At 46.5% G+C, this 141,388-nt stretch overlaps 5 protein-coding genes across 11 annotated transcripts; 2 read left to right on the top strand and 3 right to left on the bottom strand.

Moving 5' to 3' along the window:
* Positions 1-4,033: 4,033 nt before the first annotated feature.
* Positions 4,034-13,224, bottom strand: HPX (hemopexin). Its single transcript, XM_025987173.2, has 10 exons — positions 13,042-13,224; positions 12,831-12,895; positions 12,663-12,734; positions 12,363-12,484; positions 10,557-10,710; positions 9,651-9,863; positions 9,246-9,377; positions 4,767-4,897; positions 4,524-4,686; positions 4,034-4,386 (listed from the first exon to the last, which is right to left on the bottom strand). The coding sequence occupies exons 1-10, from the start codon at positions 13,104-13,106 to the stop codon at positions 4,127-4,129; spliced, it is 1,377 nt and encodes a 458-aa protein (XP_025842958.1). The 5' UTR covers positions 13,107-13,224; the 3' UTR covers positions 4,034-4,126.
* Positions 13,225-20,202: 6,978 nt separating this feature from the next.
* Positions 20,203-45,035, bottom strand: TRIM3 (tripartite motif containing 3). 4 transcript variants are annotated; one of them, XM_072725757.1, is made up of 12 exons: positions 44,892-45,035; positions 36,423-36,588; positions 30,104-30,335; positions 29,728-29,879; positions 29,335-29,515; positions 28,353-29,085; positions 28,094-28,197; positions 22,785-22,952; positions 22,427-22,595; positions 22,085-22,155; positions 20,905-21,045; positions 20,203-20,776 (listed from the first exon to the last, which is right to left on the bottom strand). In XM_072725757.1, the coding sequence occupies exons 2-12, from the start codon at positions 36,551-36,553 to the stop codon at positions 20,624-20,626; spliced, it is 2,235 nt and encodes a 744-aa protein (XP_072581858.1). In that variant the 5' UTR covers positions 36,554-36,588; positions 44,892-45,035; the 3' UTR covers positions 20,203-20,623. The 4 variants fall into 4 exon arrangements, with proteins under 4 accessions (XP_072581858.1, XP_072581856.1, XP_072581855.1 ...); XM_072725755.1 differs by having other exon boundaries at positions 30,109-30,335; positions 44,892-44,993; XM_072725754.1 differs by lacking the exon at positions 44,892-45,035 and adding an exon at positions 44,094-44,513.
* Positions 45,036-47,338: 2,303 nt separating this feature from the next.
* ARFIP2 (ARF interacting protein 2) lies at positions 47,339-52,412 on the bottom strand. Of its 4 annotated transcripts, XM_025987184.2 has the most exons (9): positions 52,329-52,412; positions 52,078-52,228; positions 51,178-51,318; positions 50,825-50,921; positions 49,951-50,069; positions 49,553-49,774; positions 48,869-49,026; positions 48,553-48,727; positions 47,339-48,109 (listed from the first exon to the last, which is right to left on the bottom strand). In XM_025987184.2, exons 3-9 carry the CDS (start codon positions 51,274-51,276, stop codon positions 47,954-47,956), a joined length of 1,026 nt encoding a protein of 341 aa, XP_025842969.1. In that variant the 5' UTR covers positions 51,277-51,318; positions 52,078-52,228; positions 52,329-52,412; the 3' UTR covers positions 47,339-47,953. The 4 variants fall into 4 exon arrangements, with proteins under 4 accessions (XP_025842969.1, XP_072581853.1, XP_025842967.1 ...); XM_072725752.1 differs by lacking the exon at positions 49,553-49,774; XM_025987182.2 differs by lacking the exon at positions 52,329-52,412 and having other exon boundaries at positions 51,972-52,214.
* On the top strand, positions 52,304-54,100 carry TIMM10B (translocase of inner mitochondrial membrane 10B). The gene is made up of 3 exons (XM_025987186.2): positions 52,304-52,412; positions 52,588-52,683; positions 52,840-54,100. The coding sequence occupies exons 1-3, from the start codon at positions 52,371-52,373 to the stop codon at positions 53,014-53,016; spliced, it is 315 nt and encodes a 104-aa protein (XP_025842971.1). The 5' UTR covers positions 52,304-52,370; the 3' UTR covers positions 53,017-54,100.
* Positions 54,101-60,800: 6,700 nt separating this feature from the next.
* On the top strand, positions 60,801-140,169 carry DNHD1 (dynein heavy chain domain 1). Its single transcript, XM_072725312.1, is given in 43 exon segments — positions 60,801-60,972; positions 61,885-62,719; positions 65,900-66,073; positions 72,556-72,759; positions 72,839-72,949; positions 74,767-74,923; positions 83,794-84,048; positions 84,157-84,294; positions 84,425-84,476; positions 92,917-93,182; positions 93,254-93,497; positions 99,970-100,127; positions 100,572-100,731; positions 100,734-101,060; positions 106,401-106,528; positions 106,627-106,819; positions 107,221-107,315; positions 107,836-108,043; positions 109,629-109,754; positions 110,069-110,166; positions 110,269-113,140; positions 113,352-113,529; positions 113,700-113,892; positions 114,133-114,421; positions 121,370-122,969; positions 123,150-123,358; positions 123,561-123,765; positions 123,843-123,945; positions 127,581-127,730; positions 127,986-128,168; positions 128,296-128,727; positions 128,905-129,376; positions 134,120-134,419; positions 134,641-134,793; positions 134,971-135,149; positions 135,489-136,445; positions 136,645-136,831; positions 137,041-137,163; positions 137,249-137,450; positions 138,238-138,329; positions 138,498-138,647; positions 138,805-139,613; positions 139,782-140,169. Coding segments are annotated over 43 exon segments (14,490 nt in total). The 3' UTR covers positions 140,133-140,169.
* The last annotated feature ends 1,219 nt before the right edge of the window (positions 140,170-141,388 follow it).

Here is a 141,388-nt window from a genome sequence, read left to right as displayed (position 1 = left end):
CTTAATTCCAGTTAGGTTCCACCAGTGGGAACCCTCACATGAGGAAGGGGAGAGGAAGGCAGACATCCTCCGGCTCTTGTCAGTGCTTCTGGCAACATCAGCAGCAGCGGTTCCTGCCTAGCAAAAGTGGAAGTAGTTCCAGTAGCATCAGCAATATAAACTCCAGGTGCATCAACAGCTAGTGCAGATTTGTAGATTCCAGCTCCTTGATCTTTGGGCAGTAACTTTTCTCCGTTTTGCTCCTCTAAACCAAGATTGGTGGTAGTTTCCTGGTCTCTGGGTAGCTGCTTTTGTTTTTATGCTTCTCCAGGCTTCCCTTACAACTTTGTTGTTGTTGTTGTTGTTGTTTTTAAGTAAACTCTGTGCCCAACACGAGGCTTAACCTCACAACCCTGACATCAAGAGTTGCATTCTCGGGATCCCTGGGTGGCGCAGCGGTTTGGCGCCTGCCTTTGGCCCAGGGTGCGATCCTGGAGACCCAGGATCGAATCCCACATCGGGCTCCCGGTGCATGGAGCCTGCTTCTCCCTCTGCCTGTGTCTCTGCCTCTCTCTCTCTGTGTGTGACTATCATAAATAAATAAAAATTAAAAAAAAAAAAAGAGTTGCATTCTCTACCAACTAAACCAGCCAGGCACTCCCCTCCATTACAACTTTGTAGCAAATTCTTTGTATTAAACTCTTGTCTGCTTGGAATATCTGGAGTGAATTCTGTATGCTTACTGAACAGTCATTGATACAATACACATTCCTATTTTGATTATATGCATGAATGTACACATACCTACACCACCACAAGGTTCAGAGAGGCTAAATTTCTCAAACATACTAAATTAGTAAGTGACCTAGCTGGGATTGGAATTCAAACATGTCTGATTCTAAAGTTCCCACTCTCTCTATCTAACAATGGTTTTTGTATTTCCTTTTTTTTTTTTAAGATTTTATTTATTCATGACAGAGAGAGAGAGGCAGAGACACAGGCAGAGGGAGAAGCAGGCTCCATGCAAAGAGCCGGATGTGGAACTCATTACCCGGGACTCTGGGATCACACCCTGAGCTGAAGGGTGAATGTTCAACCATTGAACCACCCAGGCGTCCCTGTATTTCTTTTCTTTCTTTATGGCTTGATTAAATAGAAGTTAAAGGAGACAAAGACATAAAAGTATTGTTAAGGAAGTTGTTCAGGTGATTGACCTTGATGTTTAATTTGGATAGGAAGAGAATGGCTTTGAGGGAATGGAGGACTGAGAGATAATATAGGGATCAGGCATTTCTAAACTCAAGGAGCAAGAGAAGATTGAAGTTGTGCAAGAAGCAGAAGGATAAGAAGTTGTCACAAATGGATGGGATGGTGGAACTTAAGGAAATTTTTCAAAGATGGAGCAATTGTGAATAATGGCTAGGGTCAGAGTTTGGCCATACTAATTGGATGGCTTTACCAATTGAGAGGACATAGGCAGGAGGTTGGTAGACTATGGCCATAAGAATGATATGGCTCTGGATGCCTGGGTGGCTCAGTGGTTGAATGTCTGCCTTTGGCTCAGGTCGTGATCCCGGAGTCCTGAGATTGAGTCCAGTATCAGGCTCCTTGCGGGGAGGCCTGCTTCTCCCTCTGCCTGTGTCTCTGCCTCTCTTTCTGTGTGTGTCTCTCATGAATAAATAGGTAAATAATCTTTTTTAAAAAATGGTATGGCTCACTTGCATGATGCCAAAGAAGGAGAAATTTAATCTGCATAGAAAGAGGAAGAGAAATGGTACAGATGTGTATGGGAGTCATCCTAATGCTAATACTGTTGCTCATCTATTGGGACAGCTATAGGGAAAGGAGGAGGGACCATAGGGGTAGAGCCTGATTTCAGTTAAAGCTGAAGATAAAGAGATAGAGATGTGTACTAACTATGGAGTGTGTAAAGAATATAGAGAAACGTATTAACCATGGAGTGAATTACAAGAGGGTGCCATGGAAAATTCCCAAAATTTCCAAACAAACATGCAATTATGAATAGGGAAAATGGGCAATGGAGCAGTTTGGAGGAGATATCTCACTTTCCCCCACCCCTCTATCCAATCTATCAGCAAGTCTTGTAGACTGTCTTCTAGATATTTTTAATCTGCCTATTTCTCTTCATCTCCATTGCCATCCAGTTTCCAGGCTGATGTGGTTTCCCACCTAAGCCACAGCATCAACCTCCTCAGTGGTCTCCTCACATCCACTGTGACCTCCTTTTACTCAGTATCCTCTCTGTCACAGAGTGATCTCTCTAAAATGCAAACCTCAGCAAGCCATGCCCATGTCTAAAATCCCTTAGGTCTTCATTGCCCCAAAGACAGACAAAATCCATGTTTCTTAGTCTGACATGAGCTGACAAGCCCCTGCCTCCTTCTCCAACCTCACCTCCCACCAGCCCCTCATTCAGCCCTTCTGAGTAGCTGTGGTTCCCAATCCTGGCTATTTCTTCTACTCTGGCTTTTCTTTGCTCATGTTGCCTCCTCTACCTATAATGTTCCTGGCATGATAGTACATAGTAGGTAGTGTGTATAAAGGACTTCCATACATTCTACTCATCCATTAAAATTCAGATGGATTTTAATGGATGGCTCACTGGTTGAGCGTCTGTCTGCCTTTGGCTCAGCACATGATCCTGGGTGGCTCAGTGGTTGAGCGTCTGCCTTTGGCTCAGAGCATGATCCCGGAGTCCTGGAATTGAGTCTCGCATCTGGCTTCCTGCATGGAGCCTGCTTCTCCCTCTGCCTATGTTTCTGCACCTCTCTCTCTCTCTCTCTCTCTCTCTCTCTCTCTCTGTCTTTCATAAATAAATAAATAAAATATTGAAAAAATTTCAGATTAAGTGTTACACATGAAGCCTTTCCTAACCCCTCCAACCTCCACTCTCCTTTGTATATAGGCTCTTCCATCTTAATATCTATCTCACTTTACTGCATTTATCTAATGCCTTGTCTGGGGTCCCCTGTTGTTGTTGGTTTTTTTTCAGATTTTATTTATTTACTTATTTATTTATTTATTTATTTATTTATTTATTTATTTATTCATGAGAGACATACCCCAAGTGCCCCTAGGGTCCCCTCTTGATTGTAATATAGAGTTGGAGATTCTTGAGGGCAGAGATTGTGTGATTCACTGAGTGACACATTGTTCTACACATTATGAGGTGCTAAGTGAATGGATGAAAGAAGCATGAGTGGGACCTTTTCTTGGAGTTCCTTTTTTTTTTTTTTTCAACGTGGAGTTCCTTGAAGACTCTGTGTCAGAGCAGGTGGGAGAAGAGAAGACAAATTTCCTCCTTCGATAGAGAGGAAGAGATTAATCTTGAGTGCCAGAGTTGCTGGATTACTGTATAGACACCTTCAAGCTCTCTGGCATGATGCATTGATGGCTCCAGATGTAGCACATCAACTATATAAGGCCCAGATCTGGGACTCTGGCCTTATACCCACCTCTCAGACTGAAGGAGAGGCACCCAGCCCTATGTGAATCATCCAGACACATTAAAAAAAAAATCATCCAGACACCATCCAGAGTGAAGGGGAAAGCTCAGGATACTTCTTGAGAGTAGACCCCACAGCTCTGGTGCCTCACCCCTAACCTCTGTTCCCAGCCCCAGCCAATCTCAAACCCTGGGTACATCCTTATCTAAGAAGCCGAGATTCATCTCCTGCCCTCCTTCCCAGCCAGTGAGATGGGTGAAGGAATCTTAGGCAGTTCTCCTGGTCCAGTGGAACCTGGAGCCTGTCAGGAGACACTCTATGGCCTGGCCTTCCATTACAAAGCCCTGTGTAGCAGTTGGAGCTTGTCAGTCTACTCTTCTACCCATCAAATTCCCACAAAGCAAGGTGCCAACACATCAGGAGGAGTTGGCCTTAAACTAGATGAGGCCATGGTGCGGAGTATGGGTCTACAGGGAAATTTTCCCTCAGCCCTCCCCTCCCTTGCTTCTTGCAGCCTCATCTGAACTTGACACCCTCCAAAGAGGCTCTCAATTCAAAGAAAGAAATGAGACTCTTCCACAACCAGGGCACCTTAAGTCCAGCAAAGTAGCACTGTGGTTTTTATTGTGAGGAAAACAGAGAGAAGGGGATGGGCCAGAATCATCTCAAGAGCCCTCCTCTCAATGATTGCAGCCCAGGAGGCTCTTCACTCTCTGGGGCTGTGGAAGGGACTTGGCTGTGCTCAGTTTCTCCACATCACTGTAGCAGTACAAATCGGAGCCATGGATGAGATATAAGCCGGGACCATTGGCAGAACATGAGTTGGGGCCGAGGGACTTTTCTACACACAGGGCCCCGTCAACCTTCTCATGTGGCCAAGGAACCTCCGTCCATGTGGCTTGAGCTCCTAACTTCAGGTCCAGCCACCACAGATGTCGTCCTGGGAAGAAGGTACCAAACAAAACATGGCTTCTACATCATGGGATCCTGGCCTTGCCCTTCTCAAACCCTGATGGGAATCTATGCCATGGAGAAGTAGCAGAACAAGCCACCCTTTAGTACCCAGATGCCCCTCACCTGCTGCAATATGGAGCCGAGAAGTCCCAGGACAAGTAAAGGCTGCATCCACAGTCTCAAGGTTGATCCCATGAGGGCTCCCAAATTCCTTCTCCAGCCTCTTCGGATAACCATCTACTAGAGTATAGCCTCCCTTTGTCAGGAAGATATATACCTGAGTGCCCTGGAGAACAACAGACATTAATCAGCATAGAGTTGGATATTCTCCTAGTTTCCATTTCAAGCCTCTCTTCCAACACATACTTGGATTAGGTAGACTTTATTGTCCCAGGAAAAGGCAGCATCCACTGTTGAAGGACCCTGGGGCCACTGATGGACAATGGGCCAGCTGTGCCACCCATCCCGACTGGTGTCCAGACGCCAGTAGTGGGACCCTGTGGGATATGAGATAACTCTAGTGCTGGCGGAAAAGGCCAGACAATGAATAGGAAAGGAACATGTGCAGGGATAGGTCTTGAGAGGGAGAGGAGAATACATCCAGAGGCCAAGAGGGAAGAGACCAGGTGAGAGGAGATAGGGCAGGACTTGATCAGTGGTGACCTGGTCATGGTAACCTGCTTATAGAGCTGGAGTTACTAGGGCCCTGACAGAAGGGCAGGCATGGAGAACAGTGGCTAACGTGCCAAGGGAGGCTAATGTCATGGGGTTTGGCACGGGCTCCCTATGCATCTCAGACATCCATATGCAGAGATACTAAAAATAATGAGGGATAGTGACCAGAAGTTAAAAGGGAAGCACCACAGCATGCTCCCACCAAGTGTTCTCACCTAGCTGTGTTCTCTAATCCCTGGAAGTGGCAGGAGAATGAGTAGCCAGACAAGCCCTGACCTTCTTTTCCCCTTCTCATAACAATTTATTAAAGGAATTGTCTATATTCCCACTTACCTTTCCTTCCCCAACCCATTCCACTTATACTGTTTCCCTCCCATTGAAACTGTCCTTTTCAAGGTCATCAGTGTCCTCCAACTTGCCAGATCTAATCATCAATTCTCTCCATCCTGCTCCACCTCTCAGCTGCATTGGATTGCTCACAACTCTCTTCTTGAAATATCTGCTTTTTGGATCTTGGCTCCTGTGATACCAGCCTCTTCCAGTGTTCCTCTTATTTTTAAATTTTTATTTATTTTTTTACTACTCTTCTCTTCAGCTTGATATCTTATATCAAAATCCTCTAGTTTGGACCTCTTCACTACCTATACTCACTCTCTTGATGATTTCACCTAGTCTGGGGCTTTAAATATCATTTACATGCTAATGACTTTATATCTGTTCTCTTCAGCTTTCATGGACCTCTCCTTTGAGTATCAGGCTCAAAGGAGAGGCTTAATTGCCTACCCAACATGTTCATTTGGGGCCATTAGGCACCAAAGCTTACAGTGTCCAAGCTGATTTCTGCCCCTTGCCATACACAGACACATACACAGACACACACAAACACACCCCTACTCTTTCCCTAGTCTTTCCTGATTTTAGAAAAAAGAACCACCAATCACCCAGTTGCCTAGTCCCCAAAAGCTAAGTCATTCTTAAAAACCTTTCTTTTTCCTTCCCCACTCCAACCAGTATTCAATCTATTGGTTAATGCTGTCACTTTGACCTCCAAAATGTATCAAGATGACTCCTCACCACTTCTGCTGCTATTATCTTAGTCTAAGCTATCATTGTCCCTAATCCAGACAACTGCAAGAACTACTAGCTGGATTCCTTGCTTACACAATTGTGTTTCCTATAGTTAGGAATCTCTTATGGTTTGTCTCCCTCTCTGATTTCATCTTATTTTTTTTATTTCATCTTATTTTTTTACCTAATGCCTTTTTATTATTGAAATCTCAGCTCAAAAAGCATCTCTTCAAAGATGCTTTTTTTTTAGAGCAACAGAAGATCTTTTATTAATCACGTGAGCAAAAATACAGAATATATTTATTCATTAATTTTCCCCTAAAGAGAATATACTTCGTATTTAGAGAAGTAAAAGATTAGTTGTCAGGGTTTGCTTTTGGAATAATCAATCAGCACCTTCTCAACAGCTGGATACTGATAGCAGGGACCATCACCTCTCGCACAGCTCATTTTCCTCACCTCTATCTCATTATCCTGTCTTAATTTCGTCACAGCTTTTTTGGACAGCTAACATTTTTATTTTATATTTTAAAACATGAATAATTTTTAAATCCATTTATACTACCTCCAAATGGTGTTTGAGGATAAGAAACATTTTGATATTCCCAGAACACTTCACAATGACCTAAAAGTACTCTCTTCTTTCTCTTGATTACAGTCCTCTTTCCCTCTGTCAGGCTTTATGAGGGCATGTGTCTCATCTGCCACATTGGCTACTGTATCCCAGTGCCTAGAACTACTATGTCCATTGTTTCTCAGATGCTCAATAAATATGTGTTACATAAACAGCCAATGTTCTCACTATAGCCACAAATTCTATAGTTGTTTACTGGGCATGTCATAGTGACTACATATAGACCTTCACCTCCTGCTGAAATTGCCCTGCTATGACCCCTGTTTTAAGAATGAGCTGTGGTGGGGATCCCTGGGTGCCTCAGCGGTTCAGCGCCTGCCTTTGGCCTAGGGTGTGATCCTGGGGTCCCGGGATCAAGTCCCACGTCAGGCTCCTGGCATGGAGCCTGCTTCTCCCTCTGCCTGTGTCTCTGCCTCTCTCCCTCTCTATGTCTATCGTGAATAAATAAATAAAATCTTTAAAAAAAAAAAAAAAAGAATGAGCTGTGGTTCTCTTTGTGCAGAGGAAATAAGTGATGGGTCCCTAATGCATCACTAGGAAATGCACAGAGTGCAGAGTACACTTCAATGTGGTCTAGAATACAAATATGAGCTGGGTCCGTCAGATTTCCTCTCTGGCAACCCCAGGTGGAAAAAGAGAGCAACTGAGGCAGTCTCCCTTTGGAACTGAGGCTGAAAGATCATGAATATGGAGAAGGGCCAGGGCATGATGGGCCTTGTGCAAGCCAACATTGTGAAAAAGTAGAAAGAATGGGTAAGAAATTAGGAGGCAGAGGAAAAAGAAAGATCTACCAGAAAGAGTAGAGGACCAGCCCTATGCTGAGGACCTGGGTCACACTAGTTTTTTCATCAAGAGACTGAGCTCTCTCCTCAGCTGGAGAATTTTAACAAAACAGTGTTCCTCCATATCTGAGTGCTCTTTCATCAGCTAAGGAACGTAGCTAACATTTTTTATTTAGGAGTTCAGTTGCATTCTATTCATGGCCATGTTGCCTGCAAGTTCTGTGATCTCTCCATGGCAAGTTGTATTCTCTCTACATCTCTATGTGGTCCCTTTGACCATGTTTTCTCAATATCTCTACCTATCTACATACCTACCTCTATCTCTGTCTCACCTTTTCTGTCTATCCTCCTGATGGTCCCATGCACTCACCGTAGCTGCATGTTCTGGTAATTATGTGTTCTTACTATGGCATATATTCTCAGTACAAGTCTATATTTGCACTACAAGTGTGTGTGTTTCATCATGGATGAATGCTCTCCTTCAGCATGCATTCTTGTTGTGTAGATATACTCTCCTCATGACTGTGTCTTTTTCATCATAGTTTGATAGTCATATCTGATCAGATTTGTCCAGGGGTTAGGAGCAAAAAAAGATTTTCACTGTTCTACGTTCTCACTCCTATTTTACATTTGTATCTGATCATATGTATGTCTTAAACTGAGTATTGTTTACTCCTTCTCTTGGAGTTATTCTCAAGTGTGGATCAAGACTCATCACTTGGAAGGGGAGGAGGGCGGGGGGTGGGGGTGAATGGGTGACGGGCACTGAGGGGGGCACTTAACGGGATGAGCACTGGGTGTTATTCTGTTTGTTGGCAAATTGAACACCAATAAAAAATAAATTTATTATTAAAAAAAAAAAGACTCATCACTGTCTGCCTGACTAATGCCAGAACATCCCGAGGTATCATTACATGACTTTTACCTATTAATGCCACAGGTCTGGAGAAAAATGTCTCTCTGGTCACTAAAAGAAGAAACCTCCTCAAACCAGCAAAGCTATCTCCTAAAGTTCTAAGGGACCCAAAATTTATTGGCTTATTCTCAGCAATAGGAACATCTTATCCCCAGGTAATTCTTTTTTTTTTTTTAAGATTTTTAAAAAATTTATTCGTTGAGAGACACACAGAGAGAGGCAGAGACACAGGCAGAGGGAGAGAAGCAGGCTCCCTGTGGAAAGCCTGATGTAGGACTCAATCCCAGGACTCTGGGATCACGCCCTGAGCCTAAGGCAGACACTCAACTATTGAGCCACCCAGGTATCCCTTCCCAGGTAATTCTGTATCCAAAGCCTGAACTAAGAACAAGGCACTTGGAAAAATATGGAGCTCCTGAGAATATGCTTAAGGGGAGCTAGAGGACCTGGCAAGACATGCAAGAGCAAAAGGAATATGAGGAGTCACAGAGATCCAAAGAGGGCACAGACCTGAGAGTAGATGGTATTATAGGGCAGACAGATAAATGAAGTTAGAGGCCTGGGGAATGAGAGACAAGGTTGAACAATATGAATCAGAGGAGATGAGAGATAAAAAATCACATGCCAATGATGCTAAGGATGGGGCCCAAGGGGACAAAAGAAGGGATGCAGTGATGAAAATAGAGGAAGTATATCAGAGATGGGAGACACATGAAAGAGATGGGAGGTATGAAGGGCAGAGATGGGGGAGTCAGGGAGGCATCTCTCACCACTGAAGGCATATGTGGCACCATGGTTGTCAGTCAGCAGTGCAGACAAGACTGGAAATGCGCTACAGCGCATATCCTCATGGCCATGATGGGTATCATTCCCATGGCCTGTCCCATTCCTGTGTCCATGACCTGGGGAGAGAAATAGGTGAAGGGGAAAACAGAGGGAAGCAGAATGAAGTCTGATTGGAATGAAGTCTGAGGTGGAAGAGATGGCTATGGTTAGTGGGGATGTGGACTTCTCCCTTAGGAGGACAACTGGGAAGGTCCAGAATGGAGATGGGGCTAGGGCAAGGGCCAAGGTGCTATACCACAGAATTAAGGTAGGAGCTGGGTATGTGGGGTCTGCAAACTCAGGGAAGGTAGATGAATTCTAGTAGATTTCAGGGGCTCAGACTTTCTCACCTCTGCCAGGGCAGGGTATGAAGTAGTCTCGAACATCCAGAGGGTACTTTGGAAGCACCTCTCCCGTGACAGGGTTGAACCGCAGGAATTGGTTACCCCGGAAGCAGTAGTAACGGCTGAGCCATCGTAAGGCAGAGGAGCAGTGCCCAACAGCTGGCCAGGAACGTTCCTTTTTGGTTCCCGTTGTCAAGTCCCAGAACCATGTTTGGTTACCTTTGTCCAGTCAATCAACAAGCATTCAGTGAGGCCAGGCTATGCCCTCTCTTTTGCTAGCACTGGACCCCAGGATGGGCCAGGTATGATCCTGGCCACATGGAGCTCACACCCAGCAGGGACACAGGTGAAGAGAGTGATCATATAATAAAATTCAGCAGCAAAACGCACATGATTGGCTCAGCAAGTGCAGTGAGGAAAGACAGGGAAAGGTTTCCAGAGAAAGTAATATTTAAACTAATACCTGAAGCCGGAGTTTCAAGGCAGAAAAGAGGAGGAGATGGAACTTAAAGAAAGGAAAGTCTGAAGCATGAAGCAAATGGGGTGTACAAGGAACATCATAGAGTTTTAGGAGCTTCATATTCAAGGTAAAGGCATGATGAATGTTGAGGCTGGAGGGTCAGTAGGAATTTAGTGATGGAAAACTTTGTATATAAGACTAAGGGACATAGATTTATCCTAAAGATCATGGGGAGCAGTGAAGAACTTTTAGCAGAATTACACCCAGTTACCTCACCCAGGATGACTTCCTCTCCTTACCCTATTTGACCTCTAGACCATAACTGACTTCTCTATTTCTTCCCTTCCTTGGGAAGCCACATGGTGTTCCCTCACCACCATCATCCTTGCCACAACCTCAATCACCACCAACCCATCATGACTCCAGGCTCTCTTATTCCAGCCTGGGCTGACCTTTGAAGAAGAGGACACCTTCATCTTGGCATTCCCCACGGTGACATTCTACAGCTGCATCCACAGGGGATGGGATTCCAGGAAACTCTTCTTGGAGCAACTTTGGATATCCTTGTTCTTTCTTCTCAGGAGGATACACCCAGACTTTGTCTCCCTGCATACAAATCACTCAATGTTTTTAACTGTTTACCCACATACTGCCACCTGCATTCACACACAACATCTTTGATCTATTGCATGTATACAGTATTCCCCCTGTGGCCCTACACACTTTTGATCTACCTGTGGACAGCAATGTGTTACCCCTTGCACAAGTACATACCTAGTTTGTGCAAATCCCACCACCATTACTATAACATATGCACACATCTGACTATGTATAACCAGACACTCTTATGACACACTTATCTATAACACTATTAGTCTTGGCAAACATATCCACAAATAAAATAGTCATCCTGCAATCATCCATCCATTCATATATTCATTTGGTCATCTATCTATTTATTGATTTATCTATTCACTTGAGAAATAGTTGCTGACTGACTACTATATACCAGGTATTGTGAAAAGCACTGAGGATAAAGGGATGATAAGAGTGTCTCTGCCTTCAAGAAGTTCAGTGTAGAAAAGCAGAAAATCCTACAGTCCTAGCCATGCAACCACCAAAGTGGAAACACGTGAAGTGCATTGGAATACAGGGGAAATGCTTAAGCCTACCTAGAGAATTCCTGAAAGGCTTCACAGAGGAGGAAGCATTGGGGCCAAGAGTTGAAAACTGAGTAGGAATTCAGTAGGACAATTGTGGAAAGGGTGTTACCAGCAGAGGGAGCAACAGATACAGAGCATGCTCAGAGTACTATATTTGGTCTCATGTAACTGACACACAGTGAGTGTGATGGGGGAAAAGATAAGCCCAGAAAGATCACCAGAGGCCAAATCTTGAAATTCATGTGTACCTGTCTTGCAGGAAATGGGACAGGGTGGTGCCACTTAATGAAATAGGAGACACAACAGGATGGGTGGGTTGGGTTTGTGAGAAAGATACTAAGTTCAGTTTGAGGAATACTGGATCTGAGGTGCCCACAAAACATCTAGCCAAAGATGTCTGCCAGGAAATGGGAAAGAGATGTCTGGAGCTCTGGGAGAGATACAGATCTGGTGTCCACAATAGAGTCCTCAGAGCCAACCACTAGTTAAGATCACCCAGGGAAGGTGTATTGAAATGGCTGGAGCAGCTCTCCAAAGAACATTCAGGGACTGGCTGAGGATGGGAAGCTGTAAATGAGCAGGAAAGAGGCAAGAGGGAAATAAAGCTGGCAGTGAGGGCCACCCCCAGGACACATGGCCTTGTGCAAGTTAGAAAATTCCCTTCCTCCAAGTGGACACAGCCTTGGCCAGAGCATGGGACTCAGTGAGCACAGCAGGCTGGATTTCATCTTCCCCTCACCCCTCAGCCAGGTGCCTTGTTATGAACAGCCTGGCCACCATATGAGAAGTACATGATGCAGAGTCTTGGAGACTAAGGGAAGAGATTACCAAGAAGGAAAGGATGGCCAATGGCATGAGGAGTAGCAGAGAGGTCTGGACAAAGATTGGGCCTGAAGAATAGCCACTGGATGCTGGGCCTGCTAGGCCCACATGCACATACACTCCCTTAGCATAAGCTTTTTCAGGAAAGGAAGGTACAGGGGAAGGAAACCTGGAACCTACTGTAAGGGGTCCATGCTAGGGCCACCCAAGGGAGTGTCTAACATGCCCATTCCAGCACTTCCTGGCCCAGCCCTGACCTTGACCAAGCAGTACCTTGAGCAGGAAGACACTGTTGTGACCACGGCGGAAGGCCGCATCCACGGGGCTGGTTAAATTCCTCCACCTCTCTGAGATTAGCTCCCGGACCCATCTGTGACTCTTCCACACAAACTCCCCTGAAAAACACACACTCACTGAGGGACCCAGAACAAACTTTTGGCCTACTGAGATAGTTACAGAGAAACTGTGGGTGGTGCCCTCAGATAATTCCTAAGATCTCCCACAGATAGATACACCCTCGGAGAATGGGACCAAGTCTGAAGTCCCAAACAGCCCAACACCAGCACCTCCTACCTTTAAAAAACAGCATGGCCCCATGTTCATCCAGGGTGGTAGCATCAAAGCTCCAGCCATCTAAGCAGAGTTCTGGGGTGGAGGTGGGGGATGCAAGTAAAAGACCAGTCAGGTAATACAGTGCAGAGACACAGCCAGACAGACAGACTCAGGAAGTCAGGGCCTCACCGGTCACATCTGGCTTCACTCTGGCCCCACTCCCACCTTCAGTTCCATTCCCATGGGTACCGTCCCTAGAGAGAAGACAGACAGTTGCTGGATCCACTGGGCCCACTGCCTCTCCCTTAGGTCCTATCTTCAAACTTGCCCAGGCCTAAACGATGTCCCTAGCCCACTCTAGCCCACTCCCTAGTCCTTTCCCAGCTCCAGTTTTACTCACGGAGAAAGAGGGTGGGCAACAGCCAGAGACCAGCACAGGCCCAACAACCCCAGTGCCCAAGCCATACTGAGATGCCACAGGAGAGCTCTGGATGCCTGGCTGGGTTCCCTATATAGAGATGGCAGCAGCAGCACCACCCCCACCACGAGGCTGCTGAACCTCCAAGTCCTGTCTCTCAGAACTATGCCAATATTTGCTGATTACATCACTGCAAATAAGGTCAGGGTCTGGACAGAAATCTGAGTCCAAGACTAACTCTTCCCGGCAAGAGGCCCCATCCCCCTTCGATGACTTTTGAGCAGTAACTAGCCCAATGCCATTGATGCTCAGTTCATCAACTTGGTGACAGGTCCAGGTGCCCATAAGGTCAAGGAAGGATGTAGATTGATCACCTTTTGTGGTTGGATTTATCTCTGCAATGGGAGGAAAAAGGTAGAGGAAACTATCATTTAACTATCATCAACTATCATGACAGTGTACTGACTGTCAAGCCCTGCTCTAAGACAGCTAAAGACACCAATACTCCTATCTATTTAGCAAACACACTTAGAACTACTCAGAGAAAAGCTCTCTCCAAGCTTCTTCAAGGGTCTTCCTGGGGCATTCCCAAACCCGTTCAGCTTTGCCCTTGATGGGTCAATAATATATCACTGTCACCAAATGTCAAAGTCCCACCCACAACACCACTCCTGCTGACAAAGTGCTTAGATAAATCACCTGGGAGGGAAGGGCTGAATGGGGCAGAAAGAGGTGTCTCTCTCGCAGATTGCATTTCCAGTAATTAATCTTTCTTGGTACTTTCCACCTAAAGGGAAAAGTGCTTTATTTACCCATCACAGGATAAACAGAACTGTAACTGGGGTTTCACAATATTTACTGCTGAGTCTTGCCTAAATGCTAACTTCCCAATCAAGCCTTTCTTGACCACCTTATCTAGCTGTTTCAGACACTTTCATATTTCCTTCCTGTCACTTATCAAAACATGAAATCATTTCATCTATCTGTTTATTTGTTGCTTTTTTTCTTTGTTTTGCCCATCTTGTTTACCATTACATTCTCTCCACCTAAAATAGTACCTCACACATAACAGGTGTGTTATTCAACAGTTTGTTGAATGAAAAAAAAAAGTGGATTTCAACTACTGACTGGTGTTACTAATGTTGCAGTTGAATTCCTTATAACCTTCTTTCCCTCTGGGGTGAGGGGAATATTAGGAATTGGGGGTGTGTCAATGATGGGAGACATATTGTGATCCAGGGGTCACTAGTCCCCTTGTCACTGCCCTTCATCTGATGGTCTTGTTTTTCTCTCCAGTGTCCCACCTCCACATCCCTCTCTTCCTCCAGCACTGGGATCTTACCTGCTATCACTAGTATCTGCTATCTTCAGTACTCCCCAAATCTGCCTCATCTCCATCTCAGAAGACAGATGTGGGCAGTCAGCAACGGGCCAGGTTGAGATTCTAGGACACCTAATCCCCAGCCTAGCCCTAAAGGGCCCTGATCCCTCTCAGATGGCTCCATGCCCCTGGCATTCCCCTGTACAACCTTAGCAAGAGTCTCAGATTTGTTTTCTATTCTGCAAAGTTTCCTTCCAACAGGAAAACAAAGATTTGTGGGACCTCTGGAACATGTCACTGGGCCTCTGCCATCAAGCCCAATGTTCTTCCTTGATTTACAAATAAAAATGTGCCTCTTTAATATCTTTCCTCCCAGTTGGTTACTGGGCAAAGCTGGACTCCCTAAGCCCTTGGCAGCATGGGCAAATGCCAGGACTCCTGTGGCAGATACCTGACACCCACTTTCTTCCCACCGCAGGGCATCCCTGACTGACCTTGACCCACTCCAGTTTCTGGGCACCAGGAGCACCACCCTCAGACTCACTCTCACCTGCTTTTTTGCCTCTCAGTCTCTAAACCCTGATATAAGCTTCCTGGGGTTCTTCCTATTGAGCACATAGTAACTACCTCAACCACTGTCTCTAGCTCCAGACCTGCACTAAGCCTGCCGGGGGAGATGCAGATTTTCACACTGAGTCACAAACACCGCTCAAGAAATCCACAGTGAGCATCTTCGACAGCTGTAGTACCAGGAGGCTGCATGGCTCTGCTGGTCCAGGGAAGCAGCCTCCTCTGGCCTAGCAGGACTCTGAGCACATATACTGGTGGTCAGTTTTCAGCTTAGCCTCTTTTTTCTCCACATAGCACTGGTTCCCTCCACTGCACCCCTGAGTCTATCTATCCTAGAAGAGTGATTTGTGCCATGTTTTCACTATTGTTTCCTAATTCTCTTTTCTACCCTAAAGGAACTTAAATAGCATGATAGGAGACTTCCCCTTCCCTCCCTGCTCCCCAACCTCCCCATCAGGCCCTCCATTCCTACCCCCGCCCCCGCCCCCATCTCCCCTGCCCTACTTTCCCAAGGAGCAGACTAGCAGTCATCTGCATGGTAGACAGTGCTGTTGAAGCTCAAGTTCTGAGCAAGAGCTAAGAGGTAGAGGACTAGGTCCATCTGGCAACCCAGGCTGTGGATATGTTGGCCATTCTGGTGCTGGTGACGGCACAAGGCACCTCTTCTCGGGGGACCCAATAAGGCTGGCCTTTCCTCTCTGCTTCCTTGAGGTGGCCATTTCTGCTTCTCCAGAGTCGTCCCACCCCGAGGGCCTAGGCTGAGAAAGTTCTTGTCCATACTTGATCCTGAGCGCCCCCTGGAGGCCACAGGGCTCAGTGCGCACCCACCTTTCAAACAGAGGCCAGAGTTTTTCCTCCTGGAAACTGGCTCTCCATAGCCTTTCCTCACTCCTCTCAGCCTGGCTATGGGCTTTAGTGGTACCCCTTCCTCTGCAAACCTCTGCTGTCCAGAGCAGGTTTGGGGATCTCAGTCTCTTGTCTGATTTCCTGAGGAATTCAACCCCAGAAAAAGCCAACTATCCCTTTTCCTGTGGTCTTCTCTCAATCCTATCCAGCAACTTTCCACCTTCCTCCCAAGGGGGTCTGAATGTCTTCATGGACAGAGCTTCCTCTTGCATTGCTATGGGCTACATTTAAACGACACTGATCCACTGTCCCTTGGAATGGCTGTGTCCAGCCCCCCTGACACTCATCCCCCATCCCCGGTCTGAGTTCTCTGATCTCAGTCATTTCTCCTGGGGCCCACTGAGTGCTGGGTGTGCTGGGCTTGCAGCCTGTAGCTATGAACTTCCAGGAGCAGAGCCTGGGTTCCTTTTCTGTGACTTAGAAGGCTTGGGGTAAAGCTCCAGGCACCAAAAAGAGCTAGCTGCTCCCAATTGACTCCTCCAACATGTACATTTGCTTTTGTTCTGCCTATAATGGGCCTTCCTGCATAGTCCATGCTTGTTTCTCTATGAGTAAATATACTAATAATTTGCTCATATCTATTGGGCACTTGTATATGCCTGGCACTATGCTTAATATGGATTATCTTGTTAATTCATAAATAAATATGTGTGTATATATATGTATATGTGTGTATATATTATCTATATTATTAGTCCCATTTTACAAATGAGGAAACTGATATTAGGTATCATAACCAAATCCCATTGTTAGCAAGGGGTAGAACTATGATTAAGTTCTGGCTATCTGACTTCTAGGGGTGTGCTCATTACCCTATCAAAGGGTACATTTTTAACAGCCAGCACTCCAGAAGGGAAAAAGCCCCAATTTGTAGCATTTGCTAATTTCTGTGGTGTAAATCTTCTATTATGACCATTATCAAGCTACAAACAACACATCATCAGAGTGGAACCAGGAAGAAATATACAGTAATGTACTACTTACTATATGGTATTTCTACCACGCAGATACTCAAGAACACAGGTAATAGTAAAATGCAGTAAAAGAATTAAGAAGTGATGAGTTTTGAGTATTTACTATATTTGATTTTAATAAAATGTACTTAACTTCAAATTTACATAACTTATTTTTTAATAAAGGCTGAATCTCAAGAACCAGCTATCAAAAATCCTGAAAACTTAACCGTGAGCCCTTGTGAGCCAGTATGAACCAGCTCCTGCACCCCATTGCCCACCAGACTGCCTTAGTGAATGGAACAAGGATGTCATCTGCTTTATTCACCACTATCTCTTCAGTTCTTCAAGCAGTGCCTGAAATGTTCTGTGTTAATATTGACCTCTTTTGTTCCTACTTTCTAGTTAGACCTAAAATTTATCCACTTTTCTCTGCCTCCTGCAAAATGCAAACCCATCATCTCCTTTGGCCACTGAAATAGGCTCTCCTTCCCTGCTTCTCCTGCCCCTCTGCAATACATTCTTTATAGCAAGTCCAGTTTTCAAAAATGTATCTGAAACCACTGTAAGCTCCTGCTTAAAAGTTTTTTTTTCCTTGAAAGACAAAAATCAACTTTAATTCTACTAACCAGAGAGCACCACTATTAACATTTTATCTATTCCAGCCTTTTTCTATTCTTCCAACATCCCTTCTGAAACAGAGAGAATTTTATAAAAACTTTATAAAAACTTTTCCTTCCTTAGTGTATATTGGCATTTTAAAAGGATGCCTATAATTCTATTAAATATTTAAGCAAAACTTTATAGAGCTATTCTCTGCTGAGGGATACTTTGGGTTTTCTAGGATTATTTTTTCCTATTATGAATAAAGCTGTGAGAAACATTGGTGCTTACACCTCTTTGTGCCTTTGCCCAGTTTTTTCTTAGAAAACATCCCTAGAACTGAAAGACTAGATGATTTTAAGATGTCTATGGTCTTCAAGGAGAGTAGAGATGCTGGATTTTCTTTTTATTCTCACTTTTCTTTTCACCCTACGGAATCACTGTCCAGCTGCCAGTTCATCCCATAAAGCATCCTCTCTGGCACTTCAACCTTTCTGTGGTTTACTAGGAGAGTTCAGATCAAATCCAAACTCTGATTTAAATGATCCAATGCAGGCCTGACTCTCCAAGCTTGTTTCTTTCCTCTCTCTCCCTCTGCCTTCCTTCCTCCCCATCACCCAGGCCTTCTTTCAGGTTTTCCAGTACACTGAGATCTTGACCCCTCAGGACATTTGTACCTGCTCTTCCTTTGTCTGGAAATCTCTAACTCCTCTGCTTAACACAAATGGTTCCCCACTCGCTTCCCCATCCCAGCCTGCAGGTCACTGCTCAAGAGGCCTTCCTTGCCCACCCTATTTAACATTGTATTCTTCTATTTATTGCTTTCTATTCATTTCCATCACAGCTTTAACACAAACTGTCATTACACACTTACGTCCTTGTGTTTATTTGTTTGCCTGCCTTCCACAATAAACTATAAGCTCCATAAGGGCAAAGAACATTTCTGCCTGTATTCCCAGGGCCCACCACTCTGACCAAAAGTGTGCAGAAGTACTTGTCGAATGAATAAATGAGCCAGCTGGCCATATATGGCCACAGGGCTGTTCTGATCACCTGAATGCCCTATATAAACCAGGTGTGAGCCCTTGTGGGACCACAAAATAACTTTCCAACCTGCCCCAGCAGGGCTCCTGCTGTAATCTCCAAGTCTGTAAAGATTAGTTAAGATTGATGCCAACTAAGTCAAGGCATAGCCTCTACTGCCAGGTACCACTTCCACCTACTTCTGGGCCTGAGGCCTGAATTGGAGGAAAAAGGCCCACTGTGATCAGGTCAAGAGGAAGTGAATAACCCCACCTTGAGACACCTTCTGCATGACTTAGGCAGACAACCTAAACTGGTATCTATGGAAATCAGCCCAGCAACCTGTTCTCCATCTGGTAGGAAAGCCATCTGGGGCTTCCCACCCAAGGAAGTTTATTTTTATTGCCATTTTATTCCCCTGCTACTTTTAGATGTCAAGAACATGAGTGTGTGAGAAGCTGAGGGCTGGGAACTTTGAGCCTGCATCCTCAGAGCCACTGTTTGTGCTTTGTCACAAAGGGAGTACATATCCCTTAAATTAATTTAACATTATGTGTCAGCCATACTTCAATAAAAAACTAAATATAAAGAAGGGAGTGCAGGAAAGGAATAGACTGTCCACCTGTGAGCTCCCAAGGATAATTGAGCATACCCATCTCTGGTGCCCAGGGCATGGGTTTAGGCAATCCTACTCATAATTGGAGCCAGAAGTGCAGACCCTATAAGAACACCTCCCCTAGAATTTCAGGGAATTCATCTGTCCCTACATCTGCCTACCAGATCCCAAACAATGGAAACAGAGGATCAGGGAGGTGAATATTACCAAGACTTCCAGTGGTCCACGTGGTGCCTCCTTGATTTCTGCACGGTCCTCCATAGGTCTGTGGACAGGCCCTCCCATCCTAGCTCCAGGAATCATGCCACACGAGGACAATGTCTTGAGCTTTCCCATGACCTCTCATAACTAACTTTCCCAGATCCATCATTCCCCAGATCTTGTTGAGTGCCTTCTCTGCCAGTTACCATGCCAGGTGCAAGAGGTATAATGAGTAAGGTGCAACAACCTTCAGATTAGGAGTATGACAGCTATAGATTCAAGTCCAGGCTCTGCTTTTTATCAGTCATATGCCCTATTCATCTGAGCCTCAGCCTTTTGTAGAGGGAGAAGTCATAGACCCTGCCTTCCAAATCACTGAGTGCTGGTTGTAATTATCTCTGGAATTGGCAGCCGAACCCTGGCCCACTAGAACTCAGGAGGGATGCTAGGACCCCCATTCCACTGTGGAGAATGGGCAACTGTACAATGGAAAACAGGAGGATTAAGTGGGGCTCCAGGGCTTCAGCACTGAGCTTTAAAATTGGCTACAGAGTCTCTCACATGTGGATTCCATCTGGGCTTAGCCCCAAGGTTCCTTACCTGGGCTTCAAGGATTGCTATCATATCCTCAAACTGTTCTCCCTGCAGCTACTGGTTGTATTCTGGGGAAGGGTCATTTTTTCCCAGGCTCCTTCTTAGCTGTAGGGCAATCTGCCAAAGGACTTACTATTTCTGCAGGAAATGAGGGCCTAGGGACAGGGATCTGGCAGGTGGCTAAGAGTCCCAGGGGTTCACCCTTTTTTGCACTCCACTCCTGAAACTTTAACGTATCAGGGCTCTTTGGGAATCTGGATTCTCTGCCTACCTCCTTGCTCATCTTTTAGTTCAGAATGAGTCCCAAACTCTGGTACCCTCACAGCCCCTCCCCATAAGAAAGCAACAAAACCATCTTGGTGAACACATTTACTTAATATGGGGGGTGGGGTATTGCTGTCTCTGTCACTGTGTATAGGGTGGTAGGGAGACAACCAGAGGGACTTCTGCCCTGGAGTAAGAGGCTGTTCTGGCCCCAGGATGGGGGTGGGGAGCAGACTGAGGGGACCGGGCAGGTGTGTATGGGGTGGGGGGTAGGGTGAAGCTCTGCACACATCCTTGGGACCACAGTCCAGGCCCACCCAGTCACCAAAGCAAGAACCGAATAAATAAAGTGCAACCGTGGGGTTGGGAGAGGGGGAGAGGGAGGGCACCGGGCACACCCATGCCCACGGCCCACATTCAGTGCTGCCAGGTCTGGCCTGCCTCCTGGCCAGACCCTCTTGTCCAATCCCCCCATATCTGTCCCTCCATGAGCCAGGCAGGGCCCCTATGCAGCTACTGGAGGTAGCGATAAGCTTTAAAGCAGTGGTTGCCAGCATCGGCCACCACCACGTGTCCATCTGAGGTCAGTGCCAGGCCCTGGGGGCCATACAGTGGCTCTGCAGACGTGTTGATGTAGGACAGGAAGGAGCCAGAGCTGTCGAATACCTGGGGAATGAGTGGACAATGGAGGGAGAGGTGAGACCGGGCAGATAGCAGGCATTTGCAGGGGGGAAGGGAAAGGGTGCATGGAGCACAGCAAGCAGCCTCACCCCCATGCCATCCCTGGGCCTCACCTGGATGCGGCTGTTGCCCCAGTCAGCCACGATGATGTTCCCATTGGAGTCCACTGCTACTCCCGTGGGGGCGTTGAACTGCCCATTGCCCTCGCCGTGGGAGCCAAACTTGAAGAGGAACTCTCCGTCGGCACTGTACACCTGGCAGGGGAAAGGGCTGGGGGCTGGGGACCCGGCCTCAGGCACAGGGCAGGGCCTTAGAGGAGGCGGGGTGAAGCCCCAGGGCTGAGGACCCCCAGATCTGCAGCTCCAGCCCCCTTCTTCCCAGGCTTCACATCCATGCTTCCCACTGCCTACAGAACATCTCCAGCTGATGTCCCCTGGGCTTATCAAGCCTAACAGCTCTACTTCCCCAAGCTCTCTTTCTCGGTGAATGGCAACACCCTTTTGGCCCAGGAGGCATTCTCAACTCCACCTCCTCCTCTGCATGACAACCAGCAAATTCACACAACCAGCTGATTCTATCTCAAATCTGCACCCTCCTGTATGTATGGCCACTGTAGTGGTCCTCAACATTTCTCATCTAGATTACTACAAAAGACTGATCTTCCTGACACTAGTCTTGCCCCAGCCAGAGTGATCTTTCTAAGACACAGGACTGCATTGCCCTGCTCCTTGCAACCCTTCGATGATTCCCCACGGCTCTCAGGAAGAAAGCAAGTCCCCTAACAGGGCACCAAGACTCATCAGTACTGGAACCACTCCCCTCTTCAAACACAGTCAGAACTACTTGTGGTTTCTTGAGCATGCTGAAGGGTTTCTGCCTCCAGTTCTTGGCTGCTCTGGTCCCTCTTGCCTCAAATCCTTTCCTTCTATCCCTCCTAGTTAATTCCCCTGCTCCTTTAGGTGGTTCTCCTCTCACCTGAATCAAATCTTTCAGCTATGCCCTCACACAGTTCCCTGCACTTCCCTACCACATAACTGTAACATAATAATACACTGTAATATGCTGCTTTACCTCTTCCCTACTAGACTATTAGCAAAAAGACAGTGTATTTGCCTTATTAATCACTGTATCCCCAGCTTCTAGCATAGTGCCCAGGACAAAGTAGCCATGCCATAAATGTTTATTATTCCAATGAATGATCTCAAGGAGGGGGAAAATGTGAGAGAGAGAGGAGTCTTGTGAAAGAGAAAAGGATGTTGGGACAGCTGTCATGGAGGAAAGGAGGACACTGACCTTCACTGAATGGTTATGGAAATCCGTCACTACAATCTCGTTCTTGTTGTTCACAGCCACAAAATGAGGCCCTGAAAATACAAAGTGGTCTCTAGGGCAGTGAGCTGGGATACTGACTGGGATGGAGAAGAGTGTCTGGGATGACAGAGCTGGGGTATTAGAAAAGAGGTGGGGTCTCAGAGGCTGACAGGTTATCTCTGGGATAATGGTCCTAAGGTATAGTGAAGGCAGGACGTCCTTTAAGGCCCAGATCTAGGAGGAGGGGTGGTTAAGTCTGGGGTGCCCAAGGTAGTTCTCTGGGGCTGGGGTGTCAGGATAGATCTCTGAATTTTTCCTCAATACCTGCAAAGTGGCGGTCAGTGGCCCCACGGCCCCCAAAACGGCCAACCAGCTTGCCATTGGGCTGGAAGGTAAAGACGCAGCAAGACTTGTTGTCTACCACAATGATATGTCCATTCCGGTCTACGGCTACTCCTTTGGGGCCCATGAGGCGGCCAGCTCCAATCTTGGTCTGGAGGAAGAGGATATCATTAGGGGCTTTCTCCTGCCTTGTGGGGAGAGTAGTCCCAGCCTGCCACTAAAGGAGAACATGGGGCTAGGGATGGACCATTCTGGGTCCTGACCACCAGGAGGCGCTAAAATGGTCACCTTGGCAGGCCATCTGAAGTGCAGAGCACAGTGACAGCAGTAGGCCTCTTACCTTGAATTTGCCCTCAGGGGAGAAGATGCTGACCCAACGGTTGTCATAGTCTGCCACAATAATGTCTCCATTGGTGTCCACTGCCACACCTGTGGGACGCTGCAGCTGCCCTGGTGAGCGCCCTCGGACCCCAAAGCGGAATTTGAACTGGCCTTCATTGGAGAAAACCTGGAGCAGAGGAGCAAGGGAAGGAGCGGGAAGGAGGGGAGAGACTGTGGGCACAGAGGGAAGGGAGCAAGATCCTGAGGGAGGAAACCCCCCCCCCCATTCATTCAGTCATTCAATGAGCACTTACTGACACCATGCTGGGGGGCACAGGGAAGAATCAGACACAGCTGCAGACCTGAGGTCACATGCAGCACAGATATGAAGGAGAGAGACTGTAGGAAGAGGACAGGGGTGAGGGGGAATGGCCAGGGAAGGTTCCAAGAGAGGTATGTCTGAGTTAACAGCCTAATAAGGAGGCCAAGAGACAAACCAACACTGGCCAGTAAAGGAGGAGGAAAGGCATTTGAGCAGAGTGAACAGTAGGTAAAAGGCACAGGGTGCAGTATGGGCACTGCATCCAGTGTGGCTGGACTGCAGGGAGCACTCCCATGAACAGAAGAACAAGGTTTTCTCCTGGGTGTAATGAGGATTCACTGAAAATTTCTGGGCAGGGGAGTGACAAGATGAGATCTGCTTTTGTGGTATAACAAGAAATATACTTGGTCTTTGTCCCTAGTGCCTGACACAGAGCTCCTCAAAGCCTTGGAATTTCCTGATTAATAGGAGTGTCTTTTGCCATTCACAAGGAGCCCCTTTTGAGCTCATGATAATGAGGTGACTCAGGATGGGGCCCCTACACAGCTTCAGGATGGGGCTGGTCACCAGAAAGACCAAATCATTAAAGAGTTGGAACTTTCAGCCCCACCCACTCATCTCTGGGAAGAAGAGAGGAATGGTACAGATTTGATGTGCTTCCAGGTTGGTGCTAGGAGGGTGGTATGCCCCAGTTCTACAGGGACCAAGTTCCTACATTAGAGATTCTTCTAGACCTCACCCTATTTACTTCTCCATCTGGCTGTTCATCTGTATCCTTTATAGTAAACTGGTAAACATAATTAAATGTTCCTCTGAATTCTATGAGTCACTGTAGCAAATTAACCAAACCTGAGGAGGGGGTCGTATGACCCTCCAATTTATAGCTGGTCAGTCAGAAACACAAGGAACAACCTGGACTTGTGACTGGCATCTGAGGCGGGGACAGTCTTATGGGAAGTGATGCTATCTCTAGTAGACAGTGTCAAAATTCAGTTAAATCTGCAGGGCACCTGGTTAGTGTCCACTGATAGTTGCTTGGTACTGTTGGAAAAAACACATGGGAGCTTTTAGGAAGGAATAATCGGGCTGCAGGGAGGAGTCTAAACTGGACACTAGCTGGGCAGTTAGAGGTGATGTATTAGTCCAGGTGAGAAGTGATGACGGCTTGTTCCAGGGTAGTTGCTGGTGCAAAGATAGACTCAGGAGACATAGGAGGAAGACAATAGTACTTGGCAAGAGACAAGAAAAGGTGGGGTGGTGAACAAGGGTGAGTATGTCCAGGCTAAGAGGCTGACAAGGAGCCTTCTTCCCAGACAGAGCAATCCTTCTAAACTTTTCTCCTCTCCTACCTCCTCCTTTAGGTGTGCAACACGCTCAGGTCTCCCCATCCTAAAAGCACCTCCTTTAATGCTCCTTTCCTCTATAGCCAAGCCTTCTTATTTCTCCTTCACAGCCAAAACATCACTCACACTACACAAGTCTCACATACTCAGCTTTGTTACAGCTCTAGGGACAGAAGATGAGCCAGGAGCAGCCTTGGGGAGCTCAAGTTCTGGGTCTTGGCTTTGCTCCTTCCTTAGTGGCCTAGCCCCCCTGCCCCTGCCCCATCCCCATCTCTTAGGCCTGCAGGGCTATTTGAAGTGGACCCACCAGCAGACCTCAATCCCTCCTGACGTGGACTTCCAGCATGCCCTCAGCTGGCTGGCCAGCCCAGCGGCTGGGGTCTGCCCTGGTCTCTTGTGGCAAGCCAGAATTAGCCAGCATGACAGGGAGGCACCGTGAGTGGAAGAGCTGATGTCAGAGGGGCTAAAAGGTCCTGCTAGATCAGCAGCAAGGCTGCAATTCTTCCCCCTCTGGTCTAGGCAGCTTGGTCCAACTCAACACTGAGGCTTGGTGGAGGTGGTGGTGTCTCGCTCTTCCCTTCCTATCCTATCCACCTCTGACACCTGGCCAACTCCTACTCATCTTTTGATTCTCAGACATTTCCAGGTCACTTCTTCAGAGAAATTTCCCATGACCAACTCCAGCTCTTGAGTCAATATACACACATAAAGGTAGGCCTATGCCATATGCTTCACAGTTCTCCTATTAACAACTTTCACTCCTGCAGACTAACTGCTAAATACCCTTGTCTCCCAAGCAGGTAAGCTTCAGGTGGGACAGAGACCGTCTGCCTGGCTTGCTGTTGCATTTGCACTGCTGGCACAGCAACGGGCACACAGCAGTCAGTCAACAAATGTACAAATTCCTTGGCTCAGCCTCACACAGAACTGGGCATCTCCAGTCCTGCTGCACAGCCGCTCAACATGTACAGAAGGGAAATCACCAATTGATACCCAGGCCTGCTCCTGAATGGCAGCACCAGCTACGTAGGGCACCAAGTCCTGCTATTCTTGATCTCTTCTTCTCCCTTGACATCTGATGGCTCATCAAAACCTGCCATATTTGCTTTCTTTTTTAAGATTTTATTTATTTGACAGAGAGAGAGAGAATGAGCACAAGCATGAGGAGGAGGAGCAGCAGCAGGCAGAGGGAGAGAGAGAAGTAAGCTCCCCTCTGAGCAAGAAACCCAACATGGGGCTTGATCCTAGGACCCTGGGATCATGACCTGAGCTGAAAGCAGACACTTAACCAACTGAGCCATGCAGGTGCCTCCATATTTGCCCTCTTAACGTCTCTAGAATCTGCTGGTGCCTTAGTTTGGTCCTTAACACCTCTCTCCTACACGATAGTAGCACTAAGTAACTTCAGGATCTGAGTCTAGAGGCAAGGTGCGGGTGGGGCAGAGAGACTAAAAAGAAACAACAGGACAAACCAACGATTCTAATAAAGAATGAAAAGTGCTATAGCAAAGGCCGAGGGAACTCAAAGAAGAATGTGATTACTCTTCTGCCTGAAGGAAATGAGCAAGTTTTCACAGAAAAGCTGATAAAATTTCTGGACTAAAACTATTACACAGGAATATAATATATACAAATCAAATTCTTCATTCAAAAATCACAAAATGTTTTTTCTCTTTTGTCAGCTGATGCTGATTAGGCACTACGAGGGGATTTGCCTCAGCTGTCACCATAGACAGGCCAAAGGAGGAAAAGTTCACAAGGTCACCAAACGTCATGAACAGGGTGGGGAAGCAACATCTATATGGGAGCCTGGCCCATATGAAGCTGGAAGACCCCAAAATAAAGGAAACCCCAGTAACTCAGCTCTGGAATCTGAGAGCCCAGGTCCTAGCAGTTATGAAATTGGGGTACAGGTGGCATAGGAGCAAGGAGGCCTGCTGTAGGAGTAGCAAGTGTCTGGAGAGGAAAGGAAATGCAAGGCCCAGGCCCTCTCTCTCAACTCCCCAGTCCTTCATTAGGGAGACAAAGTAGCAAACATCTTTGTGTGCATGTGAACGTCCATGTGTATGCACACCAGGGACAGTTTCCCAAATTTCAGCTTTTGGGGCCAGAAGGCATCTCTGGCATAAGGAGGAGAAAAGGAGTTGGAAGGTGGAGGGTGGGACTGAGTAGGGCCTTGGCACCACCTCCACCCCCCATCCGCTCACTATCTTGGCTGGACCCAAAAGCTTCCATGTGCTGCCCTGCACCTCTCCATTCCTCTCCCCTCAGGAATAAGGTAGGAATAAAAGCAAGCTGGACAGGACTGGGACAATGGTTGTTGAAGAGTTCCTGGCACCTTCAGCCTGCTAACCTGGAAGGCAGGGAGTGGGAGGAGCTGACACTGAGGTGACAGATCTGTAGCATGGGTATTCAGGCAGGGTGAGGAAGAGCTTTAAATTTATAGGTGTTGTGAAGCAAGGATCTTCAAGAAAGGTTTGGCCACCTGATAAAATGTTTCCAAGAACTGAAGTGCCTGGTAGTTAGAAACAATCCTGCACAGGATAAAATAAAAATTCCACAGCATCTTCTCCAAAACTGTTTACAATATAACCTCAGCTACTCGGCTCCTAATAGTAATCCACCTCCAGCTGGCTAGGATTCTTCCAGTTCCCTGAACAACCCCCCTCCGGCACTTTCCTACCTCCTGGCTTTTGTTTACAGTCTCCACCTGGACAATGATATTTTTAACAATACCTAACATTAGAAGAAGGTTCACCAGGTGTCAGGTATCGTGCATTATGTCATTTTAATGCTCCCAGCAACTCCACAAGGTATTCTTTTCCCAATTTTAACATGAGCTAACTGAAGCTCAGAGAGGTCACATGACTTGTCAGTAAGTGGCAGACTAGGATTCAAGCCCAGGTGTCTGGTTTCAGAGCCTAAGCTTTTAACTGCTATCTGCTCTATCAAGCTGGTGCCTGTCTCTAGGCTCTGGGCTCACTACAAGGAATACAGAGAGAAAATCATGCTTCCTGGCTTTAAGGAGCTCAAAGTGCAGAGTGGTGCCACGCCCATTGGTGTAGCAGATGTTTTCATCAGGCATGTGAGGGGCTGGGAGCGCTGGGTGCAGGACCACGTTTGAGGCTGCACTATAGTTTAGCCTCTGGAAGACACCTCTCTTCATCAGTCGCTCCCACTTGACTATCTAGCCAAGCAGATGTTTGCAGAGACCAGCATGGACAAGAGACACTCTAGGGCCAGGCTGGTATGATGAAAGAAAGCAGGAGAGGGCAATGCCTGCATCCTGACCACGTGGGGATAGGGGAGAAAGTAAGCCCGTCCGGTGGATGTTCCAATGGAGACAGAGGGGTATGCAGAATCAACCAGATCTTTGGAGTCCAGGAGCTCACGTGGACAGGGGCTCAGCCTGGGAGATAGAGGCTGCAAGCACAGGAAAACGCTGGCGCCTAACTGCGAAGGTGCTGGATAGAGTTGTGGCCACTGGAAGTGGATGGCAAGTGGGTGGGTGAGGGATGGTGCTGCGATTCATTGCTCTTTAAGGACTGGTACTATCTTCAAGGATTGGTTCATCTTTCAAGAGGTGACTGGTACACTCTCTTTTTCAGGCGGTCTAGTCTGAGAACCTTCACCGGTGTCAGGGGAGAACTGGCAGGCGCTTACCTGGATACATTGGTTGTTGCTGTCTGCTACCACGATGCGGCCGCTGCTGGCTGCCGACACGCCCTGTAAATTGGTGAATTCGCCCTTCTCCCTTCCTCGACTGCCTGTGGGGAGGGCAGGAGGAAAACAGAACAATTGGCTGAGGTCATTTTGAGCGGTGCTCCAGAACCACCCAGCCCACTGCCCCCCCCCCCCCCGCCCCCGCCCCCGCCCGGCTGGGCCCTCCGCCCTCCGCCCTCCGCCCTCCACCCCCGCGTACCAACGCGGAAGACAAGCTCGTCCTCGATGGGGTTGTCCTTCCGTTTGCCGCCGGTGCTGTACATGGAGCTGGGCCTCCGCACTGCCTTCTGGCGCACGTGGCTGCCGGGGCCGCCGGGGGACTTGACGCGGCGCTTGACGTCGTCGGGGGAAGGGGGCAGGTCCCCGGGGCGCAGGGCCCGCACGCGGAAGGGGCTGCCGCGCACCGGCTGTCCGTAGAGCAGCACCGAGAGGAGCAGCTCGCCCTCCGCGCGTGCCGTATACACGAGCTCGTACGTGCCGTTCTTGTGGTCCACCACCGGCACCGGGAGGCGCGTGCCGTCGGGGCCCGTGATCTCGGCGCGCAGCTCGGCGCTGCCCGTGCGCACCAGCCTCCCGTCCTTGTCTTTGGTAGTGACGGTGAGCGAGGCGGGCTGGCCCACAAGAGCCTGGCGCAGGCCCTCGCCCGTGGCCACGGTCTCGTGGGCCGTGGCGCTCGTGGTGAGCAGCGCGCCGAGATTGAGCACCGAGCGCCGCAGCCCGTCGACCTCGAGGACCAGTTCCAGCTGCGCGTTCTCGTGCGGCCGCTCGGGGAAGGCCTGCGCCGCCAACGCCGCCAGCCGCTCTCGCATGTGCTTGCGCACTAACAGCACCTCCGGGGCCGAGCCCAGGCGCAGCGCCTGCTCCGCGAAGCTGCAGCTGCTGCCGATGTGCTCCTGACCCTGGCGCAGTGTGTCTAACTGGGTCTGCAACACCTGAGGAGGGGTGAGGGGAGGGTTGGGTGCGCAGACTGGCACGGAAGGGGTCTCTGTGATTCCTCACGAACTTACAGCATGAAAGAAATGCAAGAGGCTGAGTATGGACAAGGGACACGGGTGCTGCCCTCCCTACGGGGCCAGGTCAGAAGGCAGAAAGGGGTGCCCAGACGTGGAAAGCAGGGAAGGCACGGTGGTAACAAGGCCATCTCACAAGGGACAGTGGTAGGGAAGGGTGAACACACGCACCTTCTGCTTGGCCCCACAAATGGCCTCCAGGTCGCTGACCAGAGCCTGCTTGCGCTGCTGCAGCGCTTGCTCCAGGTCCTCGAAGGCTGCGCTGATCTGGGCCAGGGCCTCTGCTTTGCGCTCCTGCAGCTGCTGGCTGATGCCCCCCACTAAGGCGATAGCTGCAGACAGCTGTGGCAGTCTAGGGAGGGGAAACATCTCATACCGCGGCTGCTTGAGGATGCTTTCACCAAACCATTCCTTCTCAGGGGGTCTCCACTGTGCCCTCCAGGAGATCCCCTACCTGAGACCTCCCCGCCCTCCCTAAGAATTTTATTTCCAAGCCTCCCCAGGGTCCCTCCCCTGCCCCACCAGCCCAGGCCCCGCCAGCCCCGGTTCCCACCAGGCTCCTACCGGCCGCGCACGGCCTCGAGCTGGCGCTGCAGGGCCGCCTTGTGCTGCTCCACCACGTCGCGCAGCAGCACGGTGCCGTGCTCGCGGTGCTCCCCCGCGCGGCACTCGCCGCACATGGCCGTCTCACAGGCCTCACAGTAAAACTCCATCGTCTGGCGGCATAAGCACTCCAGTCAGGCAATGGCTAGACACCAGACTTCTTTGTCTCCTCCCCGCCCGCTCTGCCCTCCTCGCCCCTCACCTTCCAAGTGCATCCCCCTACCTGGACCACTTATCCAACAAAACGCCCTCTCACCCTCAGCCCCTCAGCCCCTCTCCCAGCCTCTCCTTGCCCTCCACCCCAAGTCCTGGCCTCACTGGGCCTGCTTGGGCCCACCTTGCCTTCATGGTTGGGGCAGGAGAGGGGGCGGCCAGCCACTGCGCTGAGGGGGTGGGGGTCCTCGGGGTCGTGGGCCCCATCAGGTGCCTGCTGCATCGCCTCCATGAGGCTGCTGATGAAGAAGTTGTTCTGCAGTGCAGAGACGCCCTGCTCCGGGAGGATGGACGTCTGCCGACATACTGGACATGACAGCGTCAGGCTCTGGGCAGGGATGTAGTTCTGGAGGCATCTGGCCAGGGAGGAGGGGGAGTCAAAAGGATGAGGGGTGGGCAAAATCAGTGCAGCCCTCCTCACGCCTTCCAGAGATGCCAATCCTTCTCCTCACAGGTGTACACTTCATTTTGAAATCTCTCTAGTTGGCACACAAATCTTGTCCTGCCAGCAGGTGTAAAAGGCCTCACCTTTCACAAGTGAGTAAAACACATCCCTGATCTCTCTCAGAAAAGCAGACAGATGTGCATTCTTCACAGTGTGTACAAACACAGGCTCACCTTTCAAGGTGTTTACAAACCGTTCTCATAGAAAACGTGCAACTAGCCCCATTAACTCATTAAACATTTACCGACTGCCTACTCTTGCCAAATTTGTGCTAAGCTCTTGGGATAAAGCGCAGTACCCATCACTAAAATACTTCCAAGTCTACAGAGGAAAAAAGTCAGAGTTTATAGAAGTAAATAGTATAATGATAAGGGCATGGGTCTGGAGTTAGGCTGCCTGGGTTCAATTTCTAGGTCAGTCATCTATTATACTATGTGACCCCTGATAAGTTACTTAACTTTTATGAGCCAAGTATCCTTCCTGTGTAAAATGGAGACAGCACAGACTTCACAGGGTTTTGGAGGGAGGATTAAATGTAAAGTGCTTTGGGGAGCCCTGGGTGGTTCAGTAGTTTAGCGCCTGCCTTTGGCCCAGGGCATTACCCTGGAGTTCCGGGATCAAGTCCCATATCCGGCTCCCTGCATTGAGCCTGCTTCTTCCTCTGCCTGTGTCTCTGCCTCTCTCTCTCTCTCTCTCTCTGTGTGCCTCTCATGAATAAATAAATAAAATCTTAAAAAAAAAAAAAAGTAAAGAGCTTACATGCCAACTCAGAGCAAGCATTATATATTATAGGGTATTAGTATTATTTATTACTAGCAAAAGACTACCATACATACAGTGATAAGGAAATGCATAGAAAGGGCATCTGGCCCCAGGTACAAGTGGAGAGAAAAGCCAGGAAAAGCTTCAGAGGGTGTAGGCTAAATCTTCCTGGATAAATCATTGTTAGCCTAACCAAAGAAAAGTGCAGGGAGAAGAGGAAGGGTGTTCCAGACATAGAAGGTAGCCAGAAACAGCATCATGTAAGCAGGGAAGCAGTTTGGGGTGGGTGGAGATCAAGTCCAAGGCAAGAAATGGTAAGAGAAGTCTGAGAGAGACAGGGGCCAGTTATGCAAGGTAACATGGCCCACACTAGGAGCTTTGAAATGATCCCAGGGGTGCCTGGGTGGCTCAGTTGGTTAAGCGTCTACCTTGAGCTCAGGTCATGGTCTCAGGGCCCTAGGATTGGCCCCTGCTTCAGGCTCCCTGCTCAGCAGGAAGTCTGCTTCTCCTTCTACCTCTGCCCTTCCCCCACCTCTGCTTGCTCTTTCTCTTACTTGCTCTTTCTTTCCCAAATAAATTAATGAAAATAAAAAAAAAAAAAAGAAAAAGAAAGAAAGAAAGAAAGAAAGAAAGAAATTATCCCAATAGCAACAGGGAACACCAGGAGCATGGTATAGCCACTTTTACGTTTTATCCTCTTCATTGCCTCTGTGTGGAACATGAATTTGAATGTGATGAGACAGCAGAAAGCAGCAGCAGCAGCATCCAGCTACTGTTTATTAAGTACTATGTGCCAGGTGCCTTGCTCTGTGCCTTATGTTTATGTTAATGGACTCAGAAAGGGTAAGTCATCCAAGGTAACAGGCTAGTGAGCACTGGAGCCTGGACTCAAATCCAAGGCAAAACATGTGCTTAGCCAAGATGCTCTCACAATAGTCTTGTAAGAGATCTTGCAGTGGATGAGAAGAACCTGGAATTAGGCAGTAGCAATGTAGACTAGGAGCTGGAACAAATTTGAGAAGCATTTAAGAAGTACAGCAGTGGGAGGTGTTAGGTCTGAGTAGATATGGGGAGTGAGAGATGAGTCTTGGTTGACTCCCAGATTCCTAGCTTAGATGATGGATTGGATGGTGGTGACAGTCACTAAGATGAGAAACACAGACAGAGGAGTGGTTTATAAAGGCGTTCAGCTTTGACCTGGCTGAGTTTACTGGAACAGCAGGACATCTGGGTAGTAGGACAGGTGGGGAAAAGGCAGAGAGAGATGGGGTACCATCAACATTGAGGTAGCCTCTGTAGCCACAGGGGAGGATGAGATCAACCCAAAAGGCATAGTCAGTGACAGGAGCAGGGCAGAACAAATATTGAATGAGGAGAGCAAAGAGGAACCAGCAGAGAAGTAGGAGGAGAGGCACTGATAAGGCATCAAAGTAAGTAGTGCATTTCCAGAAGGAGGTGAAGGATCCTGATCAGTGTGAAAGCACCTGAGGAGTCAGGGGAGTTAAGGACTGGGGAAAGGCCCCCTGAACTTGCCCAGTGTGAGAGTAGTTTTGTCTGTAAGGAAAATTGTGTGTGTGTGTGTGGGGGGTGCGGTGCCAGAGGAAAGAAAGCTTGACTGCTGCTGGTTGAAGAGTGAATGGGAGGTTGGGGGTTTGAGGAAGAAGGGGCTTGGCATGAGGGACTGCATGGCAGCTCGCAGGAGATGAAGGGACACAGGAGAGTTCCCATCTGTTTGTAATGGGAGCCTGAACATGTTTATAAATTGAGGAGCCAGCAGAGACAAGAAGAAACACGGACAGGACTCTGGGAGGGGGTAATGGCTCCAGGTGGCCTGAGGAGGAGGAGTGGACCCCATTCTCTGCGTGGGGGAAGGGGGAAAGAGAGATGGATGTACCTGAGTGCAGGGGTGAAGTTAGAGAGGATGCCTCGCTTCCCTCAGGCAAGATCGGCTGCCAAGAGCAAAGGAGGGGTTCCGGAGACTGGTAAAGGCTGGGATTAGTCACTGAAGGGAGGAGGAGATGAAGCTTTCTAGAAACACAGCCCCTGGCTGTGTTTGGAGACCATGAATCTATAGAGGGGAGATCTATCTGCATGGTGTATACTTTCCCATATCCTCAATTTCTTCTCTTAATGTTCTCTACACCTCTGGATCTGCATTAATTAATTTTTATTTATTTAATAAACACTGTGTGCCAGGCACGATTCTAAGTGCTTCACAAATATTAATTTGTGACCTAGTTTTGCCAGCAGTCGTGTCAAGTAGAGAGTGGTTTTGTCTCACATTCCACATTCCTTAGGGCCAGAAGGTGGGGTTGAACTCTCCTCGCTCGCAGCTGGAACATTTCTGTTCTTCTACAGCTCCTTGGAAGCTCATGTGTTCTGTCTATACCACCCTCCTGTTATTATCTCCAGTGGCCTCATGGTGGCTTGCCCAATGACTTTCTTCTGGCTCACTCTCTTCTTCTGTTACTGCCACCCCCAAGACCGCCCCCCCCAGCACTACCCCACCCCACCCCCTATGCATGTGCCCACATGCACGCACACACACACACACACACAAACTCCTGTCGTCACTCTCAAGGGCTCTGACATCTGCAAGGTGACCCATCCACCATCAGAATCTCAATTCTTTGACCTTCACACAACCAGTGATCTTTTCTTCCACTTCACCTCAGCTATCCTCTCCCATGCTACCCCTACCTCCCGTTTCTCATTGCCAATCTCTGCATCAACCCTACTATCTGAATTTCAGCCATTAATATCTGTCTCCCTGAAGCTCTCTGCCCAGCTCACTGAATCTGGGGTTTCCTCAGCAAAATACTTGCAAACTCATCGAGATCTCCTTCCTATGTGTTGAGCATACCTGGCTTATACTACCTTCCTAACAGGTTTCCTCTTTCCATTCTTGCACCTCTGTAATCCATTCTCCACACAGCAGCCAGAGGGTGCTTTAAAATCTAATTTATGTCACGTTATTTCCTTGCCTAAACAAAAAACAAAAACAAAAACCCTCCTCCAATGGTTTCCCGTTGTGTTTAGAATAAAATCTAAACACTTTCCTAAAACCACCAAGTTCCTCCACAAACTATCCTGATGCTTTTGGACCTCACTTCATCCTCCTCATTCAGCTATACTCACTTCTTTTGAGTATAGCCCAGATCTCTACCCCTTCCCAAAGGCCTTGACACGGGCTTTTCCCATTACATGGGCCATTCTGCAAGTGTATCTCTTCATCCTCAGGCCTCAGGTCAAATGTCACCTCCTCAGGGAAGCCTTCCCTGATGATTCTATGTAGAGTAGCCCCTGGCCCAACCATCCCCACTCAATCCCTCTTTATTTCCTGCAAAGAACTTTGCTGCACCTCTCCTGTTTGATTATTTGCTTGCTTACTGTCAGTCACCACCCACTAGAGTAAAGCTCTTTGACAGCAGGGACTGAGGGATAAATGAATGAGTAGTAGTTAAGAGTGAAGGCCCTGAAGTCAAACCTGGATTCAGACATTCAGACCTCAGCTATTTACTTACTGTGGAGCCTCAGAAACATTTCTTAATTACTCAGTGACTCTTAACCCTAGTTTACTCCCCTCTAAAATGAGGATAACAAAGTATCTATTGTGAGGATTAAGCAGTTCAATACATGTATTTCACTTAGCCAGTCCCTGGCAGATACTAAGCAATTGATATATTGTAGTTACTGTTATAATTTCTCAGGCACTTATTTTCTCCATGAGAGCTCAGTGAACTGGGCCTAGGAGGAGGTACAGAGATGTCCAATTACAGTTCTGATCCAGGGTTGAGCATCGGCTGCGGCTGCATGGGTTCAGAAAAGAACAAAGACCTGAGGAAATTATGGCAGCCAGTCAGGTGGTCAGCCACAGGGCCTGGCATGGGTAAGAAAGGATGGAGCTGGTGGCTGGGAGAGGGAGCAGTTGAGGGGGCTGGGTGTCTATACCCAGTCAAAGCTGCTAGAGTGGGAATGGGGTAATGGGAGCAGGAAGGGGATACCAGAGTTTATGACCACAGAGGTGATATTATTCTGGGTAATGGCAAGTTCCAGACACAGTTGGGAGAGAGTAGACTGAGGTGGTCTGGAGGATGTCCCTGGAGAAACAGTTGAGAACCAAGAGGCCTAAGTGAGTGGTGAAGTCATCAGGTTGATGGAAGAGGTCTGGAATAGACCAGAAGGCTGAGACTGTTTCCAGTTGATGATGGGGTGAGAGAGTAGAGCTGAAATCTTAAAGAGCGGTGGGGTTGGAAGAAAAGTGTGTCCCTGTGACAGAGGCAGCTTTCAGTGAAGGCAGGAGGCAGTGGGAAGGCTTGGGTGGAGGCAATGGGCCAAAGGCTTCATGGGGACCTCAGGGTAAAGGCAAAATTCTCTAACATGTCTACCAAGCCTCCTGTGGTGAGGGCCCCACCTGACTCTCTAGCTTCACCCGTACCACCTCAATCACAAAGCTCTGCTCCAGCCTCAGCAGACTTCCTCCAGGCCCTCTTACCTGACACACTCCCTCATTCCACATGCCTTTTCCCATTTCTGCCTAGAATGCTTGTACCACTTGTTAACTTGCTAACATCACTTAGTGCATCCTCCAGGTCGCATCTCAGGGAAGACTTCCCTCATTCTCTAAACCATAAACTCTCGTAGCTTACCATTTTATTTGCAGCCTTATGAAGGGGGCAATATTTATCTGCAGTCTGGCTGTAGGACCGTTTGATGACTCTCTTTCTCCTTAACTACACTGTAAGCTGTCTAAGAGCAAGTATTACATCAGTTTGCTTAACATACCCAATGCCTGGGACAGTCTGGGACATAGTAGATGCTCAATAAATAAATATATGTAGAATGAATAAATAACGGATAAAAGCCTAAAGGTGGGGAGTGATGCCTTTCATTCAGGGCCTCAGAACGACCATGAAGACAAGCAGGGAAGGAAAGACCCTCATCTGTCCTCCCACGGGTGCTGCAGCTCGTGGAGAGTCTCCACTCTGTCTGATTTCTCTGGCAGTGTTGAAAGCTGCCTTGAGGTCTGGCAAAGGGCAGGTACTATGACCCAGGGTCAGCAGCTTCTGGCCTGTCACACGTTCTTGCACCAAAACCTCATCTCCTGCAGGTTAGGGTCCATCTGCTCCCCTCCATGTGTATGCACTTCCCTTATCTCCTATAGGTTTACACATGCCACCCCACTTAGGGGGGCCTGCAAGGTCCTCATCCCTCCCCGGTACACACACCCCCTCACCTCTCACAAAAGGTATGCAGGCAAGGCAGAACCTTGGGGCACCGGTACCGATCCAGACAGATGCTGCACACCAGGAACTGCTTGTCCATTGGCTGGACCTCTGGGCCAGGGCTGTCCTCCCTCTTCGCCATGGTGCCCACGGAGGGTTCCTGCCACTCACACCAGCCTGCATACAGAGAGACGGTCAGCCCCAAGGAAGCCCACGCTCCCTCTCCCCACCCGATCCCCACCACTCAAATCCCCCTGCAGAGAACTAACCCCGTTTCTTCCCTGCCAGAGGCAGGACAGGCAGAGATCAGGAGGGAACAGGGTGAAGTAGGTGGGCCCAGTGACCTCCGAGCATGGTGCTCTGGTTAAAACCAGACTTAGGGTTTGATTGGGTTTCAAAGCCTCTTACCAGGTATGTAACCTCAGACAATTCATATAACCTCTCTGAGCCTCAGTTTCCTAATTTGCAATTGTGGGAATAGTGCATACCTCAAATGGATGTTTTGAGAATTTGCAATAGTGCACGCTGACTGCACAGTACAGGGATGCCCACTTTCAAGGACACCCACCCTTCACTTCCTCTGCCTTCCCCAAATCTTCCTCCAGGGGGCTCTCTTCATGGAGGGTCTCTCCCGCAGCTCTTCCTAAGCTCTGACCCAGCCCTTAGCACGACTCCCCTGGGATCACATTCAGTATCAGTATCCACATCCAGTCAGTATCAGGTCTTGTGGAGTCTGCCTCCCGAATATCTTATGCCCTTTTTTCCAACCACACATCTACTGCCCTCAGTTCAGGTTGCCACCAAATCTGTCCTGTGATATAGTGACAGCCTTCTAACTGGTACCCTTGTTTCTTCACTTGTGCCTCTTATCCATCTAATATCCATCTCCCTCGCAACTAAACTGAGGCTCCTAAGACACAGGTTCCACCTTGTCACCTCCTCCCTATTAAAATCCTTCAATGGTTCTTTTCTATTGTCCAGGGGACAATGTCCAAACTCGTTGGAGTGGCCAACAAGGCTTAGCTGTGTCTGGCCCATACCTCCCTCTACTACCTCATGTCTCATGATTCTATAATCAGTCACACTGGTGTCTCTTCAGTTCCCGGAAAACTCCTTGTTCTCTTTTGCTTCTGGGCAGTCACACATTCTGTTCTCTTTGCCTGAGATCCTCTTCCAAGCTCCCCTTTGCCTAGCTGGCTCCCACTTACCTTTCAGGTCTCCACATAAATGTCACTTCCTCCAGAAGGCCCTCCCTGATTTCCTGAAGTCTGGGTTAGGTATCCCACCTTTGGGTCCCTCCACATCCTGTACTCCTCCATTCTAGCCTGGATATGCTCTACTGCAATTTCCTTGTTACCTCTCTGTTTTCCTCCACTACATGCAGAGTTCTTGAAGGCAGACATTATATCTTATTCTTTTATTCCTAACACTTAGTACAGAGCCCAACATAAGGATTGTTCAATATTTACTGAATTAATTCCATAATTCAACAAATATTTGTTAAGTGCCTACTTTGTGCAGGCGCTGGGGAAAAAGTGATAAACAAAACAGATATGGTCACTGTACTTGCGGTGGGGAGGTGGTGACATTTATTTTATTGTTTATTTATTTGTTAAACGTTTATTTATCTTAGAGAGAGAGAGTGACAGCATGCACTAGCAGGAGAGACAGAGGGAGAGGGAAAGAGAAAATCCCAAGCAGACTCCATGCTGAGCAAGAAGCCCAACATGGGGCTTGAACTCACCACCATGAGACCACAATCTGAGCTGAAACCAACTGTTGGATGCTTAACTGAATGCACCACACAGATGCCCTGACATATATTTTAAAAGTAAATTTTAAAACTATGTATTTACAAATTGTAGGGGAGGAGAGTGCTATAAAGAAGAAAGGATCCTATGAGGAAGAATATTTTTTTTGTTTGGGTGATCAGAGAGGGCCTCTCCCAGTAAGGTAACTTTTTAAGCTAAGCTCTGAAGAATGGAAGGAAAATGGTAGGGATGAGGATGGGGCATCAAAGACTGATGGAGGGGAATCATTCTGGGCTGAAGGAATGGCAGGAATGAAAGTTCTTAGGTAGAAGGTTCACTGGGAATCCAAAAGGACTATGTGGTCAGTGCAAAGTGAATAAAAGGCAAGAGGTGAATTAGGGAAGGTAGGATAAAATGAGAGCACCAAGAACCTTGACTTTAAAATTTTGGACTTTACCCTAGGGGAGGAAGGGGGATGGTGTAATTTACAAAATAAAAAATAAAAATAAATTTAAAAGCTCCTCTGGTAGCTAAGAGGATTGAGGAGGAGCCAGAGTGGAAGCAGGGAGACCAGTGAGGAAGCTACCTCAGTTCTTCCTGTCAGATGATGTTTGGTATTAGCAGAGATATAGGCAAAAAGGTAGACTAATTTGAGAAATACTCATGAGGCTGAATCAAAAAGATATCATGAAGGGGCGCCTGGGCGGCTCAGTTGTTGAGTATCTGCCTTTGGCTCAGGGTATGACCCCAGGGTCCTGGGATAGAGTCCTGCATTGGGCTCCCCACCAGGAGCCTGCTTCTCCCTCTGCCTATGTCTCTGCCTCTCTCTCTCTCATGAATAAATAAATAAAATATTTTTTAAAAAAGACATCACGATGGATTGGGTATGAGAGGGAAAAGAGAATGCCAATAATGACTCCCTTGAGCAAATGGTAGGCCATGCTCAGAGACAGTGAAAGCTGAGGAACTGCTGTGGAGCACTCTGCTTTCAGCATGTGAAGTTTGACGTTCTATATGATGTCCAGGTAGAGATGTCAAATAAGGAATAGAATATAAGCTGAGTAGAATAGAATCTGGCTGGTTACCATTTGAGAAGGATTGGCATATTAATGACACTTAAAACGATGAGAATGGATGAGGCCACCTAGGGACAGAGAGTAGATTGGAGAGTGAAGAACCCAAAAGGGTGGAAGAAAACCAAGAGACTGTGGAACCAAATAAATCCAAGGAAGAGAGTGATTCAAGAATGAAGGGATGATGAAGGCAGATGAAGACTGGGATGCCCACCAGTTTGGCTATGTGGCACAGTAGGGGAAGCAATGGCATTAGAGTAGCTGAGTGATGAGTAAAGATGAAGACTTGAACAATAGTGGCTGTAGACAATTCATGAGAGAAACGTGGCCATGAAGGGAGGCAGAACTGGACTACTTCAAAACAGGCGGTGGCTACGATCGTAACAACTATCTGTGCCCAGCCAGATGCATCATGGGCTTCTGTAAGGACAAGTGAGTGAGTGAATGAATGAATGAATGCATGTCTGTCTGCTGTGGGGGCCAGTCCAGAACCCTCTTCAGGTTTGGGGAGGAGCAGAAGAAGGGCTGAACTGCATATGTCTTATATTTGTATAAGGGTGGGCATGAGTAGGATTGGGATAAGGAAGGGCATCCTTGAGAGCATCCTCTCCTGATGTGAGCACTGAGATTCTGAGGTTCTCTCTCCAGAGAGACCTAACACCAGGACAACAGAGCAGGAGGAGGACAGACTGAGGGTTGGTGGAAGGTTAGGAGGTGGGAGCCAAACTGAAGCTTCTGTCTGGTGAAGGGGAGGGCTAGGAGAAAAAGTAGGAGTGGCTGGGAGGAAGAGTAGGAGTAGCCTACTGGGTACTGCTGGGGCAGCTGGACAGCAGGCTCCGCCTCTCTCCAATCCCAAAGGGCTCTCTCAGCCTGTCACACAGGGGCGGGGACTGGGCTACATCCAAGGACAGGCAGCTCCTCCCTCCCTTCCCCTTCCTGCTTCAGTTCCCCACCCAGACTTGCTGGGCATGTAACCGCTAAGGCCATACCCCAGCCTGAATCACTAAGATTCCCTTGTCTTGGGTTCCCACTCCCACCTCTCCCATCCCACCATGTCTTAGAGATCTGCCCCCAAGGTCCTTCATGTAATGGTTTAGGCGGACTGTTTTTCACAGTGGAAAGTTGGAAGATGTTGAACTCAGAGCTGAGGATTCACACTCCTTCCTCGGGCTGCCCACTGCCATCCCTGCATCCCTTACCCCACCCATCTTTTATGGCTCAGTTCTAAAGGCACCTCATTTCCTCATTCAGCATTCACTCAACAACTCTGCTAGGACTGGGAATACAAAGATAAATAGTCACAGTGCAGCCTTCATGGATTCTGCAATCTAATAAATAGATTACTGCAATGCAACATAGAAGACTATGTGGGAAAGCAGTTTGCTACAGGAGCACAGAACTCACCTAATCTAGAGCTGGGGCAGGGGAAGGGGGTTTCTGGAGGTTGGGGGTCAAGAGAGTTCTCCTAAAGAAAGTGACACTCACACTGAGAGCTCCAGGATGAGTAAGTTACAGAGGATGGTGCCTTCTACATCAGGAGACTGAGTCACATACTGTGACAGAGGAGGGCTAACAAATGAGGTAGAGGGCACCTGGGTGGGTCAGTCAGTTAAGCATCTACCTTCAGCTCAGGTCATGATCCCGGGGTCCTGGGATCAAGTCCCACATTAGGCTCCCTCTTCGGTGGAGAGCCTACTTCTCCCTCTTCCTCTGCCTGCCGTTCCCCCTGCTTGTGCTCTCCCTCTCTCTCAAATTAATAAATGAAATCTTAAAAAAAAAAAAAAAAAAGAAATGAGGTGGAGTGGTAGGCAGGGGCTAGATCACACAATGCTTGGTTGGCCTTACTAAGGAGTTTAGACTTTACTCTTCCCTGCTTGGGAATTAAGGCTTTATCCAAAGAGCAAAGGAAACGTTGGGTTACGTGGGTTGGGAAAGATGGGTAGAGAGGGTTTACATATAAAGTGATAGAGGCACAAGAGTCACTTTTTTTACTTCTGTGTGAAAATTAGTTTAGGGGCGTCACCAGGACAAAGGTGAGACTGCATGATGTTCCACAGGAGAGCTGATGGTGGCCTTGACTAGGGGAGTAGCCAAGGGGAGATGCAGAGAAATTGATTTCATAGGGAAGAATCAACAGAACTTGGCAACTGATTGGTGTCATGTGAAGAGTAGACGGACAAGAAAGAATTAGAGATGATTCCTTGTTTTCTGGCTTGGAAATTCTGGAAGAGGAGCTGCTGAATGAAAGGATGATAAGTTCAGTGTTTCCCTAAGACAAATCTGATGTGCCTATGGGACATCTGAATGGAGAAGTCCAGCTGGCAGTGGGAAAGATAGGCCGGAGCCTAGGAAAGAGATCAGAGCCTAGGAAAGAGATCGGCCCGGAGATAGAGATTCTGGAGTCACTGGTGTAGAGATGGTGCCTAAAGCCATGGAATTGGCTGACATCACTCAGAGTATAAGGAGAGAAAGGAGCGCCTGGGACCGTGACCCGAGGAACCTCAACATTTAAGGGATAGGCCCAGAAAACAAAGCTTGTTTGTAAAGAAACTGAAAAGGTGTGGCCAGAGAAACTAGGAGAAACAGGAAGGAGAGATATCATGAAGACCAAGGGAGAAGAAGCTTCATGGATAAGGCAACAGTGAAATGCTGCAGAGAGGCCCTAGGATCTAAAGCCAAAAAGAAACTGTCATTAGCTTTAAGGAGTATGGCTTCCAGAGGCTGGAGGAGAGGAAGCCAGATGCAGAGGGCTGAGAAGGAAGTTAACTGTGAGTAACTGAAGAAAGCCAGTGCTGACTCCACCAGATCCTCGGCATCTGCAAAGGATACGTTTCAAGGCTTTTCAGTTTCTCCAAATTCTCAAACAGCATCCAATTTTCCCGATGACTTTCTCCTACAACCTCACGAGAGTCCCAGTACACATGATTTACAGAGCTGTGGCTAGAGGTAGGTGACCAAGGCATTGTTAAAAAAAATGATGCAAGAGGTCAGCGAGGCTCACTTGCTTCTTAAAATGAGTCACTCCTGTACACTAGCTCCCAAGTGTACTTGATCATTTGAGACCTCAACAAAATGACAATGACTGCAGGTTACAGTTTTGGGGGTTTCTCAGGAACAGATAAAGCTCTGGAGGAAGTAAAGTCCTGAAAACCAAGGAATCCTTTCAGTAAGATTGGCAGGGATGGAAAGTGATGAAATCCACAGTGCCATCACCCCCACAACTGCCAGACTGAGCAGGTGGGTGAACGGTCCAATCAGCTGATCAACCTATCAAAGAATCAGACTGCCCTGGGCATACTCTGGACCAGGCTCCTAAACTGGAAACTGGAGACACAAAACTGAAACAGATGCACTCCTTGTCCCTCACAAGTCTCAGACTAGTGTGGGAAAGAGACACGGAAATACATGACTATAATGTGGTGTCATGATACCGACATATTCAAACTGTCATGGCCAGAAAAAGGAGGAAGTATCTAACTCTGAAAGTGGTGAAGGAGAATAAAAAAGGCTTCCAGAGGAAGGGATATATGAGCAGACTCTTGTAGCAGCTTGATAGGTACACTGGGAAAACAGTGAGTAAAGGAAGAGAAACATGAAAAATTAAGAAACATGGACCAGTTGGGGCAAGATAGCAAGACTCAAAAGGGCAGAGGTTATACTAGATGTTTTCATGATCCACTTGATACAGGTTCTCCAACTGCCTCTCCGGCTGTGCCTTCACTGCCCATTCCTTAAATGTCTAACTCCCCAGGGCTTTGATCCAGGACCTCTTCTCTTAGTTTCATACTCTGCCTGGGAAATATCACCTCCCATGGTTTCAGCTACTATCCTCTTGACTCCCAAAACTTTATCTCCTGTGGAGAAAACTGTCTTGAACACCAGGCCCATATATCAACCATAGCTTGGACATCTCTACGTAGACGATGGGAATCTTCTCCATTCTCCCCATTCTTTTACCTTTCAGATACCAGCTATGACTATATCTTTGATTCTGCCTCTAAAATGTATCTCAGTTAAAAAAGGTCAGGAGATTTAGGAGCCAGTCTTGACTCTGTTACTAATGTCACTAATGCAAGGTTAGACTCTGGGCAAGTTTCTATTCCATCTCCTTACTTGTAAATTGGGATGGGGGCGATGTCTTTTTGTTTCCCAAATCTGCGATTCCCAAGGTTCTCTTTCTAGCCAAAGGTCCCTACAGACTATAATATGTGCCATGATTAAATCCCATCTTCAGGATTTGATTGCTGATTCCTATGGTACGGCTAGCTGTGTTGGAGGGTGATTGCCGTTGCCCCCACCTCCCTTCCAAAACAAACATTTGCTAAGTTTAGGGCACCCATAACACTCCCCCTGGGCACCCTATACCCTAGCCATATGGTTTTGCTCTGTTTTTCTGAACCCAGGCTGTGTTCACAACTACGGGCCTTTACTCAAGCTCTTCTCTCAGCAAGAATGTCATTGTCCCCTAAGTGGCTGAGGCAGCACCTGGCACACAGAGGGTGCTCAGTATATGTTGGTGACAGGAGAGCCATGTTTAAATCACTGCAGTTCCCTCTCACCAGACAGAGAGGCAAAAGCACAGGCAATAACAAGACAAGTAAACAAAGTTCCAAGGAAAAAGACCTCTACTTAACATAAAAAACCTCTTCCACAGCAGAAGGTAGTTAAGTGCTCTGTCACTGGAGGCATGCAAGCCAAGAGAGGCAGGGCACCTGTCAGGCCTGCAGCTCTGACTCCAATTCTGCAGCAAACCAGAGCCCTACTTAGGGGATGAATGGGCTGTGGCGAGCTGGACAGACAAACAAGGAAAGACCTGTGAAAAAGACCTCTGCACCCACTCCAGCCTCCCAGATCTCACCTTCCTACTGGTGCTAGTCCTGGGTTTATGCTGTCCACATCAGAGACCCCCACACCAGGAACAAGCCCAGGACCTGCCCGCAGTCAGACGGACCTCCCTGGGGTGTAGCCGGCCCCTCCAACCTGCAACCATCTGTCCCCGCAGGTTTGCAGCCCGAGATCTGAAGCCAGGTCCAGAAGGGAGGAGGCTAGGACCGGGGAGGGGCCTGGGGTCCTCCAAGCGGGGCCCAGGCTGAAGGGGAACCAGAGGGGTCCTTTCCTACAACAAGCAGCCTCCGGATGAGGCTTCCCGTCCAGGGACCAGCGCTAGAGGAGGAAGAGTGTCCTCCACCCTGGCTGGTGGGCTTCTTGGTGCCTGAGGAGGATGGAGCGGGGAGCCAGGGCGGAGGTGTCTGCACCGGGAGAAAGGAACCCTTCAGTCGAGCTGGGCCACCAGATTCCGGAGTCCCATTCGGCAACCCCACCCGCCACACCGCCGCCACCCTCGGCCGCAGCCCCCGGCACCCTCCGCCAACACACAAGCTCCCGAACCCGCGCCCCAGGGAACCATCACCACCCACCCGCGCCTCCCCCCAACGCGGACCTCACGTGAGCAGCCACAGCCCGAGGAATCCCCCCTCTGCTCGCGCGGACACGGACACGGACACGCCTCACGTGGACCGCGGCAGACACGGCTTTTGAAAAGCATCTGTGCCCCCACCCGCAGACGCTCGGACAGACACACCGCCGCTCGGGCTCGGACCCGGGGCCGGGCAGCCCGGGACACAAATGCACCCCCGGGGCCGCCCGTCGCACTCACCGCGGCGGAGCAGGAAGGGAGGACCGAGGCCCAGACTGCGGCCCCTCGGCGCGGCCCGCGGCGCTGCCCCCGCTGCCAGCGCCCGACCGCCCGGCCCTGCCCGCGGCGCCGCCCCACGCCCCACGCCCCGCGCCTCCGCCTGTCCCCGCGCCGGCGCCGCCGCCGGACCCGCCGCACAGGCCGGAGGGAGGGGCCGGGGCGGGGCTGCGGACCCGCCGGGGGAGGGGGCGGCTCGCGCGCCGAGGCCCCACCCACGCCCCGCCCGCCGCCGCCGAGGCCCCGCCCGCCCCCGCCCCCCGCCCCCCCCCCGGGCGCCTGCGGGAGCTGCCGCGGCCGGCGGGCTGGGGAGCGCGCGAGCCGGACCCCGGATCCCCGGACCCCGCCGCTCCGGGCCAGGGCGGCGTAGTAGGTCCCGGGGCTGCGCTGAGGCTCGGCCAAGGCGCCGCCGCCGCCGCCGCCGCCGGACCGCAGATTGCGGACTCGGGGAGCCGGTCCGGGCCCTCCCGGGCGCACTTCCCGGCCTTGCTGGGGGCTCCTTGGGAATCTGCAGTGCGCGCCCCACGGCGCGGGGCGGCGGGGCGGCGGGGCGGCGGGGCGGCGGGGCACGGGCCCTCGCGCGGCCGGAGGCCCCCCCCCCCCCCGGGGAAGGGCAGTACCGGGCGCTACAGGGGGCGCGGGGCGAAAGGGGGCAGGACGACTTGGCTCCGTGCGCCCGACTCTCCCTCAGGAGCCCCCTCGCGAGGAGATACGGCTCAGACCCTCCAGCGATTCCCCTCCACACTCCAAAAACCAGAGCAATTCAGGATCATCACATTGTGGAAAAGCAGCCCCAGTGGAAAATTATAATGACAGTTAACGGGGACTGAGTGCTTATTATGTGCCAGAAACATAACGAATCACTTTACATATATTGTCTCCTTTAATACTCATGATCTTAATAGGTATCTCCTTTTATTAGCTGCTTTACAGAGGAAGCACTGAGGGCCCCGGGCTTCCCAGACACGAGCCCTGATCAGCTAACTAACTCGGCTAGGAAGCGGTGTAACCAGGGTTTGGGCTCTGCCTCAGAGCCTGCCTCCAGTCACCTGGAGATTCAGTACCTTTCTGGTTGAAAGTCCCCTGGGTGGGGGGAATCTATCTGTATGAACCACCCAATCTAATAATCAAGCTCCAGTCAGACGGCTGCGGGCTGACCGAAACCCAGAAAGCCTGCCTGGGAGCTGCAGTATCTGTGACAAAGAGCAAAATCAGGCTGCAGGGATCTCAGTGCTAGGAGAACCTGCTGACTGGGTTGTCCTCTTCCTCCAGTCCTCCAGAGAGGTAGCAGAGAATTTTGAAAAATTCTGGAACTCTCCTCCGCCAGGGAGCACAGAAGTGACGGTACCTGGGCGCGGACTGAACCAAAGGGCTGTTAGGGAGCTTTCTTGCCTCAAACAAGGTTGATACGGGCTCAACATCTGGGTGTACCCTCAAGCTCTCATGCACCTGAGGAGCTCTGGGACCCAGTACAGGTGCTCCAATGCTTGTGAATAAGCTCGCTTTGGGGTTTGGGGCCAGGGTTACTTACTAGACTACTGGCCAATGTCAGGGACCTCAGGTCTGTGTAACACTATTTCAAGCCTGAGGATGACTTTCCTCAACTTCAGATTTCCCCCACGCTACCAAACTCGTGCTTGAAAAAGCTTTACAGCTCCCTTTCTCCTAAGGGCAGAAGTCCTTCATCATAAGCCTGAACAGCCCAGTGTGACCCAGGGCTGCCTCAGCTCTGTAGTCCTTCTCTAAGCCACTCCCCTTCCACTTTTCATTCCAAACTGAATTCCTCACAAGTCCTCTCAGGGCTTTCACAAATGCTGGCCTCTCTGCCTAGCTAGCTCTTCTCCCTATTCTTTGCCTGCCTGTGTCTACTTGCCATTCCAGTCTTGGTTTTCAGGGTGATAGCCCATCTCCACTCCAGTCTGGGCTAGATGCCCCTCCTCTGGATTCCCATAGCTCCCTGAACTTCTGTATCCTAGTACTCATCACTGCATTGTAGTTGCCTGGTTACTTGTCTCTATCCCCCACTAGGCCATAAGCAATGTGGGAAGGGACTGTGTTTTATTCACTGATGTATCCCCAGGGTCTAGAGCAGTGCCTGGCAAATAAAAGCACTCAGTAAATATTTGCTGTATGAATGAATGGATGATGAAGGCCAGGGGGCCCAACCCCCTCCAGGTCCTGGGCTCTTAAGATCATAGCTATCTCGGTGCTGGCCTAAAGAGCAAATAAGCTTTGGCTCCAGCTGGGGCTGGGGGAGGAGCAGGCTCTCAGACCTGCTCCTGAAACCTGTAACTTTGGTTATCTGGCCTCTGCTCTTCTGGCTTGATAGGATTTGGGTGTATGATTAGACTGAGCATTTCTCCACCCAGCCCACCCTCCTAGAGCCCCCCACAAATTGACCTCACTGGGCCTGCTTTTATGAAAGGTTTATTCCTAGTGCTAGGTCCCAATCTTCCAGGGCTCTAAGCACAATTAAACTGGGTGGGTAGGAGAGGGGAAGCCCATTCAGATGCAGGGCCAGAAATGGGGCTCCCCATTCTCCCCACCCCTTTGGTCCCAGTCCCCCCTTCTCTGCAATGGGGACGCATAGAGGAGGAACAAAGGGTACTGGAGGCAACGTCATTGGCCCAGGGGAGCCCGAGAAGAGCTGCCATTGGCTGACAGGGCCTTTGAGGCTCTGCCATTGGTCAGGGGGCACACCCCAGGAGCTGGGGACAGGCCTGAGGAGTGATGCCATTGGCCAGGGAGTGGTTTTGTCATAGCCTTTGGCTGTGGAGTGGAAGGAAAAGGTCTGGGAATGAAGCCCAGAGGCCAGGAAGATAAAGGACAGGGCAACAGCTGCTGGCCCTGCAAGCCCCCTCCCTACCCACAGCAGTGTGGGCAAAACTGGGTGTCAGGCCCCAGCCAGGGAAACGGAACCCAAGCCAGAGGGCAGGTGGCAAGGGAGGTCCCATGTCCAATCTCCCCCACCCTGGGACTGCCTCTCCCAATGTCCTTCTTGATAGCCAGGGTTGGTTAGGAGCAGCTCACTGCTCCTCTAGCCAGGAGGGCTTCTCAGCTCCTGGAGGCCGCAGCTTGATGTTGAACTGCTGCAGGGTCTGCTCCAGTTGTTTCTGATTCCCAGCAAAGTAGGCTGACACGGCATTGTGGAAGAGCAGCAGCTGCTTGTGCATCACCTTGATCTGGGGGTCCAGCAGGGTCAGCTGAGACTGAACTCAGATGCCCTTCTTGAGCCTGAGCCCAGACCAGGGGTAAATGGACTCTGCTCTGATGGTGCTTTAAGGGTGGGGGCTGACCTCCACTAAGGAAGTCAAAGGATAAGGGTCAGTCTGATGGGAGAAACCTGATTTGATTTGCCCAGGCCTGGGGTTCTGGTACCTCAGCTCAAGGGACGATTTTTTCCCAGTTATGTTCCTGGGACCAGCAGTCAAATCCTCCAACAGAAAAGGGCCAGGGACTAGAGGGTGGGTAACTAGAAAGGTCCAGGAATTAAAGGGGTTGGGGGAAGATCCCACCCGTAAGCCAGGCTGCATTTCCCCATCCAGTGACGGGGAGGGTCTTAGGGGTAGAAGGTCAGTGTTACAAATGGGAAGGCGGGCTAGGGTCAAAGGGGTGGGGTTGGCACCTTGTTTTCTTCCAGGAACTTGAGCTTGATGGCCACATCTCCCCGCAGCTTCTCATATTTGTCCCGATGGGCCTGGAAAGTGGCCTGGGCACTCTCGAGTCGACCACGCGTCCCTGCATCCCGGGGGCCTAGGCTCAGCTCCTCTAAGTCTGTTCGGTAGGCATCATATTCCAGCCTGGGGAAGGGGTGATACAGGCTGGTCTCCACCCCTGTGTCCTCCACACATACTCTCCTTTCCTTCCTCAATTCTTATGACCTCAAACTTCCACCCATGCCAGCCAACTCCCAAAACCCTGGGCCCTGCTGGTGCCCACACCTGGCAGCCTCATACTGTTTGACAGTCATGAGAGTGTCTTCCATGGTCTTGGTGACCAAAGTGTTGATGCTAGAGACAAAGAAGTTCACAGCCCCTAGCAGTGTCTCTCCATTCTTGCACAGCAGCTTCTGTGTCTCTGCATTGTAGCCAAATTCCTCCTGAGGGCAGAAGGGGAGGACAGGCCTTGAGCAACAATTCCTACCTAACTAAAGCTATAGGGCCCTCATTCCCCTCCTCCCCCAGGAGGAAAGAGCCATCAAAACTGGAACCAAGGACTGCTCCAGCAAGGCTCTCTTAGACAGAAAGTTACTGGGGCCACCCCGGGGATGGCTGGGGTAGGAGTATGGGAGTGGGTTCTCAGATAAGTTCACAGGACGAGAACAGGGAAAGCTAGTGCAGCAGGCAAGGGGCGGGGAGGGGGGCTCTGATTAGGCCGAGCACTGATGCAGAGAAGGGTTACTTGTGAGGCATCTAGTGTGCCGCCTCCCCCACCCCTCCAACTTCTGAACCTCCGTACAAACCCTTAGGCTGCCTCCACAGGTGAGTGCTGCTGGGGGTAGGGCTGGGCCTACCCTGGAGGGGTTCTCCCTCTGGGCTGCAGGAGGGAGGGAGGGAGGCTGAGGGCTGACTGCCTGGGAGGGCCCGGGCCCAGTCCCCCCACCCTCTTTGGCCTGACCAAGGCACCTGAAGCTCTGGGGACTTCTGGCTGAGGTCAGCAAAGGCGTCACCTAGTGCATGCTGGGTCTGCAGCAGGCTGTAGAGGTGGGCTGTCAGTGCCCGGCCCAACTGCAGGACACTCTCATACTTGCGCTTCGTCTCACGCAGCAACTCAATCTGCAGCTCTAGCTCCAGGTCCACAGTCCGGGAGCCTCGGCCAAATCGCTCTGATAACAGCTGCTTTGTGCACTGATTGGGAAGTGGGGGAATAGGTCAGAGATCCTAGCACCCTGCCCCCCAACAGGTATCTACCCTAGCATCCCAAGGCTCCTCATCTCAGACAAGGATGGGAGAGTGGAATCTGGAAGATGGGGAAAAGGTACCCAGGGGAAGTCTGGGGAAAGGGAAAGGTGCTTAAATCCCACCTTATATGTGTTGATGCCCCATTTCTTGACGATGTCAAACTTTTCTCCAGCGATGCCCCGAGCCACCTCATCTCCCGGGCCAGCAGGAGTGGTACTGTGAGATGGATGGCGGCCAGACCCTAAAGAACCAAGTTCTTTGACACCAGCCTCTCTGATATAACCAGACATCTCTGTGGCTCCACCCATACTTCCCACCGACCCCACCATGAAATGACTTTCCACTGACTTCCCACCATGAAAATGACTTTTCTGAAGTAGCAGAAACTAGAAATTCTCCTACTCACTAGGAAGAACTCACACTTGTGCCCTGAAACCCAAATCCCAATATACATCTGGCCTCCTGAGGTGGTGATGGGGGCTGGAGTGGGGGGAGGGAGGGAGTTGCTGATGTACGGGGGCAGAGAAAACAGAAGAAAATATGCTGAGTATTGGGTGGCAGGTTAAGGATGGTGGGTCCTGACAATATGAAATCTCATTGACGTTCTCATGTGGAATCCTAGTCAGTGTGAAATTCAGGGCTATTTGCTTCTCTAAACTTGAGAGTCTGAAGCAAAACTCTGAGAAGCTTCAGAGTTCCAATTAAGTCTCACGCTCCAAAGCAGAACTTCTGCAAAACAGTTCTTAATGTGATTCAGGTGGTGGAAGCAGAGAAAGGACAAATGGACACATCTCAGGGCTAAATGGCAAGCGGGAGCAGTTGGACAGCCCTAGGCTCTAGCCTTGGGCTGAGTAGAGTCCATTGGGCTCGTACTAGCAAGAGTTCCTAAAATCTCCAGACATAGTTCAAGCTATCTTAGGCATATCCTATACTCCCCAGAACCATTCCACTCCCTCTGTCCATTCAAGCTTCCTGTCCTGTTCTGATCATTCATACCTGTGGGGATGAGTCCATCACCAGAGCCCCCATAGCCACCAGACACAATGCTGGTTTCATTGAGGTTGGGTCCTGACACCATCACCTGCTGGAGGTCCTATAGGCCAGAGAAGAGGGGGGCTTCAGGAACATTGGGGCAGCTGAAGCATTTGGGGGGTGAGAACAAGCTTGGATTGAAGCATCACAGAGAGAGCACACAAGGGAAGTCTGCATAGAATCAGAATGAAGATATGTAAAGATTGGAGGGAGTTAGATAAGTTAGGGGAAAACTCCTGGAATGGGGTGAGAGCCCAGGGCTTATGATTTTGGACTCCTAAATTGAAACAATATGGAGAAGAATCAAACAGAAGCACCTGCTCCAGCCCATCATCCTCAGGAAGCTGCCCAGCTTCACCGTTCCCGTGGATGGGGATCTCCATTGTGGCTGCCTTCCCTAGGATCCCGTCCGTCATGGCTAGGGAAGGGACTGGAGTCAAAGTCTCCACCCCAGCGCCCTGCAAAGCCCAACACAGACAGTTCTGGAAACTAGCCAGTACTCCCGAAAGAAAGGTCTCCCCCACCATTTCAGAGATTTTAGAGGTTGTCCCAAGACTTGAGTATCCTGGGGTTCGGCCACCACTCCCTTCTTCTCATGGATATGTATTTCTCCCCTCCTAGGTGTGTATCTTTCCACATGCACACCCAGGTCCCCAGTATCTTCTCACGGACCCCCAACCCCACCAGGACTCAGGTGATCACTCATGCATTCAACCATTCAACAGACTACTATTTGAGGTCACAGCAGTGGCCAAGGGAGAGAAAGTCTGCCCTGTTTTGGAACTTACCCCCATGCAGCTGTTTCCTCCCATCAGATTAACCCCTTTCCAGGGCTCAGGAGCCTACTCCTCCCGCTCTGGTATGTTCTCCATTGCTTGGCCTCTCACACTCCCTTAGGGTTGCTTCCCCTTTCCTTCAGGTGGTCTCTGCCTCCTCCATCCCATGCACCCCCTCCTCCTGAAGCCCTCCCCCCCGAAGGCCCTAGTTGAATCAGTTGGTGTCCGTTCTTGGCCTCTGGGAAAAGCCTCATTTTCCCAGCACATAGTGATCCCTTCCAAAGTCAGTTATGTCCCCCAGGTGTGTTAGTCCCCGCCCCCCCCCCCCCCCACACCTGGGCATCAGGTGTGTCCTCATCCTTCCCCAGGGCTCTGTAGCATCTTTCCCTCGGGGCAGGCTCGTGCATTCAACTTCCCCTTGCCCAAGTATGTCCTTCTCACCTCGGGCCGGGCCGCTCTTCCCCTCAGGGCGCCAGGCCCGGGCCGCGCGGGGACCTCGGGCTCCAGTTCCCGTCGCGATCCTAGCAGCAGGTCAGGGACTCGGCGGAAGTGACGTCCCCTCCCGGGCAGAAGAAGCCGGCCACGTCGCAGACTATAAGGGCGGAGATGACGTTAAAGCCAGGGGCGGGGCGATCCTTGAGTCAACCCCTCAGTCCCCGGGGAGCCAGGAGAGGTCACTTCCGGGGCGTTACCAAGAGGCTGTGCGGAAGTGACGTGCGTGCGCCGGTGGCGCGATGGAGCCACAGCAGCAGCAGCAGCAGCAGCAGCTGAGGAACGTGAGTGGGTGCTGAGTCGCGACGGGGCCATCAGTTCAGCTGGCATCCTTGTCCGTTTGGCTGGAGGGCGGAGGGCTGGGAACGTCGCGCTGTGGCGCGCCGTCCTGGGAAACCTCGAGGGCGCGGCCTCGAGGTGCCCCCTTATCGCTGGGCTCTTTGTCCCCTTCTCTCCTAGTTGCGGGACTTCCTGTTGGTCTACAATCGGATGACGGAACTCTGCTTCCAGCGCTGCGTGCCCAGCTTGCACCACCGAGCTCTGGACGCTGAGGAGGTTAGGTGGGGAACCCTGTCGGGAGGTTCGCCGCAGACTGTCCCCAACCTCCACCGCCCCTACCTCTGGCCCGGGCCTTTCCATGACCCTTGCCCCTGGGCTGGGGATGGGACGGACACCAATGGACACCAATGCTTCACCCTGTCTTCCTTCCAGGAGGCCTGTCTGCACAGCTGTGCTGGGAAGCTGATCCATTCCAACCACCGCCTCATGGCCGCTTACGTGCAGCTCATGCCGGCTCTGGTACAGCGCCGCATCGCAGACTACGAGGCTGCCTCAGCTGGGCCAGGTGTTGCTGCAGAACAGCCCGGAACCTCACCGTCAGGCAGCTAGGAAGGGAGGCGCTGGATGGACCCTCAAACTGAAGGAGCCAGTGGACCTTGGGCTGGATGCAGCCCATATATAGAGCGAGGGGTTGTCTGACAGCTGGGTACTATTGCTCCTTTTCTTGGAGCCAATAAACCCACTTTTGCACTGTTTGATTTATGTTCTGGGCAGGGAAGCTTTGCCCGCTTTATTGGCCCCATCCTTTATCCTGTCAGCGCATATCTGTTGGCTTCAGCCCTGGCAGTGGAGAAATTGGCTTCTATGTGTAGAAGGAAAACCTCAACATTTCCTGGCACCTGGTTAAAACAAGGCCTATGGGTACAATTTTTTCTTTTTTAAAGAGTTTATTTATTCACGAGACACACAGAGAGCGGCAGAGACCTAGGCAGAGGGAGAAGCAGAGGCTCCCTGTGGGGAGCCCTATGCCGGACTTGATCCCAGAACCCCAGGATCCTGCCCTGAGCCAAAAGCAGACGCTCAATGGCTGAGCCACCCAGGTGCATCTTATTTAATTCTTTTTTTTTTTTTTTTAAGATTTTGTTTATTTATTTATTTGAGAGAGAGAGAATGAGCAGGGGGAGGAGCAGAGGGAGAAGCAGACTCTGGGCCAAGCAGGGAGTCAGATGCGGGGCTTGATCCCAGGGCTCTGGGATTATGACTTGAGCCAAAGACAGACACTTAACCAACTGCACCCAGGCACCCCTGTGGTACAATTTTAATGTTAGTAATAGCAATAGGAAGTTGGTTCCTGCCCAGATGGCAGAGAAAATAAGAGCTCTTCTTGTTGTCCTTCACTTAAATCTGACTTAATGGTTTATTTGTGAGCTGGGTGTGCATTCATTTATAACTCTTTTCATGGGCTCTAAAGAATTCTGCTAAATTTAGGGGAAGGAGGAGATACCTAAGAATAATAGATGAAGAAATCACAGGGTTTTTGTATGCAGTGCCTCCTGGAAAGTCAGTAGCCCCATAACTGAAATGAAACCTGTAAGATTTCGGGGTGTTCTGGAACTTCAGCCATTTTCCCAAGTTGTTATTTTCTTATTTTCTGTCTCCCCCAGGATGAGCAGTAAAGCTTTTACACAAAGAAGGTCTGTGTGCTTGTCTTCAGGAGCAGTCAGAAAGGGGGAACTTGGAGGACCATATTCTGCAATATAGCCAGACCCAAGGAACAAAAGCTCAGGGGAGAAATAGATGATGATGGTTATGGGGGAAAAGATAAAGCAAATCCTTGGGACCTCTTTATCGTTGCCTGCACGTCTATAATCTAATTCCAGCTCTTCTGTCCTCTACCCTACATTGTTTTCATTGTCCCGGTTTTGTTATTTCCATGCTGAGCCTCTCTATCTTTCTCTCATTTATTGCCCTCATAAAATTTACTTGTGTCCAGCATTCTAAATGGCGTATCACCCCATCACCGCATTTTCTTGCCTCCCTTGTGTCCTTTTTGTATCATTCCAGCTGTTTTACCTTTTCTGTTCTTCCGTTCAGACTGCTAGACAAAAACACAGCTGTGTAATGAGTGGCACTAACCATTCAAGGTCTCCAGCGTCAACCAACAAGCAACCCTTTGTGGCTTCCTGGTATATTTTGTCTCCTAATCACCAAGGCAGTTAGTTTACACCTTCACTGCTCTTATCCCCCATTTCACGTTCAGCTATCCCCCATCAGGGGACCATGTTTCATTTTTTACAGAGGAAATGGAAGCTCTTAGACATTGGCTCCCATAAAACTCCTTACAACTACCCACAAAGCAGACATTTTTTCCCCTATGTGGATCAGGAAGTTGAAATTCTCTAGTAGCAGACCCTGTATTAAGATACAGATCTGACTTTAAAATCCATGCACTTTTGGGCAGCCCCAGGGGCTCAGTGGTTTAGTGCCACCTTCAGTCCAGGGCATGATCCTGGAGACTGGGGATCGAGTCCTGCGTCAGGCTCCCTGCGTGGAGCCTGCTTCTCGCTCTGCCTGTGTCTCTGCCTCTCTCTCTCTTTGTCTCTCATGAATAAATAAATAAATAAATAAATAAATAAATAAATAAATAATCTTTTTTTAAAAAACAAAATCCATGCGCTTTTTATTACACCAGGCTGCCTCTCAAAATATCCATTGAGCTATCCGATTTGTATGGGTTCCAGTGCTGGTATATGTCCTGCTTTATCTCAGCCTTTTTTTTTTTTTTTTTTTTTTTAGATTTTATTTATTCATGAGAGATGTAGAGACAGAAGAGAAGTAGGCTCCCTAGGCTGCTGCAGGACCCTGGGGTCACACCCTGAGCTGAAGGCAAATGCTCAACCACTGAGTCACCCAGGCATCCCTATTTTAATCTATAGCAAAACTACAAGTAAGAGATATTATCCCCCCACTTAATGATGAGGAAGCAAGAATCCAGAATGTATCAAAGCCCCGTGTTTACATAGTTACCTCTTGAGAAAAGTTGCTCCAAATAGCTTTTCGTCTTTAGTTTCTATATCTTCAACAGATGGTTGCTAGGAATGTACAAGCTGCTGACCAGGAACTTCCCTACTGAATGGGTTTGTGTCTACCCATTAAAATTTTCTCCTTGGAACGGAAAACTTCAGCTAAAGCAGTTTGTGAACTTAACCAATTCCAAGACAGGAATGGAGACCTTGAATACTGTGCTGCTGGTGGGAGGACTCTTCCGTGGACATTTGCTTGTATCCTTGCAGTAAATTTCCATTGCGAATCATCTGTTTCCATGTCACATAATTACTACTTGCTGGAGAAGGGCTGAGAACAAGATCTGTCTTGACTCTAGAGGCTATGTTCTTTGAATTTCCAGAATTTATATTTGTTTGCTCATGTGCACCCAGCCTGTCCCTAGGGATGAAAAAACAAGTATCCATCAATTAATCCCTTAAGTTTTTAACCTCTTCTTTCCTCTCTGTTTATAAATATGTTCAGTATGTAGAAGAACTCTACTGTTGCTACCTATCTCCTGTAGTCATCGACATCTTCCTCAGGTCTCATCATAAAGTGATGACCATTGGCGTAATGAAAGCAGTGTGATGTTTCAAGCATGACACAAGAATTTTTTTTTTTTTTAAGATTTTATTTATTTATTCATGAGAGACACGGCGAGGGAGAGGCAGAGACACAGGCAGAGGGAGAAACAGGCTCCATGCAGGGAGCCCGACGTGGGACTTGATCTCAGGTCTCCAGGATCAGGCCCTGGGCTGAAGGTGGCGCTAAACTGCTGAGCCACCCGGGTTGCCCACAACACAAGAATGTTAACAAAGCTTTATCCCTTATCACATCATTTTGGAGACAGAGTTGATGTTCTTGCCATTGTGACTTCAGAACTTAACTGCCTATTCCTTTTTTTTTTTTTTTTTTTTTTTTTTTTAAATTTTTATTTATTTATGATAGTCACAGAGAGAGAGAGAGAGGCAGAGACATAGGCAGAGGGAGAAGCAGGCTCCATTCACCGGGAGCCCGATGTGGGATTCGATCCCGGTTCTCCGGGATCGCGCCCTGGGCCAAAGGCAGGCACCAAACCGCTGCGCCACCCAGGGATCCCTAACTGCCTATTCCTTTGCGAAATCAGATTCCTTTGAGCCTACTGAATTATACTACCCTTTCTCATTACTGGTCCTTAGGAACCACTGCTCTCCTACTTTCCTCGAAATGGCTAGCCCTTGGTTTTCCTATCAACCCCTTGGTACTTTAATGTTACTGGATAGTCCATTAACTATTTTGGTTTCTCAGTCTTCAATAATTTCCACTCTGTCTTATCCACCCACTCCCTTAGCTATGTCCTAGCCATTGTCATTTCCCCCAAACTGCTCCATCTTTAATACACTATTTACTGACTATTACTTCCACTTTGTTTATTGATTTATTCCTTTACTATTATTCTTTGGTTTTGCTGGAGCATTCAAACCATTGATTCTACCTTCATTCCATCAACACCTCTGTCTTTAGATTCCTTTTTTTTTTTTTTTTTTTTTTTTTTTTTTGTCTTTAGATTCCTATCCAGCTTAAATTCCAATCATTCTCTTGGAACAGGCTACTCCTGTTTTTTTGTCATCTCTTTGTTGGACTCAGATAAAATGAGGTATTTGTCTGCCTGCATTTGGACAGCTAAAAGCCCGAGGAAATCACTACAGAGCAGATTTATATCACTGAATTTGTGGTTACCAGCATCAAATGGAGTCTCAACCCCTATAGTCCCACTAGATTTTTCCAGTCTCCGCTGCTCCTGCAATGACTTTTTTGAATCAATAGTCTTAAGCCTCTTATTACCCTAACTATTCTCTTCAATTTTGTGCAGGTAACTTTATTTTTTAATTCATAGGTAAAAAAAAAAAAAAAAAGCTGTCAGTTGGGAGCTACCACAAAATCTCACAACAAAACTTGGTCACCCACCTGTATCTGCATCTTTCTCTCATTCCCTCCATCTAAGCAGGGCAAACATGCCAATGCCTATCCCTGCTCTGAATTCTAGTCCTTCCTTCTTTGGGAATCTATGACTTTTTCCTATTTCACTCTATTCTCACCATCGTTCAAACATGCTAAAAACTCCCCTGTTACAACAAACAAACCACTTCCTTTATTCCTCTCTAGGTACTATCTATTATTTTCCACCTTACAGTTTAACTTCTTAAAACAGTTGGATACTGTGGCTCTTCCCATTCCCATTCCTCCACCCAGTCTATTTTGACATCAATCTTTATTCTACTGAAATTGTTCTTGATGAGGTCACCCTGTCCCACCAAATGACTTTCATATCCCTGAATTCAGTGATGATTTCCCAGTCCTCACTTCATTTCTCAGTAGCATCTGGTACAATGGACTAGTTCCATTGTCAGTCTTTCACTGGCGTCTGATTCCACTCATGGTTCTACTACTTTCACCACAGCTTCATAGCCTCCTTTGAGGATCACCTGCTTCCAGCCTTTACATCTAAAGGTTTCTCTAGGGCCTGTTAGACATTTTTCTAGGACAGTGTCCTCCCCACTCAGCTTCAGTTATTCATGCCTCCCAGATCTCTCCTCTGAGCAACTTGATTGACATTCCCACTTAGATATCTCAAAAACATCCCCAACTCAAAGGTTTTCCTCATCAGCTTTCCTCCAATACCTAGTACTTTTCCAGTTGCAGAAGGTAGAAACCTCACTCAGTTGCCAAATTCCATCTGTTTACATTTTACATTTCTAAATATCCCCCTTAATTCGGTCTGCTTCTCCCCATTTTTATAATCTTCCAACAGGGTCACTGCAATTGCTACTTTACCTCACATCCACTTCTGTGTCTCTCCAATCTATTCTCCAAACATAGGTCAGAAAACTGATGCTTAAAACCTCACAGTAGCTTCCCATTCTTAAGATAAAAATACATTCTACACATGATCTTTGAGACCCTGCATGATCCGGCCCCTGCCCACCTCAGCTTTATCTCATCATTGATTATCAAACACGAGACTCTCAGTACTGTTTGTTGTACTGAATTGCACCACACCTCACTTGCTCCCTCCCTCTCTGTGCTCTAACCACATTGCCTCCAAAGTTCTGTCACGTACTATTCATTCTCAGGGCCTTCGCACCATTTCCCGGCTTGCAGTGCTTTCCCCTCACTTTACCTACTTAACTTCTAACGCATTCTTAATGAGTACTTAGTGTGAATGCTCTTTCTTCAAAAAACTTCTCAGACTCCAGATCCCATAATTCCTCATGTTTGTGGCAGGTAGCAGTTCTAACATTTGATAGTTACATACCGCATGAGGTCACAGTTCATGGCTGAATTGCTCACTGTTGTATCCTTATCACAGTGGCAGCACATAATATGTGCTTAGTAAATATTTATTGAATGAACATCTTTCAGTTTCCTCCCAGTTCAGTCTGGGAGGAAGAGAAAGGCTTTATATCAGAAGAGACAGAAATGATTCTGCATTTATCTTTTGACCATTTGCCAATGATTTAGAAGTTTTTCATTCCTAGTCTTCCTGATTGGTATCTTCTGTCCTTAACATTCACAGATCAGTCAAAGAAAGGGATATTACCTGGGTTGGTCTGACCTAACCACATGAACTTTTTAAAAGCAGAGAGATTTCTCTGTCTGGTTGCAGAAAGAGGCCAAGCTTGAGGGGCACCTGGGTGGGTGGCTCAGTCAGTTAAGTATCTGCCTTCAGCTCAGGTCATGATCCCAGTGTCCTGGGATTGAGTCCCATATTAGGCTCCCTCTTCCTGGAGAGCCTGCCTCTCCCTCTCCTTCCCACTTGTGCTCTCTCATGATCTCTCTTTCAAATAAATAAATAAAATCTAACAAAAATATATTCCAAGCTTGAGAAGGTTTTGAGGCACTGTTGATGGCCTGAGGATGAATGTGCCATATGGCCAGGAAGGTGGGTGGCTTCTAGGACCTGAATATGGCCCCCAGTTGATGGCCAGGAAAGAAACCAGGACCTAGTCCTACAACTGCAATGACTCGAATCCTGCCATCAAGAATAATCTTGGAAGAGGATTCTTCTCCAGGGTCTCCCAATAAGAACTCAACCCAGCCAACACCTTGATTTCAGGTTTATGATACCCTGAGCAGAGAACCCAACCAAGCCATGCTGGACATCGATCTACAGAACTGTGATAAATTGGTGTTTGTTTTTAAGCTGCTTTGTTTATGGTAATTTGTTACACAAGCACAGAAAACTTGTATGTGTCCAACGTTGGCTTTTATATGAGGGAATGAGATGTAAGGCATTAGTGAGTTTTGAGCAGAGGAGTGACAAGAGCTGCCTATATTTGAAAAGGGTCACTGGCTGCTCTGAAAAGAGCAGATAGGAGGGGCAAGGGTGGAAGGAAGGAGTTCAGTTAGAAGGCTATGGAATAATCCAGGTGAGAAGTGATAGTGACTGGCAAAGGTGATGAGAAATAGTTGGATTCCACATAGATTTTGAAGCTATAAGCCAACAGAATTCGCTAAAGGATTCAACATGGGATATAGGGTGAAGTGGGAAGGAAGAGAGGGAGAGAGAAATCTAAGATGACTCCAAGTTTTGACCCCAGTAACTAGAAAAATGGACTTGTCATTTTGGGGGATGCAGTAAAAGAAGCAGATTTCATTTGCCCTGGGGAGAGGGGTGGTAGTTAGGAGGCTGGTTTGGATATTTTAAGATTTTAAGTTTGAGATATTTATCAGATATCCAAGTAGAGCCAATAACCAGGCAGATGGATATACAAATCTGAATTGCATGGGGATCCCGGCGTGGTTCAGTTGCTTAGCGCCTGCCTTCAGACCAGGTCATGGTCCTGGAGTCCCGGGATGGAGTCCCACATCGGGTTCCAGTCCCACATTGGGCTCCCTGCATGGAACCTCCTTTTCCCTCTGCCTATGTCTCTGTCTCTCATGAATAAATAAATAAAATCTTAAATAAACAAAAAACAAGGCTGGATTGGAAAACAGAGGTAAGACCCTATCGTACACTGAATTTTTTCCCCTTTTTCTTTACCTCCCTCCCTCCCTTCCTCCCTTCCTCCCTTCCTCTTTCTTTTCCTTGTTTCATCATTCAGACCTTCCCACCCCCGATTTTGGCTTCCTATGATCAAGGATTTTGCCTTATTGTGGGTTTTCTTGAGGGGGACAGTGAGGTAGGGTTGGTGGATATGTGGATGGCGTTTGGGTAGGGTCCCAAAGACTTAGCTTGTTGGTACCTGGTGCTAGCGTAGACGCTCAATGAATAGATAGGCACATGGATTATACCTTCCCACGATGCCCTCAGGGTTGTTACTTCCCCAAATCAACCGTGTCATTCGTTTTCATACCCAGCCAGGCTGATGGCCTATGCCCAAGTTGAGTGGGCAGCCAGCGGGTTTGGCCGCGCCGCCGCCCTTCCCTGCCTCCGCCCTAGCCCCTCGCCCCGCCTGTGTGTGACCCCGGCCAACAAGGATGCCGACCCCTCCCCTCTCCGGCTCCTCGGGTGTCCCAGCGGCATTCTGCTGTTCGTGGGTAGAGGCTCGGGCCTTTCCGGACCGGACCGGACGGTCTAACCGTTCTAACAGCCGTAAAGGGATGATGGAGCTGCGGGTGAGTCCACAGCTTGCAATCCGCTTCTCTTTGCCTGGAGACCACCCTTGCCACCGCCGCCAGAAGATCCTCTCCTCCCACACTCCCATGCCCCCCCTTCCCCCTCTCCTCCTCCCATTCCTCCTACCCTACCTCCTCCTCCTCCCAGTTTTGTTTGTCCTTTGCCACTTTTTCCTCTGGGCACTCCCCCCAACCTCATCTCGACCAAGTAGTCCTCAACAGCCCCCCCACAGCCCATGGGCAGATGGGACAGGGCTTTGTTGCCTCTGAGTGATGACCTGTTTCTCCCCTCAGGCCATTGCCAGGCTCCACTCCCAGTGATGGTTCCTTGCTGTTACAAGGTTGTTTGAGTGAGCCCTTTCTGGGTGCTTGTCACTTTGTCTCTGCAAGTGATCACTCCTATGTATGCCAGTCTCTGTGTGGGCAGCTGTGAGTAGAGTGAGCCTCTGCTGGGGACCCAAGTCCCGGTTCACCAATTTCTCCAATAGGCAATTGGGATGAAACCTCACCAGCACCTCAGTCTCTCTTCCCTTCCATTGCCTACTGTACCCCTTAGGCCAGGTGAGAGGGATTGTATCCTGGGTGGCGGGAAGGAACTCTTCCACAAAGTGGGCTGCCACCTCTGCCCTGGGCCTGCTTCTTGCCAGTCTTTGGGGAAGCTGTAGGGAGAGTTGTCTTTTGCTGTTCTGGCTCTGCCTGCAGCTCCATCCATTTTCCCGTCCTAAGTCACTCCCTCCCGCTTTCTCCTTCCCCCTAACCCCTTAAACCCTGACCATTCCTGGTCCAGAGCCTAAGGCCCCTTCTCTTACTCCTCTCCTGGGCTGGGCCAAGCAGGTGAGACCCAGCAGCCAGGAGCCTGGAACTGGCAGTCAGAACCTGAGCAGTGGGCAAGGTCAGTTCGACAGCAGTTGAATGCCCAGCTCCTCTTGGCCTCAGAGCCAAAGAGAGGTTCATCTCCTGAAGAGGCATTATCTGAAGACCTTGAATCCCAGCATTCCATCTATGTTCCAGACGAAGAAAAGCAGCCCTGGGATGGTCAGAGGAAACAGAGGCAGTTCTTAAAGGCAGTGACCCAGTCACAGCAGCCCACAGTGCTGGAGCTCCTGGTAGCTGAGCTCCAAGATCTGTTCTCAGCTGTGCTGAAGGATGGCAGTCCTGCAGCTTGGCACTACCTGTATGCAGTGTTGCGTCTACTGCCTCCATATCGTGCATTACTTGTTGGTCGCCTTGATTTGCTGCCCTTCCTGGAACAGTTGTCCCACTGGGCCCCCTGGGTCCAATCCCAGCTCCAGCTAGACCTGCTAGATGCCATAGAGCAGGCCTTTCCCCCAGATACCTCTTTGTTAGAAAGTGCCTCTCATATTGAGTGCTGTCCCCAGAAGCAGAAGTTCCATCATGGGCCCCCACACCCAGCCTGCCCTTTTGTACAAGCCCGGTGGGGTGGGCAGCAAGTAGGGGAGGAGTTGGCTACATGGCTGCGACCATTGACACTGCCTGAGCTACAGCACAGCCTGGGTATTGTTGGCGCTCAGGTGGCCCTGACAGAGACCTGGTGGCTAGATGGCCTAAGCCTTCTGCCTTTGGCACTGGCAACAGACATCCCTGTACAGTATGAAAGCCAAGGCACTGACAACACAGCGGAGGAACCTGTTGGAAGAAAAGAGACTAAGTAAGTGAGGGGCCCAGACTGGGGCTTTAGGCAGAGGAGAAAAAGAAGTCAGTGTATGGGTGTTTCTAGGACTTAGATGTCCAGAACCAGCTCAGCTCCCTGTTGATTTTAAGCATTAGCCGGACTACAGGCCATGCTGGTTGAAGCTGCTTCTCTCTTCCTTTTTGTCTGCTAATAAACCAAGTGATCTTAGTGTTCATCCCCATTGGGCAGTGCAGAAATTTGTGAAAATCAAAAATCAGCAATAAGGAAGCCAAGCTTCAGAAAACAGCTTGAGTTTCCAGAGTGTCATTCTTTTTCAGATGGTGCTAGAAGCTTCCTGAGTTCTTTCTCTTACTCATTCATAAACACTGAGCCTTGTCTCTGGGCCTACCTAATGTTGGGTGCTGGCTTTTGGGTACAGGTCCTTCTCTCAGGGTGCCTTTAGGTGAGTGGTGATCTAAGGGCCTTCCCACTCATGTCTATGTGAGGTAAGCCAGCCCCAAAGCAGATTAGAGTTGGCAACACTGCCAAATGGGACTTTCATTCTGACCCTTCCAGAGTCTTCCTGCTGTGCCAGTATAGGTATCCTGGCCCCTTGAATGCTGATTGTTTCCCCCAATCTGGCTCTTGTCACTCCTTTCAGAATTTCAGAATGCCTGCAGAGACCTCCTCTTCTGAGAGTTCTAAACTCTAGCATGAGAATTTCCCCCCATCCTCTGGCCTGATTTTCTAAGTGCTTTCCAGCTTGTCTAGGACATTCATTGTCTGGGAAGAGTGGTAGCTTTACCTTTAAACTAGGTTGGCTTCCTCAGTTTTTGCTTTAAGTTTATGGATGGGTCAAAGTTTTCCTAAAGACTTGGAACCATAATGGTGGACAGATAGATAGGCTCCTGAGGCCCTGATGGAACAATTTATCTCTTCAATACTATCAGCAGACTCTTTAAAAAGACCTGCCATGTGCTCTGAGTATGGTTCCTTTCCTGGGAGAATGTAACTAAAATGATAATGGGCTGAGATGTTGAGAGGGGTTAAGTTCTAAGCCTTCTCTTTGGACTTGGTGATAAGCCTCTGAGGCCCAGCTAATGTGGCTTAATTTGCACAAAGTTCTCCAGGCCTATTCCCCTAGGCATCTGTTCATTCAATAAGTATTATTGGATCCCCAGTATATTTCAGGAACCGCAAGATGCTGGAGATACAGAAGTGAACAAGACAGACTCAATCTCTTTCTTTGGGGGTTTTACAGTTTAGTTAGGGGAACAGATATTAAGTAAAGTTGGTACCAGTAAAATATAATTACAAATTGTAATAAGTGCTATAAAACAGAGAACACTGCCTTTCCCCTGGCTGCTCCTCTGGGTGCACGCATGTGTATGTGTGTGTGTGTGTGTGTGTGTGTGTGTGTGTGTGTGTGTGTACAGGTAGGGGAAAGCACATCAGAAGGGTTTGAGTTTAGATTGGAGTTGTTAACAAAATATTATGCAGGTTATAAGGTGAAATGAGAGGAAAGTTTCAAGGAAAAGGAAGCAGTCAGTAGTATTAAATGCTACTGAGGCAAGTAAGACAAATCTGAAAAATGTTCATTTGTTTTAGTAACAAGAAGTTGATGAGAGTGATTTATTTCAGGGGAGTTTTTTGAGGCAGAAGCCAGATTTTAGTGTATTCAGGAGCAAATGAGAGATGAGGAAGTAGAAATCACATATTATTATTCTTTCATGAAGCTTGGCTTGAAAGGGAGAGAGATAATAGGATAATAGTGGTGTCTGGATAGGACTCTTAAAAAATGGAGAGATGTTCATAGCCCTTCAGGCAGTGCTTGAGAAGTGGGTGTTCAATCAATATTTGTACAGTGAATGAGTAAATATAAGCTAATAGTAAGAAAAGGAAGAGATTGAAATACATCATGATGAGGTGATCAGAGATCCATAGCACAAATGGAGGAATAAGTCTTGGAGAGAAGAAAGGACATTGTTTCCTCTCAGGTTGATTAGGATGGGATTAGGATGGGAGTCTGTGCAGATAAATGTGTGGGAAGGCAGCTGAATTGAAGGAAGTTAGTTCATGGCCAAGAGCCTCCGTTTTCTCTGGGCAGAGAAGGAGGCAGAGAAGGGGATAGAAAGAGGCCTGGCAGGGCTGGGCATGAGGGTAGGTAGAAGCCTGGAATAGCAGCCAAGGAGTCTGAAAGAGAAAGCTGCCTGAGGACTCATATGAAGACATCAGAGCAGAGTAAGCCCATAGTTGAGATTAGATACTAGGAATCCATAGAGGCGCTGATATTTCTGGTTCCTCAGTCTTCTGAGCCAATTTAGACCATGTAGCACTTTAATTGTTGAGGAAATGAAGCTTTAGTAGCTATTATACCATTAAAATATCCTGATCTAACATCAAAGGTACAAGCCCTACCGTTGATATGAATTTTAAAATAGGATTACACTGTTATCCCCGGGGTTACTTGTTCTGTTGCTCTAAGTTTGAGTCAATTAGTGACATTGTTATACTTGACTAGTTAATTCTAAGTTTAATTATTCAGATTTTTTGTTTGTTTGTTTTGTGCTCTGAGGTCACTCCAACCGAAATTATTAGTCCAGGTGATTGGTTTTTGGTTTCTTGGATAATTAATTTTCATACCAGTTTTGTTGGCTGGTATTGTGGAAAGGTGAGAAGATTGAGAGTACTGTGCAGGCTTGAAAGGGTCAAAGGATGCATCACTGGATTCTAGCTAGAAAGGAAAAGATGTGAAACTAGAAGTTAGGTGGTGATGAGGGAAGAGCAAGAGTCACAAGCATGGGGATCATGTGGAATTGGAAAGCAGGCATAATAGGGGCAAAGATAGATCTAGAAGGTTAGGAAGGTTGCCACTGAGGAGAAATCCAGAACTGTGGGCTTGGAAGGTAAGGAGTTGGGAAAACAAAGTATTCCCAGTACTTTTACTCAGTATTAAGTAATACTGACTTCATAGTTATTGCAATAAATCCAGAATGATTATTCACTTATCAGAAAGGGAAGGGTTGCTCATATATAGGTCTGTGTGAATGTAGCTGTTTGACTATATTTGCTCAGTATGTGAACACCTTTGGGTATAGATGGTAGACAGGCTCTGAGAATACCACATCATATCCTCTTAGGTACCTGATCTAGCTCCTCTTTTCACCACTAACAGTGGCAACTTGGTCTCTTTTCTCCTGATTTTTTATTGTACAGGTCTCAGCTTGATCCAGAAGTTCCTGGGAAGAAGACCTTCCAGAAGAGAAGCACTGGCTTCTCACTTCAGACTTCCCTCCTGGGTAGGCAGGTGATGACCATTCTGAAGACTGAGAGATACCTGAAGAAGATCCACTTCCTCTATCTCAATGTAGCTCCCAGCCGGTACTTTAGGTAAGAGCCTATGTCAGACCCTTTCTTCTCTGGCCACTCCCTGGTTTCGGCCTATGCTCTCTTCCCACACATTTATCTGCACAGACTCCCATCCTAATCAACCTGAGAGGAAGCAATGTCCTCCTCTCCATACGAATTCCTCTCTGGCTGCTTCTCTGTCTTCCAGTATCCCTCTTTCTTCCCTTCTCAGCCTCCTCCTTTCCATTCTGCACCTCTGCTTTGCTCCCCTTTGCCTTCACAGTCTTTGGTCTTAGTCATCCTCTTCTACTTTTGTCTCTGTCTTCTTTATTCTGTCCTAAAATGATAGAAACATTTGGTCATTGTCTCCGAAGGGAGTTTAATGGTGCTCTCTTCCAACTCCAATGCGGGAATCAGGTGTTTGAATCTTTACAGTGAGGGGAAGCTTTGAGTTTGCCAAGGTATCTCATTCCTTAGACTGAACCAAAATCTGCTTTCTTTTAACTTCTATCTTCTGGTCCTAGTTTTATCTCTGGGACTAAAAAAACAAGTATCCTTCCATATGACTCAGGAGGCATTAATTTTCTTCTGTTAGTTCTAAAATTTACATGTTTTTAAAAGCCCTATTCAAGTCCCATCTCTTCCCAGGAATAATAATAATAATAATTACCATTAGGTAAGTTTTTCCAGGCATTGTGCTAATAAATACATGATGTATTGTTTAACCTTCACCTTCCAGGTAGATGCTATTATTATTTCCATGCATGAGATGAGTACCCTGATGCATCAAGAGGTTAAATAACTTGTCACATAGTAAGTGGTAGAAACAGACAAACCTAGGACTATCTTAACCCAAAAGTCCACAGTCTTTTTTTTTTATAATAAATTTATTTTTTATTGGTGTTCAATTTGCCAGCATACAGAATAACACCCAGTGCTCATCCCGTCAAGTGCCCCTCTCAGTGCCTGCCACCCAGTCACCCCCACCCCCCGCCCTCCTCCTCTTCCACCACCCCTAGTTCCTTTTCCAGAGTTAGGAGTCTTTATGTTATGTCTCCCTTCCTGATATTTCCTACCCATTTCTTCTCCCTTCCCTTCTATTCCCTTTCACTATTATTTATATTCCCCAAATGCATGAGACCATATACTGTTTGTCCTTCTCCAATTGACTTATTTCACTCAGCATAATACCCTCCAGTTCCATCCACGTTGAAGCAAATGGTGGGTATTTGTCATTTCTAATGGCTGAGTAATATTCCATTGTATACATAGACCATATCTTCTTTATCCATTCATTTTCGATGGACACCGAGGCTCCTTCCACAGTTTGGCTATTGTGGACATTGCTGCTAGAAACATCGGGGTGCAGGTGTCCCGGCGTTTCATTGCATCTGTATCTTTGGGGTAAATCCCCAACAGTGCAATTGCTGGGTCGTAGGGAAGGTCTATTTTTAACTCTTTGAGGAACCTCCACACAGTATTCCAGAGTGGCTGCACCAGTTGACATTCCCACCAACAGTGTAAGAGGGTTCCCCTTTCTCCACATCCTCTCCAACATTTGTGGTTTCCTGCCTTGTTAATTTTCCCCATTCTCACTGGTGTGAGGTGGTGTCTCATTGTGGTTTTGATTTGTATTTCCCTGATGGCAAGTGATGCGGAGCATTTTCTCATGTGCTTGTTGGCCATGTCTATGTCTTCCTCTGTGAGATTTCTGTTCATGTCTTTTGCCCATTTCATGATTGGATTGTTTGTTTCTTTGGGGTTGAGTTTAATAAGTTCTTTATAGATCTTGGAAACTAGCCCTTTATCTGATATGTCATTTGCAAATATCTTCTCCCATTCTGTAGGTTGTCTTTTAGTTTTGTTGAAAAGTCCACGGTCTTAAGCAGTATGTCATATATCCTCCCAGAAAGCTTTATTTCCTGCGTACACTGCTCTCTTTCTCCTGAGCATTTATTAATGTAGCACTAATGATCCATATCATCCATGCATTTACTGATCAATTAATTAACACATTTTCACTGAGAGCATTGTGCCAGTTATTAATCAATTGTCTTTTGGCTCTAACTCTCCTCTCTCTGCATGGTATTGGGGCTGAGACTTTTTGGTCTGACCTCCTATTAGATTTGATTAGTAGGGGGTGCTAGAAGGAGACTGGGCAGCAAGATAAAAGAAGGACATTTCTCTTCCCCTTTCTTCCTCTGTCAGCATTGGTCCTTTATCTTGGTGGCTGCAGGCACCTTCTGAATTAGCTTCGTCATGATTCTGAGCTGGGTGGCACCTTCCCATCAGAGTTCTGCATCTTGACTACACGGCCCTTCCTCCAAACTCAGTAGCAGCCTAGCTGTGTCTCTTAAAAAGTCCAGGTCCACGCTCTACAAGCCCTTTCTCCAGGCTCAGAGCTTCTGAGAATCCAGTTACCTTCCCTTTGTTTCTTTAGTTCTGGGACTGGCATCCATTATTGTATGTGTGCTGTCTTAGTATTCCCTTTTGGTTTTTCATTTCTTTGACATCTTAAAAAATATATATATACTCTCTATTAAATTCACTTTGTTGAAATGCCTAGTTTGGTTTCTGTTTTCCTGACTGGACCCTTACTGGTATCATGAAAGAAATTGAGCCTCAAATATGGGATTCTGATATTGATTTGGTAATGTCATTGGCTTTGAACAGTACTGAGCTCTCTGCTGATGGGATATAGGATACTAGTAATCCATGATACATAGTGACATAACGAATAATTTTTTAAATATATTTTTTATTTATTTATGAGAGACACAGAGACAGAGAGGCAGAGACTCCGGCAGAGGGAGAAGCAGGCCCCACGCAGGGAGCCCGATGCAGGACTTGATGCCGGGTCCCCAGGATCAGGCCCTGGGCCGAAGGCGGTGCTAAACAGCTGAGCCACTGGGGCTGCCCGACATAACGATTAATTAAACTACCACTTGTGGCTGAATGTGATGAACTACCTACTGATACCCAGTGGCCACCACACTTGATTGACTGGCAGGAATGGTAGTAATGGTGGCAGTGTGGGATGGGACACTTACTGACTGTCACAGAGAGCTTACACAAAGAAAATTAGAATCTTAGAACTTTAAACTATCAGCTCAGAGAAGCAGCACAAACAAAAATAATTAGGCACATAGAGAGACAAGAAGCCATAATCAAGAGAACTAAAAAGGCAGTGAATAATTATAGGATCAACATCTGCCAAAGAAGGGAACTGACTGAAGTGAGCTTAGCATTTGGTGGTGCTTTTCCCCAAACAGAGATGCATGTCGATTCCAGTATCAGCAATTGTGTGTCAGTCTTACTATCTGTTCCTAAAAGACTGAGAAGAGGAGCTGAGCTTTTTGGACAGGTGCAGACAGCCAAAGGATCAGGAGGTGGTGGTTTGGGGCACACACCCAGGAGGGACATGTTTTCTGCTTCAACCTATAATGTGGCCAGGGTCCCAACCCAGAGCCTGGGGCATTTAACTTTTAGTTCTCTGATGTGTTCATACAGATTATTTTCCTATATTATCTGCTTATTTTGCCTTTTTCTAGTTGTCCTCAAGTAAGAGTGTTACTTCCAAATTTCTAGTGCACCATCAATAAAAGTAGAACTCTGGCATTTATTGTTTAATTTTTTTATTTGTCATGTAACAGGTTTTTTTTTTCCCCCAATGGTTTGAATTTATCAAATTTTTCTTGCACTTATCCTAGAATTTTTAAAATTCTAATATATTTAAGATACAGTGTTATATGGGTTTTTGTCCTAAGTGTTGATTCATACTCAGAAAGGAATTTATTCCTTCACTTCCTTAGAGCCTTTGCTCAATTGTTACTTCTTCACCCTTTGTCCTCCCCTGGCACTGCCAATATCCTTTTCCTGTGTTTTTCTTCCTCTCTCATTTATTGCATTTATCATTTTTCTTCTTTAGTATAATGAAAGCTCTATCATGACAGAGATGTTTGTTTGTTTTGTTTAACAATGTATCCCAAGGGTGTAGAACAGTTTGGTGTAGAGACTCAATGTTTGTTGAATGAATGAATGAATGAATTATCCAGAGTAGGAACATATTTAGAGGCAGTAAATTATGAGTTCAGTATAGAACTTGCTATGTTTCATTAAGGCATAGAGTTTGAGATGTTTTGGAATTAGTTAAATACTCTCTAGCATCATTTAATACTCTGATCCAAGCCCTCTGAGAGCAAAAATTATGAAGTAGTTATTTCTATGTCCTCATCTCCACAGTACTTGGACAGAAGGGAAACATGATCAATGGTTTAACTAAACTCCATGAAGGCATTAAAAAATGGGAAGGAGTAGGAACTTTTAAAGAAAAGAAAAAAGAAAGAGAAGCATTCATTAAGAAGGTCATAGGGGAAGGAATGACTCCTTGGGAGAGCCGGGGATCAGTTAGGATAGGAGGCTATTCTATGGGAAGCTAAGCAGCCCAGTGGTTAAAAGGGGTGGCTTCAATCAGATAGATTTTGCTTTAAATCCTATATTTTTCCCTTAACTACCTTAGGCGAAGTTATAACTACTCTTTGTTTAAGAAGAAATAGTTTGGGAGAAAGAATACTTGGGAAAATCAAGTCACTTTGTCAGAAAAGAAACAAAGTTTTTATATAACTTGATTTAGTGAGTTCATTCTCAAATCTATCTAAATTCTAAATGCTCTTTTTTTTTTTTTTTGCTTGTTTTAAAGATTTTATTTATTTTTATGAGAGAGAATGAGCAAGCATGAGGTGGGGGGAGCAGGAGAAGGAGAAGCAGACTCCCGGCTGATCAGGAAGCCCAATGCGGGACTCATCCCAGGACCCTAGGATCATGATCTGAGCAGAAGGCAGATGCTTGGGATCCCTGGGTGGCTCAGCAGTTTAGCATTCAGCCCAGGGCGTGGTCCTGGAGACCCGGATTGAGTCCCACATCGGGCTCCCTGAGTGGAGCCTGCTTCTCCCTCTGCCTGTATCTCTGCCTCTCTCTCTCTCTCTCTCTCTCTCTCTCTCTCTCGTGTGTCTCTCATGAATAAATAAATCTTTAAAAAAAAAAGGCAGACACTTAACCGACTGAGCCAGGAGCCCTAAATGCTTTTTTTTTTAATAGATTTTATTTATTTATTTTGGGAGAGAGAGAGGGTACGTGAGAGAGTGTGAGCCAGGGGAGGCATAGAGGAAGAGGGAGAGAGAGAGGATCCTCAAGCAGACTCTCCGCTAAGCTGAGAGCCTGACATAGGGCTTGGTCAGACAATTCTTGAGATCATGACCTGAGCTGAAATCAAGAATTGGATTCTTAACTGACTGAGCCACCCAAGCACCTCTCTAAGTTCTCTTAAGTCATTTGCTTAATAATATATTCTAGAAAATTGAGAGAAGAGATAGAAGAGGACCATTTTATCTCTTAGACATTATAGGTGTAGGACCTGGGACATAATAGCTTTTAAAGGATTCTAAAATATATTTAATGCTTAAAAATATTATTGGTTCCAAGTTATGAAAATAAAACTGTAAAATAAAACTTATAAATGCTCTACTGAATGTGCCCAAACATAGCATTATGCTAACTAGTCTCCTGCAACTCGATACAACTATTGTATAGTTCCATATAAATGGCATTTAGTGTGGGATGTAGATGCATTGCACTGAAGTAAGAGAACTTAGTAGGATTTTGAGATGACTCTGGAGGTACTTGTCCAGTGCTCTAGGGTACAGTTTTCCTCTTAATTTGCGTGTGTCTAGTCTTCTAGTTGCCCCCTGCTTTTCCCCATTCTCAGTTACTCCAAACAGCACCCCCTAATGATCTCTCTGTGTTATTTCAGTACCTAGAGATATACATGTTTTATCATTTCTAGGATGTACTTTTTTTCACATTTTAACATCTCTGAAGTTGTGATGCATCTTACAAATTCATGAAGTATCACGTTGGCAGCATTTTAAATTTTAGTGTTTAATTTTTTTTTAAATTCTGGAGCTTACAACTAATGGAATCTTAGATTTGATGGGATGTAAAGTATCTGGATCTGGAGATATGAACTCCTTAGAACTGGCTAGGTGCCTTTTTATTTTTTTCTTCTCTATCTTTGGCTTCCATTTCTTCTTCTTCTTTTTTTTTTAAGAATTATTTATTTATTTGAGAGAGAAAGAAAGAGAGCAGGCATGCACATGAGTGAATGAGCAAGGAGAGGGGTAGAGGGAAAGGGAGAGTGAAACTCAAGTGGTCTCCACATTGAGAAAAGAGCCCATGCTGAGGCTTGATGCTGGACTCCATCTCAACCCAGAGATCAGGACCTGAGCCAAAACCAAGAATCGGGCACTTAACCGACTCTGCCACCCAGGTGCCCTTGGCTTCCATTTATTCTTAATAATATATGTTTCCTCTTTTTAGTTTGAACATCATTCTACTGTTTCCCCTCTTCCAACCTTCCTCTGCCTTCATTTCTGCTTCCATGTTTTCCATCTCCAACCTTCTTTTGTCCCTTCCTGAAGCCTGCACAAGTTCCCAGGGCTCCTGCTGATCAGAGCTCTTTTTAAAAGGCCCTATAACCTGGTCGTGGTGCCACCAAAGAAGGTGAACCCTGAGCACTACATCTTCTCTCCATTTGGGATCCTGCATATACATCCTGTGGAGGGCAGTGAGACAATAACGCTGGGTACCTGGCACCGCCACTCCGTCCTCTGGCAGCAGCTCCAGTTCATTCCATTCTTCAAATATTGCCTCTTATACAAGGCCTTGGCTCGGTAGGTGATGATGGTCTGGGATTTGGGGACCAGTGTTGCAGGGAGCAAGAGCATGTTATCACTGCCCTCTGATTTGTAGTTGGAAGAGGAGTGTGAAGTTACAGGGACTGCAGCGGTGCCGAACTTTCCTAGAGAAGCATCTGCTCTTGGCTGTGCCCCACTTTGGAGCTGGGCTTCTGCATATTAGCAGGTAAGGTCTGCAAACACAATGTCAATGAATGTTTTGAAATTATTTTTACAAAAAGTAGTAACATGGTCCTTGTAGAAATTTTGGAAAATACAAAAACACACAAAGGGACAAAATCTTTAATCTGACCACATATAAATAACCAAGACAAACATTTTGTTAGTCTTTTTTTCTAACACATATACAAATTTAGTCATACTTGACATATTGTTAAGTAACCAGTTTTTTTCTGAATAATGTATTCTAAGCATATCTTCATATAATTATGTATTCCTACATCAACTTGCCCCAGATCATACAATTATTAAGTATTGCATCTGGGGATATAACTCAGGTGTTTGAATTCAAATTCTTTGCTTTTTCCATTCTCTCTTCTCTCTTGGATTTTTTCTTTCTTTCTTTCTTTCTTTCTTTCTTTCTTTCTTTCTTTCTTTCTTTCTTTTTTGGAGTCGGGGGCGGGGTACTTAGTGATTCCTATTTTCAGTACTTTTTTCTTTTTCCTGTACTTCTTAGCCACTTCTAATTATTTTCTGTGAGAGAAGTTGTAAATTCAAACATATACAGGGCCCAAACAAAGGCTTTGGAAGAAAGGCAGTGGATTAGGTGCAAGACATTAGGGGGTGTGGGGAATGCAATCTGGAGACTACATCTAAACAGGACAATCACTACTCAGTTCCAGTTCACTGTTGCCTCTGGGAATATGGGTATAGCATGCCAGCCACCTTATCTTTTTTAGGATTTCCTGGAAATCCACATTTTGTTTTAAAGTGTCTTAATTTTACCTAATTAACTCAGATTTTTATTAAAACAGTGTGCTGGACGACTCTTAGTGGAATATATGAAAGCATGTTCAGTCTGAATTTGACCCATGGGCTACCAGTTTACAACCTTTACTCTAGGAATCCTCTAGTCTAGCCTAATTATCTTGGTATATTTAAAAGCATGATGGCTTGGAGGCTGGACAGATCTGAATTTAAATCTTGAATACTAGCAAGGGACTTTATTCTCTGAGCCTCATTTCCTGATATGAAAACTAGGGATGAAGATTTCTTCAATGCCTCTAAATAGGTACTAAATAAAATGACACCCATTATGATCATCCTCTGCTTATTGGGTGTCTTTTGGCTTGAGGTATTTTTAGAGATGTGAAGTTTTTGGGGAGGGTGGGGAGAGTAGATAACAGAGGCAGATTTTTCTCAGGGATGCTCAGTCCATGTTAGATAAGTTGGAGGTTCATCACCTTTGATCCTAAAACTCATCTGTCCATCTAGACTTTTAGGGCCCTTAGCTTCCTCTATTCTAAGGAAGAAGCCTCTGTGGTTTCTCCTTCTAAGTCAGACCTTGGGATCTATTTGACCCTCTCCTAGCAGAAAGGTCACTTAGTACAAACATTTGTACAAATCCCAGACCTTTCCCAAAGAATTTCCTAGCCAGCAACTTCCTCAGCTTGAATTCTTCCAAAGAACAATCAAGAGGAAGTTGTCACTGTAGGTCACTAGGAATATTATAATCTTTCTAAGCTTTTGCTTATTCTAAAGTGGGCTAGGCTGGAAAGAGGTCAAAGGTGTTCAAGGAAAGAGGGCTGAGGGGGGCAGCTGGGTGGCTCAGTGGTTGAGCATCTGCCTTTAGCTCAGGTTATGGTCCCAGAGTCCTGGGATCAAGGTCTGCATCAGGCTCCTTGCAGGGAGCCTGCTTCTCCCTCTGCCTATGTCTCTGCCTTTCTCTGTGTCTCCCATGAATAAATAAATAAAATCTTAAAAAAAAAAAAAAGGTAAGAGGGCTGAGATGCTGGCTCTGACCAGCTTAGCCCTTGATCCCAGGCTTCTGCAGGAGCTGCGCTCTGTACCGTGGCTTCCCCAAGAGCCCAATCGAAGCTACAAGCTGCTGGACCTGCAGCGGGCTCTAGCCAGGGAGAACCACAAGGCTCTGCGGCTGCTCCATCGCTGCCTGCACCTCTGCACATCCATCCTTCAACTGGTAAGAGGCTCCAACTTACTGTGAACCTTTTCTCCAAGGTAAGCTTGTCAGAATTTCAGCGTCGTCTTGGCTTAAGCTTCTCCTGGGATCCCATGTGTGGCCTGGATGTTGCATTTGGCTCAGAGCCATTGTCCTGTCCAACAGGACAGCGGAGTGGATGGATCAGTTATATAGATGGGCAGAGGCTTGGACTCAACCTTTTCCCTAAGGGTTGGTCATGGCCTTGAGCAGGGAGGGAGGGAACATAACAATAATTTTTCTTCAGTTGTTTGTGCCAGGGGCATTAGGGAATTTGAAAGTTGAAATCTGGATCTCTTGTGCTGCTGGGCTTATCTTTGAACCTATCTTGAACCTTTGGCAGGCCACTGTGGCTGTTAGTGGCTGTTAGAAGCATCCAGTGATGATGTCCTTCCTAATTATGCCTCCTTTGCATTTCTGGGACATGCCCCCCGCTTAGGGTTCCTGGAGGTCCTGGTGTGTGTTTGTTTTCATCACTATAGTTTGTTGTCTGCCAGGTGGGCCTGGATATTTTCACAGTTATCTGGTTGATCCCCACCTGCAGTTAGTCTAGTTCTGAGAGAAGGGGCCCACCCAGATTTTGTGAACATGGGAAATAATGGAAGGACGGCCCCCTGTAGATTGATACAGGGAGATGGCTTTTAGCCTCCAGACAATAACAGGCTGACCTGCCATTGCACTAAGGGACAGAACATGGGGGCGAACTGTTCCATGGCCTTTCTCTATCTCCTATTTCCTAAATCCCACCTTTGTTTTAATGTCACAAAACTATAATTTTTGTAATGGTCAGTAGTTTTTGTTAATTAAGGTATAATTTACATGCACTAAGGAAAACAAATTTTAAGTGTTCAGTTTATTGAAATATTTGTATATATATATATATATATATCCATGTAACCACCACCCAGATCAAGATATAGAATATTTGGGGATCCCTGGGTGGCGCAGCAGTTTAGCGCCTGCCTTTGGCCCAGGGCGCGATCCTGGAGACCTGGGATCGAATCCCACGTCGGGCTCCTGGTGCATGGAGCCTGCTTCTCCCTCTGCCTATATCTCTGCCTCTCTCTCTCTCTCTCTGTGACTATCATAAATAAATAAAAATTAAAAAAAAAGATATAGAATATTTCCAGCACCTCAGCAAGTTCCCTGGTACTTCTCCTGTCAATAACCCCACAAAGGTAACCACTACTCTCATCCCTGTCACCATAGATTCATTTAGTCTGATTTTGAGTTACATATAAATGAAATCATCATGTCTGGCTTTTTTTTTCCCACTCAAAATTTTGTTAGTGGGATTTATCCATAATCTTCTAGGTAACAGTGGTTCACTTTTTTGTATGCTATGTAATATTTCCCTCTATGAATGTACCACCATTTATTCTTCTATTGATGGACATTGGAGTTTGTTCCAGTTTTTGCCATCATGGGTAATGCTGATAAGAACATTCTTGGACATGTCTTGATGGACATAAGCATCCATTAGTTTGGAGTATGTATTCCAGGAGTAAAATTTCTGGAATAATATGTATGTTTTGCAGTACCAGACAGTTTTCTAGAATGGTTTTACCAGGTTTATATTCTCCAATGTAGGAGATTTCCAGTTGCCCTATGTTCTCATAAACACTTGGTATTGCCAGGGGTTTTGATTTTAGCCATACTGGCATACAGTGGTATCTCACAGTAGTTTTAATTCGTATTTCTATGATCACCAAGGTTGTTAAGCGTCTTTTCATGTATATTGGTTGTTTTGGTACCCACTTCTGTGAAGTGTCTTAATTCTCTTGCTCATTTTTAATTGGGTTATCTTTTTTTCCTATTAATATGTAGGAGTTCTTAATATATTCTAGATGAGTCCCATATCAAATATATGTATTATAGATATTTTCTCCCAGTCTGTGGCTTGCCCTTTTCCTATTTTAATGTTATCTTTTGATTAACAGTTCTTAATTTATTTGAAGTTCATTTTATCAATCTTCTCTGAGTGGTGCTTTTGAGTCCTGGTTAAAGAATCTTTGCCCACACCCAAAGTCATGTAAATATTTTCCTGTTTTCTTCTAAAACTTTTATTATCTTTTCTTTCACATTAGGTTTTTGGTACATTTCAAATTAATTTTTATGTATGGTGTGAGGTAAGAATCAAGTTTTATTTTTCCCATTTATTGAAAAAACTATCCTTGACTCACTTAATTACAATAGTGTCTTCTTAAATAAAAGACTATATGTGTGGATCTGTTTCTAGACTCTTTTCTGTCCCATTAATCTATTTATCTGTCTTTTTAAAAAATTATCTTAATTTAAATTCAATTTAGTTAACATACAATTATTAATAATTTCAGGGGTAAAATTTAGTGATTCATCAGTTGCGTATAGCACCCAGTGCTCATTACATCACATGCCCTCCCTAATGTCCATCACCCAGTTACCCCATCCCCGCCACCCATCTCTCCTCCAGCAACTCTGTTTATTTCCTAGAGTTAAGAGACTCTTATGGTTTGCCTCCCTCTCTCTTTTCATCTTATTTCATTTTCCTTCCCTTCTCCTATGATCTCTTTTTGTTTCTTAAATTCCACATGATTGGAATCATATGATACTTGTCTTTCTCTGACTTATTTCGCTTAGCATAATTCCCTCTAGTTCCATCCACATTGTTGCAGATGTCTTTTTGTCAGTGTCACATCATCTTAATTATTGTAGCTTTATGGTATGTCTTGATATCTGGTATTATAAGTCCTATTACTTTTTATTATACAAGATTTTCCTGGCTATGCTAGGTTCTTTAAATTTCCATATAAAGTTTAGAATTGGCTTATTAATTTCCACAAAATAATTTTGCTGGGATTTTTTTATTGCCTTGCTTTTTTTTTTTTTTTAAGATTTTATTTATTTATTTGACAGGACACACACACACAAGCAGAGGGAGTGGTGGGCAGAGGGAGAAGCAGGCTCGCTGATGAACAGGAAGCCCGAATGGGGCTCTATCCTGGGACCCTGGGATCATGACTTGAGCTGAAGGCAGCCGCTTCACCCCCTGAGCCACCTTGGTGCCCCTATTACTTTGCTTTAAATTTGTAGGTCAATTTGAAGGAGAATTGATATCTTAATAATATTTTGATTTCCAAGTCATAAACATTGATTTCTTCATTTATTTTGATTTCTTTAATTTCTTCTACTAAGGTTTTATAGGTTTCCTGTAGAGGTCTTGAACATATCTCATTAAATTTATTACTAGATATTTGATATTTTTTGTTGCTATTATAAATGTTTTAAAATATTATTGTTTCTGGGGATCCCTGGGTGGCGCAGCGGTTTGGCGCCTGCCTTTGGCCCGGGGCGCGATCCTGGAGACCCGGGATCGAATCCCACGTCGGGCTCCCGGTGCATGGAGCCTGCTTCTCCCTCTGCCTATGTCTCTGCTTCTCTCTCTCTCACTGTGTGCCTATCATAAAAAAAAAAAAAAAAAATATATATATATATATATATATATTATTGTTTCTGGGATCTCTGGGTGGCTCAGTGGTTTGGTGCCTGCCTTTGGCCCAGGGCGCGATCCTGGAGTCCCGGGATCAAGTCCCACGACGCGCTCCCGGCATGGAGCCTGCTTCTCCCTCCTCCTATGTTTCTCCTTTCTCTCTCTCTATGTCTATCATAAATAAATAAATAAATCTTTAAAAAAATATATTATTGTTTCTAATAGTTGCTACACCATACACAAAAATTGATTCATGATGGATAAAAGACATAAGCGTGAAAAGAAAATCCAGAAAGCCTTCAGCGATCCCTGGGTGGCTCAGCAGTTTGGCGCCTGCCTTCGGCCCGGGGCGTGATCCCGGAGTTCCAGGATCGAGTCCCACATCGGGCTCCCTGCATGGAGCCTGCTTCTCCCTCTGCCTGTGTCTCTGCCTCTCTCTCTCTCTCTCTCTCAATCTCATTCTCTCTCTCTGTCTCTCATAAATAGATAAATAAAATCTTAAAAAAAAAAAGCCTTAAGAAGGCAATGTAACATTTTTATTATCTCAGGGTTTCTTAAACAAAATATAAAAATATAAACCATAAAAGAGTCAAGATATTTATCTATATTAAAATTAACTTTTTAAAAAGCACCATCGAAAGAATGAAAAGACAAGCAAAGGTAGAATGTAGAGCCACTTCCTATGCTGCTGTGTGGAATGGAGTGGAACTTGTCCCTGTTGGCAGTCACCCCAGAAAGGGGGGGTGATATAGGGGAAGGGAGGATGGGTCATCATCCCAACTGGTAACTGAATTGTTACAGAACCAGGCTTGTACTCTGTGCTCAATAAAAGCATGCTGCTGCCCATTAAATTGTAGCATTACTAAATAACTAAAATAGATTTGAAACATTAAATAAATAATGATATAAAATGTGAGCATTTGGTGGATAACCTTTATCAATTTTTAAGGATGTTTCCATCAATTTTTTGTGTGCTAAGAGGTTTTATCATGAATAGATCTTGAAATTTGTCCAGTGATTATTTTTCTGCTTCTATTTAAATGATGAGAATTTTTCTCCTTTAGTCTAATACAGTGAACTGTCAGTGTTAGATAACCTCTGTATTATTGGGATAAACCCATTTTCTTTCTCTTCTATATAACTTTTTATTTCGATGTAAATTCAAATATATTAGGAGAGTTGCAAGGATAGTATAATAAACTCTCATCTACTTTTTACCCAGATAGTTTGTCTCATTTATCATTTATGCTTTTTCTTTCTCTATGAATGAATACATTGTTTTCCTGAACCATTTGAGAGTTTTAGGTTGGAGATACTGAGTTCCTCTACCCTTAAATATGCCAGTGTGTTTCTCTGAAGAGCAAGGACATTTTTTTTTTCCCATAACTCTAGTCTAATGCTCAAAAAATAGGAAATTTCACTTTGATACAATTTTGTTATCTAACCCACAGTCCTTGTTAAAAATCTGCAAATTATTCCAAGAATGTCCTTTATTACTTTTTTTTTCTTGCTTCAGGATTCAGAATCATTGCATTTAGTGGTCATTCCTCCTTAGCCTGTTTCATGCGTTACAATTTCTCTGCCTGCTTTTTGGTTCCTTGTCTCTTAGTGGGACAGCTCTTCAATAGGGTCTTCATTCCAAAGCTGCTTCTCTCACCACATCAGACCAAGAAAAGCCTTAGCCTTTTTCTGGGCAATTTCCCCTTTTCTGTTTTGCTTCCCTCTCTCCCTTAGATGTTTGTTTCCTGAAGATCATTCCTCCAATAAACCACATTTTCCTAAATTCCTGATCTGGGGAACCTAGTCTAAGAAAATTATATTAGATCAAGTTCGTTCATCCTTTTATGCAAATATTCTACAGCCACAATTACTTTTCTTATCTACTTTATCTTTCAGTTTCAGAGAAATACATGTTAAAATGCCCTCCTGTGACTATAGATTTGTTAATTTCTCCTTGATATTCTTTCGCTTTGCAACATGTATTTCAAAATCATGTTATTGTGCATGCAAGTTCATAAAGATATTTTTTGGTGACTTTATTGTTATGAAAAGGTCTTCATTCTTGTTACTTCTTTTCTAGTAGAGTTCTCTTTTGTTTGATGTTAGCAGTATCAAGTTTTTGCTACATCTCTTTGTTTCAACCTTTGTTATTTTATGTGGATCTTTTAAGAATAGTTGGAAAACATTTAGTCTGAGAGTCTGTCTTGCAATAGGTTTATCTCATTTATTATGATTACTGATAGGCTTGACTTATTTTTCCCATCTTTTTTTTAAAGATTTTATTTATTTATTCATGAGAGACACACAGAGAGAGACAGAGACACAGGCAGAGGGAGAAGCAGGCTCCATGAAGAGAGCCTGATGTGGGACTCCATTCTGGGCCTCCAGGATCAGGCCTTTGGTTGGAGGTGGCGCTAAACTGCTGAGCTACCCGGGCTGCCCTATTTTTCCTCATCTTATTTTGGTGTTTTCTACTTTCTATGATTTCTGGTTAATTCTTCCTTATGTTTCTTGTTGTTTGTTGGATTGCTTATGTTTTTGTTGTCATCTAATTGTTTCAGTGTTAGATGTTTCATTTCTCTCATGGTCACCCAGGAACCCCTCAATGCCTGTTGATTCTCCTTAGTTTTAGAATCTTGACTTTGTTTCTTTTTGTAGACTGGTAGCTGGAGGAAGCCATGTAACTCAGTTCTGGGCAATGAAACATAAGTGAAAGTCACCGTGAAAACTTTTAAAAAGAGGCAGATATCTAATTGGAATGTCTTTTTGGGCATTTACTTTTGTCTTATTGCCTGACACTTGGATGAAATTTCTGATGTTAGAGAAGCTATGAAACTATCACACCACAAAAGGACAAAAGTCATATTTAAAAAGATGGAGGAGAAGGACCATAAAAAGAGCTTTGTTCTGATTGATACTGTTGGGCCAATATGCCATCCACAGATTTCTTATTGCATTAAATAAATCAATAAATCTTTTACTTGCTTAAACTATATTGCATACGTAAGATATTTAAACTAATGCATATGTACGATGTTAAAACACCTGCCCAACAGGTGTAGCTGTTCCACTTACATTTTTTTTAAAGATCTTATTTATTTACTCATGAAACAGACACAGAGAGAGGCAGAAACATAGGCAGAGAAGCAGGCTCCCTGTGGGGATCCTGATGTGGGACTAGATCCCAGAACCCCGGGGATCATGACCTGAGCCAAAGGCAGATGCTCAACCCCTGAGTAACCCAGGTGCCCTTGCTCCACTTACATTTTCATAACAATGTTTTTTTCATCTCTTTTTCTAAAAACTCTTCATTGTAAACCCCCACTATGACCAACATACCTGATCTCTTTTTACCTACTCTGTGTTTTTTTTCCCTATAGCCCTTATCATCTTTTTACATACAATATACATTACTTATTTATTAAGTTTATTGTATTTCTCCCACCCCACCCACGCCTCCAAAAGTATAGGGATTTTATTTGTTTCATTCACTGCCCTACCTCTAGTGCTCATTACAAGTTATGCCATATAGTAGGAGCTCAGTGAGTGCTTTGAGTGAATGAATGTCAAGTGTAGATTTGCGTCTATGTCTTTCTCCCAAGCAAAATAAGAACCTTACCACTCTTCTGGCTTCCTTTCTCACCTCTCTTCCTTTCCTCAGCCTCCACCTCTCCTAGTATGCTTATGTTAAGATTTCCTAGACTTTAATTCTGAATTGTTGTGAACATTCTTGTTTCTCAGCCTACTCATTTAGACTTGACAATATGTTTTACAAATGTCTTTGCTCATCAAAGCTTCTTGTACTTCTGGTATTCATTTTCCTTTCTCAGAAATACACTGTTGATGGTTTGTTTTATTTTTTATTTTTTTGTTTTTTTACAGAGAGAATCTGTGTATGCTAAATTTTTGGAGTCTTTGTATATCTTAAAATGTCTTTATTCATCTCCAAAGCTTCTATAATATACTGTGGCTAGATACAGAATTCCAGGTTTAAAACATTTCCTCAGAACTTTGAAGATATTGCCCCTTTGTGGTGAGGTTTTAAAAATGTATACTGATTATATCCTGGTGTAGTAATTATTGTTGTTGTTTGTATGGTTTTATCCTAACTGGCACTCATAAGCCCTTTCAGTGTGAGTGATACATTCTTTTTATAAACAGTTGCTGTGGAACTACTTGTACCAGACACTGTATTAAGCAAAGAGAAATGAAATAACATGTGCCAGAGGTCTCTTCCTCAGAGAATTTACAGTGTAGTGGAAGAGTCACATGAGTAAGCGGATAGTGGTGATGCACTGGACTAAGGGCTATGAAGTGGGAAGCACTGAGTATGGAGGGTATTTCTAGAGCATGGAAGCAAGTCAGAGGGCATGTTTGTGTATGATGTATAGTGTAGTCCTCAAGTGCCTTATGTCTGGATTTCAGAAGACTGGGATTTGAACTCAGAGTGAGTAGAATATAATCCACGTGCCCCAGTTCTAATCACAGGCTCTACCAAACATCAGAAAGGACAGGAGAGCATCAGGGACAGTAGGTCCATCTGGCCAACCATATCTTCCTGGTGTCTCCCCTCTGTTGTTATTGTTGTTGTTGTTCTTCTTCTTCTTCTTCTTTTTAAGATTTTATTTATTTATTCATGAGAGACACAGAGAGAGAGAGGCAGAGACACAGGCAAAGGGAGACGCAAGCTCCTTGTGGGGAGCTCAGTATGGGACTCGATCTCAGGACCCTGGGTTCACGACCTGAGCCAAAGGCAGATGCTCAACCCCTGAGCCGCCCAGGTACCCTCCTCTCTGTTCTTCAATAGGACAAGTCCAGAGAGGTGGCAACTCTCAGCAGCCCATGTAGGCTCAGAAGCCTCCCAGATGTGAGAAGGACCCACAAAGAGGCTCTTAGACTTTTATCCCACATTCCCCACCCCTGATAGAAAGTGTCAGTACCGAGACAGCTTCCACTGTCACATAAGGAGTATTATGCTAGTCAGCAGGCCATGCCTCCCAGGCCTAGTGATTGGAATCCATGTCCTAGAATTATTGCTGGGCCTTACTTAGCCAATCCTTCTCTTTCTCTGTGTGATTTCTGCATTGTGAACCTCTCCATTGACACACACATAAATTTTCTATTTGAGTCCTACCCTGGGGGCTTTTGGTACACAGACCTGGCTTATCAAATTAGCAGTGTAGCCTCTCAATGTGTGTTCTCCATTTTACATCTTCTCTGGGCACTAAAAGATTTCAGGGGCTAAGCTAAAAAGCATCCCTCCATGTGTATATCTAGGTACTAGTTTTCAGGCTCTGAGACCTGAGAGTTTTACACAGGCCAGTGGGTGGCCAGTTTGTTCTCCATCCCCCTTCAGTTAGTTGTCCATTCTCTGTTCCGACAGGTTCACGAGGATACGTATCACATGCAACAGGGCCTACAGGAGCGAGTGAAAAACTGCAAGAGGATCAGGACAGACCAGTGCTCTGTATACCTTCAGAGGGTACAGTGCCAGCAGCTGGAGCAGAAGCTGAAGCAGGCAGAGTCCTGGTTTCTGCGGCTAGGACATTTGGCCCGCCTAGTAGACTACATGATTTGCCAGAGCCTTGTGTCTATCATAGAGGAGGAGATAACCTCCTTTGTGGCCAAAATCCTACAAGTGAGGTGGTGGGTGGCATGTGTGGAGGTGGGCAGGCAGTCAAGGCCAGGTGGCCGGCAGCAGATACTGACATGTAGCCCCACGACCTCTCCTGACCCTTCTTTATAGGCCCCAAGGCAGAAACCCTTTCTCTCAGCCCGACTGGTCTTTGACAATTGTGGCCAGCTGTCCCATGAGCCATGTATTGAAAATATGATCCAGATTCTAACTGGGGGCCTGCAATCTGTCAAGGCCTCTGTCCTGAAGGTATTCTGGATTGGGCAGGGGGCTGGCTGTAGGAATTCCCAGTTCCTCTCTGTGTAATTAGACATTCTCAATCTGGTCTGAACCCTCACTCGTTTCCATTTCTGCCTCCTCTACATACCTTGGCATGAAGGTAATGCAGTCTACAGACCTGAAGACCCCCTGGGACTCCTTGTATTCTGAAGGTATTTAAGTAAGGAGACTTAGGCAGGGGGGTAAGAAGAGTAGAAGGAGGGGGAAGGGCATGTGCAGAGTGCCAATGGCATGGGCCATCAAGTCAAGCCTTGGGTGTAGATGGAACAGCTGTAACCTGGGTAGTACACACAGGTATTGGGGGCGGGGGTTAGAAGTGCGGGTATGTGTCTTTGCTCACTCATGCATGTGCCTGTGTGTATGTGTATGCATGCAACTGAGTGGAATGAGAGGTGTATGAAAGAATGTGAGTGAGTGCATTGTCCTTCCTCTGGTTCATCCAGACTCTGTGAGGCTTTTCTCTAATGTAATGGCATTTTGTTTCCAGTTAAATTTGATTTCTAAGTTAATTTTGTACTGGGTTGAAGAACTCTGCTCATTTGATATTTGCTTTATTTCATACAACTCTTTTTCATTTCATATAGGATAATCCATTAATATTATTGAGCCATTATGGTTACCAGTTATTACTGGTTATCAGTCCTCAAACTTGTTAACCATCAGGAGGGAAATACATCTTCACATTTCCTTTATTTGGAATACTAACCCAGTTATAAACAAAATCATTACATGCATTCAGTCACATCTGACATATAGGTGCTCCCCCCGCCCCTTGATTCAACTAGCATTTTCATTAAGATGATTAAAAGACATGAAGTCAATTTTAGGAAATAGATGACAAGGGAGAAAAAGGTTCATTGAAAGGAGCCCATGTCTTTTACAGAATACACCAGTTGGGGCACATTATTTTCTCACATGAATCTATGTAAATTAATACAGACTACTGATATTTGTTTTACATGGTACAATGGAAAGAGAAAGGGCTCTGGAACCAAACACATTAGTTTGCTAACCTGTAAAATGGGAATAACAAAGTCACTTAACTTGCAGGATTAAAAGAGGTAAATTGTCTAGTACAGTGCTCAGCACATAGTGATACATGCGACAGATAGTAACTTTTTATTGTTACTAGTATTAAAGACTGAGACGAATGAGATATTTCACATTATTCTCTCATTTTATACTAATTTATATCTTGGTATGCTGTAGTATTTTCTTTTGATCGGCAAAATCAACAAAAACCTTAAAACTTTTATTCTAAATTCTAATGAAAGTAAAAAATGTTTACCTGCAGTGTCTTGGGTGGTCCCTTCTACTTTTAAAAGAGCACCATGACTGATGTATTTGAGATAAAATGTCCTGATGCTTGTAATCTTATTTTCAAATGTTTTAGGGGATAGAGAGAAGGAAAAACAAAGTAATGTGGCAAAATGCCAATAATTATTGAATCAAAGTGGATGGATAAAGGGGTTTGTAATACTTTTAAACTTTTCTACATATTTGAGTTTTTCAATATCAAAATTTGAAGGGAAAAAAAGATTAGCACAGAAAATCAGAGTAATGGTTCATGGAAGAACCAGAACCAAAGTTCTGATTTAATGTTTTTCATAAGTTTTTTTTTTAATGAAAACGGTGTAGTATTTAAAAGCATTATCTATTAATGTATTAAAAGCAAATATCTAGCAGTTAAAACACAACTAATAGTTTTTACGAAATGTACATCTATCTGAGAAATCCTATATGAGGCAAAATTTGTATGGCATTGTAACCAAATTACAAAACAATTTCAGTGCCTTTATATATACACAAAAATATGAGAAATCAGCCCCTTACAGTAGAAACTTACACACTGACTAGATTTTGGTCCCTAGAAGAAGACCCAATCTATTACTAACAAAACAGTTGCAGCATATTCTGCAGTCTTAGGCTGCATTCTCCAACATTTTCCAGAGAACGGTCTTAGTACTAGAACATTTTGTACCCAAAAAGAGATGATCAGTATTGTTACCTGATGGCCTTACAATCTTATCAGGAATTTTCTGCAGTTTAAAACTGGGAAATCACAATCAGATAATGATTTTTCTCATCTGGCAGGCGTCAAGTTCAGGAATTTAAAGGTCTTACATTAACTTGATCAGTGTATCTTTTTGATATTTGTGTTACATTGAGAAGGAACAAAGGATTGCCCCATAAACTCTTTTGTGTATATTTTGGTTGAGATGGTGTTGAAGTTAGCTGAGAGATATAATGCAGAGAAGGAAACTGTCATTACTATTTTTTTTTTTTTTTTTTGCCAGGGGGGCTGCATGTGGCAGGGAGGGTGTATTGGCAGTGTGAGGTATGAACAGTATGACCAGCAAGAGGAAGAATAGAGGTAAGCAGTATAACAGTGAGTGGATTCATAGATGAAGGAGAAGAAAGACTTTTTCTTGCCGCCCTGTGAATAAGAAATTCTCAAGAGATGAAAAGTTGTATAAATATGTCTGACAAGAAACTTTGCTACTCTAGGTAAAATGTCTGAGCAACCCATTCAAGGAAACCTACAGTAAAGGTCTATATTATTTGGTTTTTCACAGTTAGGTCAGTACTTAAAAATGCAGCTCCAGGGACGCCTGGGTGGCTCAGTTGTTTAGCGCCTGCCTTCAGCCCAGGACGTTATCCTGGAGACCCGGGATCGAGTCCTGCATTGGGCTCCCTGCATGGAGCCTGCTTCTCCCTCTGCCTGTGTCTCTGCCTCTCTCTCCCTCTCTCTTTTTCTCTCTCTCTCTGTTTCTCATGAATAAATAGATAAATAAATCTTTTACAAAATGCAGCTCCAGTTGACTTTTATGTTTCTTTGATTTAGTTGATACCAAACTTCTTATCATAAGAAAGCTTTACTTTACTCTTACGTTGGCTATGAAGTTAATTAACGATTTCTGTTTTGCTTTGTTGGGATATTAAAGTCACCAAGTTGCATTAAAAATATACCATGTTAAAAAATACATATACCAGGTTTTCTTTCCATTGCTCAGAATCACACGTAAATCGACTGTACTGCATCATATTGCTTGAGTGTTCCTCTAGGTCTTGGCGCCTTGAATCACAGTTCTTCAACCTCATCCTGTGTTTAGGAACTCACAAACCAGAAAGTTACCAAATTCAAAGGCAGCAAAGATGTAGCAGCACCACGCTTCACTGAAATGGAAACTAGAAAGTCAGGAGCCTTGCTTCTCAAATTGCTGCCTATCCTTTTATCTCTACTTCTCTCTCTGTTGCTTCCCAGTTTCCCTAATTCACCACTAAAACTAGCTGTCTCTGTTTCCTTTGATCTTTCTGCTCCCTTATAGCTTGCTTCCAAATGACTTTCTATGGTACCAACTCCATCCTTGACTCTATGTGATCTTTTAGCTAAGTTTTCCTATATATGTGACTGACTTATTTCAAATTTTCGAGATGAGGAGTGTGATTGATTCAGCCTGTCCTCTAGAGAGAACTACATATCCATAAGCTCTGGCAAGGGGAATGGGTGATGGTACAGATTAATTGGTTTTAGCCATAGGTAAAAGCAGATCCTCTTAGAAGGTCATGTGTGGTGGAGGAGGCTCCAATCTTCAGTTATGCTTGTATTGGCTATAAACATTATGTAAGCCTAAGTGTGCAAGTTGGCTTTGGATAACATTTCTAACTCAGAACTAGCAAGCAAAAGTGGGAACTGACTGACTCCCATAACTAAGAAATACATGGATGCAGATGGATTTAGGGTTAGCTGATTTAAGGCTCAGGAAGTGTCTGTCATCAAGGCCTTATTACTCTTTCGTAGTCTTTTGACCTTGCTTGTGTATTTGAATTCTGAGTCACTGAGAATGCTTTCAGCTGGAAGTAAGAAGACCTAAGAGTAGCCTAACAACAACAACAGCAACAACGACAATAACAACAACAACAACAACAAAACAATTATCTCCCATAACAAGAAGTTTCCAGGTAGACGCTCCCAGGGTTCATTCAGTGGCTCAAAAATGTCATCAAGTACCAGGCTCCTTACATACTTCCCCACATCCTTTCTGGGTTTAGCTGTAGGTAAAGGCAGATTCTCTTAGAGGTATGTGTATGGTAGGGGAGGCTGAATAGAAAGGTTTTTTTCATCCCAAGGCTTATTGCCTCATACTTGTAAGACAGGCTCTGGCTCCAAGCATCCAATTCTTAAGCAAGATCAAGGAAAAGGGGAGGAACATTGGAGGGAGCGCTCTCCTTGCCTGACTCTTACATTTTATCAGGAAAGGAAATCTTCCAGAAACTCTCCCAGCAGACTCACTTTTACATCTCACTGTAAAAATCTAGGTCATGTGGCTACCTCCAGAAGCAAGAAGGGCTTGGAAATCAAATGGCAAACATTTCTAGTTTCTCACAGAAGATGGGCTCTACCACTGAGAAGAAGGGAGAAGGGAATAGCTATTGAGTAGTCAGCAATACGCCTTCCCTGGTGCCTTCTTCCATTCTCAAAACCTGGCAAGCAAGAGAATTACCAGCATTCTTTACAGCATCATTTCACACTATATTCTTTCCCTTCTAAAAATTTATATTTAAAAAAACCTTACTTAATTATAGTTCTACAAATGACAATATATTTAAGCTAACCAGCAGTCTTTATGTTGATCAGTCTCTCAGCAATTTTGTCTGAAGCTCATTCTCTATTTAGATTCTTTAGGAAGGGCTTGTGGGAGCAAAATTTTATTTCCCTTTTTTCCTGGATGACTGAAACATTTTTTTCTTTTTTTCTTAAATTCAGTAATTTCAGTAGACTATGTCTTGTTATTGAACACTGTGAGCAGTATTCTCAAGTATGCTGTCTCAAAATGTAGTTTTTGTTTTTGTCTTTTAAAGATTGTTTGAGAGAGAGAGAGCTTGCACATGAGTAGGGGGAGGGACAGGGGGAGAGAATCTCAAGCAGGCTCCCTGCTGAGCTCAGAGCCAAATGCAGGGCTCCATCCCAGGACTCCGAGATCATGACCTGAGCTGAAATCAAGAGTCAGCTGCTTAACCGACTGTGCTACCCAGGCACTCCTCAAAATGTAGTTTTATGTCTTTTATTGCAGGAAAGTTTTCTTTAATTGAAGTTTTTTAGTATTGATCTCTTCCCTTGTCTTGGATTTTTCTTCAGGGATTCCTGATATATGTATACATCCTTACCATCTATACCAAATATTCATCCCTTTATCTTGAAAGTTTAAAAAAAATGCCTTTTTCTTTTTTATTTTATAGTTTTACTTTTTTGCCTTTTATTTCTATTAAGGTATTAGCTGTTAAATTTATTTGCTCTTAAATTCCTTTTTAGTTACGTTTCATTCTGAAATGATTTTTTTCTTTTATTTCTAATTCCTTCCTGAATTCTATCAAAAGATTTCTGAATTTTTCTAATTTTTCTAATGTGTTCTACTTTCATGACTTCCATAATTTTTCTAGTGTCTTTTACCTTGTTTTGCAGTGGGCTTGTTTTGATCTTGTTTCTTGACATGATCTCATTGTCCCTAACGGTGTTATTCTGTCCTTATTCTTTTTCCTTATAAGGATTTCCTATGGGTTTGATGTTGGTACTTTTCTGTTTCTCACCTTTGGAAAACATGTGAGCTTTTCTAAACTTTTCTAAAATAAAAAATTTGAACTTTTTAAAACTCTTCTACACTTTTAGGAGGAGGTGAATTTCAAAATGACTTTTTAACCTCTCAGTTACCTTTACAATTTTTTTTTTAAGATTTATTTGTTTATCCATGAGAGACAGAGAGAGACAGAGAGAGAGAGAGAGGGAGAGAGAGAGGCAGAGACACAGGCAGAGGGAGAAGCAGGCTCCATGCAGGGAGCCTGACGTGGGACTCAATCCCAGGAGTCCAGGATCACGCCCTGGGCTGAAGGCGGTGCTAAACCACTAAACCACCTGGGCTGCCCCTCCTTTTTAATTGTTTTTCGGTAGTGTTCAAAAACTAGTGGTCAGCTTTCTTTCTTTTTAAAGATTTTATTTATTCATTCATTTATTTATTTATTTATTTATTTATTTATTTATTTACTTATTTGAGGGAGAAAGAGAGAGAGAGCAGCAGAGGGAGAGGGAGATGCAGACTCCCCTCTAAGCAGGAAGCGCAATGCAGGGACTTGATCCCAGGACCCTGAGATCATGACCCAAGCCAAAGGCAGACACTTTACCGACTAAGCCACCCAGGCACCCAGTGGCCAGCTTTCAGATTTCCTGGTTCCTGTTTTGCTCTCCCACTTTTGTCTGGACTCTTCTTTTTCTCTCTTGCTTCCATTCTGCTCAGTTGTAATTTCATCCCCAGCAGTTTTTTCTTAGTGTCAAGCTCTGTCCCAGAAGGGAGCCCTGGCCAGTTGGTTTCAGGAGTTTCGGGCATAGACTGCTTCAGCTCCTATAGACTTTACATCACCAGCTCTTGGAGTGGACACATTCCCTCCACTCTTACCTTCTGTTCTCAGACTGGCCTTCTGCCTTCCAGGAGATGCCCATGGAGTATTCCAGTACAAACTGTTTTCCTAGTCTTAGTTCTGTCAGTTGTCTCATTGCTCCCCTCTGCTTCCTTCCCTACAAACAGCGATGCCATGTAAGTCTTGAGTGTGTAGGTGCTTTGTCCCCACTTACTTGTGTTTTGGGATTTGTAAAGATCTCCTGCTTCCATTTTCACTAAAATGTTGTTGGGTCTGGGATTTTATTGTCTAATTGTCACTTTTATGTCGTTTTACATAGGAACTTGGGAAAGATTTCAAAACAACACTGTCACTTCCACCATTTCTCCAGAATCTCTTTTTTTAAAAATTTCTTTTATTGGAGTTCAATTTGCTAACATATAACATAACACCCAGTGCTCATCCCATCAAGTGCCCCCCTCAGTGCCTGTCACCCAGTCACCCCAACCACCCCACACCTACCTTTCCACCACCCCTTGTTCGTTTCCCAGTGTTAGGAGTCTCTCGTGTTTCCAGAATCTCTTCCGGCATTATTTTTAAATTTTTATTTATTTTATTTTTTATCTTTTTTTTTTAAAGATTTTATTTATTTATTCATGAGACCTCTGTCAAACGAAGAGAGAGAGAGAGGCAGAGACAAAGGCAGAGGGAGAAGCAGGCTCCATGCAGGGAGCCCGACGCAGGACTCGATTCAGGGTCTCCAGGATCAGGCCCTGGGCTGAAGGCAGACGCTCAACCGCTGCGCCACCCGGGTGCCCCTCTGGCATTATTTTTAAAGGATCATTCTTGATGTTATGTAGGGCAGAGACTATAAAGCTTTGGAGGCAAGAGCCCAAAGCAGGGAGACAAGTCAGAAGCATATTGCAGCAATGCAGCGAGATCTGGAGTAGAGCAAGGGGGTAGGTGATGGTGGAGGTGATGAGAGTTGGTTGGATTCTGGAGATGTTTTGAATATAGACTCAATGGATTTTGTGTTGTGTGTGGGGGGATAAGAGTCAAAGATAACTCAAGTTTTTGACTGGAACAACTGGAAAGATTCAGTTTGCATTTGCTGAAGTTGGAAGACTGTAGGAGGAGCAGTTTGGGGTAAGGGAGAAATCAAAGCTCTTTTTGAGGTGCATGTTAGACATCCAAGTAGAGATATGGAATAGGCAGTTGTTTAAATGAGATTGGAATTCAGGGAGAGATGCGAACCAAATATAAATTTGAGAGCAAATAGATGGTATTTAAAAACATGAAACTGGATGAGTTCTACTAGAAAGTAAATACAGATGGAGAAGAGATGAGATCCGAGGACTGAGCCTTGGTGGGGGAGCACTTTATTTTTAGGTGTTGGTACTGTGCATCTAATTTCTGAACATTTCGATGCTTTCCCCCCATTTTGCACAAAGTTTTAACACAAATAGTGAAATTGGCAATTAACCAGTTTCTAAGAAGTTAAAGGGGAAGCCAGCCTCAAAGATATTCCTTGAGGCAGGTACTGAGGACTGCCATGCGCACCATCTTTGTTATCTCCTCTGTTCTGCAGAGGCTAGAGTTCTATGAACTACATTTCCCAGACCTCCTTGCAGCTAAGTGTTGTTTGTGATTTAGATCTGAATGAGACTTCAATTCAGAACTAAGGTAAGAATGGGAAAGAGACAGCATATATGCCAACCATTCTGCTGGAGGAGATCATAACAGAGGTAGTATGCTTTTGTAGCTGGTAGTGTGGCAGTGACATCCCAATTGCCAGGCAGCACAGAGCCATAGATGCTCAGCCTAGAGTATTTTTGTTTTTCAGTTCTTCCAACTATTTGCAAACCATTTAATATTCTATAATAATTCCCTTACTGCTTATACTAACTAAAGTAAATTCTGTTTTCTGAACTTGAACCCTAAATAATAAATTCCCTCAGTGGGTCTGTGTTTGTGATATAGATGTATGTGTAAACTCAGGAGCAAGGAGTGTGTGTGCATGTGTGTGTGTGTGTGTGTTTATATGTGTGTGTGTAATGTATACACTCACATAGAGAGAGAGGTTGTGTGGAGGCCCTGCGGGGTACTCATGGACGATTATGGCATGTGCCCCACTAGAAAAAGAAGAGGAAGAGGAAGAGGAAGAGGAAGAAGAAGAAGAAGAAGAAGAAGAAGAAGAAGAAGAAGAAGAAGAAGAAGGAGATTTGAACACAGAATTCGTGATGCCCAAACTTCAGGGCCAGCCCAGCGAGGCTGTGCACATCTTCTGTGGCCCAAATACAGGATTGGTGTGGCCCTGGAAGTCTCACACAGTTACTCAACCCTTGGAAGTCCGTGGGTACCAGCTGGGGGGCCAGTTCTTGCCCTTCAACTTTAAGCAGCTGCAAGAGGACCTGGACAACAGTCCCCGAATCCAGCAGGCACTGACTATGCAACAGACCTTGCTGGAGGTGAGAACAGAGGTTTAAGGAGGGCAGTGATAGGCACCCACCTCTGCCCTAAGCACCTTGTCTGTGCCTAGGGCATGCTGCGGGAGGTGAAGGAATTCTGCAGGGAACATCACTGGATGACAGGCATTCATGAGTTCCTGCAAGCCTGGGGGCCTCAGAAGCTGGAGTCCATGAGAGGTTGTCCTATCAAGAACTACGTAATGCTGGTGAGCTGCCTGAACGTTTGGCAGACCCGTGTCTCCAATATACCTAACAAGTTAGTCACAAAAGGCAGATTGATGCTGCTGAGCTGCCATCATGTACAGTTAGAGATGGGTGAGTGCTTTTTATCTTCTTTCCTCCACCTTCCTTATCTTATCCACGTGGCCCTCCTTGGGCTTGGAATGTCCTCCAAGGACTTTTGGTGAAGGCCCCTCATTGGACCTATAGAACCTCCAAAAAGCCAGGTCTCAGGCCCTTCCCTTTGCAATTAAAGGTATGATTATTACAGAAGATAGGCTCTGCTCATTCCCCATACTTTCTGGAGTTACATTTCTGTCACCTGACACCTTCTATTTTTTTTGGCATGGAAGTAGTTCAAACCAAATATGACTAAGAAAAATCTTAACCTACTCCTTAGGCTAGTGTGCTCAGTTTCTTTGCAGATATTCTTGGGAATCGAGAGTGCCCCTCTCCACATGGAGCAGTCAGAGTTGACACTATAATATGCACGTATAAAAAGTTATTCTCTTTAACTGTTATTGTCCTACTCTGTAGTCCCAACTTCTGCAGATGATGGAAGAATGTATTCCAATTGAAAGTGAATTCAGGCTATTTCGGGTATTTGGTCAATTCAAAATTCATTCTACAGATCTAGGTTGTTTTTATTCTCAAGTGCGCTCTGCTCCTCTTCCCCTGCAAGGTGGCATCTGGCATTGGAGAGAGCTGCTGGACTGTAGGCTCTTCTTTACTGGCTTCTGTCAACCGTCGCTGAGATGTAGTACATCCTGCCTGGTCTCTGGCCTCCTTTTAACATTGCTGCTCTGGTGCGGCTGTGGCCTAAACTGGTGTAACTATGTGTGTTCTCTTGGCTAGTAGGAGCCCAGAGTGTCTGCTTTGGTGACTTTGCCCTGCATTGGCTCCTGATGGCTTTGCAGATCCTTGTGATTTTAGTGAACCCTTCACCTAGTCTTCATCTTAGGCTGGCCGGCCCCATAGCTTCTGCTTCAGGAATCTACATAGGAACCCATCACTACTCTACATAGGAACTCATCAGGCCCACTGGTTATTAACTCTCCTTGTCTTCTGTATCCCCTCCCATTTGGGAATTGTGGAGGACTTGGGAGCAGCATTGTATTTGGTCCTCTTTTTGCCACAATGCATTAACACAGAGACACTCTGAAAAGTGGTATCTTCCCAAACTGCCACATGGAAAGTGGAGCTCAAGCCCACTGTGCCATCTGTTCCCTCTTCAACCCATCTCAGTTTCCCTCTTGTCTCTATGTACCCATGCTAGGCTAGGGCCCAGTTGTTGGTCTCCCTGGGTTTCTGAGAAATCTGGTTTAAGACCTAGTTTCATTCCTTTGTTTTTTTCCTTCCTTCCCAAAGGAAGGCTGTCTCAGGCTACTAGTAAAGTGTCTCTGCCTAGAAGCTGGCCTTAGAAAGTCTCACAGTAGGGTAGATTGGGAGGCCATTGATTTGTTCTTCTAGAAAACATTGATTTGTTTTCTCACCTAGCTCACAATGACCAATAGTGTTGGCTTCCTGCAAAGAGTAGATGCTATCAAACCCATGGCCCATGCTTACTTTCCTTATGAAGGTGGGTGGCCTTGGGTGGCCCCGAAAGAGCTTGCTTGAAAATGCTTGCCTGCCTTGCCCTCCTTGTCTTTGCTCTTCAGCAGATGAAAGCACATGCCTAATTATACATCATTTGGGCCGAAGAAATTCCCCATACTTCCCTCCACCCCACCTAAATGTACAGGGGGTTCGGGCTGGCATGGCAGGAATAGAGAGGGCCTATGACTGGCCTACTTGGCTTCTTACCCTGTTTTGGGCAGGCTTTGCTCCAGTGTTATTTAGGAAGTCTCTGTTCTTTCTAGTTTGTTAGATTCTTGGTCCTTAAGTCCAAGATCAACTGGCCTCTTCAATAAGAACAGATGGAGAGAGAGCAACATGGGGTTCAGAATCCTGGGTCTGCTTTTCACTGGTTTATGTGACCTCAGATCACTGAGCTTCCGTTCATTTGTTTGTAACATGGACATAATAATGTTGTCACTCACAGGATTATGACAAGGAAGAGTAAATGAGGTGTTATTTGCAATGTTTCTAGCATTGAAACAGGCATGCAGTAGGTACTTAATTTTTTCACTTAACCTTATTCCCCTCTGCCAACCTCAACCTTCTTGTGATCTAATCTTGTCTGCTTATCCTCCAACGCTGTTCCTCTTCTGCCTGGACTTCCTTAACTGTGAATGACATAATTATTCACTTTTGTGAGTTAGTGTTCATCCTTTAGTCTTCCCTCTTCCTTACTCCACCACATCTCACCTGTCACCAAATTCCTTCCTTCCTTCTGCTTCCTAAATACCACTCAAATCTGCTTTTCCATCCATCTCCAATTTCTGCCCCTCAGCAGCCCTGGTATTTTCGATCTATTGCGGACTTATACCATACGATGTCGCTGTTGAGCTCCTCTCTGCCGTCACCTGCCCTGACACTGCTCTTGATAGCAATAGCCTAGCTACCGTGATAGGCCACAGGGCTAGTTTGGAAAGGGATAAGTTCTCTTCCTTGTGTTCTACTCAACCTCAGGTGCCCCTCTAGGGGCTCCCTCTCTCTCGGTTTTCTCAGTCTCTAGAGGGGCTCCCTCTCTCTCGGTTTTCTCAGTCTCAGCTCTTGGTATTGAGTCCCATTGGTTATTTCCTTCAAGGCTCCAGAAGGGTCATGCCCAGTGTATTTCCATGATCCGTGGAACCAGGCTGTCTGAGTTTGAATCTTTGCTCTGCCACTGTGTGATTTTTTTTAAAAGATTTTATTTATTTATTTGAGAGAGACAGAGACAGAGCATGAGCAGAGGAGAGGAGACAGAGGGAGAAGGAGAAGCAGACACTCCAGCAATTGGGGAGCCCAGTGTGGGGCTCGATCCCAGGACTTTGAGATCATGACCTGAGCCAAAGGCAGATGCTTAACCTACTGAGCCACCCAGGAGCCCCACTTTTTTAAGCTATTATTTAAATCCCAGTTAGTTAACATACAGTGTACTATTAGTTTCAGGTATACAATATAGTGATTCATCACTTACATACATCACCCGGTGCTCATCACTACAACTGTGCTCTTTCATCCCATACCCCCACCCCCCACCCACCTCCCTCTGGTAACCATCAGTTTGCTCTCTATATAGTTAAGAGCCTGTTTCTTGGTTTGCCTCTCTCTGTCTTTTCTCCCCTTTGCTCAGTTGTTTTGTTTCTTAAATTCTACATATGAGTGAAAGCATATAGTATTTGTCTGTCTCTGTCTGAGTTATTTTGCTTAGCATAATACTCTCTAGCTCCATCAGTTTTGCAAATGACAAGATTTAATTCTTTTTATGGCTGAATAATATTCCATTGTGTATATATACCACAGCTTCTTTGTCCATTCATCAGTCAGTGGATACTTGGGTTGCTTCCATAATTTGGCTATTGTAGATAATTCTGCTATAAACATTTGGGTGCATGTATCCCTTTGAATTAGTATTTTTTGTATTCTGTGGGTAAATACCTAGTAGGGCAGTTGCTGGATCATAGGGTAGTTCTATTTTTAACTTTTTGAGAAACTCCATATTGTTTTCCAGAGGCTGTACAGTCTGTATTCCCACCAACGATGCAAGAGGTTCCTCTTTTTCCACATCCTTGCCAAGACTTGTTTCTTTTTTAAAAAAATATTTTATTTATTTATTCATGAGAAACACAGAGAGAGAGAGTCAGAGACATAGGCAGAGGGAGAAGCAGGCTCCCCTCAGAGAGCCCGATGTGGAACTCAATCTCAGGACCCCAGGATCACAATCTAAGCTAAAGGCAGATGCTCAACCACTTGAGCCATTCAGGTGTCCCAAGACTTGTTGTTTTTAATGTTATTAATTTTAACCATTCTGACATGTGTGAGGTGATATGTTATTATAGTTTCGCTGATGATGAGTGATATTGAGCATCTTTTCATGTGCCTGTTGGCTATCTATATGTCTGATTTGGAAAAGTATTCCTGTCATCTGCCCATTTCCTTTTTTTTTAAGATTTTATTTATTTATTCATGAGAGACAGAGAGAGAAAGAGGCAGAGACACCGGCAGAGGGCGAAGCAGGCTTTATGCAGGAAGCCCGATGCGGGACTCGATCCCGGGACCCCGGGGTCACGCCCTGGGCCAAAGGCAGGTGCCAAACTACTGAGCCACCCAGGGATCCCCATCTGCACTTTTTTTTTTAAGAGTTTTATTTATTTATTCATGAGAGAGACACACACAGAGAAAGAGAGAGAGAGAGGCAGAGACACAGGCCCCATCTGCCCATTTCTTAATTGTATTATTCATTTTTGGAGTGTTGAGTTTTATAAGCTCTTTATATACTTCCGATACTAATCCTTTATCAGATATATCACATGCAGATATCTTCTCCCATTCTGTAGGTTACCTTTTAGTTTTGCTTATTGTATCCTTTACTGTGCAAAAGCTTTTTATTTTGATGAAGTCCCAATAGTTCATTTTTGCTTTTGTTTCTCTTGCCTCAGGAGACATTTTTAGAAAGAAGTTGCTATGGCCAATGTCAAAGAGGTTACTGCCTGAGTTCTCTTCTAGGATTTTTATGGTTTCAATTCTCACATTTAGGTCTTTAACCCATTTTGAATCTATTTGTAGGTATGGTATAAAAAAGTAGCCCAGTTTCATTCTTTTGCATGTGGCTGTCTAGTTTTCCCAATACTATTTGTTGAAGAAACATGTAGAATGAATTTAAAAGTTTTCCTTCCTTTTCTATTTCTTGGAATAGTTTGAGAAGAATATGTATTTTTTTTTAAAGATTTTATTTATTTATTCATGAGAGGCACAGAGAGAGAGAGAGGCAGAGACATAGGCAAAGAGAGAAGCAGGGAACCTGATGTGGGACTCGATCCCGGGCCTCCAGGATCACACCACAGGCTGAAGGCAGGCACTAAACCACTGAGCCATCCAGGGATCCCCAAGAAGAATAGGTATTGACTCTTCTTTAAATGCTTGGTAGAATTTGCCTGTGAAGCCAACTGGTCCTGGACTTTTGTTGCCACTATTTGATATTGATAATATTGTTGAAACTCTATGAGGCTCAGTTTGCTTATCTATAAAAAACATGGACAAAAATATTATCTACCTCGAAGGGTTTTTGTGAGAAAAGTTCTGGAACTCTGTATTAAAAGGGTTAATACAGGCAAAGTAGTTGACATTCTTTTTTTTTTTTTTTTTAGTAGTTGACATTCTATATGGAATGCAGTAAGCAAACATACTATACTGTATTTCATGCTATACTCCATATCATACTACTACTTTTTTTTTTTTGTAAGTAAGCTTTATGCTGGACGCAGGGCTTGAACTCATGATCCTGAGATCAAGACCTGAGACCTGAACTGAGATCAAGAATTGGACACTTAACTGATTGGGTCAAGCAGGCACCCCTGCATATCATATTTCTATATTGTATTTTGCTGTTCTTTGCATATTTTAACATCTATGAACTTAAAAGGTGTTTTATAATTGATGGCATGCTAGAGTTTAGGTGGCATCGCTTTTTTCTTTTGGTGTGGTGCTTCTTTTTTTTTTAATTTTTTTTAAGATTTTATTTTTATTTTATTTACTCATGAGAGATACAGAGCGAGAGAAAGAGAGGCAGAGACACAGGCAGAGAGAGAAGTAGGCTCCATGCAGGGAGCCTGACGTGGGACTTGATCCTGGGTCTCCAGGATCACGCCCTGGGTTGCAGGCGGCGCTAAACCGCTGCGCCACTGGGGCTGCCCAGGTGTGATGCTTCTTATAATCAATAATATCTTAGTGGTGTCAGTGATTTGGTATTATTCCTGCTCTTAGAAACAGTGGAGGTGTTCATATCACCAAAGGCAGCCTCCAAGATAACCTTCTAGCCCCATATGCACCTGACAGCTTCTTTCTGTTAACCCTTAAAAACAAAAAAAGCAGATTACACATTGTCCTTGGTACCTCTTCTCCCAGAGTAGAGCCACTAAGACTCCCCAAACAGAAAACTTTGATCCCAATAGGGCATTCTGCCATTCATGAACATGTCATTCCCATGCCTTTGCAAGGTGTGCTATTTCATCTGCTTGATGTGCCTTTGCTCTTTGGAGCATTACCTACTTGACACACTCAACTCCATTGTTTCCTCCCAGAGGAAGCCTTTCCCAGCCTCCTCAGGCCTCCTCTCCTTTCACTATGTCAGGCTGAGGGCTCCTGAGACATCACAGAGCCTTTATCACACTGGTTTGTGATTGTTCATTTGTCTGTCTCTGCCACCATACTGTCAACTTCTGAGGGTGGGAACACTTCCTGTCTCACCCACTCACCCTGATCTCCTGGTGCCCAGCACAGCCTGGTGTGGAAAGCTGTGGACAGCACCAGTGAATAGCAGCCCTGACCAGACACTAGGCAGGGGTCTGTAAGTGCTCACTGAGTGAGGGAATGAGTTCATGGTCTGATTTCCCTTTCCCCCTTCCCCACTCTGGACCCACAGCATTTCCCCAGCACCCCTTCCCTTTCAATAAACCCCAAAGACCTAACTCTCTCTTTTCTTCAGAATCCAAGCTGGATAGCATCAGGAAGGACATTCTTACACATGTGCAGAATGAGTGCTGGACCCGCAGTCAGCAACTAATAACAGAGCTCAGGGATTTCACGGAGGTCTTCCAGGGCATCAATTCAGACATTCATGCCATTGCACGGTGCTCCCAAAAGGTAGGCTCCTCGCATCTTCCTTTTCCATCTTGCTCACCTGCTCAGCACACTTTCTTCAGGTCTCTGGTGAGCTCCCAGTGGGCCCCGAGGCTCATGTATGTGATCTGCCCTTACTAACCCTCACCCTGTTCTCATGGCCGTCAGTTTCCTCAAGTCAGGCAGAGGCCCTGGCATAATGAGAGACGTGGTTCTGCTCTCTGTGATGGTCAGCAAGGGATCTATTGTCCTGTCAACAGAGTAATGATTTGGTTGGGAAGAGCTGTGCTGTCTTCACAGAGACCTGGGTCAGATGGGATCTGATCCCATTGTGCCCCCTGATCCCAGTTGGGTAAAAGGAGGCTGCTAGGGTCTGGAGCCTCTAGAAGGCAGGAGTGCCCTCAGGGATAAGCCCAAACTGGTGTGCAGGGTTGTGGGGGTCCTGGTCTCATGCTGTAGCCCCTGCAGTTAAATGAAGCCAACGAGCAGTACAACATGCTGGAGGAGCGAATGGAATACATACGGTCACTCCACGAAGTCATCCGCAACCACTTTAGCCTCTTTAGTGATGAGAATGAGGCCCTGGACATCTCGGTGAGAAGGCAATTCCTGAAGTCACCCATGCCTCCCACCCTCCTCCCCGATGCCCACTTCTTGACTGCACTCTGCTTGCCCCACAGCTCCTGGATGTGTGGGAGGCATTTCAATTCGAGAAAAGCCAGGCCTCAGAGTTTCTACTCAGCAAGCGATATGCTATCGTGCCCAAGCTGCAGCAGCTGATAGCAGCAGCATTGGTGGAGCTGGAAGGCCTGATTGACAAGGCCCTATCTGGCCCCTTCATGGACCCAACACAAGAGCAGAGGAGCACTGAGCGCCAGCTCATCTCCCTGGAGCGTCAGTTCCAGAACACAGCCAGCCACCTCAGTGAGCTGCACCATGCCTATGCCACCTTCACTGGTACTGAGGATCCCTGCCCTGCCCCCACCACTCTGTGATAGACCCTCCAACTGAGATAAGGGTCCTGTGTCCTGAGAGTCCCTAGGAAAGTCTTGGGAATCACATAGCTTCATTTTATTTAGTCTCACTTATAAATGAAAGTTGCAGGACAAAATCTTCATACATTGGCTTTGTCGAGGGTTGTACTTAGGGCAGGGGATCAGGGGGCTTACAGTCTGGTAGGGGAGGCAAATAAGTGAACATTCCATTAGAATGTGATGGGGTTAGAGGGCTAGAAGCCTGTGCAAGAGAAATGTAAAGGTGCCCTCATTGTAGTTCTTAGCCTATTCAGCCCAGTTCTGTACTAGCGGGCAGGGCCTAGAAAAAAGGGTCTTAATAAGCCATAGCCACTGTTTCCAGCCAATGTGGTATAGAGGGGCAGCTGCTGAGATTCTTGCCCATAGGAAGAGACCAGGACAGAACTATCGGTCTTAGCCCTCTGCACAATGATTCCCTAGACTAGTTCCCTTCTGCACATAAAGAACTTCGTGGGCTTGAGTTTCTTTTCTTAGGTGCAGTCACTTTGATCAGTTACTTTTATCCCCTGGAAGGTCACATTGCTTCTGAGTTGACTCTTGGCCAACTACCAACTATTATCAACTCTGCCTGTGGGCATCCCCAGCCCCAGGGCCATTAGGCCAAATGTAAAGTAGAGGACACCCTGAACCATCCTCAAGCAAAGGGCATTTTCTTTGGCCAAGTATGGAGAGTATCCCCTGGTCCCATACTCTAATTGACATAGACCCCAGACCTTGAACTTTCCTCTAGGGACTGGGGATGTTGGTGAAAAAGCAGAGTGGGGGCTCAGGCCTTGTGATGTCAGGCCCAGGAAACCCCACAGGACTGCTGTTAGTTCCTTCTTCCATCCCTGGCTCTTCACCACCAAACTCTCAGTTTTTGTTAAAAGAATCCAGGATCTTAGAGCTAGGTTATTAATACTACTCATTATTTTCCATTATGTATGTTTTATTTTACTCAAACTTTTGACCTTTGCTTAATTTAATAACAAAGCTAACAACTATTTTGACCTCTAAGGTTTACTGGCTTTATTTACCCACTACCATTTTTGTTTTAATTGAAGTATAGTTGACAACCAATGTTACAGTAGTTTCAGGGATACAATATAATGATTTGAGAAGTGATTCTGTACATTATGCTGTGATGACCACAAGTGTAGCTACCATCTGTCACCATACAATTCTATTACAGTACCATTGTTTATACCCCTATGCTGTCCCTTTCATCCCCGTGACTTCTTCATTCCATAACTAGAGCTGAATCTTCCACTCTCCGTCACCCATTTTGCCCAGTCCCTTACCCCCTCCCTTCTGGCAACTCTCAGTTTGTTCTCTATATTTATGGGTCTGTTTCTGCTTTTTGTTTGATTATTCAGTGGTTTTGGTTTTTTAGATTCCATATATAAGTGAAATATGGTATTTGTCTTTATCTGACTTATTTCACTTAGCGTAATACCCTCTAAGTCCATCCATGTTGTCACATTACTATTTTTAGAAATATCACATCTTTTCATTTTTTTCATTCTTAAGTGGCTATAATATTTCTTTTGAGTATTTTTTCTAAGAAGGAAGTTTGAGGTGTTAAAAATTTTAAGCTCTTTATGCCTAGAATGACTTTATAAGGTCCTTATATCACAGCTTGGCTAAATATTGCATTCTGGAGTCACAAAATTTTTTCTCCAACCTGCATCATTGCCTTCTGATAGTTGGCACTATGGGCAAATATGATACCAATCTAATTTTTTTCCTGGCTAGGTAATCTGTTCATTAGTTATTTGATAATGGTTCTTATTATATTTTCTCTGGTTTCCTTCCAGAATTCATACTTATATGTTGGATTTTCTGGAACTCTTCTCCATTTCTTTAATCTTCATCATTATTCATTCCTTTATTCTGAATTCTGGAGAAAAATCATGAGCTGATCTTATAAACTTCTACTCTCTGTAATTTCCATTGCATTTAAAAATGTACACATGTATGTATTTAAGATTTTATTTATTTATTCATGAAAGACACAGAGACAGAGGCAGAGACATAGGCAGAGAGAGAAGCAGGCTTCCTATGGGAGCCTGATGTGGACTCAATCCCAGGACTCCCGGATCATGTCCTGAGCCGGAAGGCAGACACTAAACCACTGAGCCACCCAGGCGTCCCATGCACACATATTGTTTGTGTATGCATGCTTATATGCATGTGTATATGTACATGAATGTGTGTATATGTGTATATAAACCTGAGTAGATCTTAGTTGCTAAGATCATTGCTTACTAGGGCTCCTCAGAGAGTGGATGATTCCAGGACTACCACAGGATAGATATAAGATAAGCCTAGGATATTTTTTTAATCCAGAAAGTAAGAGAGTAATAAATTCCTTTAGTAAGTGATGGGAGCATGTCACAAGGACACAGAAGGGATGTCAACTGGCCAAATCTGGGACAGTTTGAGCACCAAAGTACAAAGTAAACTATTGGAAAAATAGGAATATATGAGTTTATTATCCATGCTAATAATAAATAAATACATAAATCAATGAGGGAGAAATGAGGACTTGCACTTAGAGTAGAATGGCAGGAGTCAGCTGGTAAATGGGGAAAGAGAAAATCTGGAGGGAAAAATCATCATTTTGTAAACATTCTGGTAAATATTGAATCAGGTAAGGATCATCAGTGGATGTCAAATCTGAGGGCAGATTTGATGAGGAGTAGAACATTTGCACATTCTTAGAGATTTCCTACAGAGACTACTTATTAGTTGGAAGGGAGGAGAAAAAAAACTAGCAATTATTTAGTGGGGAAATTGGGCAACATTTTGACCAGGTGATCAAAGGTTAACATCACCAATGAGGGAGAGATGGAAATCATGTTCCTCCAAGACATGGTACCCAGAAGACACAATACCTATTCAGTAGTCCAGCTGAGAATGTATAACTTCAGTTGTGAAGAAAATCAGGAAAGCACAACATTATGAACTTTCTGCTAACAAAAAAAGGAGAAGGGGGTCTATTAAATAGATATTAAAAATATCTATTAGAAAATATAAAGGATGTGAAGATTGTTCTAGATGAAAGACGTTAAAGAGACATGACAAGTGAATGTGGTACTTGATCTTGGACGGATACTATACTTGAGGGGAAAAATGCTATATAGGACATTATTAGGTCAACTGATAACATTGGAAAGGACTGTATTAAAGTATATCAATGTAATATATATCCCTGTTCTTAGTAAATACACATCTGAGTGTTTGGGGATAAACAGGGCCATGAAATATGTAATTTATCTTTAAATAGTTCAGAAAAGAATTATGTGTTTGTGTATACATATGCCCATACACACACAGAGCATGTAAACACAAATGATAAAGAGAATGGGCAAAATGTTAGCAAAAGGTGAATCTGAAGAAATGATATGTAGATATTCTTTTTACTGCTTTTGCTTGCAACTTAAAAAAATTTGAAATCACGTAGTGTCTGGGTGTCTCAGTCAGTTAAGTGTTGGACTCTTGATTTTGGCTCGAATCATGATCTCAGGGTTGTGAGACTGAGCTCTTTGTCAGGTTCTGCATTCAGTGTGGAATTTGCTTAAGATTCTCTCCCTCTGCCACTCCCCTCATCCCCTCCACTCCCATGGTCTCTTTCTCAAAAAAAAAAAAAAAAAAATTGAAATCACTTCCAAATAAAAAGTTTTAAAATGCAGTGGAATTTACTGTGTAGATACTACAGCAAATGTCTGTCAGAGGATATTTGCTATTAATCCTCAAGATTGTCTTTCTCATGTTTCTGGAGATATAGTGCCTGTTCTTTCTTACAAAGGAAGTTCTTCACTTGTCCAGTATTTGATGTTGAGACAACTGCTATCAAAGATTATATGAGTCTCTAGTCAGATCTTTTGAGTTTAGACAAAGGAAGATTGGAAGAGTTTAAAATTACGTTTTTGTTTTTTTTGTTTTTTTTTTTTTTTTTTGGTCAGATGAGAGCTCTGATAGCCTGATAGTGATTCTAAGCCTCTCAGTATTCTGATCTCCACAATGGATGATGCTTACACATGTAAGATGCATAATTCCCAGCATTTGGGTGTTATCATTTTTTCTCTCAAGAAAGTATATTAGAATTCAAATGAATGAGAATGACAATTTTACTGCAATATCCTTGAATCTTGTCTGATGTCTCTTAAGTAAGTTACAAACCTCAATACTATCATAATTATGATTATTTTAAAAGATTTATTTGAAAGGGAGAGCATATACCTGTGTGGGGGTGGGGTGGGAGCAGAGGGAGAGATACCCCAAGCAGACTCCCCACTGAGTGTGGAGCTGACACAGAGCTCCATCTCACTACTGATGAAATCATGACCTGAGCCGAAACCAAGAGTTGGACACCCAACCAACTGAGCCACCTAGGTGCCTTCTCAGTACTATAATTATTAACTGCAAATTACATTTGACACCTGTCTCACAACTGAATATAAATTATTAGTCAAGAATTAATGCAGCAGCTTATGAGATGAAAGGAGGGAATAATGACAAGAAATACGCAAAATAGGAAAGTGTCACCATTTATCCTTTATGGTCCTCTATGGGACAAATCATTTTCATATGCCTCTCACTGGACTTATTCATCTAACATATTTGTTGAGTGCCTATACTGTGCACTGGGCTTGCAGTATATCAATGGGCAGATAACAAATCACCTGCCCTCACAGGCCCAACATTGTAGCTGGAAGAGAAAGACAACAAATGGTAAACGTAAAATACAACCAAATTATGGAGTATTTTAGAAAGTGACAGGTGGCATAGAAAAAAAGAATAGAGCAGGTGAGAGGTGTTGAGAATGCCAGAGAGGGTAGATAGTTTGTAAAGGCTTGGGCTACACAGGCCTCAAGCAGAAGGACTTGAATTTGGTGAGGGAATGAAGTATATGATTCTCTGAGGAAGAGTGTTCCAGAAATAATGAACTGCAAGTCAGAGGCCCTCAGCAGGAGGGAGCATGCCTGGTGCGCCGAGAAACTGGAGAGAGCCTGGTGTGGCTGGAGCGGAGTCAGTGAGATGGAGGCTAACAGAAGAAGAACCCTTCTCTTGTGCTGCCATCACATTTTCCCAGATAGTCTTTCCTTGGAAAAACTGTATTTGGATGGTCTCCACCTACATTGGACTGAACAATTTTGGCTACCCCACCCCTGGCACTTTGAAGACCTTCATTTTGGCCATTAGGAGCTCTTGACTGACCACTCCCCATCATGCCCCTTCTCCACACACAGCTCAGGCTTCAACCAACCCTATCCCACAGGGGACGAGAGTCCTGTGCCCTTGCCAGTCTGTGGGACCCGTCCGATTGTGCAGCAGCAGCGCATCTGGCACCTGTACCGAGTCATCTCTGAAAACATCAGCGAATGGAAGTGCATGGCTTTTGCCAAGGTGCTGACGCCCTTCCTTGGAGTTCCTGCCTGAGGGTGGAGTCTGTGGGGACAGGTGGGGAAGGGTCTCCAGCTGACAGTGAGCCTTTTTCCCTACAGTTCAGCATGACTATGGCCCAGGAGAAGACCGATGGCTGGCTGACAGAGGCAGCCCGGATGAGTACAACCCTGGGGCTGCACAGCCCAGTTCTGCTGCACTGCATGCGCATGCTGGAGGAGTTTCGCAGCTACCTGCCATTACTGACCAAGCTCGGCAGCCTCCAACTCCAGAACTTCCAAGCCCTTCTTCAAGGTGTGTTTTGGGTAGAGTCAGGGAGGGGAAGGGAAGGACTTGGGGGTTAGAACAGTGTAGCACCTGGATTCCCTGCTGCTGCTGGAGGCAACACCTGTCCTCCCTGGATTCCTCCTTGTCTTACCCCCACAGGGACTAACATTTCTAGTCTCCTGCACCATCATGTGGGTCCTCTCTGCTGACTTGGACTAGACTAAGGCTAGAGTCTTTGCTCTGGGCTCTGTGTTGTGCTCTGGACCCTACATTCTGGATTCTTAGCTCTATGTTGTACTTTCAGATCTGCTGTCTAGGAGCTGGGCTGGGCTGGGCTGGGCTCAGGGTTGCAGATCTGGGACTCTGGGATATAGACTGGACTCTGCCATACACTGGGTGTTGCTCTGACTTCTCCCCTTTACCTCCAGCCCTAGGGCTAGGCAGTCTCCACAACATGGAACTCCTAACACTGGGCCAGCTGCTCAGTTGTCCGCTGCTGGAATTTGCAGATCGAATCAATCAGGTGGGGCCCTAAGGAGTTGGTCAAAGCCCAGAACCTATTTGCTAAGCTCTAATAGATCCAGTTAAGTCCCAGCAGCCCCTTGTGACAGGGGACCGAGGATACTGGCTTATGGGTGGGAAGGTGGGAGGTTGAGTTTGCTGTCCTGTTTGGAGGGTGTGGGCAATCTGATGGGTGGTTTCAGACGCTGACTGAGTGTGTGCCCCACCCCCAGAAAGAATTGAGTGGCAGCCCCAAAGTTTTGGGCACACAGGACAGCAGATGTTCCCTGTACACCTGCCCTGTTCCAACTTGAACTGGTTAAGGTAGTGTCTCCTTAGCTGAAACCTTGCAAAAGAGTGAGTTTCAAGGCAGCAGCTTTAGGTCAAAGTATGCTGCTGCTGACCTGTCTGAAGCCAAGTGGGCCTGCTCTCCATCTCTGACACTTCCACTCCCCTGAGCCTTGGCCTTTGAGTCCCAGCTTCAAGGCTAGCCCCTGAGCCATTATCAGCCAGGGCTGGCTCCTGAGACCCAGCTGTTCCAGATCTGGCAGTGTGAAAATGAAAGAGTCCATGCCCAAGAAACCCTCCGGCAGCTGCAGCGGGGCTGGGAGACACGCCAGCTGCGACTGATCAACTTCATCCTGCACGTGCCCTATGAGCCCCCAGCATCGGAGCGCTCCAAGAAGCACGAGGTCCGCAGCCCCCAGTGGGAGGTGGTGAGCCAGGACAGCGGCACCTTCGTCCTCTCAGGTGAGAGCCAGCCATTGGGGCCCAGTGATAGCCCACTGCCAGGGGCCAAATTCATCCACCATGTCCACCAAGCGCTGTGGAGCTTCTCCAGCTAGCGGCCCATCCTTATCGGGCAGCAGGAGACCTCAGTCTGTCCTGAGACAGTGTCTTCCATGAAGCTTCTTTTAAGTCTTGATCTAGGGAGCTCCCTGCTCCCTCCCTCCTGCCCAACACCTGGCCTCTTCAGCAAAGGTCCTCCCCTTTCTGGGTGTACTGAGCAGTAGTACCTCATGGTCACGTCTTTCCATTTTCTAGTGCTCTTTCCTCTAGATTGCATCCTGCTGTCTGATCTTTTTGCCCCACTCATTCACTCTTCTGTCATTCCTACATCAAGCTTCCCTGCCTTCTTTGAGCCAAACGCAGGAGATGCTGAGGTTCACAGGCAAAAGTCCTGTCCTCAGGAGCTCCCCAGTCCAGTGAGAGAGGACAATGGAATAGAGATGAGTGCATGATGGAGAATCTACTGAAGGCAGTAGAATCTCAGAAACAGGACCAGCTTCAAAGGACCAAGGAGAGTCAAGAGGAATCTTCCCTTCCCATAGGCAAAGTCCTCATGTTGACTCCCAAACTCCCAAAGGAGTTTGCCAAACTTACAGGGAGAGGAGGGCATTCCAGGCAGAGGGAACAGCACAAGCCCAGCCACTTGAGATGGTACAGTTAGGGAATTGCCAGTAGAGGAGAAATTCTCTCACCCAACTCACTTGAAACCCGACTGGCAAATTCAAAGTTAGTTAATAGGGAGATCATAAAAGATGATATATACATATTTTACTTTAGCTTAAACATACAAACATACATTTATTTACTAACCTTTTAGCCTAAAGACAAGAGCTTTACTTTGATTTGCAGGCAACTAATACAAGTTCCTCGCTGCTTTTCTTGCATTAATGCAACGTCTACTGTTCCCGCTTTCAGTTTCTATAAAGTCGAGCAGTGATGAAGACACTTGTGATGTTGCTGGAGTCCAGAATTTTTCTAGATTTTATTATAATTTCCCATTTTTTAAAAATTGGCTGGCTTATACCTAATTTAATACCATGTTTTTATCACTCACCTTTACTGAAGGCTTTCCATTGTTTCCATAGAATCAGCAACTCTTGAGGTGCCTGGGTGGCTCAGTTGCCTAAGCATCTGCTTTCAGCTCAGGTTGTGATCTCAGGGTCCTGGGATCAAGCCCTGCATTATCGGCTTCCCTGCTCAGTGGGCAGTCTGCTTCTCCCTCTCCCTCTGCCCCTCTCCTCTGCTCATGCTCACTCTCTCTCTCTGTTTCAAATAAATAAAATATTTTAAAATATTTTTAAAAAGAACTAGCAACATATTTCAGTGGTTAACATTAGATTAAATTGTGTAACTACGATTATAACTTACTGAATAGGCTTGTAAACACACTCTGATTCTAGGTGAGCATATTTTTCAACTAGCAGAAAAAAATATGTTTGGGTCTTCTAGAGAATACCTGGGAACTGTGAGTTTCAGTGTAATTTGGGTAATAGTAACCCCTGCCCTTGCCCCATCTGACTACTAGCTCAGGAATCCACTTCCTTAGATTACAGCAGCCTGCAGGATTCTATCCAGGAAAGTCTTCAGATGTTGTTCAAGATCCTGGCCATCCAAAAGTCAGGAGACTTAAACAAAATAGCTTTGGAGTGGGTGACCATCATGCATAGCTTGAGTGAGTATAGGCCTCTAAGCTGGGGGAATGGATGGGACCTGAGGTGGAATGGCCTGGAGGTTTGGGGTGAGAGGTGGGGGTTGGGTAGGGGAAGATCAGAACAGAGTGAAGATCTCCTTCAGAGCCACTTCCTGGGCTCAGATGACCAGGTGAAAGTTTATTCACGGTGAAAGTTTGCTGTTTTCCAAACAAGGTCCCTGGGTCCTACTGAGTATTTTTTGGGGGGGCACCCTGAGAGGTCAGGCCCAGCTGGACCCCTTTTTAGAAGCTAGAACCCCAGTCTCCCTCCAGTGTTCCTCTGGCTGCTCATACAGGTGCTCTGCTGAAGGTGTGGGTGATTTTTCAGCAGAAGTGGATTTTTCTGAATAAAGTTCTGCACGAGATGAAGATTGAGTTTCCGAATCCTGACCTGGTAGGGAAGAAGGGTGAGGCAGGTGGACAAGGGCTACTGCATAATGGGGCTCAGGGTAAGGAGGGAGAGCTGACTTAACTCTTATCCCCTCTCTTACCGCAGAACTCCCGGTTCAAGGCCATGGATGATCAGTATCGGACCCTGATGTTGATCTCTGTAGGTGACCCCTTGGTTCTGTCACTTATAGTGCCGAGTGTCAAACGGAGCCCTCTTTTCCAAGGCCAGCAGCTGCAACAACTGCTGCAAGCAGGCTCAGTGGAGCTGGAGGGCATCATTATGGCTCTGAAGAGTGTGCTCTATCGGGTGTGTACTCATTTCCCCCGCCTCTTCTTCCTCAGTGATAGTGAGCTGGTGGCACTGCTGGCTTCCCCACTGGAGTCGTGTGAGGCCCAGCTGTGGGTACGACGCTGCTTTCCTCATGTGCATGCTGTGAGCTTCAAGTCCAGCCCAACCGATAGAAACACAGATGACCGAGAGTCAAGCCCAAACACATCCACTCAGATGGAGGCAGTAGCAGTGCTTGGGGCAGGTGGGGAGGAGGTGAAGCTGCCGGTGTCCATTCCTCTGCATCCAGATCTCCCCAAATGGCTGGCCTTTCTGGAGAATTGCCTGCGTTTGGCACTGGTGCACATGTTGCAGGACTGTGTGGCATCCCGTCTTGCTCTGGGCCCATCCCTAGATGAGACCTTCAAGCAGCTGCCCCAGAAAGGCCAGCTGCCCCCACAGCTATATGTCCACCACTGGCTCGACCTAGTCCAGGCCTTCCCATGGCAGTGTGTGCTGGTGGCAGAGGAAGTGGTATGGTGGGCGGAGATGGAGGAGACTCTGCTTGAGGGGAGGACCCTGGCCATGGTCCCCATGCATGTGTGCAAGCTTGAGGCACTGGTACATTTTATACGGGCCCAGAGGGCCTCCCAGGGTGAGCAGCCCCTGCCTTCTGTCCGCCAGACCAGCCTGCTCAGTGCCCTGCTGGTCATGGCAGTGACTCACCGAGATATAGCACAGCTGCTGCAGGAGCAGCAGGTCAGTGATCTGAGAGATTTCCACTGGGCTCGCCAACTCAAATACCACCTGGGTTCACCTGACGTCATCCCCCAGAGCCCTCTGCAGAGTCTCAAGACTATTGCATCTACTGAGACTTCTCCATCGCCAGCTGCATGTTGGATAGACGTGCTAGGCCGGTCCTTCCTGTACAATTATGAGTACCTGGGTCCCAGACTAGGGTCTCTGCCCAGCCTGCTGCCCGAGCGGCCAGCCCTGGTACTGTTATTAGCCTTGGAGGAGGTAGCCTGTGGAACTCTACTGGGTCCTGATGGAGTGGGCAAGGCAGCCATGGTGAAGAGCCTGGCACAGGCCCTGGGGCGCCAGCTGGTGACGATGCCTTGCCTGCCTCAGATAGAGGCCCAAAGTCTGAGCAACTACCTGAATGGTGCCTTGCAGGGTGGTGCCTGGCTGCTGTTGGAAGCAGCTCAACGCCTGCCCCTTGGCTTGCTCTCTGCCCTGGGCCAGCGCCTAGCTGAACTGCAACACCTCTATGCTCCACTGTATCAGGAAGCCTCCAGGAGCACCAGCACTGTCGACCCCACGCAACCCCAGCTCCTCGGCAGTGGCTTATTTGAGAAACATCATGTATATATACGCCTTGGCTATGGTTCTCTCCTGACGCTGCGTTCCCTGAGCCCTGCTGTGCCTGCCAACCTGCACTTGCTACTGCGGCCTGTGGCATTGACACTGCCTGACCTGCAACAAGTGGCAGAGCTGACCCTACTGGGTGCAGGAATGCGGGATGCCTCCCGCATGGCTTCCCGCCTATCTAAATTCTTCTCCCTAGAGCGTGAGCTGGTGGCTGCACCTCTGCCTTGCCGCCTGCCACTGCTCAAGCAGGTACTAGAAGACATGATACAGGATTTAAATGCGACCAAGGACGAGTCCAAGTCCCTAGCTGTGATCGAGGAGGCTGCCCTACTGCGAGCTCTGCTACGTTCACCACTGTTCAGCATCCTCAAGGGTACCCATCTGCACAACCTCCAAGAGCTGCTCTGTGGGCTCTTCCCTAATGCCAGACAGGTGCTGGCGGAGCCTGTAGCACATACACCGAGGAAGCCACTGCTGCTGGAGGAACTGCAGCAGATAGGCCTCCATCCCAGCCCTGAAATTTTGGGATCCCTGGAGCAGCTGAGACAGGCTCTGGGCCAAGCTCTGGGGGTTTTGCTCCTGGGACCTGCAGGCAGTGGCAAGACCACTTGTTGGCACAGCTTATTTAAGATCCAGAATCGGCTGGCAGCCAGGGAGGACACCTCAACCCAGGGCTGCCAGCCTGTGGAGATCACACACCTGTATCCCAATGTCCTCAGCCCCCAGGAATTCCTGGGATGGCTAGAAGGTCCCTGCTGGCACCATGGCATCTTCCCTAGGCTGCTTCGTACACCCAGTCCGTGTCAGACTGTGGGCCCAAAGGAGCCACCACAGGAATCAGGTGGGATCCAGCACTGGATAATATGTGACGGGGTTGCCAATGCCGCTTGGATGGACTCCATCACTTGCCTCCTGGGCGAAGTCCCCCAGCTCAGCCTCCCCAATGGTCAACAGATAGCACGACCCCCAGGTACTTTTCTCCTGATGGAGGTGGGAGATGTAACAGGCATGTCTCCCGCAGTGGTGGGCCAGTGTGCCCTAGTCTGGTGTGGTGGGGAGCAGACTTGGAAGGATATGCTTAGTGTCCTGATGGCAGCCCTGCCCCATGAGTACCACCTGCAGCTCCAGACAGTCACTGAGCTCAACCACCTGGCTGAAGTGCTGGTGCCAGCAACATTCGGATTCCTCACCCACCAGGGTGCCAGCTCCCTGCTGCAGGTACATGGGCAGCAGGCCATTTGCCCAGGCGTGGCTGAAGTCACCAGCCTGGCCCGTGTCTTACGTTGTCTTCTTGACCCCCACCTACGCATAGATGAGAAGGAGAAGGCACATATCTCAGGTGAAGGGAAGGGAAAATAAGGGATGGTTTGGAGAGAAGGCGCTTTAAAGACAGCTGGCATATAGCCAGCACCTACAGCATGGCTTCTTTGGTGGATTTGGGCCTGGGGATTGAAAGTTGACAGTGACAGAGCCAGTGTCTATGTCTTCCCTCACCCCCATCCCACTTTTTCCTACCTCGGCTCCTATTCTGACCATCGTGACCTTTGCAGAGGACCTCAGCTTTAGTGATCCTATGGCCCAAAGCTGCAAGTCCTCCAAAAGCAGCTCTCTGAACCTGCCTCAGGTTGACAGTGATGATGTACCTAATCAGCGCAAGGAGCACTTGCTGGCTGTCAGCAGCTTTCTTTTTGCATTGATCTGGGGCTTTGGAGCCCACCTTCCCTCCAGGTATCTGCGGAGGTGGGGGTGGGTGATACAGGAGGGCTGAGATGGACTGGCACATGGAAGTTAAAAGCCAGGTGACATCACTGTCGGGGGAGGATGGAATTGTGTGAGTGTGTCACAAATGCAACTGTTGTAACTGTCTGACATTTTTGCCTGTACATCCATCTGAACAGGCTCTGGCCCCTCTTTGATACCTTCTTGAGAGATTCTATTAGTTGCCTCTCCGACTACCCTGAGCCACCACCTTCAGCCTTGGTGTTTGATCTACATGTATGCCCTGAGACTGGGACTCTGGTCCCCTTCACTGGCCATTACCTGGGCAGCCGCATCAGGGGAACTCTGGGCACATTTAGCCCTTCTTTACAGGTGTGAAGACAGCGGGGCAGCAGATGGGGTCAGGGCTCAAGGAGATATCCTGGGGAAATCCATGTTCTAGGCCCACCTGAGGCCCACCTGCTCCCATTCTTTGATATGTTTTCACAATCATAAGAATATGTGAAGCGCTCTGCAAGTGCAGCTCTAAAACAAAACCCCTAGACTTTGCTTTCAGCTAGATTACTGTCCTAAACTGGCACTGCCCCAGTAAGCCCTGCTCCTGTCCTACAGACTGAACGGCTCTTATATGTGGTGGACCTGCTTCTGTCAGAGGGACATCCAGTGATGCTGGCTGGAGAGGCAGCAACAGGGAAGTCCACCTTTGTGGAGATGCTAGTGGAGCCACATCATTCTTACACGTGCAGCCCCATCCACTCTGCCTTCACTCCCCTCCACCTTCGCCTGCTGCTGAGTCAAGGGGTCCAGGGCCAACCACAAGCTGCCCCACGGCCTGGGCAGCACCCAGATTCTAAAGGCTCTCTCCTCTTCCTGCTGGAGGATCTGCACCTGGCTGCTTCTGGTAAGGAGCTGAATAGAGGGAAAGACAGAGTCATTGTGATCTCTTGAGACTGTAAAATCTCAAGCAATATTTACTGACTCCCAATTAGACACCTACAGACCAAATCTCAGCATCCCATTCTTAATATCTTTTCATTGTACATATGCTCCCGAACAATCCTACTCCTCTCATGGCTTTATCCACCATCTCTGTGCTTTGACTGCTAAATCTTTATCCCCAGGCCAAGCTTTTCTTCTAAGCACTAGACCTGCTTATCCAACTACTTACTGTATATCTCTACCTTGTTGTCCCATTGGCACTTCAGATTCAACTGTGAACTCATCATCTTACCCCTAAACCCTGCTCCTGTCCTCTGAGTCACTAGTACAACCATCTATCCAGTCACATAAGCCAGAAATCTTGTTGACATCTCCCCATTTCTTACCAAAGTCCTTTCACCATGTTTCTCAATTTGGCATTCCAAATCTCTCTCAAATCTTTCCACTTATTTCCATTCCATCTTCCCTGGTTCAGACAGTCATTAACTGGAACATCAGTGAATTCTCTTGCAAGGTTCCTTGCAGTGAGGCTTTCTTCTCTAGGCTCTTACACTCTGTACTCTAACTGAACTCAACTATGTACAGGCATTCAGTAAGTCAAGCTCTCTCTAGCTTCTGGGATTGCTGTCCTCTCTGTCTTCCCTACTCTACTAATCTGGCAAAGTCTTTGTTCTTTACAAATAATCTTAGTATCTTCTCCAGAAAACCTGAGCCTTAGGTTAGATACTCATCTTGTGTTCTGTACAAAGATCTGTGACAACCATGGTTCTACTATTATATATTTGTTGATCCTTTCCATGATACTCTGAGCTTCATGAGAAGAGAGATTTGTCTTATTCATTTTGATTGACTCAACAGGAAGTAAGTGCTCAGTAAGAGTTTGTAGAAGCAAAAATTAGAAAGGAAAGGAGAAGTTGTGAAAAAGTTTGGGATATTGAAGTTTAAAGTTTCTCAAGTGGTGGGCTTCTAGATAATGACAGGTTTGAATATGGCCATAGGAATGGGCAGAAATGAAGTATAGGTACAGGATAATGAAGTCAAGGAAGTCAGTGGATTAAAGCATTAGCTGGATTGTCCAGTTAAACACAAGTCTTTTATGGGATGTAGAAAACTTGAATCAGGATATACGTACTTAATAATAGTAGGTACAATTAATTGAGGACTATGTTCTACATGCTTTATCTAGGTCATCTTTAGTGTTCATAAAAGCCTAGTAAGATGGAGATTTGTTATGATCATTTCAGAGATGAAGAAATGAAATATTTTATAACTTGTCCAAAACACTTTAGTCAGTAAAGTGTCAGAACCAAGATTAAAATTTAGGTCTGCTTAGCACCTTTAAAACATGTAATTTTCTACAACTATGTGATTTGGGCCTTTCAGTGCATTTGCACAAATAATCAGATTGTCAGTGGAAAATAGAAAGGGTGAATTCAGATCTGTGAATAGCAGCTGAGAAGAGATTTCAACAGGAAGGTTGCAAACATTGTAAGCAGTGTTGTGAAATGGCAGTGTTACACAGCTGGCAGTGTAAAAGATATCCCAGGGTGACAGCCACCAAAACATCTAGTATAAAATTAAAAATTAATAAACATACAACAAAACAAAAAACTGTGACCCACTATCTAGAGAAAACAGTCAAATAAAAACTGACTTTGAAATGTTTTAGAAGTAGAATCTAGCAAATATTTACAGCAGCTATTACAGCTAATTATAAAAGTACTAAGCTACTTAAAGAAAAATATGATCTTAATGAATAAACACATAGTAATCTCTGCAAAGAAATGAAAACTATTAAAAATAACTAAACAGAAATTTTAGAACTGGAAAATGTAATAACTGAAATGAAAAATTCACTGCATGTTTTAATAGATTGAAGATAACAAAAGAGTCAGCGAATCCTGAAGAACAGAAATATACTGAATATGAATAGAGCTTCATACACACACACACACACACACACACAGACACACACACACACACACCAGGAGTTCCAAAAGAAAAGGAGAGAGAATAGGGCAGATCCACCCTTGGGAGCAGTGAGTAAAAATTATACTATTATAAGGTTCTTACACTCATGAAATGTGAAATAGGAAGTGGGAAAGGTCAGGTATTAAGTGTGAAGTGGCACAATATTGCTTATAATTATCAATATATTGAGGAGGCATATTATAATCCTAGAAAAATCACTAAATAATATTAACAAAGTATAATTTTAAAAATATATTTTAAATGTAAAAATACTTCTTATATAAAAGGAATCAGAAAATGAACAATAGAGGAATTAAAAATAAAAGACGATTAGAAGACAAATGGCAACATGATGTGGGGACACCTGGGTGGCTCAGCAGTTGAGCATTTGCCTTCAGCTCAGGGTGTGATCCTGGAGTCCCGAGATTGAGTCCCACATCAGGCTCCCTGCATGGAGCCTGCTTCTCCCTCTGCCTACGTCTCTGCCTCTCTGTGTCTCTCATGAATAAATAAATAAAATCTAAAAACAAAACAAAACAAAACAAAAAACCCGGCAATATGATGGACTTTATTTTTTTTAAGATTTTTATTTATTTGAGAGAGAGAGCATGCACAAGTGGGGGGAGGGGCAGAGAGAGAAACAAACTCCCCACTGAGTAGGGAGCCTGATTTGGGGCTCCATCCCATGACTCTGAGATCATGACTAAGCCAAAGGCAGACATTTCTGACTGCCAACCCAGGTGCCCAGAATGATGGGTTTTAAACCAACCATATGAATAATGACATTAAATGGAAAGTCCTAAGCACTCCAAAAAGTCCTTCAAGACAAAAGGTATTACCAGAGATAGAGAACTGGACATCTCCTAATTAAAAGATTTAATTGAAAAAAACCCACAAAAGTCCTAAATGTATATGTACCTGAAACAGCTTAAAACTATATAAAGAAAAAAATGGATAGAAATTAGAAATAGCAAGACCAAAAATCATAGTAGGAGATTGAACATTCCTCTCAATAATTGATAGGAGAGAGGAAATAAGGATATAGATCTACATACTACTATCAACTGTTACAGAACATCATAGTCACCAACTACAAAATGCACTTTCTTTTCAGGTGTACATGGAACATTCTCCAAGACTGTTGATATGCTGGGCTATAAAATAGTCTCAAGAAATTGCAAAGGGTTAAATTTTATAGAATATTTTCTCTGACAACAATAAAACTCAACGACAATAAACCTAGAAAATTCCCAAATTCTTTGAAATTAACACACTTCTAGAGGTGCTGGATGCCTTAGTTAAGCGTCCAACTCTTGATTTCAGGTCATGAACTCAGGGTCCTGAGATTGAGCCCCCATTAGGCTTTGTGCTGGGCATGGAGACTGCATAAGATTTTCTCTCTCCCTCTCCCTTTGTGCCCTACACCCACTCTCACTCACTCTAAAAAATAAAGTAAAATACACTTCTAAATAACTCAACCATTCCAGAAACTACATGATAAATTCAAAAATATTTTGAGCTTAATAATAATGAAAACAAAATGTTATCAAAATCTGTGGACTGTAGCTTAAGCAGTATATCCCCAGAATGCAAAGTTGACTCAACATTCAAAAATCACTATAATTCATGACATTAACAGAATGAGGAAAAGTGTAGGATCATCTAAGTAGATAAGAGAAAGCACTTGATAAAATTCAACACTATTCATGGTAACGTTCAACAAACTAGGAATAGAAGGGAGCCTATTAAAACCTACAGCTAAATAAATAAATAAATAAATAAATAAATAAATAAACCTACAGCTACTTACTTAATTGGTGAAATATCACACATTTTCAAAGATCAGTCACAAGGCAACAATGTCCACTTTCACTGCTTCTATTCAATATTGCAGCAGAGACCCACATCAATGCAATAAGAAAAAGAAATAAAAGCCTTTAAAATTGGAAAAGACAAAGTAATACTGTCTCTACTGGCATACAACATGATTTTCTACATAGAGAATCCTAAGGTAACAACAATAACAAAAAACAACCCTACGAAACTGCTAAAAGTGAATTTAATTTAGCAGGGTCAGGGTATCTGGGTGGCTCAGTCAGTTAAGCATCTGCTTTCGGCTCAGGTCATGATCCTGGGGTCCTGGAATTGAGCCCTGCATTGGGCTCGCTGCTCAGTGGGGAGTCTGTTTCTCCCTCTCACTCTGCCCCTTCCCCACCTTGTGTGCTCTCTCTCTTTCTCAAATAAATAAAATCTTTAAAAAATAATTTAGCAGGGTCATAGGATGCAAAGTCAATCTATGAAATCATTAGTATTTCTATAACCTAGTAACAACATTTTATTTTTATTTTTTAAAGATTTTATTTATTTATTCATGAGAGGCACATAGGGAGAGAGGCAGAGACTTAGGGAGAGAGCCTGATGTGGGACTCAATCCCAAGACCCCAGGATCATCCCCAGAGTCACAGGCAGACTCTCAACTGCTGAGCCACCCAGGCGCTCCCTAGTAACACAATTTTAAAATACAGTTTAAGATATCATCTGAAAGCTTAGAATATTTAGGAATAAACTTATTAGAGATATACACTGAAAATTACTAAATTTTGCTAAGATAAAGGAGACTCAAATTAATGGAGAGATATACCATGTTCATGGGTCAGAGGAGTCAATATCATTAAGGTGCTTACTCTCCCCAACGGATGTATAGATTCAATGCAATGTCAATCTAAACCTGAGAAGGTTGGTTTTTGTTTATTTTGTAGAAAATTACAGGATTGATAAACTCATTATGAGACTTATGGAAACACAAAAGGCCTAGAAGAGCCAAGACAACTTTGAAAAAGAAGAACAATGTGGAAGGGCTTACAGTAGTTATTTTAAAGGCTTATTATACAGCTATAGTAATCAAGAGAGTGGGGTATTGGTATAAGGACATAGATATAGACAGACTAATGGAAAAGAGAACCTGATATATGATATATGATGATATATGGTCAATTGGTTTTCAACAGTTGTGTCAAGATAATTCAGTGGGGGAAAAGATAGTCCTTTCAATGAATGGTGTTGAAACAACTACCTATCTATGGGGAAAAAAGGGAACCTTGAATTCTACCCCATGATATACACAAAAATTAATTATAAATCAATTAAAGGTCTAAATGTAAAAGCTAAAATTATAAAACTTAACAACAAAATGTTACAGAAAAATCCGTGTGACCTTAGTTAAAAGCAATGATTTCTTAGGACACAAAAATTGGATTTTAGGGAAATTAAAAACCTATGCCCTTCAAAAGACACTGTTAAGGAAATGAAAAAATAAGCCACAGACAGAAATATGATACACATATCTATCTGACAAAGGACTTATACCCATATTGCATTAAAAAGCTCTTAACTCAATAATAAACTCCATTTTTAAAAATGGATAAAAGAATTGATACTTCACAAAAGAAAGATTTGTGAGTGGCCAATAGCATATGTTGAACAGTATTATTCTGCATAGTCAAAACCTGGAAACAACCTAAATTCCCATCAGTATGTCAGTGGATCTACAAATTGTGGTATTTTTATAATGGAATATCACTCCAATAAAATGAAACACACTGATGCACACAAAACATGGGTGAATCTCAAAATCATGCCAAGTAAGAGAAGCTAGACGTGGTAAACTACATACTATATGATGCCCTTTATGTGAAGTTCTAGAACAGGCTATGGGGCACCTGCGTGGCTCAGTCAGTTGAGCATCCAACTCTTAGTTTTAGCTCAGGTCACGGTCTTGGGGTCATTGGATCAAGCCCTGCTGTCCAGCTCTGGGCTCAGCTCAGCTTGGAGTTGCCTTGGGATTCTCCCTCTCCCTCTGCCCCAACCCCTGCTCATGCTTTTTATCTAAAATAAATAAAATAAGGGACACCTGGGTGGCTCAGTCTGTTAAACATCTGCCTTTGGCTCAGGTCATGATCTCAGGTCCTGGGGTTGAGCTCCGCCTTGCATTGGGCTCCCTGCTCAGCAGAGAGTCTGCTTCTCCCTCTCCCTTTGCCCCTCCCCTTGCTTGTGGTCTCTCTCTCTCTCTCTCTCTCTCTCTCTCTTTCTCTGTCAAATAAATCCTTTTATAAAATAAAAACTTAAAAAAACAGGCAAAGGTAATTGATAGTGATAGACATCAGATGAGATAGAAGTTCCTGAGACAATGTAGTGGGGGGATTGACCGCAAAGGGTCACGAGGAAACTTACTGAGATGATGAAAATGTTCTAAGTATCATGAGAGGAGCAGTTACATAGGTGTATACATTTGTCAAAACTCACTGAACTGGAGATCCCTGGGTGGCTCAGCGGTTTAGTGCCGCCTTCAGCCCAAGGCGTGATCCTGGAGTCCTAGGATCGAGTCCCACATCAGGCTCCCTGCATGGAGCCTGCTTCTCCCTCTGCCTGTGTCTCTGCCTCTCTCTCTCTCTCTCTCTCTCTCTTTCTGTGTCTCTCATGAATAAGTAAAATCTTTAAAAAAAAACTCACTGAACTAATACATTTAAAATGTGTACACTTTATTTTATATCAATCATATCTTAACATCGACTTTATAGAAGTACACATGTGTACACATGTGATAACTCCTCCCTCTGATTATGGTGACTTCACTTTCCCCCTATTGTGGTCAGATCAGGTTTCCATCCATCTCAGCTTCCAAACCCTTCTTCTGTTGATGAATAATTAGTCATAGAGGTGGGATTTGTGGGGAGAAGAAAGAAGAAATTACTCACTTTTAGGGAGAGTGTGGGGGAAAGAGATCAATTTACTCAGACATGACCACGTCCCAACACATCAGGTGTACAGAATTCCTGTAGAAGCCTGTGTGTGCCAGAAGTAAAGCAGGGATAGGAGGAACAGAGTAACACTGTCACGTGCACCCCTGCGTGTCCTTACTGTTGGTCTTCGTGTCCCACAGACCCAGAGAAGAGCTGCCAGCCAGTGTTGGAGACTCTGCGCCAGGCCATAGATGGCACGGTCTATGCCCACCACACCCTGGAATTGCAGACTCTGCAGCCCACAGTCAACTTCCTTGCCACTGCCACAGTGCCAGGCTTCTGTGAGCGCCCGCTGTGCCCACGTCTGTTTAGACTCTTCACAGTGCTGGCCCTGGGTAGCATGACGCAGGCCATGCTGCTGAGCAGGCACACACCTAGCATCCAGGCCTGGCTTGAGCGCTTTCCGTCTGTGGAACGGGAGGGGGTTCTAGCAAAAGCTCTGGTCCGGGCCTCCGTGGAGGCCTGGGAGGCTGTGCGCAACTGCTTTCTGCCTTCCCCCCTCCACCCACATTACCGCTTCTCCCTGCACTCTGTGAGCCAACTACTGGGCAGCTTGCAGCTGCTACCCACCAGGATGGGTTCCCGGGGGTTTCTGGACTGTCCCAACCATCAGGAGCACTTGCGCCGGGTGTCAGGCTTGCGTGGCACCCGCCTGACAATTATGATGGCCATGCGCAACATGGTACGTCTTTGGTTGCATGAGGCACAGAGAACTTTTTGTGACCGGCTGGACAGCCCTAGGGAACGCTCCTACTGTGCCAACCTGCTCCTAGAAGTAGCTCAGAGTGTCTTCTGCTGCGGGCCGGCACCCCAGAACAGGGGCAAAGGCTATGAGGAGGAGGATGAAGAAGAGGAGGAGGAGAAGGTACCTGAAGTGGAATCTGAGGGGGAGTTGGCCCAGTGGGAAGACTTAAGCAACAGTAGCAGTGAGACAGAGGAGGAGGAGGACCCTTATGGCCTTCAGGTCACCACAGGCTCCCCCTCCAATGATCCAGGTCTAGCACCTTCCATAGCACCAGTAAAGAGGGAGACCACAGAAGGTATAAACCAGGAGGAAGACACAAAGTCTTCTGGCTACAAACTACAGTTAAACAGAAACAAGAATTGGTGGCATAAAACATCCCAGATAGACCTGGCCTCACCCCTTTTGCTACCAGTGCTGCTACTACGCCCCCAGGAAAAGCCCTCAGACCTAGTCTTCAGTCAGGAGCTGATACTAGGATCCAACTCTGAGAGCCCCAGCTTGTACCTGGAACGGCAGTGGGAGAGCCTGGAGGAGCAGCTGTCCACTTCAGCAGCTCAGCTGAAGCTGAGCGCCCACCTTGCCCGATGCCACTCCATGGCCGAGCATGTGGCCCGCCTGGTCCGGGTGCTGGCCAGGCCCCGGCAGCATGGCCTATTGCTCTCAAGGGCTCTGGGTACTGGGCGCCTTACTGCCATCACTCTGGCAGCTAGCATTTATCAGGCCCGCCTCTTCCATCTGCCGACTGGCTCAGAGGAGGCCATTCTCCAGTGTCTACGGGATGCCAGCTGGCATGCTGGCATGTTAGGCCAGCCAGTGGCCCTGCTGGTACCCAAGGGTGTGGATCTTACTACCCTTCATCGTCTGCTGGCCCTGGCAACCTCAGGCAGTTTCCCTGACCAGTATACAGAGGCAGATCTGGACAGCATTGAAGAACATCTCCCCAGGGAGAACCTTAGTGTCAAGCAGAACATCAAGAAGGAAATGCTGTTGCAGAGGTGAGGCCAAGAACGCCATGCTTGGGGCTGTTCTGCTCTTGCTCTATGCTGGCCAAAAGGCCAAGATGAAATCTAAGAGCCGCTGTGAGGACTCAGAAGATCAGGGCTAAAGGGGTCAGGTTTGGGACTGGGGCTATCCTTTATATAAGGGAGGACAGTATCTGAACCCTTGGCCCACAGGTTCTATCAGCAAGTCTCCAACCACCTGCACATGTTCATCCTGATTGGAGATGACCAGGCCCATAAACAGTTGCCCTCCACCCTTTTCCTGAGGCTTCTTCAATTGGCCATTGCTAGCATTGACCGCTATGAACCCTGGGACCAAGACTCCCTGATCAGTGTGGTCCAGCACTACCTGGAGAGTGATCATAATCTATCCGTTGATGGTGGTGAGCCCTTTTTACCTGTTCTCACTACTCCTCTCAACCAGGTTTTATTGAAGATTCAGGTCAGTCTCTCTCTCTTCCAAGAACCTAGTGATCCCCTTCACCTTTTCTGCCCTGAATCACCTTTTCTTTCTGAATCAGAAAAGGGGCCCTTTTCTTTCCCATTCTCCCACAAGTTCACAGGCTAAAACCATGCCCATTTCAGACTCCTTGAAGTACCCAGACCTCCAGGCATCAGTTCCCAGTGTGGCCAAAGCCATGGCTCTCATCCATCTCTCGGCTGCCAGCTACCATGGACACCTATGCCCTGAGTTGCCACTCATCACCCCCAAGACCTTCCTAGACTTTCTGGACACCTTCATGCTGTTGCAGCAACAGATGACTCTGCAAATTAAGAACAAGGCCCAGCGGTGAGTGGCCCCATTTCCTGCACTGTACCTCCTGCTTCCTTGGGCCCACTTACGTTGTAGGTACATTGTATCTCCAGGATCCAGAATGCCTTGGACAATCTGAGAATGCTGATTGAGAAGCACAATGCCTACACCACCTTTGTCTTCAACTTGGAACAGTTGCTGAAAGGCTCCCACAAGGTAAAGGGGGAGAAGATTATGAGGTATGCACACTAGGGTCACAGCAGGAGCCCAGAGGGGGACTTTGGAGGAGCCAACCAGCCTGCACCTTAGTTCTTATCTCCCGAGAGTACCCTTTCCCCAGGGAATCTCTTTAATCCCTGCTACCTCTTCCTTTAGATCTTAGGCTCAAAGTTCCCCATGGCACAGCTGAGACCAGACTGATTCTTCTAAACACATGAAACCCCAGTGTCTGCTTCTGCTGTCCTTAGTATGTACTTTGACTATGGGAAGTCCAATATACTTCCCAAGATCTCCACAGGTTCCCATCAAGGACAGGGCAGAGATTACACTCTCGTGGTTGCCTCTACCCTTACCCATTTTTCTCCTGGATTCTCTATCATGGCTCATTGGCACACCTCTTATAGCCATCCTCTTTGCCCGTACAGCTTTATCCTTGTACCTCTTCCTACCACAAAAGCAACAACTATACAAGGCCCACATATACACTGGGGAAATGCGGATGGGTGATGGAAATCAGGCAATTTTTATTTTAGACCAAAACCAGAAAGATGTTGGAATGGTACACTAGACCTCAATGTCCTGAACTTCACTAGTCACCCTCCTCTACAGGGCATTCCCTAGCAACCAGTTCTCTTTTTCTCACCTCTTCCTGTGCCCACTCCACCGTATTATTCAGCTACCCCACCTTTTCTTTAGAGCTCCTCCAATACAGTTCTCATGTAACAAGAGAGAATTTTTCTGGTCTAAATCTAAGTCCCATTTTGTTTTTAATAAGAGGAATTCTGAAATAGCTCTTCTTTTTCTTCCTGCTGTATAAGGCTTTGATGAAGATTCAGGGATAACTTCAGAGAACTGAACTAGTGGGCAACTCATACACAGACAAATGCTTCCCTTCTGCTGGGCTTTCAGGCCATAGAGCTCCCAATGCCTAGCCTGTCAGGGCTATCACCTAGTACTGCACAACTCTAGAAGCATGGCTTCCATTGTACCTACATGCATGGCTGTCATCGTGCTCTCTGTAAATGCTGTTCCCTAGAGTTCTCATAGTAATGGTGCCCTCCTACCATTCACCACCAAGGATCATTAGCTTAGACGGAATCTCAAGACTCACTTGAGGTTAAAAAAAAAAAAGTTCACAGAGGGACAGGATTGCCCTCTCCCATGTTTTCCAAATTCCAGTTTCTTGTCTTGGGTCCTACTATTTCCCAGGATAATTAATAACAGGAATTATTTATCTGGTTTAAAGATGCTATTATTTTTAAAAAATGCTATTATTATTTAATCCCATGGTCAGTTATATCAAAGGACAACATAAAAAAAGCCCAAAATCTAGATAAGAGACGTTCATAGTAGGGGCACCTGGCTGGCTCAGTAGGAAGAGCACATGACTCTTGACCTTGGGGTTGTGAGTTCAAGCCCTGTGTTGGGTTTTAGAGATAACTTAAAAATAAAATCTTAAGAAAAAAATGAGAAAGAGATGTTTATAGTGTCAGAGGCATTCAGTGTCAGATCCCTTGGCTGTTCACTCAACAGCCATAATAGTGTATACTTCTTTCAGTGTTCCCCACCCCAGGAAATGGCATCACCACCCACTTAGTTAAGCTAAATCCCAGGAGTCGTTCTGGAGTCATCCATCTCTCGTTTCTCTCATATTCAACTGGTTCATTTATTCATTACTGTACTCTACAAAAGTTAATTGAACTGCACTCTTTTTGTCTACTCACTCATCAGTATTTATGTCCATGCCTACATCTAGATAGATAGATAGATAGATAGATAGGTTGATAGAATCCTTGCTACAACTTTCTGAGGTGGCTCTCCTTTTCCTCATTTTGCAGATGAGAAGACTAAGATCCAGAGAGATTAGGATGAGGATTAAATGAAATCTTACATGGACAGCATTTAAAAGTGTTAGAACATAGTAAGAGCTCAATAATGATAGTTCCTTCTAATAAGAAAGATAAGGCACTGTACTTGCCTTCATGGTACCTAGTTTACTGGAACATATAGCCTCATCCAGGCAATTACAAAACAGTATGTTATGACAGAGAAAGTCCAGGGCACTCTGAATTATCAAGACTTTCTGGAGAAAGCAAAGTGCCACAATGAGTAATGTGTAGAATATGGCAAGCACTAAAAAAACATTCCTTAAATATGGAAACAAAATGTAGTGCACCAAAGTTGATACCTGGAGGTTAGCAAAGATTTGGCATAAAAGGGGGGTGGGTCTGGGGAGGGTGTCACAGGCTGAAGTAAAAGCACGGACAAAGGCCCAGAAGCATGGGAACATGTGCCACATTGGAGGAGCTAGAAGTCAGGAATGGCTGGAGAGTAGGGTGTTGGGGGAGGAGAGAAATGAGGTTGGAAAGTGGAGTCCAGGCCTCCTGGGCACAAAGGCCTCATAAACCAACTGGGAGAGTGGCGAGTGTTCAGGAACATGATGATGATGGTATTTGGCTGGGGCATGGAGAACGGAGTAGAGGAAGGGGCTTACGGGCAGAAGCTCAGACAGCCATGAGGGAGCACAGGCTCAGGCAGAGGAGCAGACAGGACAGACATGTTGGAAGTAGAACTGAAAGGCCTTGAAGACGGGTTAGGTTCAGGGGAATAGAAGGGATGGAGTCATGGTAATAATAGGTTTTCTTCTTTGGGAAACTTAGATGTGTTTTGCCACAGCTCTTTGAGACGAACAGGTGAGGAGGTAAAGAAGATTGCAAGAGATCTGATGGGGCATAGCCAAGACACTGTTCATTTGTGGACATGTGAAGTCCAAGAGGTCTGTGAGGCATCAAAGAGGAGATTGCCACTAAGTAGATGGATATATGGACGTGGAGCTCAGGAAAAAAAAAATCTGACTTGAGATAGCAATTTCAGAGTTGTTAAAGTATAAGTAGTAATCAAAGCCATGAGATTAGGGAGAGCATGTAGATGTGCAGAATGAGAAGATGAGGAGGCCCTGAAACATTGCTGAGGAATATTTAAGGGATGGTAGAGGAAGAAAGAGCAGCCACAGTAGTTGGAGAAAGCCAAAGGATAACATGGGGTCATGAAAGTCAAGGGAAGGGGTGCCTGGGTGTCTCAGTGGTTGAGTGTCTGCCTTCGGCTCAGGGCATGATCCCAGGGTCCTGGAATCGAGTCCTGCATCGGGCTCCCTGGTGGGAGCCTGCTTCTCTGCGTATGTCTCTGCCTCTCTGTCTCTCTCTCTGTCTCTCTCTCTCTGTGTCTCTCATGAATAAATAAATAAAATCTTTAAAAAAGAAGAAGGAAAGTCAAAGGAAGACAGTGCTTCAGGAGGTGGGGAACTGTCTTCTGTGACAAATGCCACTAATGGGTTAAGTAAGAGTATACCAAATAGTTGAGCACATAGGCCTTGGAGTCAGACTGCCTGGGCCTGTGTGGCAGATCAGAAGCAATCATCCCCTTGGAGCTGCATTGGCAGGTATGTAACTTATAGACCAGTAAGGGACAGTCCCAGGGCTCAGTCTTTATCTGGGGCATATATGGAGTTCAACTTGGTCATCCTGCCTATCAAATGAGGAGTATGCTGGAGTCCCAAGTCCCCAGGGCTCCCTTTGGGGTATTTCCACCTGGCCCAGGATCTGGAGCTGCATAACCTGGATCTCTATTTACAGAACCTCCGAATACTTCAGCAGCAGCTAGACAAAGGCAAGCTGCTATTCAGGCAGCAGCTGGCAGAGTGTCAGCAGCAGGAGAACCTCATTGAGAACCTGACCAAGCAGCGGGATGCCCTCCGGGCTCAGCATGAGGCTTTCCTGGAGCAGGTGGGCTCTTCCTGCTGCCTGCCCTGCACTGCTCCTCCCTTTGGGTGGGGACCACCTTTCACAGGATGATACCCAGAGGAGGGAAGGGGATGACTTGTCATGGCATCTTCTGGGGGAGGGGACATAGGTAGTAAGATGGTTTGGGGAATTGTCCCTCATGGGAACTCCTAGGAAGAAGTGATCCCCCCTGGCAACACCTTGAAGGAAGAAGACACTCTGGGAACTCACTTCAAGAGTGCATATCTCCTCATTTAGATGGGCAAGGCATTCCTGGGGCCTCTGAGCCAGCTGCAGGTGGCTGACTTTGAGGAGATACGGAGCTATCGAGCACCACCAGAATCTGTGGTCCAAGTGACAGATGCACTGTGTGACCTGTTCCACTGTGAAACAGGCTGGGCCAGCGCCAAGCAGCTCTTGTGCAGTGAGGATTTTTATCAGGTAGGGAATGTGGAGCACAATGGAAGAGGAGAGTGGAGGCCAAAAGGGGAGACTCAGCAGAGGGAGGCTGTTGGGGCAAGGTCCATAACACCTGTGTCTGCCCTTACCCCTCTTAACACTTCTCCAGGAGCTGGTGTTCTTCCCCAAGGAGAAGATGACGGACTCAGAGATGATCAAGTTAACCCAAGCTCTGAAGGCTCCAGGTATGACTGATGCAGCTCTGCGGGCAGTAAGCGTACCTGCGGCCAGGCTGGCAGCCTGGCTCTGGGCTGTTCTGTGCTATGGGCTGGCACAGCGCCGAGGACTGCCCACGGGCCTGCTGCTGCGGCAGATAGAGGCCACCCTGGCTCGGGAGCAGACCCGCCTGGGGCACTACCAGTTCCAGGCCCAGGAGATCATAGAGCACAATTTGGATCTGGCCAAAAAGCTACAAGATGCCCAGACTTCACACAACCATTTGATGGAGAAGCTCAGTCAGGCTCAGTGTGACCAGTATCACAAGTGGCCCATCAAGGCTGCCCTGCTCACACCCATGCATTCCTGGACTACAGAGCTCCAGGTAAGGAGCCCCTCCTGGATTTCTCTCCAGAGTCCATGTCTGTACCACTGCCCCCAAACCCTCTGATCCTCCCTGGGCCCTCCCTGCCATGCTTTCTTACATGCCCTGCCTTGCTCCTTCTCTGCCTGTATCCTCCCCGCTGGCCTCCATGCTCTCTGCTCTCCCTTTCCATGCTAGAAGTTGAAGGGGCACTGTGCCACTGTGTCTGGAGACGCCCTTCTGTGTTCGGCTGCCATCGTCTACCTGGGTCCTTTCCCACCACTGCGGCGCCAGGAGCTACTAGACAAGTGGCTGGCTCTGTGTAGGGGCTCTCAGGAGCCCCTGAACCCAGATGATGTGGCCCAGGTACTGAAGCAGAAGCAGAGATCAGTTGTCATGCCACCAAAGAACCCCCTGCTCCCCACACGCTCTCCCTTCAGCCTTCTGTCCTTGCTGAGCTCCGGATCTGAACAGTGCCAGTGGGACCGGGGCCTGAAGCCCCAGGCGAAGTCCGCCCGCTTGGCAGGCCTGCTTCTGCGGAGTCGCACCCACTACTCCAGTTGTCGTTGGCCTCTGCTGCTTGACCCCAGCAACCAGGCCCTCATCTGGCTGAACCCACTACCTCTGCAGGAGACCAGATGCTTGGCCCCAGGTCGCACTGAGTGCAGAGGTAAAGCCAGAGATAACGAACGCGATATTTCTCGGGCATCTGAACTGCAAGCACTCTCAGCCACATGTGGTCTTCTCTTTCCTAATGAAGACACTAAGTTTTTGTGGCCAGGGTATCCTAAACTTCATTGGCCTGTGTGGTATTAATAAATTAGGTCACATTTACATCTTGGGGCCTATATTGCAATGATTCTGAATCTACATGGCTGATGTAGATGTCCACGATCTTCCACTTCCCTGGTCTGCCTAGCACTCTTAGAAACTTGGCCTACAACTCAGAGCCTTCCTTACTATCCAAATTTATCCTCAGTTCAAGAATTCTGAGGAAATATTTTTTTTTAAGATTTTATTTATTTATTCATGAGAGACATGGAGAGAGAGAGGCAGAGACACAGGCAGAGGGAGAAGCAGGCTCCATGCTGGGAGCCTGATGTGGGACTCCATCCCAGTACTCTGGGACCACACCCTGAGCTGAAGACAGATGCTCAACTGCTGAGCCACCCAGGTGTCCCGAGGAGAAATATTTCTATTAGCTCTGCCTGGAGCACAGACCCACTTGGGTAGAGTGTCAGAAAGAGGTGTTTCTTAGGGGAAGGAAGCAAGTGTGGTGTGTAGGGGAGGGGGAAACGGGTGTTTATTTCCCAGAAAGAGGGGTTGAGAGTTGCACTGGGGAAAATAATAGACATCTTCAATGGAAGGTATATAACATGGCCTCTTAAATCAGACTGTTTGGGTCAAATATCTGTTCTTTACTAGCTGTGCAAAATGAGGCAAAGTACTTAATCTCTCTAAGCCTAAATTTATTTGCCGATAAAATGAGCCATCTTAATTATATTCATCTCATAAAACATTGTATTAAGTAAGATAATTCCCCTGTAAGATACAAGGGGTTCACAGAGTGCCTAAAAATAATAATTCCTCAAAAATGTTAGTATCACTAACATATTACTACATCCATTATTCCATTGGCTAGCAAAACTCTCCATTTTGCCCATACCCCATTACAAAAATGCCCACTATACAACTATCACATGTGTAACTATAAGTGAATTTACCCCCTCTCTAGTAAGAGACACTCTGAAGAAACATCCAGCTGCAACATCCAATTCTGAGTCTACAAACTTTGAACAATGTTCATGTTCTTGATCAGATCTAGATGTGGCTCTTTGTGATTCTATAACCTAAGACAGAGTACATGCTAAATCTCATCCTAGTAACTCACCTGCTATGCAAAGTGAAGCAAAATCAAATGGAGATAACTACAGTAAACTTCCTGTTTAGAAACTGGGTAAGGGTGAGAAACCCATACTTGTATATTAGCTTTAAGCTTGTACTGTGTAATGCCAGACAGCGATAGAAAGGTAAATGATTAGCATCACTTCATTGGCTATAGAGTAAGTTCTTGGACAGCCACTTTGACTGTCCTGGGTTCTGATGAACAGCATAATTTTCCTTGTCATTGTCCCCAGGGCTATCTACAAAAGGAATATTGGGCAAGAGTCCCCTATTTGTAGCTGTTCTGCCTTACATATCCACTTCCTATTGGAATGAGATGGGGGCTTAGGATTTGCCTTAAAATTAAGCAAACGCTGATCACTTGTTACCAGATGGTGGATTTTCTAGCTAATTTCTTTAAATCTCTTATCTTTTCCATTCAGATTTCATTTATAAGGATTTTATTAGCTATTAACCAATGCCAGAAATCTTGGTATATTCGCATTCTTGAATTTAAGCCCCATTTTTTTTGTCTTCTCTCTTAACACTGGTCCTGGGGGCTCTAAGAATGCCACTGAGTCTTGATGTAATTGTCATCTATCTAAACCTTGGCCTTCACCTCAGAGCTGTAGTAATAAAATAGTCTAAGTAGTGAGCTTAGGCTAATCGGCCATAGCATATAACCCCTATTACTGGGAGCTGTATCCAAATCAAAAGGGAGAGGGATACTATTATGTTTGTCAAGCAGGGAATGCAAAGAGAAAAGTGCTTGGGATGGACCTGGAGAATTAGGCTTCCCTGATTTTCCAGGCTCTTCCAATAGCCAATAATTTCCTATTCCATGCAATATAATGTAGAAAATCATTTTTATAAACCAGTAAGATTCATGAGTATCTGATAATCGGTGTCTGAAATTGCTTGATATGATCAGAAAGGAATTTTCTTTAAGTTTTTTTTCTGGAGATTGTTCCTCTCATCTAAGTGGAGAAGTAGCCAGCATGCGTTCTACTAAATCCACTGAAGTGGATATGGTCCAAGTCCCATGAGATAAACCAACTTCTTACCTACCACATAGTCTAGTGAGGAGAAGAAAAATCCTCATTGCTCCTCGCCACCACTAACTCACTGTATCAGTTAGGAATGCTATCACTATCAGTAACAAAAGCCCAACTTACCATGGCTTAAGAAATAAAGAGTTTAGGGACACCTGGGTGACTCAGTGGTTGAGCAGCTGCCTTTGGCTCAGGGTGTGATCCTAGAGTCCTGGGATCGAGTCCCATATTGGGCTCCCTGTGAGGAGCCTGCTTCTTTCTTTGTGTCTCATGAATACATAAATAAAATCTTTTTTTTAAAACAAAGATTTATTGGGGCACCTGGGTGGCTCAATTAGTTAAGCGGTCAACTCTTGATCTCAGCTCAGGTCTGGAGCTCAGGGTTGTGAGTTCAGGCCCCACCTTGGGCTCCACACTGGGTGTGGAGCCTATTTTTAAAAAAGACAAAGAAGAAAAGAAAGAAGGATTTATTTATCTCACGTTGAGATAAGCAGGCACAAGGCTTCACTGTTGACTTCAGGTCCCAGATTGTTCTTTCTGCTCAAGGATCCTTAGCATGCTGGCTTATCAAATTATAATTGGTTGAATGTAGTGGGTTGACTCCTAACCCGCAGAACTTATTAATATGAACTTATTTGGAAATAAGTTCGTAGGTGTAATAAGTTCAATAGGTATAATTAAGAACCTTGAAATGAGGTCACCCTAGATTATCTGGGTTGGCCCTAAATCCAATGACAATTTTCCTTATAAGAGAAAAAAAGAGAAGGCACAGGTACACAGAGGGAAGGCCTCATGAAGATGGAGACAGGGCTGTTATGTGGCCACAAACCAAGAAACTTCTGGAAGCACCAGAAGCTGGAGAAGGCAAGGAAGGAGTCTCCCATAAAGCCATCAGAGGGAGTGCAGCTTTCCCAACACCTTGATTTTGGACTTCTGGCCTCCAGAACTGCGGAAATAAGTTTCTGGTTTTTCTAGCCATCATATTTGTGGTAATTTGCTGCCATATTGGCTGCTATGCCTATCATCATGTCAGAGCTGCTGCTAGCCATTTCTGTCCCTTTTATCAGGAAAACAAAAGATCTTCCAGAAATCTGAATAGTCAAATGTGGTGGGCAGAGTTTTGGCCCCCATTACCTTTGTCGTCTGTTGCTACTCCTGTAATTATGTTCTATGACATGAAAGACTCTGCAGAGGTAATTAATATTACTAGACAGTTGACCTTAAGATAGAGATGTCCTGGATTATCTGGGTGGGCCCAGTGTGATCACATGTGCCCTTCAAAGACACAAGAAGGAAAGAAGAGGCAGGAAGATTTCAATCATGAGAAGAATTCAAGGAACTGTTACTGGCTTGGAAGATGGAGTGGACTACTGGGAAAGTGTGAGATGGAAATGAGTTCTGTCAAAAACCAGTAAACCTGAAAGAAGACCCGAGTCCCAGATGAAAACTACAGCCCCAGTTGATGCCTTGATTAGCTCCGTGTAACCCTGAGCAGAGCATCCAGTCCTGCTGTCCTGGGCTTCTAACCATCTGAACTCAGACATTATAAGTGGATGTTGTTTTAAGCTGCTAAGTGGTAATTTATTAAGCAATAGGAAACGAATCTACCAAACTGTGGACCTGGGAACCTCCACTCGCCTACTTCTTAATGCTCTCTCCCTGTCAAATAAATATATAAAATCTTTTTTTTTTTTTTAAGTATTAAGCATTAAGAAGGGGGCAGGGGGAGAGGGAGAAGCAGACTCCCTGCTGAGCAGGGAGCCAAACATGGGGCTCCATCCCAGGACCCTAGGATCACGACCTGAGCCGGAGGCACTTAACTGACTGAGCCACCCAAGTGCCCCGATGACTAATACTTTTTAAAAACTTCTTAAAATTCTTGAATTTCTTAATACTTAAAAAAATGTTTACCTTTCCCAGTTGCTGCAGGACAGGAGGCAAAGGAGAAGGGGGCTGGGGAGGCAGCCATCTGTGTCCACCATACCACTGTGACTTGGCTAATTCTAGTTTATGGCCTTTCACTTACAAGTTGCTACTTCGAGGCACTGATTTCCATATTAGTAACAATTCTTTTCGTTATGATAGAATTAGCTTAGGCAAAAAGAGAAATACACAGACTCTTCTAACCAATCTGCTGAGAAGCAGAAATGGAGCTGATTTCAGGGATACCTAGAACATCTCCCTGGAGGTTTAGAGAAATAATAGTGACAGCTAACATTTGGTGAGTGCTTACGAGGGCCAGTGGAATGCTTTCTATATATCATTTCATGTCATCCTCAACAGTAACCCTGTGTGGTACCCACTAATATCAATCCCATGTTGCAGATAAGGAAATTGAGTCAGAAAGCACTTAAGTCACTTTCCTAAGATGTCTTCCTGTGGGCCTTCCATCATGAGATGGAGCTCTTGGGTGAACAGTGTTCCCTAGGACCTGGTTCATCCTCTGAGAGGAGCTCCTCTGCATCTTCCTGCCACAGGGGAGGGCTTTGTGAGAAATCAAGAAAAAGAAGAGGCTATGGAAGAAGATGATGATGACAGTAGTGAAGAGTCTAATGAGGCTGAGGACAAGGCAAAAGAGCAGAAGACTGAGGACAAGGCAAATGAGGACAAAGAGGGAAAAAAGGAACAAGAGCAAGAGCACAAGGAGGAGGAGGAGACAGAGAGGGAGGAGTCAAGGCCAGCCTCTGAGACTGGGTCTCTGCCTCTTCCCTGCCTTCATGTGCTCTCAGGCACTGACCCAGAGTTGGGTCCTCAGCTTCAGGAGGCAGCTGCCAGTGGTGAGAACTGGTCCCCATGGTCCCCACCATGCCCCCGTTCTGTGGCCTCTCACCCCCAGCCTGACTTCAGCTCCCATCCTTAAGCCAGGCCCTAACTGTGTGGAAGAGCCCTGAGGAAATCTCCTAATGGCCAGTGTGGAGCTGGTCAGAGCCAGATTTTGTGCGGGGGAGGGGTGGAGTGCTGGCATGGCGGGTAGGGCGTCCTTGTCTCCCCCTTGCAGGCCTGCCCGTGCTACTGACCAATGTGGAGCTGGGCCTAGGCTGCCAGGAACTGCAATGGCTACTTCGGCGGGAGGAGCTGAGTGCTCCTGAGGTGCAGCCTGGCTTCTGTCTCTATCTGAGCACTACTCTCCCCCTCAGTGCCTTGGGAAAAGGTGAGCCCCAGTTGGTAAGTTGCCACCACAGCCTTGTGGACACACTAGGCCTCCTGCTTCACTCAGTCTGGCCCAGAGCAGGCTCAGGACTGTGGTCGGGAGCCATATGCCCTGTGCAGCCCACCCACTGGCTTTGCCAAGGGGAAAGCCTTAAGCGTCTCCCATGTGACCCCCAAGTGCTAGGTTACGAAGTGTTGAAGGGGCTGAATGTGCTGGATCTGAGCCTGAACATGGATATCCTAGAAGAACAGATGCTGCATGAAATCTTGTGCATAGAGTGTCCCGAGCTCAAGAACCGCTGGCAGGACCTAAAGACCAGAATCCTAGACAGCTGTGAAGCTGTGGAGGCTGCTGAGGTGCCTGGGGGTCCTGGCCCTGGTGGGCGGCTGAGCTTTGGAGGGCCCGGGTTTGGGGGCAGAGATGAGTGTGGATGGTTGAGGGCTGTGTGGGAAACGGCAGACCGGGATCCCTGGGTGGCGCAGCGGTTTAGCTCCTGCCTTTGGCCCAGGGCGCGATCCTGGAGACCTGGGATCAAATCCCACGTCGGGCTCCCGGTGCATGGAGCCTGCTTCTCCCTCTGCCTGTGTCTCTGCCTCTCTCTCTCTCTCTCTCTCTGTGTGACTATCATAAATAAAAATTAAAAAAAAAAAAAAAAAAGGAAAGGGTCAGACCATGGAACAAGTGACTGTTTGTAGGAGCGGCTGCTGCTGCTGCTGCTCCAGAACCCAAATCATCAGAAACCAGCTAAATTCCTGCGGGGCTTGGTGAGGGCCCAGGCACAGCTGTGTCAGCTACGTGCCCACTCGGAGGACCTAGAAGACATGAGACTGCAGGAGGTGGCATTGTGGGCACCCTATCGCCGTGTGGTCTGGCATGGAATGGCCATTATAAAGGCCCTTAGCCCACTGCAGAACCTGCTGCCACCTTTCCGTATGAGCCCAGACAACTGGCTGGCAGCCACCAAGCAGGCTCTGAACAGCATGAAGCAGCATGAGACTCATCAGGGGGAGGACTTGCCCAGCCATCTGCTGCATCTGAGAAAACAGCTGACCCGCCAGCTACTGGGCAGTGCTGTGGCTGCACTGGGCCTGACCCAAGTACCGCTGGTGGGTGCCTTGGGTGCTTTGGCTCTGCTGCAAGTGACAAGGAAAGCACCAGAGCTGGAGAGGCTGGCATTTTGGCCTGGCCTGGCAGCCTCTCCTAGCACAGGCTACAGCAAGCCAGGTGTGGCACGACCAGCCTGGCTAGGACTGAGAGCCTGGCATGAATGCAGGATGCTGGAGCTGCTGCCCCCATTTGCTGGGCTGTGTGCATCCCTGGCAAGCCACTCCAGTGTCTGGAAGACCTACCTGTCACTGTCATCCACAGTGCTGGGTCCTGCGCCTGGGCCTGGGCCTGATCCACTCAGCCTCTTCCAGAAGCTGGTTCTGTGGCGTGTGCTACGACCTGAGTGCCTGGCAAGGGCCCTGGCCGACTTTACCACCAGCCTCCTGGGGCGGCCCCTGGATGGAAACCTGGGTGCCTCCAGCATACCCTTCGAACACAGCCAGGCTACTCAGCCCATGCTGATCTTGTTGCCGCCAACTGGCCACTCCACAGCCACCTTGCATCCCCTCACTGTCCTCCAGAGGCTGGCTGCCAAGCATGAGCAGGTTTGAGCCTTGTCTCGTGGCCACAGAGATACCAGATCCCTGTGGGCTAAGATGGGGTGTGGTGCCCTCCCCCCAGCATTCTCATCGATCTTTCTGGCTTACTTAGGGCTTTCTGGGGTCATTTGTGCCATTATGTTGGGTCCTCTGGGTCACCCTAGGATCACACTAAGTTCTCTGCCACCTCTCTGTTGGTCTTCAGGGGCAGAAGCATCTGGAGGTGATTGCCCTGGGCTCTGAAGCCTGGGACCCGGTTTCAGTAGTGGTCAGCACTCTCTGCCAGGCCATGCATAAAGGGCACTGGCTGGTGCTGGAGAACTGTCATCTGATGCCTCACTGGCCGAAGGAGCTGCTACAGCCCTTGCTGGGGCTGTTGGATGGAGCCAGGGGTGCGTTTGCTATCCAAAGACAGCTTCTATGACTCTGTCTGGTACTGGGCCTGAGCTTGAACTCTCAGGCCTCATGACTGATCTCCTCACTCCAAGTCTGTCCCTTGTATCTCACTCCTGACCCCTGAGTCTCAAGTCTGATCCCTGAACTGGTGTCTGACCCTTTACCCAGTATTTGATCTTAGCCCCATATCTAACCCCACCCCTAGTGGTCTCGGACCTGGAGTTAGAACTGCTTCCAGCCCAGCCGGCAAGCAGGAGTGTGACGACCGTCCACAGAAACTTCCGTCTTTGGCTTATCTTGTCTGCAGAGGCTGTTGGTTCCTTACCAGGTGAGGAGCTTCACACTATAGGCTCTTAGATTGGGGGAGGAGGGCAACTGTGCTTTGTTGACCCAGAGTTCTCCTTCTGCTCCAGCTGTGCTGACTCACCACTCCATGCCTGTGTTCTGGGATCAGTCCCTGGAGCTGGGCCACGTCTTGATTGACAGTCTGGAGCTAGCCCAGCAAGGACTCTCTGTGCAACCCCCCACCAGGACCCTGCCTCTGCTCCTCTTACACGGCCTCCTGCTACACCGGCAGCTCTACGGAATGAAGCTGCAGGCACACAGGGGGCGCTGGTAGGGGACCCATATCCATCTTGTTCAGTCAGTCGTTCAGCAAACACTGAGCATTTTCCACATCCTGGAGGAATAGGGCTAATTCTTGTTTGGGCAGCACCAAAGTGTGAGGGGAAGGGGAAGTCAAGAAAGGCTCCTCCAAGGACTTTGAGATCTTGCCTTGAATTGAGTCTTGGAAGCAGAGGCAGATCAGGTGGAGATGCAGCTTTTCTGGGCAGAGGGAACTAAACTCAGCAGGAGGAGATTTCAGTGTGGCTGAGGTGGACATGCTGGGAGGTGAGTGGGGAGAGGAGGTAAGGTACTTTTAAGACCATGGCAAGGGGCCTCATTTTATCCAGAGGACAGTGGGAAGCCACTGGAAGGTTTTAGGTAGAAGAAATGTGATCCTGATTTGTTGGAAAGATCACTCTGGCTGCAGTGTAGAGAATGGATCAGATGGGACAGGGCTGGAGGCAAGCAGAGCCGTTTTAGAAGGCTCTGGCAGTCTCAGGGGCCAAGACCATGGCATGTGTGGAAGGGACTAGGGTAGTCCCAGTAGGGACAGAATGTACATATGGAGTGAGGAAGAAGGAGTCCAGGGTGGCTCCCAGATTTTCGCCTAGGACAACTGGGTGGTTTATATGGAAGGAAACGATGATTTCCGTTGAAAGCCAGTTGAATTTGAAGTGCTAAGTGGCAATGACTAGTGAGCCCTCATGAGTCAGGAGCTTGGGAGCTTGGGCCAGAAAGATCAGAGTCCTCAGCATACAGAGGTTCTGAAACCCTACTTCCCGTTCCCTTCCTCCAGGAGTCAAGTGACCCTGACCCAGGTCCTTCAGATTCAAGACCAGCTGTGGGCCAGCCTTAGCAATCCCAGTGTTGCCATGCAGGAGCTGGCTGGTGAGACCCTTCCTGTCCCCATGTAGTCATCAGCCCCCAAGGGAGCCCTGAAAGGGGTGAGAGTGGGAGTACTTGGGACAGGGACGTAATTCCCAGCTTTGGTTTTGGTTTGGGAGGTGGTGGGAACTGGAGTGGCAAGAATTGAGGGGCCTCTGACCTTGTTCTCAGCTTCAGTTTTCTATGGGGGTCCTGTGGGAGACCAGAAGGACAGGGAGGCCTTGATTAGCCTCACACGAGCTTGCCTGGACCCCAGCAACGGGAGCCGGGCTCATCCACACACACCCCAGTATCTGCTGTCTACTCTGTTGCCCAGCCCAGGTAAGTTGCAGCCAGGTCACTGTGTGGGGGCGGGGAGGAGCAGTCTGAGTAAGCCCCCCCTCAGGAGTGAGAACACCGGTACTAAGGTGTAGCAGGGGGCAGTATTCACAGTTGTGGGTGGGGGCTTCAAGTGTCACCCCGCCCCCCCACCTCCCAGAGCTAGGGGAGCTGGATGCTTTGGCAGAGTGCAAGGCCCGGATGCACCTGTTGCCCACCCCTCCGGAGCCCCAGAGCTGCGGACTGAGCGGCGGCCCCCAGGCCTGGCTGTTGCGACGCCGGAGTCACGCTCTCTGGAGCGCGCTGCAGCGGACTTCACCCACTTGGGTCCCTGCGCCTCGCGGAGGCGCCCGACGCGCGGAGAGGCGGCTGCGGCAGCGCCTAGCGCAGGCCGAGCGGAGGCTGGAGGCCCTGCAGGCTCTGCTGACGGAGACCGCCCGCCGGGGAGAGCCCGCGGCGGGGCGGGTGGTGGCGGGGCTGAGCCCGCGGCCGCCTCTGCAGGCCTTCCTCCAGGCCGAGGTGCTGGGGCTGAGCCAGCTGGCGGGCGCGCTGCTGCGGGACCTTGGCTGCCTGGCTCGGCAGCTGAAGGGCGCGCCCCCGTGCGCCTCCCCGCGCTGTGCCGCGGTGGCCCACGCTCTCGGGACTGGCCGCCTACCCCCGCCTTGGCGCCCCCATGCGCCTGCCGGCCCACAGCCGCCCTGGCACTGGCTGCGACAGCTGTCGCGCCGTGGGCAGCTGTTGGTTCGCTACCTGGGCGCGGACGCCGGAGTACCAGAGCGCATCTTCCACCTATCAGCCTTTGGCCACCCACGCCGCCTGCTGCTGTCACTGCGTTGGGAGGCCACCTTTGCCACGGCCGCCCGAAACCAGCGCGCGCCTAGTTCGAATGTCCCTGGTGGCCAAGGGTCTAGCTCCAGTGAGCTCCCCGCAAAACGTCCGGAGCTGAACAGCAGCCCTTTGCACCTCCAGGTACCTTCATGCCGTCCCTCGTCTACACTTCGCCCCCTCAAATCCCTGATTACACCTTAGAGTTACCCCCATCTTGCCTCTTCGTGATCCTGCCCCCTCAGGAACCCCATCTCCTCTGATCCCCCTCCACCGTCCTAGCCTTGCCTGATCAGCTTCTGGCGCCCCCAGGTGGTGAACGGCCCAAATCCTACTGTTCCAGAGATGGGGCTGCTGCTGATTGGGCTCCAGCTTCGCAACGCAGAGTGGGACCCGGTAACAGGGGCCCTGCAGGACAGCACCTCCAGCCAGCCCAGCCCTCTGCCTCCCGTCAGCGTCAGCGCCCAGGTCCGGGGCCCCAGTGACTTGCCACCCCCAGCCGGCCTGGCTGTGTATTCCTGTCCTGTGTATATGGAAGGGGCCCTAGGTATCACCAGGCTGCACAGCAGAAACATCCTGATGCACCTGCCCCTGCCCACAAAGCTCAGCCCCGCCACTTGTGACCAACGGAGAGTCCATGTGTGTAGCCCACCCTTGCTGTGAGCCCTCAAACAAAATAAAGTTGGGGTGATTCGATGAAGGATTTCTGAGATTTAGTAGTGCAGGGTGTCTGCACATGGAGAACCGACATGCTGAGGGGAAAACCCAGTGTGTACCAACCGAGAGGGGAATGTTGGTATCCTGTGGGGAGATGGGCCTGGTGTTGGTCATGCATCCAAGGGGCTTGGCAGATGGGGATGGCGAATACACCGGATCCTGAAAGCTGTGCCCAGCTTTCTACTGTGTTCTCAGTACTTGCATTAAATCCACAAAATATACATACATATATATTTTTTTCACAACGGATATTTTTAAAGAGAGTATTAGAACTGAAAATGATTTTTCAAAGCCTTAATTGTATATCAAGAATGCCTCAGGCGGGGATCCCTGGGTGGCTCAGCGGTTTAGCGCCTGCCTTTGGCTGGGGGCGCAGTCCTGGGGTCCCGGGATCGAGTCCCGGGATCGAGTCCCACGCCCTGCATGGAGGGCAGAGGGAGTCTGCTTCTCCCTCTGCCTGTGTCTCTGCCTCTCTCTCTCTCTCTCTCTCTCTAAGTCTATCATGAATGGATAAAAAAAATCTTAAAAAAAAAGAGAGAATGCCTCAGTCTTTCCCTACCAGTCATCCTCTCCCCTCTGATGGATTCTCCAAGTGAGTCATATACATGAAAAACAAAAGCCAAATAAGGTACAAGGTTTTATGTGCATTCAACAATTATTATTTTAAAGATTTTTTTTTTTTTTTTGAGAGAGAGAGAGAGTGCACGTGCAAGTGGAGGAAGGGGCAGAGGGAGATGGAGAAGCAGACTCTCCGCTGAGCATGGAGTCCAATGTGGGGCTGGATCCCAGGACCCCAGGATCGTGAACTGAGCCAAAGGCAGATGCTTAACGGACTCAGCCACCCAGGCACCTGGGAGAGAGAATCTCAAGCAGACTCCCCACTGAGTGGGAGCCACACACTGGGCTTGACAAACTCACCACCCTGAGATCATGACTTGAGCCAAAATCATGAGTTAGACACTTAAACTGACTGAGCCCCTCAGCAATTATTTATTGAGCACTCCTTTGAACCAGGTGCTTTTCCTGGCACCGATGATGTTGTTCCAGAGCAGGGAGACAGACAAGAAAAGGTCAACATATGGGTAAGTTAAATTTGATTTTATGTGCTATAAAGAAAATAAAGAGGCTGATGTGTTAGAGCATGACCAGAAGGGAGCAGTTACTATCTTTTAGGTGGTCAGGTGATGCTTCCTGAATATTAT

This window comes from Vulpes vulpes, chromosome 11 (genome assembly GCF_048418805.1).
Source record: "Vulpes vulpes isolate BD-2025 chromosome 11, VulVul3, whole genome shotgun sequence".
NCBI lineage: Eukaryota > Metazoa > Chordata > Mammalia > Carnivora > Canidae > Vulpes > Vulpes vulpes.
This window is presented reverse-complemented; position numbering and strand designations above follow the sequence as displayed.

Excerpts from the sequence above, each read along its gene's own strand:
- HPX (XM_025987173.2), bottom strand. The coding sequence starts at position 13,106 with ATGGCTTGGGCACTGGGGTTGTTGGGCCTGTGCTGGTCTCTGGCTGTT. Across the intron at positions 12,485-12,662 it reads GGCCATGCTGTTTTTTAAAG|GGGAGTTTGTGTGGAAGAGT; the intron begins GTAGGAGGTGCT and ends TGTGTTTTTCAG. Across the intron at positions 4,387-4,523 it reads TCGGCTCCATATTGCAGCAG|GACGACATCTGTGGTGGCTG; the intron begins GTGAGGGGCATC and ends CCTTCTTCCCAG.
- TRIM3 (XM_072725757.1), bottom strand. The coding sequence starts at position 36,553 with ATGGCGAAGAGGGAGGACAGCCCTGGCCCAGAGGTCCAGCCAATGGAC. Across the intron at positions 29,880-30,103 it reads GCCCCAACCATGAAGGCAAG|ACGATGGAGTTTTACTGTGA; the intron begins GTGGGCCCAAGC and ends TTATGCCGCCAG. Across the intron at positions 22,953-28,093 it reads GCAACAACCAATGTATCCAG|GTTTTCTCCAATGAAGGCCA; the intron begins GTAAGCGCCTGC and ends CCTCTGCTCCAG.
- ARFIP2 (XM_025987182.2), bottom strand. The coding sequence starts at position 52,043 with ATGCACGAGCCTGCCCCGAGGGAAAGATGCTACAGAGCCCTGGGGAAG. Across the intron at positions 48,728-48,868 it reads AAACAGTATGAGGCTGCCAG|GCTGGAATATGATGCCTACC; the intron begins GTGTGGGCACCA and ends CCCCTTCCCCAG. Across the intron at positions 48,110-48,552 it reads AGTTCCTGGAAGAAAACAAG|ATCAAGGTGATGCACAAGCA; the intron begins GTGCCAACCCCA and ends CTGGACCCCCAG.
- TIMM10B (XM_025987186.2), top strand. The coding sequence starts at position 52,371 with ATGGAGCCACAGCAGCAGCAGCAGCAGCAGCAGCTGAGGAAC. Across the intron at positions 52,413-52,587 it reads AGCAGCAGCAGCTGAGGAAC|TTGCGGGACTTCCTGTTGGT; the intron begins GTGAGTGGGTGC and ends CTTCTCTCCTAG. Across the intron at positions 52,684-52,839 it reads GAGCTCTGGACGCTGAGGAG|GAGGCCTGTCTGCACAGCTG; the intron begins GTTAGGTGGGGA and ends TCTTCCTTCCAG.